The sequence below is a fragment of the Vanessa tameamea genome, chromosome 5, assembly GCF_037043105.1.
Source record: "Vanessa tameamea isolate UH-Manoa-2023 chromosome 5, ilVanTame1 primary haplotype, whole genome shotgun sequence".
NCBI classification, from domain to species: Eukaryota; Metazoa; Arthropoda; class Insecta; order Lepidoptera; family Nymphalidae; genus Vanessa; species Vanessa tameamea.
The window spans coordinates 8,300,502-8,432,632 of record NC_087313.1 but is presented as its reverse complement, the minus strand read 5'-3'; the positions used below and the strand labels follow the sequence as shown (position 1 = coordinate 8,432,632).

General features: G+C 31.2%; 1 protein-coding gene and 1 long non-coding RNA gene across 3 annotated transcripts; both read left to right on the top strand.

Moving 5' to 3' along the window:
• The first annotated feature begins 68,928 nt into the window (after window positions 1-68,928).
• LOC113392306 (mucin-2-like) lies at window positions 68,929-131,618 on the top strand. 2 transcript variants are annotated; one of them, XM_026628664.2, is made up of 10 exons: window positions 68,929-69,272; window positions 108,734-108,977; window positions 124,606-127,543; window positions 127,763-128,001; window positions 128,115-128,191; window positions 128,288-128,651; window positions 128,733-128,863; window positions 128,947-129,096; window positions 129,273-129,424; window positions 129,618-131,618. In XM_026628664.2, the coding sequence occupies exons 2-10, from the start codon at window positions 108,902-108,904 to the stop codon at window positions 129,736-129,738; spliced, it is 4,248 nt and encodes a 1,415-aa protein (XP_026484449.2). In that variant the 5' UTR covers window positions 68,929-69,272; window positions 108,734-108,901; the 3' UTR covers window positions 129,739-131,618. The 2 variants fall into 2 exon arrangements, with proteins under 2 accessions (XP_026484449.2, XP_064071088.1); XM_064215018.1 differs by having other exon boundaries at window positions 129,273-129,428; window positions 129,622-131,618.
• Window positions 74,461-76,185, top strand: LOC135194832 (uncharacterized). Its single transcript, XR_010310006.1, has 2 exons — window positions 74,461-74,584; window positions 76,061-76,185. It is a non-coding gene; the product is annotated as an uncharacterized LOC135194832 (long non-coding RNA).
• Window positions 131,619-132,131: the final 513 nt, after the last annotated feature.

The window sequence follows — 132,131 nt, the reverse complement described above, 5'->3', positions numbered from 1 at the left end:
ATAATACTGATTTATCGACTGCAACGTTTATCAATCCGCAACAAATATTTGATAGCAACAGTTGCTATGCTGTAACTATTTATAATAGCTCCACAGGGCTTAGTGGAAGCCCGTCTAAGTAGGTATTAACAAAACATTATTTTAGTACTCAATATTTTTTATCATTTATTTTCAGTAATTAAACGTGAATGAATGGACGCTATTGAGCCCAGATGGCCCAGTGGTTAGAGCGCGTGCATCTTAACCGATGATTTCGGGTTCAAACCCAGGCAAGCACCACTGAATTTTCATGTGCTTAATTTGTGTTTATAATTCATCTCGTGCTCGGCGGCGAAGGAAAACATCGTGAGGAAACCTGCTTGTGTCTAATTTCAACGAAATTCTGTCACATGTGTATTTCACTAACCCGCATTGGAGCAGCGTGGTGGAATATACTCCAAATCTTCTACTCGAAGGGAGAGGAGGCCTTAGCCCAGCAGTGGGCAATTTACAGGCTGCTAATGTAATGTAAAATGAATGGACGCATAGACACCATGCGATTTATTTATTTGACAGTAACTACTTGTCATAAAGAGGCAGTATCGCTGCAGAAGCTGTAAAATGTAACTCGTGAAATATTCCATTCAACGTGGTGGTTTCACGCGATACGTAAATTTAAAACAAAATTTTAATGATGGCTATCGTGAAATGAAAGGGCGTTGTCATTCTTTTAGAATCTAATGTACTACATAAGCTAAAATTTTATATCATATTTTTTTACCAAAATATTTATAAGAATATCAACCTCTAAAAATAATTAACAATATTTATTATGTTTTTCAAACAATTATTCAGGTTTATTTATTTTTTAATAATAAGACGAACGTAACTAAGATGAAGGATAACCCTTAAGAACATACGTAAATTAACTAAACTTATTAAAATAAAATATTTATATTATACAAAATATACTAAATGCAATCTCAGTAAACTGAAATGATTGAAAACATAAACATTTTAAAGAGCAGTGAAAAATTTCTTATTCACTCGAACATATTTTTAAGTAAAACTTATTTCTAAAATTATACTGCTAAAAATTTTGCGAATTGTAAATAAGCAATGATTTTATTAATGTAAATACTTGTCAACTCTTTGTATTCTGAATCAAGAGCGACGGTTTTGTCGCTAACAGCGAAATTTTCCAAAAACATCTCGTGGTTATTTGGCATCAAGTTGGTAATTATTACTGACTTTCTTCATTGTGTTTATATTTTCTCTTGACGTAATAAAATATTTAAAACTCCTAACAGTTTCATTGTTAATTGGTTACGATGTTCCATTTTTAAACATCGGTCCAAAAAAATTGTCTATTCTTTTCTGGGTGAATGTGCATAATGATGTATGTATGTAGGCATGTGAGTTTAATTCAATTATCCAAGTTTTTTTTTTTATTAATTTCACTGGAGCATAAAAGTGTTATTAATATTACGTACTTTACAATTATTTATTGCACTTTGTCATACTTCCAAGTTCGAAATCACATCGTACTAAAACAATGACGTTATTCCGCTGTGCGGTTTTTATTAGAAACTAGTTCGTCCCGACATCGTACTGGTAAAATTGATACAAAGTTACCCACCAATTCTTGAAGTTGGAATTGCCAAAAATCATTTCTTAGTGAGTGTCTAAAGCGCGACAGGAGCACACACTTTCTCATAAAATCATGAATATTTTTCCGTACATACATAACATTACAGAACATATATTGAGAAGCAACAGTTAATATCATGATTTCTTAAAAATTATACGTTAATGATTCCGTCAGATACTAGTGACATATATATAAATACAAATGTAAATATAAAAGAGTGTGCTTAGAAACGATGAGTAATTGTTAGACAACGTCTCTATGAAGCTGAAAGTAAAGTACAATATAATCGCAGATGTTAGGCACTTTTCCTCGTTCCAAATATGTATATAAAGCTAGAAACATCAGAGGCACGTTCTTTAGTAGCATGGTAGCATTTCCTGTCAACATAGAACGGACTCGTCGAATTGTCTTGTATTAGTCGTGCATTTATAGATAATAATGTAAGAAGAATAAATAATAATAATACTTTTTAATATAAATATAACGAAAGAAATAAGAAACGCAAACAGTTTTGTCTTATTGGGCTTGCGACGTCTTTAAAAACAGCAAAAATAATCATGTACTTATTGTTGAGGGTTTAAATCTATATCTAAATTATAATGCAAAATTGAAGGAAAAACCAAAAATGCACGACACTACGCTCATTACATACATACAATACAAGTTTATTGATATTTATTAATCATATTTAAACGAAAATAGGGGAAACAATAATTATTGGAATGAATTAAAAAAGAAATGACTCAAAAAGTAAGTTTTTCGCGTTTCAGTGATTTGATTGATTGGCAGGAAATGTCGTATAAGACTATGTAAGTACCTTACAGTGATTAATAGGATACCATTACAGTATTTTGAAGTCTTTATTTTCTGAATAACTGAGTCAGAATATCCAATTACGTGAATTTAATTCAATATTATTAACGGTCACTTGAGGGAAAGGACTGATAGTAACCCAGTCTAAGTCATATATTGAGTCTGATTTCGTTATAAATTTAGTTAAAATTTACTTCAAACAACTACAAACCCAATATACGACGTTCTTGCAAATTTCCTGTTACGTAACAATGACTATATCTCTATGTATTTCAATAATATATGTCAGCATTAGTGCATCCATCTTCTTGAATACTTATTTTCTTCTCATCTCTTGTATTTAAAGGAGTTTGTTTAATAAATTTATGTATATAAGCTACCCTTCTGAATTTGTACGGATAATATTAATGTTTTATTAAATTATTGCTCATAAATTTGTGCAATAAAATCCTCCTGTACAGTTTGCTAGTCTCCGATGAGAATGGTCGCGGTTCATTTTGAGTATCTAAATAATATTACCCAAATAAATCAAATTGAAGTCACTTTCCAGTTACCGCTTAGCCTTGTCAGTTTATCCGTAGTTCGTACTATTGATTGTTATTAACATTTAGTTGCAACTTATTCCGTTTTTGATACTTCAAGATGTAGTTATATAATATTCAAATGTATTATAATGGTTACGGATTATCACATACGTCTCGCTAGGTTTAATATTTATTCTGAAGCCAAACAAACTAAGCGATAGTAACATACAGAAACAAAAGAGGCAATACCATTACAGGAAAAAGGGGTTATAAACCTAAGCCCTAGGCAGCGCATTGTGAGCGAAGCTATTCCTTCTATAATGCCACTGTCCTTGGGCAATCGTGAATACTTTTCTGTAAGTTATTTATTTCTAAGTCAGTATTTTTACAGTAAAAGAAGATAATTGTTTGTAAAAGACGTTATATTTCTAAATTATATAAGCATTTCCCACAAATGTAATATAATTTGTTTACGTAATAATTACTTATCGTGAGGGCTTCAATAAGTATACAAAAATCATAATTATTATTTATATTCTACCGTCAAACAGCAGTACTTAAGTACCCACTGGGCTGTACCCACTTGCATGTTCGTCTATCTATTTGACATAAAAAAAACTTCTTTAAAAATCCATTACTGCGTGGAATGGTCGCAAGAGTGATATCTGCAATTTCCCGTAGAATTGTAATTCCGATGCTTAGGGCGAAAAGTGAACCAGCCCTCCTGTCACCAGTGGAGGCAACAAGAGGGGGTGTTATGTTTTAAAAATGTTTTGGCACTACTACTCCAAGTTTCCAAGTGTTTTTTTTTAATAGCAAACGGAACTAATATATATAATTTAGATATTTTAAATTTAGAATTTTTAAAATACCTTTTATTTGGTATCTTTAAATATTACAACATTATAGAAACACGTTCTTATAATAAATTTATAACAGTAAAGTAAAATCATTGAAGTTTAAGGTATATTTAAAAAAATGTTCATGTTTATTATATAAAATGTTTATGCGAAGTGTTTCAATTGAAAAATAGATTAAATTATCAAAGGCAATAACTTTATACCGTTCGGCAATTTTATACGGAGTTCTAGTATAAATTTAGTAAACGGTTCCTTCGCTTATATAAAAGCAATTGACAATAATTATCCTTGACTCTGCGGCGTCAGAATATTTTATGAAGAGGACCAATTAAATTGAATTTCTCTTAAAATGTTGAGGGAGAGTAAACGCTATTTTGTTTTATTATTTGGAGGTCGAGCCAGTTTCCTTTGGAATAATATCGGTTGTTGTTATTGGAATTTCGTTGTTTTGATTATTTTGCTGAAATTTTTATATTTCATAATTAAAGCAATAAATATATAATATAATCTTGGGATTCATTTACTTAAATATAGTGTTACTTTAAAAGTATAGCTGGAAATGTCGGACACTATTCCTGAGGGCAATTTGTAAAGTGAAAAAATATGTGATTTAACAGTATTAATTTTGACTTTCACTGTTAGTCTTTTGTATAGATAGCTCAAAGGGCCGCAGATACAGAGGTCTCACGTCCAAACCTCGGGTCGGCAATTTAAATGGGTTGGTTTTCAATACCAGTACGTAGGCTAGGAGTACGCAGTATTTAATCTACTGTTCTATCGGATTATGGGAATAGACGGCACAGTTTTGTCATTATATTGTGCATTATAATATTTCCAGCGATCTAGGCCGTCTTCCTTTAAAACGTATAATCAAAGCGATTTCCTTAAAATGATGTTTCTTTGTATGTTGATTATCCGTTCTAAAACTATTCATTCGATTTAGTCAAAACTTTGTACAGTTGTCGTTTATATTTGTATGAAAATCATCGTACGATAAACGATCGGATTATTATTTGGAAAAAAATAAAAAGATTTATTCGAATGCAGTGGCTTCGAACTATGTAAACATATTTAATATATAACTATATTTTTTACATAATTTTAACAAATTATGTAAAAATATAATTATATATTCGATATTTTTATGCGTTACAAATTATATATTTTTAAGAATCTGTATCATTGTAATCTTTAAAAGTGTTGAAATAAAAACAAACCTAATTTATAAAAAGTTGTATATAATGACGTTATTCATGCAGTTTAATGACGCTTTATTGAAATAAGTTGGCATAGGTTTGTCGTTCTTGGATGTATTTAAAATCCGATGTCTTAGAAAGCAGATAAAGGCGTTGATCCTGCGTCTAAAGTCATCCCGGTTAAGTCTATGTCTGTATATTGGGTTATGTAAGTGAGGTAACTGATAATGTACTGGTGTGCTGCAGTCCTTTGAGTATAGCCTTCGTAATCGAAGTCGGTAAGGTGGACATCATATATTATCGAGAAGACATAGATAATAAAAAACAATCCAGTTAAAATAGACTATGTTTTCCTTTAAAGAATTGCTGTTATTTTAGAAGCGAATTTTTAAATCTTAAAGGCGTTAAGACGTACCGCCGCTCCGGGAAAGCATTCTTTAAGACTTTCAAGAATGTTAGTTAGCTATTAGTGAGCGCGAAACGTAGTTAACTCGGCGATAGTTAATGAATGCAAAGTGAAAACTTTCATCTTATACAATTAATCGGAATAAGCGATCATTTTTTACGGCATCGCAACTTGTGAGTACATTTTACTGTTAATTGTGGATGGTGTCTTTATGGTATCAGCTACGTAATATTAAGGGCACTATTTGTTGCGTTTTTGGGATAGTGTTCTCTATGTTTATACATGTCTTAGAATCGAGATGGGTGCATTAGAACGCGTGCATCTTAACCGACGATTGCGAGTTCAAGCCCAGCCAAACACTGCTGAATTTTCATGTACTTAATTTTCTTTATAATTCAATGACATGAATAATATGCCAAATGTGTATCCACCATCCCTCCAAGCCTAAAAGGATGTACATGTCCCACTGTGTTCAGGTTACTTTACTTTATAATTTTACTTTTACATGTCTTAACGGCGGCTTGAAAAATATGCTAATCGTAAGTTATCTCTAACATAATTGTAAAATTGGCGGTATTAGGCGTAAAACCTTATACTTGAGGAATTCATGTTTAACTTTAACTTAGGAGTAAGTGGTAATTGGTCATAAGATTATTCAGGTAAAAAAAAAACTTTATCTAAGTATTAATTCATGATGAGTTAAGTTTTCTAGGTATCACGTCTCTTTGTGCGGCAATATGTTATATTCATATTATGTGCGTACTATATGAAGTTACAACAAACAATGTCAATACAATTTAACAAAACAAATTTTAAGATCAAAAGACGTGGCGTGATTGAGATTTCTATTGAATATTTCCTTACAAAATTTACTACACGAAATAATCAAAATTGAACAGACGCGTTAAGTGTCACTGTAAATTGAACCATATCATGGTATCTCTTAATTGTTTATTCTCATAGCAAATTGTTTTAAATCACTTAAAATTGTAGATCGTTAAGCGATTAATAAAGGTCATTTTTCTATAAATGTTTGCTAAGTAAAACATGCAATTTATTTCTCGTTGCAACGTTCCCTCGCTTTTAATGAGAGGGGGCAACCGCACTACAGGAGGATCGTTCACATGCATCACATTTTCCCCGCACCTTCACGCTCTAATAGCTGATCATCGAGACTCATTAAACGGACAGCATTGGTAGAAAAAGCATGTATATTTAGAAAGCAAAGAAAAATAATTTAAAATATATCTCAGTCATACGATATATTTCCAAATACTCGGCATCTTCATACTTCTTTACATAATTAATGTCTGTTATAGGTTTTTTGTATGGATACCTTTAATGAGAGCCGAGATGGCCCAGTGGGTAGAACGCGTGCATCTTAACCGATGATTTCGGGTTCAAAACCAGGCAAGCACCACTGAATTTTCATGTGCTTAATTTGCTTAATTCATCTCGTGCTCAGCGGTGATGGAAAACATCGTGAGGAAACCTGTATGTGCTTTCAATGACATGAGTAACATGCAACATTGGTATCCACCAAACCGAATTGCAACAGCGTGGTGGAATATGCTCCAAACCTCCTCAAAGGGAAAACCTTCTCCTCAAAGGGAAAACCTTCTCCTCAAAGAGAAAGCCTTAGTCCATCAGTGGGAAATTTACAAGCTGTTACTGTGTATATGGATACTTTTTAGGAATGTAAAATACATATGCCAATTTCCAACAAGTGGTCACCACATTGAAACAGAAATGAATTTCGATGGCTTACTTATAAATACTCACCGCCTTTTGTATTAATTTTCTTTTTATATATTTCTTATTCTTTCTTTTTTCTCGCGTACAATGAAGGCAATTCCTATTGTATCGTACTGACCCTTCATTTCAGAATATAGCAATGAAAGCATTTGTTATTTGGAAGTGAAATAACTGTAGTAAGTGGGTGCAATACACCCAGACGAGGCTACATTTAACTGTAACGATAATAAATATTCAAATAGCGTCTTCACAAAGGATACAAATTTACAATTGCAAATAAAAAATATATTTCAACTAGCTGACTTTAGCTTTTTAACATTTTACTGAGCACGTAGTTTATGGCATAGAAATATTCTGTTCTTTATTTAAAATATCATCAAAATTCATTAAACCAATCAAGTGTTAAAATTGAATCGCAGAATTGTAATATCACCAGTTGAATACACAGTTTATTTATTTGAGATGAAAAATCTTTTGTCACGTTTCATAAATCATTTCTATGCAAAACAATCAAAACGATCCGCAGTTCAGTTGCTGTGGGTGAGAAAAACCGATAAACCAACAAACATACTTTCACATTTAGACGAGTTATATTAGAAAGGATACGTTCATTTCTAAAGTTGTGAATAACCTTACACTTACAGCTTTATGTCTCTCACGCCCGCATTGTGAGAGCTCGGCTGATATATTACGACCATAACAATGGGTTGTATTATACTAATTAAATGATATATGATGAGTTCGCAGACAGCGTAACGCCAGATAATTACGTGATGAATATACAATTTGTAGGGAAACGTAATTGAACAGGCATTTAATTTTTTGTTTAAAACATTTCAATTTACATCTTTAGTGATGTTTCTGAACCATTAATTACTATTAAAATCTAAGCTTATGAAATATTTTGTCGTCACTGACTAAAACGCATGCACAGCTAACTACTGAGTCTAACTGGATATAGGAACACAGGTTTATTTTATAACGTCAGCATTTGCTAAGATGGGATTATTGGAAATTACAAAGTTTTAATGGAAAATAGGAGAAGTTTAACTCGTTCGAAGTTAAAATGAGTGGTTTGTTCTATATATTGAGTCAAAAGTATGAATCATATATTAAAATATATATTGCTGAGTGATAGATTAATAATTGTTAATTAAATACATGTCCGTCATACTTGTAATTGTATACGACAAGACACAGTTGGGCTTGACAGACGCGTTTACGTCTATAGCCGATTTCAATGGGACGAGGACTATAGTCAAGTAAACAACTAAGATATTTAATTCATCTAAAATAATATAATCTGTGCAGTTAAGTAGAGCGGTGTTGTCATATAAATATTTGAAAGTTAATTCCTTTTATTAGAGGGAGCCTTAGCCTATTGAGACATTTGCTAGATGGTACTTGACTTTATAAATATAAAAAAAATGTGTATATTAATCAAGAACTGTTTATAGTTCATAGTGTAGCAGATTTATTAGCAAATCACATAGAATATTCAGAACTATTTTTTTTTCTTCTCTTGCCACTGGAATGTAGATTATATTTGAATTAAAACTTATGTGATTATATAATGTAATTATATGCTTTAAACATTACGTTGAATTAGATGATATTAAATAGAATATATTTTTATCATTGTATACAAAACGTTGCCTCTAATATATGCCCGGTCAGTTGCTATGCCAAATCATTAAAATTTACTGAGAATTTCTAGAGTCGAAATTTCTTTTTCCTAAACATAAAAATGGTTTATCTATCAAAGATAGAAATGTGTTGTCGCTGATTTTTTGTAATTCATTTAGAGATTTACGTGACTTTCTCTCATAGTTTTCATTCAAATTTAACTATGGTACGGTTTGGTACTATATTTTTTTTTAGACCACGATGCCAAAGTGAGTTATATCTTAATATTTTATGTTTATATCATCGGTTCTGACATAAACATAAAATCAAGTCTATCCGTCCTAAATTATAAACTAAATGAATGTAGAAGTTCCGTATTAATCGGTAATAGATACAAATAAACAAAACCTTACCTCATCATAGTACTGGGATGATATTTTTTAAACATCCTCTCATATATATTATATAATTGTCTCGAAAAATAATTAACGACAGCAGTGAGGTAATATCAATCAATGTGTGAGAATAACATACTACGACTTGGTTAAATACAGTGTCGGGCGCACGACATAAGTTTCATTTTATGGTCCGTAGCGAACTGAAACTTACATTTAGACGCAGAAACACACATTCCAGTGTAAATTCTATTACTGAAATAATGTGCGAGGTGTCGGTAGTCCTCCACTAACCGGCCGTTTGCGCTGGACTGTTCGGGACAACCGCAATAAAATAAACACTACTACGAAGTTAGAACGGAAAAGCTAGAAATGTCATAAAATATAGAACTGCAAGTAAAGGGTAATGACCTCTTTGTTTAAATTATTTTTTGGGATTTATTAGACATTGATTTTTAATGCAATCTCTTTGTTTCCTTTTTGTCTGAATGCTTTAAGTTTATTGTATTATCTTTGGAAAATGCTTACAGATAAAATTAATTGACGTTGTATTGGTAGAGACAAGTTATGTTCCTATAAAACTATCAAAAATTACATCTTAGATATTTGGTTACCTATGTTTATGTTATTAAAAATATTGCAAAAAGCGCTATAATTAAATGTCATGTTATAGCCTCAGGTCTCCTGACTACGACATATTAACTTTTCAACCTATACCAAGAAAAAAGTGAGTCTTAATTCGCGTGTATACATTTTTTAATATTAACAAATGTTACGTGTAGGATCAATATATAACTTTTTGTTTCAAAAAGTGTTGATAATTGTTTTTGTGGTCGATCCAGTATAGCTCCAAGGTGGTTTCACTAATATTTTGTCAGTACAACAATATATACGGTTGGCGGTATATTTTTTTTTCGCGTTGGGTTTAAAAATGTTTTCAAAGAAAATAGTTTTTATTTATCCTTCCTCTACATTGACATTAAATAAGTTTTATGTCTTCTAATGAAACTTCATAAAAATGTTTTTTTCTTTGGTCGTTTTTATTACGTATCTCTTTAAATACGAGTATAAAAACTCCTATTTATGGACGATTAATAGTAAATACACTCTAAGTATGCTAAGCTTCAGTAAACGCGGACTACTGTTGATATTTATCGTCTTTTGTTTAAAAGTTTTTTTTCTCTTGCAACACGAGACGTGTAGACAACTAAGTTGCAATAAAAAAACATTTGTAGCGTTAAGTTCAAACGAATGTTTTTTACTTTTTCTCCAACAACTTAAAGCGTTTGGACGCTGTAAAATGTACTAATGTTTTGAAATCGTATTCGGACTGGAGTTTTAGGAGTTAATATAAAGTAGTAGTTAACCTTCAATAATCTCAACTTTCAGAGCAAATAAATACAGTATTTTTTAACAATTTTTATGGTAATTGGTTTTAAGCTCTCAGAATTCCTTGAGTTAGGTTAAAGTTTATCGGTTCGAGTTTGTTGAGCTTAAAAGTATAATTATGATTTCTTCGCTGCTATTATTCGTGTGAATAAATTACAATCAACGAACGTTTATGTGACGAACATTTGAACAATAATGAATTAAAATATTTTAACAATCAGAATATTAATATCGATAGATTTTTGCAGAAATATTTGTTGAATCCCAAAAATAGAATATTAGCGATATTATTATAGATGTAGTTAGTTATTACCAAGCTCCTTTGGCCGGTAGATACGAACCATTTGAGTGAGTAAAGAGTGCCTTTCCACCTCAGGACAATAATTCATACGTAATTAAGTAGTTTCCATAGAGAATATCATGAGGGTCACATATGTCTTGTATACAGAATTAATACTATATTTTTACAGAATTAAATATATAACTTACAGAAATAATTTACAGAATGAATACTATATTTTTTTCAGAAATTCGTTTGTATAAAGGTAAAGTGAAAAACAGCCTGTAAATGTCCCAATGCCGGGCTAAGACCTCCTCTCCTTTTAAGGAGAAGGCTTGGAGCTTAATCTACGACGCTGCTCTAATGCGGCAGAATTTCATTGAAATTAGACAGTCTATGCAGGTAGGCAAAAAAATGTGTTTTTTTATGATATCACTTTAGAAACCACTCAAATTATCAGTATTTCTCTACTATATTGTGCATGAAAAACACTATTTAATTATACATATAAACCTTCCTTTTGAATCTATCTATCTATTTTAAATAACCGCATCAAAATTCGTAATTTTAAAGATACACAGGGACAGACAGCGGTAAGCGACTTTGTTTTATACTATGTAATGATAATAATTATTCGTAAACCAGAACATAAGTTAAGATTATTATTTTTAAAATTTTTAAATGTATAGAAACGTAAAGTTTAAATTTAATCTCGAATTTTTTACTATTACCTCGTCTGTTACAAAAAATATTTTACCGGAGTGAAGTCAGTTTTGTAATACAAAATATTCGAATAGAAGAACTGTTCCGTTAATATTCGCTTCAGTGCTTTATACGCTGGATGCTATCAATATTTCCGCATACAGTTCTCTCGGGCAAACTGCAGTTTGGAACTAAATTACTTTAGCATAAATCTATAAAAATAACGGCGAAAATTTTTGTTTCGCAGTAAAACGAGCTACGGGTAAATACATTCCTATTTAATTAAAACTATACATTATGAAAGCACACCTCGAGTTAATTAAAATACAATGAGCGCACTGAAACACGGCACGTTTTTGTATAAAACAGAAATTAAAAATATATTAAAAGGAATGTTTTTTAAAACATTAAAGTAAAGGTCTTGTGATTAGAACCACGGATGTTACGGCTACCCGAAATTAAAATCTATCCGAAACCGTAACCAATTCCAATAAAAAAATGTTTAATTTTTTTGCATAGTGTTATACATAAAAGTATTTTTAAGATTATTTGTTTTTTTTTTCCTTGATTATACCTAATACCGTAATACCAAATGACAGCTTACAAATAAAATAAAACTGCCACTTTGGAATTTTTCCGTTTACAATTTCTGACTAACCTAACATGTAACTGAAACATTTCGAAACAGTCGATCCGAGATAATTTCGTATCTGAAACTAATAAAATATTATTTATATATCCGTATCCACATGCTGATCCTAAATTGCACATACATAACATCCCTAGTTAGAACATGTGTATTTTGAGGTATGGGCCACTGAATTTTTATTTCATCTCATCCTTGGCAATAAAGAAAAACATGATCTGTGGAATGTTACTATGTGTCGGATGAAATGTACACACATGATCCAAAGTAGATGTGATTACTTCAAAAAATAAAATCATTATAATCAACATCGAATGAAGGACGAGTTCCAATTATTTAAGGACTACTTTACTCTATTGAGGTAACTCTTCAATAGTCTCATACATTATTCTTCGAGATATAAACATATAGTTGTTTTTAGGGATAATCGAATTGAAACATTTTTAAAAGATTACCAAACGTGACAACCGACTTAGATTTTTTCATTGAAAGCAATAATACAAACTATGGTTGATAATCAACTTTGCCCAAAATGAAGAATAAAAGTCCTCGTTTAAAGAAAAAGTACTTTAATGTTAAATCTTCTTGTACGTCACTGTGAAATACTCATGTTTTTGTTGAAAGAAATTGAATCTTGTCGTTTTTCGCTTCAGCTACTTTCTTGACAATTTCGTTTTCTTTGAAGCGAGTTGCATAAAATTATTTATGGTGACATCGCCGGGAAGCATCGCGACGGATTTTCGTTATTATTTATATTATAATAAAATGATGTCATTTCAGATTTTTGTAACTATGTCTCCAGAATACATATTACATTACTTTTTTACTTTATTTATACAGAAAATCGAATATTATTAATAATAAGTTATTCTTGCTTTTTATTAAAGTCTGATGAAAAATGTATAACCATCTATACTAATACTAAAAAGTCTGTTTAATAATAATCTCAAGAACTACGAATCAAGATCATAACCTCTTTTTTATACATACGTATATTATTCCTTCATACCTACAGTGTGTGTGTTATTGAATACCTCCTAAATGATTTTGTTGTTTTTTTGTATATTAGATTAGGTCGCTTGTTGGTTTAAATTGGACCCAGTCTAGTGGCCAAGACGATATTTAACAAAATCAAATATACCCGAAAAAAATCGGCATGGGTAGCTGTCCATGCAGCTTCGTGGCTTAGTGACGAAATAAAAGCTTTATACTTTAGAACTGTAGAATAGAGTAGAATTTTGAACAAAAATGGACATTTTGTGCCTCGAAGTCATGTCTTATTTTCATGAGTTTTTTTTTTTTTTTTTTATGTCATAGGTGGCAAACGTGCAGGAGGCTCACCTGATGGAAAGTGACTACCACCGCCCATGGACATCTGCAGCACCGGGGGGCTTGCAGATACGTTGCCGGCCTTTCAGGAAAGAGTACGCTCTTTTTTTGAAGGTTCCCAAGTCGTATCGGATAAAGATAAATTCCCTGAAGATACAGAAGAAACCGCCTCGCTGCATTCGCTTCACACTTCTAAAACACTACAGTTCAACACGATGTAACAAAACAATTGCTTTAACGTGAACTACGTCTTAACGATTAATAATTCAAATGATTTTTACTAGTACTTTACTTTACTCGGTGTTAGGGCTTTGTGCAGGCCAATCGGAGTAGGGCACTAATCACATATTCTACTGTCAAACAGCATTACTTAGTATTTTTACGTTCTGATTTGAAGGATGAGTCAGCTAGTGTAACTACAGACACAAGGGACTTAACACTTAATTTAGTTATCAAGGGTGAAGGGTCATAGTCGACCTGAGAAATAATTATATTTCTTAAGGCGCCAATGTCTGGGGGTAGCTGTTCACAATCTATCAGGTAAACCATTTGTATAAACTTTTTTCATATAAAAAAAAAAATAACAAAAGTCACAGATTCAAAGTATCTTTTGGTTTTTCGCTGTTTTCATTTCAAATAGCATTTCACGAGTACATAAATTGTCCCCTTACAAATTGCGTTTCCATTATGTGGGCCACGCGGACGGTGAACTTTATAGAGGGCGTTACATGTTTATGATCGGAGTAACAGCTATAATATAAGACTAAGCTATACGTTAAATGGGCTGTAAATAAAAAACGAGCCCGTCGTCAGGGCGAGGAAACCGAAGACTTTGTTCATTTACAGACGTAAAAGATTTACACCCAATGTTCTACTATGGACTAATAACTGACCACGGTTTTGCTCCATATATATAACTAACACACTTTCGCGTTTATACTAGCAACCAGTCTAACTTCGCACAGGCAGAAAAACAGTCTACAGAAAACTTTTATAATGTAATATATACATATATGTACATCTCTGTTGTCTGTATATTTTTTCCGACCGATAATAAACCTTCCTCATGAATCACTCCTTGCATTAAAGAAACCCATTTAAAAAGCCGTAAAGTAATTTTTGAATTCATCGCAGACAGACGCGGTGAAAGGACTTTATTTTATAATATTTAGTGTTTACAGCTTTGGATACTCGGTATCCAATGTAAGAGATATTGAATAAGAAACTATTAGACTTAAAGCGGAAAAGGTTTCGGTGATTACTTGGTGGTAGGGCTTTGCACGGAGTCGAGATGGCCCAGTGGTGAGAACGTGTGCATCTTAACCGATGATTTCGGGTTCAAACCCAGGCAGGCACTACTGAATTTTCATGTGTTTAATTTGTGTTTATAATTCATCTCGTGCTCGGCGGTGAAGGAAAACATCGTGAGGAAACCTGCATGTGCCTAATTTCAATGGAATTCTGCCACATGTGTATTCCGCCAACCCGCATTGGAGCAGCGTGGTGGAATATGCTCCAAACCTTCTCCTCAAAGGGAGAGGAGGCCTTTAGCCCAGCAGTGGGAAATTTACAGGCTGCTAATGAAAAAAAAAGGGATTTGCACAAGCCCGTCTAGGTAGGTAGGTACACTTAACACATATTCTCCCGCCGAAAAGTCCCTAACACTTAGTATAATTGTGTGCCAGTGGAACTATAGGCTACTACTGTGTGTACATAAAATCTTAGTTCTCAGGGTTGGTGACGCATTGTCGAGGTAAGGAATCTTTAAAATATTTACGTCACCGATCTCTATGGGCAGTAGTAACTATCTATCACCAGTTAGGTTATTTGCCCATCCTTCTACCAATGTTATAAAAAGAAACTGACCTTGGTGGTGAAAACTTAGTTTAGTATAGTGAAAACAATAGGCATAATATTACCTATAAACATGTGTTATATGAATAAAAATCTTCATTATTTTTAGTACACTAATGCACGTATATGATTAGTTTAAAAACTGGCACTTGTTATGATCTTAATTACAATACATATAAGGCATATTAAATTTATTAGATATGTACGTAGATCGATCTTTCTTAGTTTTAAACAGACATTAGGTTTGCATATAATAAATATTGAATTGACGATATATTATACCAAAGAACTGTTTTTAGTGGAAATAAATGCACTTGAAATCGAAGATTCCTCTGCATACATCGCAAAACTTTTGTTACTAAAACGTAGATATTGAACATGAGGCAAACGCGTCGTAGCTAAGCACTTGAACGATAGAAAATATTCGCTTTTTACTCTGAATTTAAAGAAGTTTTGTCGAAATATTTTAAAATTCAGTTCACACTTTTGCTCTGTCATATCCTTACACCACTTTCGAAGTGGAATTTCTTCGAACATTATAAGTTATTACGTAATAATATATAAAATATTATTTAATAATTAATATTATTGTTGACGCCATTTATAAATCTCAGCGTAACCGCAGCTCATATTATTTTATCAGATATAGGTCAATTTCGTTCACAGATGTTCTGTTTTCATCCTTAGAATTAGAAGTATTCCCACGGGAAATAAAAACAAATGTCTATGTATCCAATATGTGAAAAACCTAACGTAGTATTTATTATAATATTTTTTTAATACTCAATTATTTTATTTCATATATTTTATTGCATATATTTATTTCAATTCAGATTTACATATACATATGTTATTTATTGTTTTGTTAATATTTATTATGTAATGAGATTGACCTGACACTATCTGTATATAGTGGGGCATTTGGCAAGATAATTTCGATGTTTAATTTTCTTTTTTGATGTGATACTGTATATGTTAGTTATCCTACTTAAATAAATAAATAAATGTAATATCCTAAACCTGTTACCTGTTCGCGCTTGAACCGCTCAACTGATTTAGATGAAATTTGGTAAGGAGATAGTTTGAGTTCCTTTGAACAATAAAGATTTTTTTCATCCACTCCTCGAGGCGGTGTAATGGAGCTTGGTGGTTTGTGTGCTATAGGTAATTTTTTAATTTCACGCTAGTAAAACGCAGGTAAAACGTAAGGTAAAATTTTGGTCTTCAGTACTAGCTCATAGCTAATAAGATTTGATCCCGGGAATTGGAAAGCCCTCCCGGAAACAGACGAAAAGCCATGTAATGTAATTGTAATATGTACAATCTTCGCACAAAGATATTCGAGCATATACATCTGTTTACCATAAATGTTATTTATTAATATAATAACTTATAATTATGGTAATCAATACTACATAACTAGATGCGTGAATTATATGACTAAGTAGTTCAATGCGTTATTATAATTATACAAATTAGTGTTAGAGAGATATTAAATACCTTGTAGAGTCTGAATACATTCTGGAATTCATTAATCGTAATTAAATACTGCAAATTAAAATTTATTTTAATGCACTAATTAGTTTTAAATAAATTAAAATTAATTTAATTATTTTTACTGAATAATAATATATTTGAAATTTGGAATGAAATTGATTCGATTATTTTAGTTAAAATTATTAACCATTTTATAATGCTTAGTAATATAGAACAGATTCAAAGAGTTATATTTGAGTCTGTTCTCTATTTACATTTCATATACATATATGTGTTTTGTTATTCAATGAAGTCTGAACTATGTATTTTAATAATTAATACGAATTTCAAATGATCATTACGAAATACAAGTACACTGGATGTATATCAGAAAAATGACAAATTTATCTTTTTTTTTTTGTTTTTCGCGGAGACCTGATTGGTTTGGATTTATTTAATAATTCTGCTAACCTACATAATATGACTCGTGGATATCTGCTGTTTGGACTGCGAAGTATTAAAACTCTTAATTTACATTTGAATGTGAACAGTGAAGTTTAATTCAGCAAATAATCTATATATATATATGTCGCAGCGTCAGATAATTAAATACTTTGATTGTAATCTCTAAGTTTTGAGATTTGATTCTGGATGGCCAGTGAAGTCAATAACTCTTTGTAACGTTAGAAAAACATAAAATGTCAGTTGTCAAGCAGGATAAAACAGATGTGGTCGCGGCCAATGAAATATTGTAAAAATCAATATACGATAATCCAGCTATCGATTTGTTGTATTATTTGTGAATATGTATGACGAAGATCGTGACCCCGAACCAAACAATACTGCCGGCTCGCCATTATATATATAAAATAACATGTCCTGACTGACTAATTCATGATCGCCGAGCGTAGACTATTAACGTTAGAACTATGAAATTTGGTGAGTAAACTCTTTTTATTGAGTAGTAAGGAAGGAATTTTGGATATTCTACCTCTAAGGGGTAAAATAAGGGTTGAAAGTTTACATGGAACTCATTTTTGGATACTGATAAAAAATGAGTAGATACGTATTTAAGCGTTTCTGGATATTCTAAGCTAAATTTTGAAAAACACACACCAATGTGCTATACAAAGAGGTCTTAACTTAATTTTAAGTTAATATGGAAATATATTCAACTTCCACGCGAGCAAAGCCGCGGGCAACATAGACATTCATAAGATTTAATGAGCACGCAAATTTCAATTTCTTGGATGTTTCTTCAAACGAGGGTATTGTTGATTAATATATGTATTTATGTAAAGGTGGACCTTTTTTATTTAATGAATATTCTAAAAAAGTAAAACTCTGTAAAATGTTAATTTCAAATAAGCGTATTTTCGTTTTATTTATATTTATGAAATTTTGATTTCAGTATCTTATATTTTCTTTATAATAGAAAGTATAAATTTAATAATTATTTTTTATTGTTTAGTTATGTAAATTCAATATTTGAAATTTGAATCATTTAGAAATTTGAAAAGTAATATCAGCTTTAAATTTGCAAATATAAGATAACTAGCTATTACCAGCGGCTTTGCCCGCGTAGAATATGAATATATTTACAAATTAACTTAAAATATTACGTTAATGTAATACCTCTTTGTATACCACATTGGTGTGTATTTCAGCCCTTAGGGTAGAATATCCAGAAACGCGATTAAATACGAATCAACTCATTTTTAATCGATAGCCCCAAAATAAAATTTCGAGCTTCTACCAAAATGACGCACTTCCAGACTAACCTGTATACGAAATGTCAAACTGTATTTCTCCCTTTAGGCGTAAAATATCCAGAAACACTTAAATACGTATCAACGCATTTTTAATCAGTGGCACAAAAATAAAATTTTATTCTTCTAACTTCAAAAATGACGGTCTTCCAGACTATGCTATATACGAAATGTTAACTCAATTTCTCTCCTTAGGCGTAAAATATCCAAAAACGCTTGAATCCGAATCAACTCATTTTTAATCAGTGGCACAAAAATAAAATTTTCATGTGTCTAACTTAAAAAACGAAAACGAAACGAAACGGACTTCCATATGAAGGTTCAACCCCTATTTTACCCCTTTAGTGGTAGAATATCCAAAATTCCCTCCTTAGTAAAAATGGCAATAATTCAACAACTTACAACCTTTCATCCCCCCTTTCATTCCTCTTTTCAACCCTTTACATCACTTTTTTCCAAATAAAAAGTAGCCTATGTCCTTTCTCAGTCTCTAGACTATTTGTGTACCAAATTTCAGTTAAATCGGTCCAGTAGTTTTGGCGTGAAAGCGAGACAGACAGACAGACAGAGTTACTTTCGCATTTATAATATTAAGTATGGAAGTATGGATTAATTATTAAATTAAGAAAATTAAGAAAAAGAAGAAAATTCACTAGTCTAGTAAATTTACTCTTAAATCTAAAACAATACTAAATTTTATATTAAAATACTTTTTTTAATATAGCTTTATGATTTAACGAAATTGATAATTTCTTTTTCAAAAAAATGAAATTCCATAGTGCTACCTGTTTTCTCGTCTTTTTCATTGAATTTTGAAATATTAAATATGAAAATTTGATTTTTTTCATTAGATTATATAATAGGATAATGAATAGTGCCATTTAAAAAATATTGAAATTTAATTTATTTTTCATTATAAGAAAAAGTAAAATTTTTTTAAATTGCATTTTCATTTAAAAAATTACATTACTAGTCTAGAAAAGGTAAAATTTTTATTTAAATTTCTTTCAAATGGAATTGGGGAGTAAATAGAAGAGGGGAGTTCAATTACGGTTTCAAATAAATTTCGCGAGAGACTGAGCTTACATTTTGTGCCAGTGAATGTCGCGACGTATGCGGACATTAATCGAATGACCGTTTGTGCTCCTGCGGCTAAAATTGCTGTGTGAAGCTGATTGCTATTACCTCTGCTCTTCCAACTAAGCGAAATTTTTATTTTTTCTGTACTGAAATACTGTTTTATAATGTGTTAGGTTTCATATTTTTCATTCTCAATATTCTTCAGTTTATCACACAATTATATCTTGTGATACAAGATATAATTTCGAAGTGATAAATTCTTATGGGAGGGTAAACAGCTTCGTTACGTAACGCGTTACGGCGCTAGTCTGTCTGGCTTCCAAACTACGGCTTCCACTTACGCATACGTCAGCGGTAGACAGGCATCTCCTCACTCACTGTAACCCACAGCACTAGCCTTTTTAACTTATCACTTCTGTCGGGCGTCCCAAGATACACATGTATTTATTTTATTATTATTATATATTTGCCATTTAAATATCAAAATGCAAACGTCTTAAAAATTACAAATGTGACAGTACGCGAACGAAAGCGTATGGAAAAATGACGATCACTGTTGAATCAATAAAATAAAAAATCATAAAGACTCACTAATTAACGAATTAAATCATTACTATTTATTTTTAAATGAATCTCTTGCCATGTCTTTTAAATTTTCTATTAGATTGTTATATAACACAAAAGTCTTTGTAATAAACGTTGTCTAGCTTACAGAAGACGCTAGATTAAAAAGGCCCGAGGCTGCGGGAAAACAATTACTTGAATGTATTTAGTAGAAATAGAAACGTTGGAGGTATTTTTAAATTAAATTTATTACGTCGTTGTAATTTTCATGAAGGCCAAATTAATGCGCACAGATAATAAATTACCAATTTGTTTATCGCTTGGTTTTTTGGTTTCGAATAAGATTAATTATAATAATAATTTTATGATAAGCTTTTAAAAGTGAATTAATCAAAATTATTATGTCAATGTAAATCAACTTACTTATCAAAGACAATTAAAACAGTTTTTCGTACTTATAATAATTAAATATTATGTTAACAAGTGGTCAGCTTCTAATCTACGGTAAAATTATACACAATCGAGCACATTCGGTGATCATCAATGATCGATAAGAATTCGACTCTAGGTAATATCTACTGTTCTCATATCCTCAGTCGCTTCTTCCTTGTAGTTATAAGTTATATCCCTTTGTCTAACTTTGTTTTTTTTCTTTGAGCCCGATTTTAGTGCATCATTATGTGAGTAGCTTAACCCCCTTTTGCATAGATGCTGCCCTTGTGCGTCACTTTACAGTTAAACCTTAGCCAACACCATTGTTTAGCAAACTAAATAGCATAAAATAATTTGGCAGACTTTTACGATCAGCCGTTGAGGTCAGGCCAGTAACCCTCCTTGGGAATGCTTTCACTGTTGGATTGATTTCGTGCCCCCTGTGGGTAGTCGTAGCGTTTGCTTTATGATGATAAAGACACTTAACAAAATTCCTTTAGTTTGCTTTTACGATATTCACGGGTTAAGATCTATTCTGCCCCGCCGGTATCATAAAATTATCGTAAATACATAGTTACTAAAATCAAAATATACTTTATTCAAGTAGGCTTTTACAAGCACTTTTGAATCGTCATTTAACAAACTTACATTACATTTAACATTAAGAGTAGCATTAAATATGCTTTCACTAGCACGATTGATATTTGTACGTATAAATAAAGCAATAATGCTTTGACAAAAAGTAACAACCTTGTTACTTTTTGGTTTTAACCTCCTTGGGCCGTGCGTAGAGTAGATATCTAGTATAGTAAAAATTCTTACATCGTGGCGATGTAAGAATCATAACGTATAAAAGATCATAACGCAGTTTGTCAAAACTTTTGCTGTAAGTCAACAGAGTAGATCTCCCGCGGGATGCTATAATTGGCTGATGATGCGACTATTATTGTTGTTTTTTCATTGTGAGTGCTCATGTCATCAAGGCCGTGGCAAAGATTTATTAAGTTATTCGTACGAAAAGTGTAGTTTTTAAAGAGTTTTTTTTTTATTGTAATTGCTTATAGACTGACAGTCAGTGTTCCGCAGACTAACAGTATAGTAGCAAACTCCATACTAATACCAGGTATACTGCTTCACCTGCCGTTGGGGAAATGGAGGTTCACTATTCCCATCGAGGGTTCCTTTGAGCGCTCCAAGTTACGTTATTTCAGCAAAGCTTAAATTTATGTATAATATTTATATTATTATTATATATATATATTTACAAAAGCAGAAACATAGGACGGCTCTAAAATGCAGGCAGACTACATAATAGAAATATAAACACACCATTTCACGAGATTTTTTCTGTTTTTTTGGCTAAACAATAAATAATAAAAATTGAGAATGTTTACAATACAACATGATGAGCCTGGAGATATGGCATTCTAGCAGTAGTTCTGTTAAATTGCAAATTTAATTTCTTTTTCCATTCAATTGCAATCCTAATGCTTTGCATGAAACCCCCACCAGTGGAGGCTATAGGACAAGGTCTTATATGTTTAAGAATGTCTTTGCACTGCTTATGTCCAAATATTTGAACTGCAAATGAAATATTTGTTTCGTTGCGCCTAAATTGAAATTAGAGTCGAACACGGGCGCCGTTTGTTCGCTTCAACATTTTCCGATGCGAATCCCGCCCATAACAATGTTTACCTGATATGAGAGTTATGAGACGCAGCCAATGCGTCAACGTATTGTGGCATCCCACGATGGGTTCCGTTCATAAGTAAATTTTGATTTTGTATGTCTATGTTCAAAGATGTCGGCTACCGTCTGTAATATTTGGTCAGTTGTTCGAAAATCTACTTAAAATCTATCGTCTCTTTATTCGGCTGTATTATTTAAATAAATAAATCGGTAACCTACATTATAATCAAACTAAATTATTTACACTTTATTTTATAAGTGCTAAAGTAACTCTGTCTGTCTGTCTGTCAGTCTGTTGCTCTCCTCGGCCAAGCCACTGAACCGAATTTATTAATATTTAGTATGATGCAAGCTGGAAACACCACATAAAGACATACGCTATTTTTTATACCTAACAGCTCTAAACTACGAGCGAAGCCAAGAGCGAGAACTAGATTTAATTTTTTTAAATAATTAATAACACCACATTTCTCTTGGTCAACGTGCTTTTACTTTGTACTAGGGCTTTGTGGAAGCTCGTCTGGTACTACTCAGTATTGTTGTGTTCCGGTTTGAAAAAATAAAAAAAACAAAAACACAACTACATTTTTCTCATTTTCTAATAGTTTCAAGAATTTTCCAGAATTGTTTAATCTTAGATTAATCTTAATCACAAGTTTCACATTTTATAATACCATCATCACAGTTTTCGTAAAAGTTAATAAAACGATAATCATTTGTTTGTATAGATCGAAATTATGAACGTGATTTATGCATGAGCATGGCCAGTAGACTCACAAGGACGTTTCGTTATAGAAGAAGCTTTATCGACAAAGATAAGGCTTGTCTTTAACTAAATGGAACTTTCTACTGAGACAATTTATCGAGGTGACAATCTTGATGACAGAAAGCGGGATTAGCGGTCTATATCTCATGCTCTTCACAATACCTCTTGAAGGGCTACGACGCTGTCCTAATTTATATCAATTACTCGCAGAATCCTTTCGAGTGATAAAGTCCTTGAATATCTGTTGTATAAAAGGTACGTTAGAATATTTTTTACTAAATTATGTGAAAAAAATAGTGTTTAATCGAATTTAATCAAATTTTAGAGAATTCAAAGAGGCTCTAATAATTAAATATTATTAATATAAATATAATAATTAAATTTTTAATCGAAATATAACATGATTAATTAAAATTTAAAGTTACCACTGGTTCAAAAAGTACAGTCTACGTAGAATACTCTAGTTCTAAAAAAATATATATTTGTAAATAATAGTTTTTATTTTAATATTAAATTAATAACGAAAATTTATTTGCTATTTATTCTATAAATGTAATACGTAGTGTCCGTTTTCGAATTACGGAATTAATTCCATTAGCACAATCCTATTTTAGAAATGTTGACACGAACTAAGTCTCTATCAAAGTGCTTCTCAAACTATCGATAATTCGTTTAATGCTTATATTAATCTCCTGATCTCGAACTAATTGAATGGATTACTGTTGTCGGATCGGTGACGCGTACCACTCATTCGTTCATCTCGTTCAGTTGTGCTCATTATAGGGATGATCTACAAAGGAACCATTCATCAGCAAATGGAATATACTTATGAAATTAATGTTATTATTTCCTAAGTTATGATGTCACTAAAAAAGTTGTAGTCTATTTATATCTATTTAAATAAACACAAAGGCTATCTACCTTTAAATATGAAATGTTTGACTGACAAACAGGCTGATGGACAGTCTAAGTCGCTGAGTCTAAGAGGATGATTTTGCGTTTGCATTTCTTATGGAATATATATAGGTAAGCATTTATTTTTTAAGGAGTTAAATGAGGGATGAAATTTCGTTTATATAAATGTTGTTTATGATGTAAAAATATGGAAATCAGTATTTAAGCTTCTGTTAATCAGGCGAAGAGAGTTGTATAAACTTTTTTGAAAATTAAACACATTAGAGGGATTTAGGACAGTTTGTATGGAAGTTCGTAATTTTTTAAAGATAGATATAGAAATTGATGTTTACGGTTCGGTCTTTCACAAAAAGATTGCTGCTACAGCGTTTTCTTTACGGTTGTTTTTTAGTGGGTTAAATCAGGGGTGAAGAGTTGTATAATAGTTTTCCTCTTTATGAAGTTAGAAGTATGGAAATTCGAAATTATGCTCTGTTTATAAGAAAAGAATACAATGTTCTAAAAATTCACCAGGTACTCGTGTTGAAATAATGTAGATGTATTAAATTTTAAAATTACAACTATGGATTTTTTTCTACAAGCAACGCAGGTTATCATAAAAGTATAATACTTGAGATAATTCGGTGGATTTATATATGTATGTTTCCGATGGTATATATCATCACACGGCTGATTGACAGAACATAGGCTTTATTTAACGAGTGCATTTGAGTTTGATTTCTGTATATTTAAGAAATTACTTTATTATTTGTCTTCAATTAACTGAGTGGCCTAAATAATTGTTAACCGAATCAGCCTCTTCTCTCAATAAGAACGTTTGGAGTTTATTTCACCTCTGTGTTAAATACACACGTGGGAGAGTTACATATTATATTCAACACATTCATGCTTCAACATGATGTTTTTTAAGCGGTGGCTCATATCGAACTTATTTAGTTTACATAACACGTTTAATTTAAATAGTCGTTAAGTCTTTGCCATTGTATGTTAGCTATATGTTAACATTTAATGTCGAATAATAATAAAGATTTACATCAGTCTGTAAAGATTACATGTGTCAGCGCAAAATGGTTTTACCCTAATCAGTCAGCATTAGAACAGATAATACCTTTATCTGAGAATTAATTTTAAAATTAACATATTTGATTTGGCTTTCACGAATGTGATTTTTCCTTTATTCCGTGAGGCTGTAATCACAAAAACATTACAATGTTCGTCATACGTGATTACGTTAACATACATTGAGTCCATTACTTTACAGAGAAAGTTTAGAGTTAGATTCATTTTTGCGTGACGTTCGTCGCCACTCGCCGCAATTGACTTAGTCATTTTGATGTCCTTATTATGTGCCATTGATAAAATATTTTAAGATAATATTAAAATATTATTGTTTTTATAAGAAGATTATTTTTATGTTAATGTTTTTCCATACATTTTTTCGACTTTTTTTTCATCGTTTTTTTTTATAGTAATAGGGTATGAAGGGTTCTTTTATTAATAACATTAATTCTTATTTAATCGATCAAATAGTGTCAGTTATTTCAACAAGTGCTTGATTTCTCATGTACTTATTAAAAAAAAAAAATAACAAGTATGTATCATACGTAATATTGAACTTAACGGTATCTATGTAGCTGAGAGGATGTCTATTTATGCATATATTCGATTCACAACTGTTACAAACATTGCATTTGAAATTCCTTTGATTTTCTATTTACTATGGGTAATTTATATTTACGTTACATCAAAGAGAACAATTATCTGATGACGAGCTTTGTGCAGCTGTTCCAAAGCATACAGCCAGTATTTAGAGCAGGAGTTTGTATAGACAAGTATTGTTTATATTGTTATTATATGTGTTATAATATTATTATTAAATGTACACGAAAACATGAAATATATACTTGTGAAAATGAAAAACTAGAAGAAAACAGAAACAATTTAGTACTTACTTGAGAAAAATGTATGCCCACAGAAGACTATTTATTGTTTCGTCGAAAATAGAATATTTCTTGCAGTATCGACGAATAAAATTCGAATTTTTTTCAAAAAAAATACTAGTTTATGATATAATTAGTTAAAATCCATTTAATTGTTATCTTTTCTAAATCTAGTAAGCGAAATACTTACTTACATATTCTACCCCTAAAGGGGTGAAATAACGGTTGAAAGTTAGTATGGAAGTCAGTCATTTTTTAAGGTAGAAATACGAAACTTTATTTTTGGGATTTTGATTAAAAATAAGTAGTTATGTATTTTAACAGTTCTGGATATACCTCTAAGGGTGTGAAATAAGGGTTAAAAGTTAGTACGGAAATCCGTAATTTTTGAAGTTATAAGCATTAATCTTTATTTTTGGGCTACTGATGAAAAATGAGTAGATACGTATTTAAGCGTTTCTGGATATTCTACCCATAAGGGTTGAAATAGGGGTTGAAATATCGTATATAGGTTAGTCTTGAAGCCCGTCATTTTTTATGTTAGGAGATTGGCGCGCCAATAATGTTACTGTTACCTCAAAAATTATGCAACGGCACCAGACTAATATTAAGGGTTCTCTATCGTAATGTCATAGGTTACGGTTATCACTGTACTAAAGGAGAAATAGTGTATATTCCACGAATATCTTTGATACCATCAGAATACCCCTTTAATTTCAAGAGAGTACAGTTCGCGCTTATAATATGCTTCACCATGACAATTAATAAAGCACAAGGTCAAATTTCTAAAATGGCCGGAGTAGATATAAGAGAAGACTGTTTTTCGCATGGACAGTTCTAAATAGCCTGGTCGAGAGTGGGCTCTGTAAGCAGTCTGGTGTATCTAGCCCACAAAAGTCGAACCACAAATGAGGTCATAAATTAACGTAATATTTTAAATTATTCTGTAATATAATCAATTTCCACGCGAGCAAAGCCGTGGGTAACAGCTAGTATACCATATATAACTATTATGTTTTTTAAATATCGGTAAATAATAACTACTGACTCTTGTCGGTTATTTCTGGAAGAATTTACATTCCGAGCCGGTAGAACTTTTACATTTAATATCTTTATATAATTAATAAACTCCTAAACGGTTGAACAGATTTCGATGTAACATTTATTTGTATGTATTTGAGTGGATAGGTGATTAAGATTGAGCCCGGTAGGTGGCGCTACGATCGGGATATAAATAAAATTCTTATTACAGCCGGGCCAACTTGGGACGGGTAGCTCGAAATTCGATTCAAAGGACCTTTAAAGAGACTACTCGAATAAAGTATATTTATATAAATCATATTAGGTGGTCAATTTTGTACCTTTGCTTCGTTTTATAAATAAAAGAACAGGTATTCTCCTAAATAGACGATTGGCATTCTTCTAACATGAATTTTCTTATATAGGTTTGTTTGGAACAATTGTGCATTCAAGACTATCTCTTATGCAACGAACAGAGACATGCATTGCAGTATAATTAGTCGAATCTTAATCACACCGTGTTAGCGTGAGCAAGCCTTGGTACGTTGTTTGCATATATTTGTCCCTATCCAAATCTAAGACATTCAACTGTGACACGTTTCATATGTATGAAGCAATGCGACGAATTTTGATTGTAGTTATCTTGAAGTTGTATCGTAACTCGTTTTACCTGTAAAGTCGTAAAGTAATTATATCTATACATTTTGATAATGTGTTTTCAGTTGAGATAGTTATATAAAAACTTTGGGTACAGGTTTATTATTTAATATACAAAATGGAATAATGGAAATAAATTATTGAAATTAAATTACATAGGATTTTGTATCATTTTTAAATAATAACGATGAATAAAGATGCTTCGTTGGAACAACTGTTGTATCAAAATTTTAAAATAAAATGTTGTTTTATATTTTTCTGAAGTTATACTGCTTTTGGTTCATTGTGAAAAATTATGAAGGTGATTTATGATTTTGATGCGTACGCACAGGAATTGCTCAAAATAAACAACTTTACAGCTTATCTTATTTTATACCGAATGTTTATTTTAATACAAATCGAAATTGTGAATATTTAAATTTGTGAGTGAATGTGTCAGTAGTGATGAAAAATTAACAGTTTATGAAATTATTGTTTACTAATACATAATCAGCCTGTAGATTTCCCACTGCTGGGCTAAGGCCTCCTCTCCCGTTGAGGAGAAGGTATGGAGCATATTCCACCACGCTGCTCCAATGCGGGTTGGTGGAATACACATGTGGCAGAATTTCGTTGAAATTAGACACATGCAGGTTTCCTCACGATGTTTTCCTTCACCGCCGAGCACGAGATGAATTATAAACACAAATTAAGCACATGAAAATTCAGTGGTGCCTGCCTGGGTTTGAACCCGAAATCATCGGTTAAGATGCACGCGTTCTAACCACTGGGCCATCTCGGCTCCAGTTTACTAATAAATAAAGTTAATATTTTTGTCTGAAAATATATCAAGTTCGCATACCATATTGAAAATTTGTTACAATATTAATATATTTTTTTTAGTCGAGATTTTTTTTTCAGGAATTCGCAGAAAATGAACCGACCGTATTAAAATTTATATTTTTTCTGACAATATATGAAATTCGGATACCATAATAAAAATATGTTACAATGATGATATTATTTTTGTAGTTGGTATTTTTTTTCAGGAATTCCCAGAAAATGAACCGAACATATTGTATTCAAATTCACGAAAATAAATTCGTCTGACATAAAGCTGAAAGCTACATGTAATAAAGTTATGTAGAAAAAAGAATACATAATATTCGTATAAAAAGAACCTTTATTGCTCTTTGGTTTAACTTATTTTAAAAAAATAAGGTGGATGACAACGTGTTAAAAAATTTATCCGGAGGTAAGTAATTTTAAAACGAATACAAGCTTTTCAACTTGAATCTGTCCCTACACTTGCGCATACATTCTGGACTTGCTACTTTCTTAAAGTCGTTTTTCTATCGTTTTAATTGTCTTCCTACATTTCTTTTATTTTATCTTCTACTTATACATATTGAACAAGACTTACTCTCAATTACAGGGATCGTTTATCAGTTATTAAACCATTACTTTGCAATAATAAATTAATTATAATAGCCTTCGGGCTTCAACTCCGACATGATACGTTTAACATTTTTTGTCGAGATTTATTTTAATTGGTACAGATATAGTATGCCCTACGGCTTTTTTCTTTCTTCATATTTAAAAATACTTTATAAAAACCTGACATTACACTTTAAATTTCAGATTTTCCGCTAAGGTCGAATAACTTGTGAAAATGTTGTTTTATGATTTGTTTGTTTCATAACGATGGGGATTAAAGTTCAACTCAATACCAGTCCTGTCAATTAGGGGTACTAAATATCTGCCCCTGCTATAAACAGTTAAACCCATCATAGATCGAATAAATTTCTCTGTACTTTGAAATCAAATCAAGATCCTTCATTCAATATAGAATCATTACACAAGTACTTATTGATTGTCAAATTATACATTACCACCGGTTCAGAGAAGAAAATACTTTGACCTTTTTGACGTACTTTGTGATTGTTTTTCATAATATATTCAATATAACAAACAAATAATCAGAAGGCGATGATGTAATTCCCAGCCAAACCAAACCGGTGAAATACTATATGTATTGTGGAAATTCCGGAAACCAAACAAACAACACTATGACGTCATCAAAGTTGAATCAATCAGAGGACATGAAGCGTAAACATGCACGCAAGGTTTGCGCTACGAATATTTGTAACTCCTATGGGAATCTGGATAACAAATTAAATGCAAATCTACACAAAGTTAATGATATATTAAATAAGAAAAAACTCGTTTTCAATAAAAAAAAGCAACGTCAAGTAATAGCACAATTATTGTCAGATGTCAATGGGCGACGTGATTTTGAATAATTGTCATTCTTGTATATGATTTATAGGTGTGATTAGTCCTTCTGCGGGAAGTACTCACATAGTTTTGTATCATATTTTGATGAATTTTTATTTCCATTTTTTAATTATTATATTGAAATTAATTTAAAAGATGTTCCTCGATCGTGTTTTGCGGTGAGTTTTTAATTTGTTTCTACAGAATATATAATAACTACCACTAATATTGTTGGTGTTGTGTGTGGTCGAGGGTGTTGATGTTATAATGATAATAATTTTGACAATGTCATATTTATTTTTATGTTATGCCCAGCATGCGTTGCAATTACTTCTTATAATACGATGAGATGGCAATTCATTACCGCCAATTGCCAAACTCTAGGGCGCTATTGTGAATTGCTCAACTGAAAAACCCAATAACTGTGTACAGTAGTGCGATTCTGTAAGATTTCACTTCGTATCTCACTCGTTGAATATTAACAACTGACTTACAGTGATACGCAATTTTGGTACATATATCCCATAAATTTTATGATTATTATAGTCATCGCATTCTGACATAACTCGTTCGTATTCTGCGGTGAGTTTCGATATATTTTATAGAAAATATTACATTAGCGACAATATTACAATTTGTTTAAAGTTATAAAAAGTTTAGAAAAAAAATATGTTAAGCCGATGAGCCAGGAATAAATTAATTTTACGCAAATCCCCAAAACAGAAATTGTCTAACTCCTTTTAATGTTAGCATGATTGAAAAGTTAAGAGTCTAAAATCAAAGTGAAAAAATATTAATGTAAGCTTCTTTGAAAACTGGCCAAGCACGAGTCTAAAAATGTAGCGATGGTTTACGCTCGGTACAATATTAGGATGTGATTTAGTCATGCTTTTTATAATACGTGTCTATTAGAATAATATTAAATAATAAACAGACAATTTTGTAATAATTAAAAAAAAAGTTTAGTTTTAAAAGTAATCACAATAGTTTTAATAAGTATTAGGGTAATTTATAAAGTAAAGTGTTCATTTTTCTTCTGGCCTTTGGAGCCTTTTAAACTTACGTACAGAACCCTGAAAGCAGTTCAACCTGACACAAATCAATGTTAGACTTAAACTCACTGAGTAAGCTTTATAACAACGATATTAAATAATACTTAGAATCTCGTTATTACAAGTATATGTCAATGTTGCCAGAAAAAAAATAATAAAGATACCAATATTCATTTTAAATCTGATAAGGTACGATATTGTCCTTTGAAGTCAGATACCTATATCGTTTCTGTTTTAACAAAAGGTATGTACACGTTGTGTACTATACAGAAAAGCATAAAACTAATTAGATCTACATACATGTTTATTAATAAATGTAAGTATGTTTAATGCTGTGTTGCTTCTCTAAAAATACCCGGTAGTTTTCCGAACCGAGAAAGTAGTTTTTACTTTAGCTATCAATTAGTAATTTTATATTAAATAAATGATTTTGAATTTGTAAGCATTATAGGCAAATAAAAATCCAGTTACACGACTTCTTCCAGTTTTAACTAGAAACTTAATTTTCACATACAGGCTTTTGCACTGACGGATATTGCTTAATTTATTTTGTATATGTTAATTAATAACTTATAAAGATTTAAATGATAGTCATATAAAAAATAACACAAAATATTTATGAAGTGAAATCTATTGAGCAGGAACAAGATTCAAACTTTAAGCCTGCAAGTAATGTTTGAGTTAAACAGTTCTAACGCAAAAAGTTTCATAATGTGATTTTTTGTTCAGTTGCATGTGATTGTTTTTGCTTTCTATTATAATTCACAGTACATCCTCTGTTACTGCAGACAAGATAAGTAAAATATATAACTTTGCGTATTAAAAGAATAACGGCTTGCATGAGATATTCGAAGTAATAAAGAACTTCCGAACAGCTAACACGCAATGGAAACAGAATGCAGGCTCCGTTGAACTGCAAAATAAAATATATCGCATATTGAAACAAAGAAGTATGCAATTTATATTTTCTTTCCTAATGCATTTCAACCGGGCTTCGGAATTGCAAAGCGTTCTAGAATATTGTAATACAATTTAGAGATGCGGCATATTCTACACATTGATTTTAATTTTTTTTTCAATATTTTAATTTTCTGCCTTGGTGTTCCATTGGCAACTGATGCCTAGGTTTCTGGATTGAAAACACGTATGAGGCTTCTCAGGTGTGAAATTCTCTGTTGCAGTACATTATTTAACGAGGAACGCTCGACATATTTTAAGAAGCCCAGTGGCCCGAATACGTGTACTTTCTGCACAAAAAAAGAAGGTCTTCGCCTAAACAATGATAGGTATTATAAATAAAAAATTGCAGTATCTATTGTAAGTTCTACATTTACGAAATTGATAATGAATATATAACGTTTATTATACATTTAGAATGTTATACTAAAATAATAAATTAAATTAAAATTCAAGTGTGTACTGTAATTTCACATACGAGTACAGAACACAATGGAACGCTTCTTTGAGCACTAAAAGTTTGATAGATGCCGATAAAACAATTTCGAAGCGATGTAAAATAACTCAATTAATGGCAACAATTCAATGAAGCCGAGAACCTCTGGCCGTAGCACTAAATATTGGCTGAAAACAGGTACACAATTGCCAACAAATAATTCAATTACAGGATTCAATTTGATCATATTCTTGTTTAGGGACTAAACGTAAAGAGGGAGCGATTACAACAGCTGTGTTTAATACTGACTTTTTAATCGTCTCGTTGGTGTATTGGCTAGCTTATGACGCTACGGATCCGGAGATATTCGGATTATATAAGTCAATAGATGATGCTTTTTCTTTCAATATCTCTAAAATAGGACCCAGGAGTTAGGGAATGTTTTCATTTGTACTTTATAATGATATCAAAGTCAAAGTCGAAAATCTTAATTAAATGTAGAAGTGTTTACACTTACCTATTGATAGTCAAAAATCTACCACGGGTTCGGAATTTAACACCTCGGACCTGAGAACAACCGGCGAAAGAAACTCAGCGGGATATATTTTTTTATAATTTTAATTTTTTAATTTTCATGTTACAATAATAAAGATATTTTTGATTTGATGCAGCCTGGAGGCGATCATCTCATTCCCAAGGTGTGCAGTCAACTAATCTTCTTCTTCTGTATATATAAAATAACAAGTCCTGACTGACTGATTCATCATCGCCGAGCGTAAAATATTAAAGTTGGGGCCTTGAAATTTGGTGAGTAGGATCTTTTTATTGAGTAGACACCCATTAAGAAAGGAATTTTGGAAATTCAACCCCTAAGGGGGTGAAATAGGGCTTGACCGTTTGTATGGAAGTCCGTCATATTTTAAGTTAGAAACATGAAACTTCATTTTTGGGAACTGATTAAAAATGAGTAGATACGTATTTAAGCGTTTCTCGATTTTATACCCCTAAAGGGGTGAAATAAGGATTGAAAGTTTGTAGGGAATACCGTTATTTTTTTAATTTAGAAACATGAAACTTTATTTTTGGGATACTGATTAAAAATAAGTATATATAAATAGTGGTTGAAATTTCGTATATAGAATAGTCTGGAAACCGTAATTTTTGAAATTATAAGCATTAATCTTTATATTTGGGCTACTAATAAGAAATGAGTAGATATGTATTTAAACGTTTCTGGATATTCTACCCCTAAGGGTTGAAATAAGGGTAGTAATTTCGTATATAGGTTAGTCTTGAAGCCCGTCGTTTTTTATGTTAGGAGATTGGCGCGCCAATAATGTTACTGAGGAATTTAAGACCTCAAAAATTAAGCAACGGCGCCCGACTAATACTAAGGGTTCTCTATCGTAATGTCAAAGGTTATAGTTATGATTGTACTAAAGGAGAAATAGTGTATATTACACGAATATCTTTGATACCATCAGAATACCCCTTTAATGTCAAGAGAGTACACTTCGCGCTTAAAGTAAACTTTACCATGACAATTAATAAAGTGCAAGGTCAAATTTCTAAAATGGCCGGATGATAAGAGAAGACTGTTTTTCGTATGGACGGCTCTAAATAGCCTGTTCGAGAGTGGGCTCTGTAAGCAATCTGGTGTATCTAGCTCACGAAATCGAACCACAAATAAGGTCTTAAATTAACGTAATATTTTAAATAATTCTGTAATATAATCAATTTCCACGTGAGCAAACCCGCAGGCAACAGCTAGTACAATATATAGATCAATTAATAGAGTGTATGTTCTTACACTCACCATTGTGCTAATACATGGTCTTAGAGAATCGTTGTCGTGGTGATTAATTTAAGCAGTTAATAATTATATAGCTGAAAATAACATTAAAAACATACGAACACACTCACACACACACGCACACAAACTAATATCTCTACAAAAACAAAATAATTATATAGCTGAAAATAACATAAACAATACAATACCAAAAACAATAACAAAAACACACACTCACACAAACACACATACGAACACACATAAACACACACACGCACACAAACTTATATCTCTACAAAAACAATTGATTACAGTAAATGGCCGTGTTTACATATAATTATTCTACGTGACACAAATTGCAAGTCTCTGAAATCTCAGTTAATTAGTATAATACAGCGCATTGTAATGTCATAATATGTCATCCCGGCTGTCGGCTGAGCCCTCAGCGCGGGTAAACATTGCGATAGAAATAGGGCAAGGTCGAGAAATCGCATTAAACAAACGACCTTATTTATTACCCTGAAGATGATAACTCTATGAAATATGATGTACACACAGTTACTCATTAATAAGTGCGAAGTATATATAAATTTATTATATATATATATATAAACAATAATAAATATAGTTTTATAATTAATTGATTTATTTAATTCGATGTTTAATGTACATACTATGTATGATTTTATATAATGTATAAAATGTTTTAATGTAGGTATTTTAAAGAGGTTACTTGTATTGTTTTGTAGCGCGGGGTATACTAATGAGCACTCCTCATTAGCCATTACGGCGCGCCGTCAAACGCAGAGAAATGTTCCTATATTTATGGACAGTATATTCTTTTGAGCTTGAGTATAAATTAAAAATACACGACTTAAATAACTGTAGCAGATAATTTATGTTTAATTCTTTCTAATCTATATTAACTAATGTGCATTTAAAAAATATTACATTCGTTTTGAATGAAGTATAATTCGAATATTAGGTATGTACGTTATTAAATGTTTTGTTAAAATATCGTTGTAGAATTTAAAAAGAAAAATCACGAAAAACATTTCAGTAGAGGTATACGTTTTAATACCATTCGACCGAAATAGGTCGATTTTCATGGATAAAAGTTTTGAGACTTCGAGACTCGAGATTCTATTCAATATTTTTTTTAATGATCTTCATATTTTTCAGTCTGTCGTGTTGTTAACGATGTTCATTTATTCATCAAATTATAATATAGTGTTAATAATGTGTAAATCTGGGCCTTGATTCACGTCTTGTAACCCCTGTTGGTACAGGGGTTACAAGACGTGAATCTTAATCGATAATTCCAAATTCAAACTGTGGGTAAGCACCTCTGAGTTCATGTATTAATGCGCCTCTGAATTTGTATTTATAATATATCTTAAGCAAGGCAGAGAAGGAAACCATCGTGAGGAAAACTGCACGTGTTGGATTTGAATCTGTCGCTTGTATCCGACAGCCCACATTGGGACAGCGTGGTGGAGTAAGCTCTAAAACTACTCAAAAGCGAGAGAAGGTCTTTGTCCAGAAGTAAGACATAAAAGCTCTTGCCGATAGAGTGTTTTGCTGAGTCATTTTTTTATTTTCAAAATGAATTCAAAGATGATATTCGCGCCTGAGGCATGTTATTTTATATGAATGTATTCGTACAAGAAACATAATTAATGAATATTCAATATAATTAGATTACCAATTTGGAAACCCTTTCGTCTTTACCTTGAATTTTACTCGTATGTTTCAGATATTATCTGTACTATTACGTGAAAGTAACTCGTGTCTGTCTGACTGACTGACTCTCTCACAGCCAAACCATTGAACTGATTTTGATCAAATTTGGTATGAATCAAACTTGAAATCCAAGGAAGGACATAGACTATTTTATACCTTATTCTTGACGACCAACCCCAAAAAAGCAAACGAAGTTGCAGGTGACAACATCTGTTTGTTTGTTTACCAAATACTTGAATATAACTAGATCTATTTGAATGTATGAAATGTTATTCTATTGAGATATGATCAAATATTATACAAGCGTGTATGGTTGATACTTAATGCTTAGAAATTTACTAAGCTTAGCTTATCTACATATTCTATAGTCCATATTCATATAGGCTCTTAAAATCAATTTTAATCGACATACTACTGCATTGAATTATATAAATGTAAATTTACTACACACAATTTAATACTATATTCATATGATATTTATTTCATGGTTTTAGTGATATTATATGATATTTCAATCGAATTATAAGAAGGAAACACGCGTAACCTTCGATAAGATTAATGTTTTGTAGATATAGGCGAATAAATCAATTTTGCTCTGTAAGTAATTACTTCATGGTTCAAAATTTAAACTTTTTATTGATTGCTGTTATGTTATAATAATAATGTACTCTAATTATAAACAAGAGCTTAAATTATTAAAATAATAAAAAAAATGTACTGAACAGTAAAAATAACTCATTCTGTCCCTCTCTATCTGTCTCTCTTTCTCCGTGGCATTTATTAGTCTCATCTGAAGGTTGGGTCTGAATTTCCTCGCTTTATTGGTCTGTCCTATTAGATAGTATATGGTCACTATTGTCAAAAGACATAGATACGGTAAGAAATAGTAACCATTCTTTACATCACAAAAAAAAAGGGTTGATAGGGCACCAACCTTTTTATTTTCTCTCACTTGAAAAATGCATTACGCGCTTCCCCCAAGTGATGTGAAGTGAGGGACTCGCCAGTGCTCTGGACGCCGAGTGCACCCCGGAACACCGGAATACCTACTAAAAAACCAGCGGTACCCTCTCCGTCTTTCGGCGGGCGCCATGGGATCGCTTTCGCATGCCGTGTCGCCCTGACGGTCGGCCTGCCTGTGCGCCCCCTATACCCCCCTTAGTCCCTACGACGCCTATTGAGGTTGGGAAATAAGGTGCGCGTAGCACTTCTTCTCCTCCCCGATCGTCTTCGGCGAAGCCGGTCTGCAGCGGCATCCTCTTCCCGGTCCCGCTCCGCGGCTTATTTCTACGACATGACATTTTCGCAGAAGGAGCACATCTCCGACCAGCATATCTCACTACTGAGCATTTCGTTGACGATGCTCGGCAGCGAGGGGTCTCCGCCCATAGTCGCCGCCAGGAAATGCCCCCACGCAGCACACTCACTGAGGTGTGGTACGCCGCGTCCAATGGTGCACCACACTCGTGAAAGGAGGGTGACACCTCCCGCCGCGCTATAAATGCCCCACCAACCTTGGGCCAACCTATTTTTTATGTTATAGGCGGCAAACGAGACCTTACTCGTGGTGAACTCTTGCTCACCTTATGGTAAATGGTGATGGTTTTACGAACGAATTGTATTATATCTTTTTATTTTGCAATTTTCAATCAATATCAAAATATACTTTATTCAAGTAGGCTTTTACAAGCACTTTTGAATCGTCATTTAACAACTATTTTAAGTAAAGCTACCATCGGTTCGGAATGTTGATTCTACCGAGAAGAACCGGCAAGAAACCCAGTAGTTACTCTTTTTCAACATCTAAATATATACTCATGTTAGTTAAATACAATGAAACAGATATAAAAATATTGCTTTTTGCATTTTGTAATTCAATCGGGTAGATCAAAAAATTACGAGAGATAAAATATACGGGCCGTGTAAATACGATATAGACACCAACAAAGTGGCTTTATATGATGAAATTAATGTATATACTTATTTCATTGGTAAAATCTAGGATGGGCGGCTAGTAAATTATAATATAAAATTCTCATTGAAAATATACATTTAATTTCCTTTCATCTCAATCATCTCATATGTGAACATCCCTAACACGCAATTAGAACGTCCTGACGCTTTGAGACCCGCACATATTGTAGAGGAATTCTTTTGAACTAAAATCAATAAGTGTTACTATCCTTTCATAGTATCCCTTTCTCTTCAAGTGACCGTAAAACAGTATTGAATAGGATTTGCGCAATTGAATATTCCGATCCAGTTATTCGGAAAGGAAATTTTACTGCAAAAGATACGATTGCTATTTCTAACCATGCAGTTTCAATCGTTATGAAGATATTTTACTGCTGCTAAATTTTCTTTTAGTTTCAACTTCGTGCAACATTTTATCTTTTTACGACGGCTGATTATTATATTTTTAAATATTAAGTTTTATATTAAGTAAATATTGTTTGGATAAAATTCTAGCAACGTTGAAGTAAATTTTGTAAAGCAATTAAATTAAAATAATTAAAATAAAAAAATTAATATAACTTCAATGTGGTTGAATTTAGGGATATGACTAATATTTTACCGGTTTCAGAAACGAAATTATTTCGGATTATCCGATTGTTTCGGATAGTTCAGTTACGGATATTATATTATTTAAAAATGTAAAAGAAAAAAGCACAAAATATGATTTTTAATTTATACATATGTAAGTTATTATTTAGGGTTAGTTATAGTCAAATAAAATACAAATAACTAAAATAAAAATTAGCTACTCTCATTAAGTATAGCACTATTCAAAACTAAATTATAATAAAAAAGATTTAGTTATGGCTACGGATGGATTTTTTTTTCAGATATCCGATAGATTTTATTACAGTTACGGAGCTCCATTACATTCCTGGCTGAAATATGACAGCTTAGGAATCCATATTGACATATTCCTATGAAAAAAAATATGAAAACGATCTCCGTGGTCGAGTAATATGTACACTGGTTTTCATGGGTACGCCACTCCGAGGTCCCGGGTTCGTTTCCTAACCGAATCGATGTAGAAAAAGTGTGAGATGTTGTCAAATATTTATATTTATTTATTTATGATTTTATAAGGTTTAAGATTTAATAATGAGTACGTATCGTCTGGGGATAGAACGCATATGTTGGGTAATATTTTTATAGGATATTCCAAATGATTCAATGTTGATTTCGCATTAATTATTATTAATTAAGAGACCTAGTTTCATCATTTTATTTGGTAGACCGCTTATGTAAGACCTTCTTCAATAAGATAGAATTATATCAAAATCATCATCATTTTCAGATCATTTTGGGTTTACATATACTGCAATATTTTCAAAGACGAAATTGATCCGTTGACTATTGTTGTACAACTATAAATCTTTAAGCCTTTAATATATGGTATAATATTAAAAGAGTATGTAATATATTTTCCTAAGAGTTTAAACTCCACATTCGTCTGTGTAAAGCCGCGTGAATGGAGAAACAAGAAGCTGGAAGAGGTCCAACTCAATATCCACTTTGAAATAGTGAGTTCCGCAAGTATAGTCTAGAGTCTATATCTACTTACAACATTGCTTACTCTTCATATTCATGCGTTATGTGCTCAGAGGCTAATCCTTTTGATGTGGCGTTTAGATTTTAAACAAATAGAAACTGGACGACGGCAAAGCCAGTCCATCGATTTTTTTTAGGTTAATTTTACTATTACTTTTATTAATATTGTTATATAATTATGCCCGTATGAGTAGGTACCACTCATCAGATATTCTACCGCTAAACAACAGTACACAGTTGTTGTGTTCCGGTTTGAAGGGTAACTTCAGGCACAAGGGACATAACATCTAACTAAGCTCGTCTACATACCTATACAATAAAAAAAAATCTACTGCTGACTTCCCTACTTAAAGAGATGATTGAAACGAAATAATCGTTACTTTACTTCAATGCCGGTTGATAAGTAAAAAAGTAGTCAATGCAGGTTTAATACCAATTTATTTCACCACCGATGACAACATATGAAAACATAATGATACTTGTCCAGATTTGAACCCATAATCGTCGGGAAATTCCCTTATTCTAACGATTGGGCTATTTCGGCTGCTATCGATAAATTACATTTAAAATTAGTACATCGAACCGCAGTATTGCAGTATATAAGTTCGTTTCGTTCGGCTCATACCGCATCTAATGCACACTCAGTTTCGAGTTTATGGAGAGTCATTAGGGTAATTTAAATTCTGGTCAAATCGAGGTCTCGTTACGAGAACCCTTAATCGATTTGGTAAGCCATTTGACCCGTTCTTTCAGCAAATAATAGCACGCGTGGACATCAAGGAAATTGACAAACCATTACAGCTGATATTTATGGGTACCTAATATATATAAGGTACTTATGTTTATATAAAATGGCGGCGTTTTGCGGTTATTTGGTTAAACGTTCATTTACTCTATACTATCCTCCGCTTGACAATTGAAATAAAAATACATTGTTTGACTAATCACCCCTTAAAAACATTCGTAAATAAGGTCGTATATTTTAAAAGCATTTATTTAACTTGCAATATATTTTTGTTTAAGTCAAATCATTTAAGCTGAAATAGAGTGAATTCCGATGACATTTCAGTTTTATGGTAAGCATGACATGAATCAATACGTAGGCTTGGTTCCAGGCGAAAGAACTCTTCAACTGTGAACGGAATATAAACATTTTTTTTATTAAATAAAACCTTTTTATTTTATTTTTTTTAATATTATAATTTTTATTAAGTTCTTATTTAATCAGAATAAACTGAAGATTTACATTATCCGATCAGAGTCATATTCATAATATGAAGATATTATATTGGAATAAGAATGGTGAACTTTGCAGGCGACGTACAAGATTAAATTACGAGATGGAATACATGTAAGGATCATAGTAGTTATATCGATAATAGATTTATTTTTATTTCTTTCTATGTACTCTGTGATTACAAAATTACTGCCTTTTTAAAATTAATTACTTCTTTATTGGCAAGTAACCAAAACAACCATTATTTCTTTTTTTGTTTATAATTTTAATGTTCATTTTAATTTTACATTAAAGGGAGTACAATTCCGAAGTACCATTTCGTGTTTATGCTATCAAAATCGGTTGAGCATATAAAAAGTTTTAACTTTTTAAAAAAATACATATTACTTTAATGTCATTATACACACGAATATCTAATTTTAGGATTTTTAGAAATATAAATAAAAGTAAAGTAAGCATTTAAGTGTTCTGTTTTCGTAAAAACCTAACAATTCTTACGAAAACAGAGCAATTACATTATAATTTTGATATTTTTTTATATAAAACGTAAAATCGCGAGGTACTGCTAAGTTGTACTAATATTAGTATACATATTTACGAAACAATTTTATCTGTTTATAATATTATGAAGATTCCATGAATTCCAGAAAGGTATAGGGTATAAATTATATTATTATCATAATATTCTCTTTATTATAAATCGCGCCCGTGCAAAGCCGGGACACGTAGCTACTCTAGACTTTTTAGTCTACCATAAAATTATATCGTTGGACGGGTAAATGGGCCACCTGGCTGTGAGTAGTCGCCATCGCCCTTATATATTTGAGCTGAAAGAAGTACCAACTTTGGGAACTAAGATATTATAACCCCTGTACCTGTAACTGGCTTAATCATCTTTAAAACCGGAACACATCAATATTAAGTTACTGAGTGTTGTTGTTACAGGAAGAGTCGGTGTTACCCAGACTAGACCAAGATTTTGTACAAGAGAAAGCCCAGAAGCCTAATACCCAGTCTCAAAAAACTGTCATCCTAATCCATAAGATTATTACACATTTACGCCAAAATGAAAAATGTTACACACAAAGAAAGGACAATTTACACCAAATCTTATTTAGACGCCCAATACCTATTTGTTACGAGTATAAGGATCAAAAGAAATGTCCAATTGAAAATGTTACTCGAATTATTTCTAATACTGAAGGACCTTTTCTACACATTTTCTAAAATTACTTTCAATCGTTTATTCTCCTGTACTTAAATAATATTCTTATTGCTGTTATACTACTATTTCAGGGAATGGTCGAAATTCGTCAATAATCAATATTGAAAATTTGAGGAAAAAATTTCATATGAATTTTCATGTTTCGAATTTTTAATTGATCCTCTTATTTTGATTTTTTTATTCAGTGGTGAAGTTCCGCAATTGTTACTAAACAAAAAAAAAGGTGCCTGTATGAACGTGTGAGAGAATTTCTGTTTTGTCGGTGTTATTAAAGATAATTTTAAATTGTATTTTAATAATTAATTACATTAAAATCATAATGTTTATTATGATAAATGTATTTTTGTTTTTTTCACCACTACAATAACATTCACTCGTAAATCGAATCATTCTATATAGATATTATAATACATGCACAAAATAGTAGAGAAACACTGATAATTTTAGAGGTTTAAACACATATTTTTGCGCTTACAATGCAAACGCTGGCTGAACTACGAGATAGATCAAAATATTGTACAGCATTGTATATCTTAAAAAGGTCTTCAAAAAATTCCGTGATGCTATATGTCTATCTCTTAGAAATAACTCACAATAACCATTTTGTATCCTTTACTTTTTACTGGAAATAATGGATTATTTTCGAAGCGATTTTAAGCAATACAGAATTAATCCTTATCCAATTAAGTACCTTAAATACACTGTGCATTTAAGATAGATCAATATGGCCTTTTACAGCATGTAATTTAAATGAATATTTTAGAAGATATTATAGATTTAAAATGCAGGGACATAGCGGTTTGTATTGTCTAATGACAAAAAAGCTGTGAAAGTTGTAAGGCATTCTGTAGTATATTTAGTACATTGCACCCGTGCGAAGCCGGGGCGGGTCGCTAGTAATTATAAATTTTGAAGTTATACCGAAGTATATTTATAAAAAAAACCTGACTATATATAAAAAAATGGCTGGCAGATAAAGGAGAAAAATCTACTGAACTGTTTTATATTTATAATAATTCGTCTCACTAAAATAGTTTTACTAACAAAGTTTCAACTCGTATTCATCAAAGGACGAGTGTTTTTCTTTAGTTACCTTTTTGTTTTCATGAGATGAGATGGCACAACGCCTTTGCATGAGACCCTTTTATGGATTAAAATTCGTAATGTTGCTTGTTTATACATCATATATTTTAAACGAGTTGTTGCCCGCGGCTTCGTTCTTGTTTTAGGGGTTGCTCGTCAGATATTAGGTAATATACGTCTTTCGAATTAGTAAATCAAAATTCATGTTTTATTTTTTATTGATTTATTTTTAAACGTTTCGTAAAGATGCTTGCCTACACTATCGATGTGCTTGCACGGATTTGTATTGTATCTTAATATTTCACTTCTACACAACCAATCATCTCGTCTCGAAAAAGTAACTTATGAAACGTCAATTTTATCGATCGAAGCACGTATTAGCTATACGTGCTTCGATCGTTCGATCGAATATAAAAAATCATAAGATCGACGTTATGTAATTATTTTTTACGGATGTATAACAAGGTTCATAATTGGTAAAAATGTAAGCGTGAAATAGATAAATTAATATACATTATACAACTTAATATACGGGAATCCTAACAAAATATACGAGAACGTTAACCCGCCGCGTAATCAATACCACATAGATACCTGACCCTTCCTCTTTGGAATATTTTTACTCAGTCAACAAATAGAAGGGAGGCAAATATAACTCAATCAGTAACATTTCGCGCATCTGTTGTGCGTAGGCGTAACAAGGGCCGATCAAATTGGAGCCAGCAATTAAATTACCGGTTGGCGATCGAAATATTTTCGGCCAATATTGGCTGCCCTTACGCGACTTCATTGGATTTCGTGTTGGTTCTAATACAAAAAACGTCATTTTATTCCTGAAGGATAATTTATAACTCGAGGATTCGTTTTAAGCTTTATTGGAAAGGTTTTATTTTTTGAATTATTATTTTATTTTAGTTTTAGTTAAATCTATAATTTATTTTTACTTAAATACATCAGGTAACAATACTCTTAAATAAATTACATATCCTTTTAACCCTTATCTGCCCTTGGGGTCGTTTATGTCCCATTGAAATACAACCAGTCTCAAAACTGAAAATTATTTACATGATAAGGTAGAAAATTTGTAGAAAGCAATAGAATTAGTAATAATTCATCGTCATATCGCCTGATTTTTTCATTGAATATGTACATAAAACAATCGCAATTTAAAAAAAACTAATTCCACAAAAAACTCAGGGAAAGAAGGAATAAAAAAAAATTAGACTATTAGTCCAAAAGTTTCTCCAATTTGAATGTCCGTGGAGAATTAACCGGGAGTTCGTGAAATATGCAGAACGTTTATAACGACGAATATTGATGCTCCAATTACACGGCGAATGGAATATCCCGACGGCTCTTTAGAGTTACAGGTTGTTATTACACTGAATTCTTAGCTGCACGCATCCCAAAGCGATGAGTGCATCTATGCGATCATTTATCTTAGTCATTTGAGCTAAAACAATAGTCAAACTTCGTAATACTAGTATTACTTTCGTGTAACGCTATTAGTTCAATGGCTAGCTTGTAATGATCCCAAGATCACTTCCTTAAAAATTAGATAGGGATGATAAAAAATTTACGTAACTTTTTTGTAGGATTTTTTTTATAAAATTCGGAACAATAGAAATGCATTCTTTCAGGCTATGACAGTGATATAATTTGATGCGCACTTATGTTTCCGCACACAATATAATACTCCTTCAAAGTTGCCTATTTTTTTATATTAGTAGCATTTCATTCCTCGGAATGCAATTAAGATAAAATATAAATTATATAAAGCTCTATGTTGATAGTGGATCATCAGCCTTAGTTGGAACACGAAAAAAGGAAAAATCATTGACGAATTGACGTGAGTGCACTATGGTGTATGTGTGTACAATTTTAACGAGTGACTGCACGCGAAAATTGGCGACTGACGGACACCTTGGGACAGATGGAAAAGCTAATATTCGCTGTAAAATAAACATCACACCGGCGTACGGGATTTAATAGCTTTACGGTATAATACATACAAGTATATACAGGTATACCATATAAAATGAAAATAAAAAAATATACTTTATTCAAATAGGGTCGTATAAGCAAATTCAAATCAGTTTACGAGATGTACCAAGATAGGGGACCAATTGGGAATATAGATGTTACCGAAAATAATCTTAATATTTAAATGTACAAATGTAAGAGTTCAAGATCATCATCCAACCGGTCCTTCTATACGGAGGCGAGTGCTGGCCAGCACTATCTCGGCATACTCAGAAGCTTCACGTAACAGATATGAAAATGCTGAGTTGGATGTGCGACGTAACGCGGGCTGATCGCAAACACATCTCGTTAATCTAAGGTAGTCTCGGCCATACCACCTCTCGGAGCTCATCCGTGACGTAGCGGATAAGCTCCAAGAGGAGGTATGGCGTTTTCGCGCGTCGACCGAAGGACTATGTCAGAAGAAAGTGTCTTGATATGTTTGTACCTGGAACTAGGCCTTCCGGGTGTCCGAAAAAGTATTAACTGGATATCGTGCATCGGGACATGAGAGCGAATGAACTTACACAGGATGACGCTAAAGACGGTGCCAAGTAGGCTCAGTCGGAAGGCAGACCCTGGCTTTAATACATTTTCTTTCTAATTATTAATATTCCAAGTCATTTTTATTTTGTTATGTGCATTCTTAATTTTATTTGATATACTACATTTGATATACTTTTATATACTGTAATAAGCTATTTTTGCAAAAACTGAATAGTCATAAGGATATTCCCTAGCCGTCCACATTTTTATGAAATAATTTTCACGAGTCAGTTCGTTAGTTTTTTACTCTTTCATTAAATATTCATAGCCATTTTAACTCGACCGCTGTTCATTTCATTACTAACTTTCCCAGTTGAATTCATACGTACGTTATATTTTAATAAATTAAATTTTCAATAATTATATCTTTGATAACATTAATATCAAAATAATAGACATTATTGTTTTTAAAAGTTTCATTTTTATTATTTTACTATTTTTAGTTATGTAAAATAACTCGGTCATCACACACTCAGACCATTGTTCCAAAATCACATTCTCAAATTAAATCTATTTTCATTGTTCATTAGGCTTTCTATTGTTATAAATGCCACAAACAATTTAATATTTATTCATATAAATGATGTAGAAATATTTGTACACTATGGAAGATTTAAAAGATAAGAGTTGGTATGATAAATCTTATCTTTAAAATCTGGAGTTTGGTTGAACGCACTAATCAGGAACTAGCGATAGGATTTTCAAAAAATATTTTGCTCTAAATAGTTTTTTTAAGTTATCTATCAAGCTACAACCAAGAACGATACAAAATCTCGTGAGACTAGAAAACGAAACCTCTCATACGATATTATACATTTTTGTCATTTAATTGTATGTTTGGTAATGACTTCTGTCACGGCGTCCATTTTCAAGAAAGGCTAGAAGTGTACAGGTGATATTATTGTGCACAAGTGCACAAAACGAGTGCATTTTCTATTCTCTTGTATAATCCGATGGGGCTGAAAATCCGACACGACATGAAAAACTTCAACATACGGCGTTTCTTACTTTCCGAAAAATGCTATCATCCGTACGTGGCTACTGAGATTTTTTTTTTATATTATAGGGGGCAAACGAGCAGGAGGAATCACCCGATGGAAAGTGATTACCACCGTCCACAGCATGGACATCTGCAACACTGGGGAGCTTGTAGGTGTGCGTTGCCAGCCTTTAAAGAATGAATACGAATTTTCGACGTAAAAACTAAATATCTTTGTTTAAATATAACACACACATGACCATGTCATGATTCTGCAGCCTATTAATTTCACTATTTCTTGATTTAAATCATGTAAAATATTTGTTATAGTATCTATTATTCTAGCAAACAATGTCGGTATTAACACATTTAAATGATTACTAAGATGCCGTCGGTTGGGATATACTTGTATGAATCCTTTGTGCCATTGTAATCGCTTAAACAAACCCAGAACTACGTAGTTTCGGTTCTAATGTTGACTCATTCAATAAAATTAATAATGGGATTGAGATCCAGTAAGGATGTTTACCTAGTCCTCATTGAATTCTGAATTCTTTTGAATTATCGAATACTCCTAAAAAAAACAGGCTTTCATTTCGACTGAATTGATGTACTCATTGAAAATATTGGACTTACAAAGTGCTTTGGAAAGGTTTTATGGTTTTCAAATATAATTATATATCTTAGCTATCGTTCCAGATGCTTTTAATATTTTTAAGGAAATATTGATAACCGTTTGAAATATTCACGTTTTATTTATGTACTAATTAATTACTTGTCATAATTTAGAGCTGACATTGATTGGTTGAAGTGCTATGAATTACTGAGTTTCCAGAAGGTTCTTTTCAGTTTTCAGATAATCTGCCAAATATTTATTAAACGATCCGCATTGGAGCAACGCGATGGAATATACTCCAAACTTTCTTCTCTGAGCTAGAGACGTAGCCTAGCAGTGGGACAATTAAAGCCTGTTACTTTAAACAGGGTTTGTATAGATATTAAAAAACCTCATACCCACAATCCACTATACTATATGCATATACGAACATATCTGAATATATAAATTTTAATTATGAATTGATTAATACTGAGCAATAGTTTTCTTTACAGTTAGAGGGTGAGACAGGGTAATAAGAACGAGCGTCGCCGACGTGCGTTTTACTAGAACAATTCCTGCGCTTCATCTAGGATTAATAAAACAAATTAGTGACGTCATTCGATTATTAAATACGTTAGTTATCAAGAGTATTATATCAATTTAGATCGATATCGAAGCATAAAACTTATATTTTAGGCGTACACTTATAAACTAACATATCATGACACCCGCGATACTAGGAGCGAATTTTGGAAATTCTACCCCTAAAGGGGTAATAGGGGTTGAACGTTTGTATGGAAGTCCGTAATTTTTCAAGTTAGAAACATGAAAAATTATTTTTTGGATACTGATTAATAAGGAGTAGATACTTATTTAAGTGTTTCTGCATATTCTACCCTAAAGGGGTGAAATAATGGTTGAAAGTTTTTAAAGAAGTCCGTCATTTTTTAAGTTAAAAACATGAAATTTTATTTTTGGGCAACCGATTAAAAATGAGTTGATTCACATTTAAGCGTTTTTGGATATTCTACCCTAAGGGTTGAAATACACACCAATGTGGTATACAAAGGGGTCTTACATAAACGTAATATTTTAAGTTAATTTGTAAATATATTCATATTAGATGCGAGCAAAGCCGCGGGTAACAGCTAGTATATATATATGTGTATTTGTGATTTGGAAAAAAAAAAAATTAAAGCAGTATCACTATATTTCTATTTCATTTCGTCATAATTATCACACCACGATTCAAATCAAAGAAATGAAATTCTATAAAACTTTTCTTGTTTATTCTTGATTCTAGTTAACGTCTAACTTATTATGAAAATAAAATAAAGAACATGAATACTTTGATTCTTAAAGAAATTAAATTGGATAGTAGTATTTTAGATAATATAAAAAAATATCTGCAACTTTGAACACAATATAACTGAAACAATATCAAACGAATCACTTGAAAGTTACGCATAGATTGAATTTTCTAATCATACAAGGGCAATTTGAAGCACTTCAATTACAACAACAAAAAAATCTGTATTCGTAACGATGGCATAGCAGATTTTAAAAACAAATTCGGAATTGTTAAACTTAGTAATTATTTTAAAGTGGTTTAAAAACATTTTATAAAAAAAAATAAAATTAATCAGAGTGTTTGTTAAAACAATACGTCCTCATTCTACGTCAGATATAGTACAAACGATTTTAAACAACAACATTCATTTTAACTTTTTGTTTCCGTTATATTAAAATATTATTTTCCTTTGTGAGTTGCTAACGTACAAATTTTAAAGCCGTATGTGCGTTTAAACTTTTGCATATAAGGGGATGGCACACCTGTGTAGACTGCCCCAATATACCGCCCGTTATACGGAAGCCTTAATATGAGTTATGGATTATGTAGAACATTCTTAGCTTATTGGCTTGAATTTTCAGTACGAAGAGGTTTTATGTCAAGGTAGTGAAGTTTTCCATTTTTAAAAATAAAGAAAATATTGGAAAGCGCTATATTATTTCCTATATTTTGTAGGATTATTAAGTAAAAAAAATTATAAAGTTATTAAGTAAAATTTTAGAAATTGTGTTCGTTGGTATTTGTATCCAGTAAACCTTCATGCGAATTTATTAATTTTATATTATTTTCATATGACAAACAGACACTTCAATTTTATTTATTTGTGTAGATGAGCTAATATGCTTATCACAATAAGGAGTTAAAAATCAGACATTAATTTATTAATTATATACCAAATGGTCATCTGATGGCATGTGGTCACGACCCCCATAGACATTGGCAAGATATTATCTACCTGCCTTTAAAATTATACTGACTCACTCGTTTCTCACTCACAATAAGATTATTGTTATTTGACAGGAGAATATTTCATGACACGGCATGCACAGAATACTTGGTAGTTATTGTTAGATGGTGATATAATTGTATAGAATAAATTATCTATACTTCTATCTCTGTGAAAGTAACTCTGTCTGTCTGTCTGTCTGCCGCTCTTTAGCTGCTAAACCAATGAACCGAATTTGACAAAATTTGGTATAAATCAAACTTGACAACTAGTTATCTATAAATATGATTTTAATATTAATATTCTACTGTATAATAAAAATATCTTCTCTTGACGATAATGTTACTTTTTTTATTGTTATATTTATGTCTCCACGGATACTTCTGTCTGTCTGTGCCTTAGGTGTATCTATAATTTGTATTTTTTTTATAGCAGTGTGCCTGCATTTTTTTTCACCAGCCAGCAACACTTTTTTTTTTTTGTAAATGACGTGAGGAGGTGGATATAGTTGGGTATTAGATATATATTGATTATATAGTAATTGTTTATGTTACATAAAAGTATTAAAAAATATTAGATTTAAAACCTGTTATGCGAATGTGTGTTATGCAAAATTGATATACAAAACAAAAAAAAGTTTTTAGGGAATCTTTACAGAAATATAATGTTTTCATATTTAGTAATTAATATTTTAATTCATGTATTCATTTTACTAATAATATAATTTTAACTAATATAATAAGTAAGTCAGACCATAATAATGAATACGAAGAAACTTCCATACATTTGTATGTTTATATCGGTAAATATAATGTAGAGGAGTTGTAATTATTAACAGGATTTAAAATCGTTACCCCTAACAAATTTTCTAAAGCGGTTCAGGTGTGCGCGAACTTTGATGTACCACACAAAAGCGCATGATTGATGTGTGGCTCAGCGTTGAATGCCCACACATTTCTCAAAACGCTTCAAGCACGCGCTACAGGACGCTTTTGTCGCATCAACAATACGAGCTTTGCTCGTGAAACGAAAATTGCTGTAACTCATATAGTTTTACACATCAGTTGAAGTTTGTTTTAGAATAAAAAAATGGAATGCAAATATTTTATACATTTTACCTAAATATATAAAATTGATATGTGAGTTATATTTATATTTTTTATTTAGCGAAATTACTATTTCTTTCTTCACAACAAAATAATGAAAAGTGTTGATTAAATAAAATATATCATGATTTTGATTGAAATAGATAGTTAATGTCACTTTTTGTTTTTTATTTAACAACAGTTTTGAAACATTAATAATATTCACCGTCAAGACGTTATCGTGTTAAATGCAGATATAAGGTCGTTATCAATAAGCTTCCTTGAATTAGAATACTTATAATATCATCTGCTCGGTATGTTGAAGTATATCCTTAATACTTATTATACATACTTAACTAGTATCACTACAAGAATTATGTTTGATACGTCATTATAAATAATAGTTTAAAAAAAACAAACCAATTTTTCTTAAAAATTACAGTACAATTATTATACATTGAATAAAATTAAAGATCATGTTTCAAATAATAAGGTGTATTATTCTGTTTAAGATTACCTATATAGAACATAAAAAAGCTTGGAGTTGGTAATAGTACATTTTCATTTAGGATACATAATTTTTTTATGATATATATTAATTATTATATGATTTTATTGAAATGGTTGGAAAATATGTAGTCTCTGTTATTACTAGGTTACAAACGCAGTGTTAAATTTAATCCGTCTTAAAAGTAATGAAGCAAAAGTTCATGTAAGAGCGTATTTGAATAAAGTATATTTTTGATTTGCTTTTTTAATACAAATGAAAGTGACATACAATCTATTTAAGATATATAAATAAATATAATATTACAGCTAACCACCAACCGGCCTATGTCGAATGTCTGCGGTTAGTAGAATAAAACAATATAAATATATAATTATTTTTATTTATTTTCATACAATTTGTAAGCGGATGGATAATTAAAGATCCAATGGTAAGTGGTCACAATCATATACATATACAGATATATGAACATTAACGTATATTAACTATTCCTCACACCACCAATGCGTCAACAACCTAGGGAACTGATGAACGGTAAAGTTAGTTACACTGGACTTACTCATTGAACCGGAAATCAACAATAATCACTTGCTGTTTTGCAGTAGAATATGTGATGAGTGGGTGGTACCTACCCAGATGGATTTGCATAATGCTCTGCAGTAAAGTTCATTTCATTAAAAAAATTAGAGCAGATTTATTCAGTATTTCATTTATTTAAGGCGGTCTTAACCCAGCCTCGAAACCAGTTCAATACGTCTGCGTATTACAATGAAAGTCGTTGAATTCAGTAAAAGCTTTCGAAGTCATATTTATCTTATCCTTTCTTTTCCATTCGAAAGAAAAAATATTCCATCGTTAAATAACATTCATTCTGAATGACTTTAACCCTGATTGATAGACAGTCTTTAATTCTTTTGAAGGATAAATTTTATATTAGAAAAAATATTTTTTATATTTCGATGAAATAAATTATAAATAGGTTATAAATGACATTTTAATGCAAAAAAGCGGTCAAACTGCTTAACTTACCAAATAGAAAAAAATAATCGTACCTTGGTGTGTGTTCTTAGCGGGTGTTTAGATAAACACTGATTCCTCTCTTTTTTCTTTTTGATTTGACGTCCGAAAGAAGAACACAGCAATGTTTAACTAATAAACTCCTGAACAGCTTTTTAGGTAAACAAATGTTTGTTAACCGAAAATTACCTATTGAAGTGGAAGTTGACGAATGCAAAACTACTGAAATAGTCAATTTTGAATTCAATTAACCTAAAGTTACATTGGGTTCATTTCATTTTCCCGTAACATTCATAGAGGATTCATTTATATAAATAGTACAAGTTTAATTAGGGATTCAATGCTAACAAACAAATTTATATTTAGCCTCGTTTTAATTGGTGTTTTTGCTTGCGATAAAGTAAGCAAGTTGTGATTTTTTAATTAATTACAGTATGTAGTCATTTGCTGTTATTGCTATTCATTTACTTTGTGGCAGGGCTTTGTGCGAGCCCCTCTGGTTAGGTAACACCCACTCATTCTACCGCCCAACAGCAGTAATCAGTATGGTCGTGTTCCGGTTTGAAGGGTCAGTGAACCAGTGTAACTACAGACACAAGGGACATAACATGTTAGTTCCCAAGATTGTACTTAATAATCATAAAAAAATCTAGTGCGTTGCTTATAAGTATGCTGATGCTGAGGTACGGGGATCAGGCCTCGGGTTGGGTCAAATAATGTTTACTAGGTATAATTATCAAATTTAATATCAATGGTGTCAATTGAAATTAATTTTTCCACTTTTAGTTACCAAAATAAGAAAACATAATCAATTAAATAGCTTAATAAAATTTTGTTATGCTATTTAACTATTGAAATATACAAAAAAATATATTTGTGTTTTGCGAACGAATGTGTCTAATTTTGTAATTTCGTTTAGAATATACAAATTGCACACTAAGCAATTAGTTGTGGCTTAATGTTACTATAAACCCGAGCAAAGTTTAACAATGACTCATAAATTTTAGGTCATAATATGTGTAAATGGAAGTTGGCTCATAAATTTTTAACAACGACGTAACACCCTTACAAGCATATTGTTGGAAAATAATTTATTACTAATTACATTCCGCTGTAATATTGACTTTGTAGGAAAATAAATTAGACTGTTGACTATTTTTTTTTAATAATATAAATCGACTGTAATTTTTTCATTTTTATCGCAAATTAAAAAAATGTTTAAATACGTTTTGAAAAAATTGTGTTGTGGTGCGTGATCACCGCCAAAACACAAGCAGAGCTCACCACGGGAACGGACTCTGAACCACCCTCGGCCATCGTGGGGTAGCTAGTGTAAATATTATATAACACGGATTTCCTCTCAGGGAGCCTATACGATTATAATTTTATAAATAGGTTTATTTGAAAGTTAATACGAAGTAGATTTATTTAATTTATTAAGCTTTTTATATAATAATTGAAGAAATTATTTTAAACGGCTCCAACTTTCATTTTACGATTAAGTCCTGCCTAATGTCGGAATGTCTAACTTTTCTCAAATATCATAATCATGCGGGTAAAGTATTTTACCTATATTTTATTCTTTATCCATCTATAATTTTATCATAGTTTATTTTGTATTACTCGTTAATATTACTTGTGAGTTCAGAACAGAGTGACTATAGACCCAACTACTTTTTATTTTATTTTATTTTATTTGGTTCTTCAACAATGTGTACACTGATTATAATAAATATAACATAGTAAAATTATATTCTAAGTGTCACAATTACTTAAAGAAGAACACAGCATGCACAAAAAGAAAACAATCAACATCTTAACCTAATTTGAAAACTATTTAAATAAAATTTAAATAACTATTTAATTAAAAGGAAATAAAAGTAAAAAAAAAAAAATACTATGTAATAAAAATACAAGGATGTATCCACTTAGACATTATTTTTGCTGCCCAGTACGATCTTTTTCATGGACACAATGGACGTAACATTTAGATCGACACTGTTTTGATATTCATCAAAAACTATAACGGATAAAGCAGAGGTGTATGTGTAGCGCAGGTCTACTACCTCAATCTCATCTCTACAGTTGAGTTCATAGGAGAGTCAGCCCGAATTTCGTTCTAGAGGTTTTTTATCGATATTTTTACATTAGATATTTAGAATTTACAATATAACAAATTTAAAAATTGTATTAAGATAAAATTATTCGATAAATATTAAATTATTACTCATTAAAATTATTCTTTTTGGGCAAAGATGCTTGGAATTAGGCTCTGGTTCCAACGCAAGAAAAATAATTGTGAATATTACGCTCATTGTAAATTTCATTTATTTTGAATGAGCGGCGAATTTTTAGTTGTTAAATCTTGCTGGAGGTTTTCCGAAATGGCGCTAGAGTTGAAATATTGATTTAAAAATGCTTTACTGTAAAGTATTCTCCAATAAAATATATATTTAATTTTATATTTGATTATAACAGAATTTAGAATAGTAAAGTTTCCAGAATAAATACCTTAAATGTTAATTATTGACGTGAGATAACGATAATTAAAAATCCTGATTTAATTTAAAGGCAAATACGTCTTTTCGTGTCACGTTGTATTTACAGTTTGCGTTGATTAAAATTGTTTTAAGAAAATCTTATTATTTTTAGTTAGATTACAGGGAAGATCAAAGCCAAATGTTGATTGGAAAACCGAACTCTTGGAAGCGCTGACCCAGAACCCATAAAAACTTTATAGACGTCAGAGGTTAACTACTTCCCTATTTTGGGTTGAATTTTTCCATGTAGAGGTGTGATTTTGTAATACGAACTCATTTTTCAGTTTTTGGAAAGCTGGTTAAATTGAAATTAACTGTGGCTTCTACTGAGCTCTTATTGGTCGTCTATTGCCTCAACTGCTGCAATCGACCAATGATCATTCAGATTAATTCAAAATTAGTTAATGTGATCAACGTTTCATAACTTGAGTTAATAATAGTATTTTTAAGTCCAAATTTTTTACTAAGTAACAACAAATTGTTTAGAACTATGGTTTATATTCCTTAGTTCCTAAGGATAGATTATGTAATGTTTACGAGAATAAATGATTGTGTTACAATAATGTTTTTTTACCATAATACAGTACAACTAAATAGATAATATATGAGAGCCGAGATGGCCCAGTGGTTAGTACGCGTGCATCTTAACCGATGATTTCGGGTTCAAACCCTGACAAACACCACTGAATTTTCATGTGCTTAATTTGTGTTTATAATTCATCTCGTGCTCGGCGGTGAAGGAAAACATCGCGAGGAAACCTGCATGTGTCTAATTTCAACGAAATTCTGCCACATGTGTATTCCACCAACCCGCATTGGAGCAGCGTGGTGGAATATGCTCCATACCTTCTCCTCAACGGGAGAGGAGGCCTTAGCCCAGCAGTGGGAAATTTACAGGCTGATTATGTACGTTTTGCTTTAGTATGGATTAAAAGAAAACTTTATTCACTAAAGATGATTTTTTAACTTGATATTTATTTTTATGACGCAACTAATAATTATTTTAAAAGGTACAATGGGAACTAAATGTAACGATGAATTTCCAAAGTTCGTCTCTTTTCATTAATAATATTTCTGATTGATTTTTCCATCAGGAATATTTTTCGTACGATGCGAACGGTAAGAAATAAGGAATAAATGTGATAATTCTTATAAAATTTAAAATTCCGTTTGCCATTACTTATTTTTCTTGAATATATTTTACTATAAAGAAAACGGTTTGTTATGCAAGACAAAAAAATAATTGCAATTTAAATATTTAAAAAGTTAATGATGAAACTCGTAATGTATTGTGTTGCTATCATTAAAAATTTGGAAATGTTGGTACTTTGACAGTAAAATCTTTGCCCATTAAGTACGGTATTCTTTTTCTTAAAAATAAAAATGTATGCCTCATTTTGTTCATATTAATGCGTACACGAATTGTTCATCGTTTTAAGTTGAATCTTTGTATTATATCTTTGTACATTTTATTCCTCTTTACTGTTGGCGTTTGTGTGTGTTCTCTATTATCTACCTACCTATAGACTATTCCTTAACCACAAGAGTACAAAAGCTAAATAACCATCATTGTAGTGAGCAATATAGCTGAATTATTATCAAATCGCATGGAATACGTTAACATAAGGTTTGTTTATCTTCAGTATAATATAATAATAATATTATATCACCCACACCACCTAGATGTCCGAAAATCCACAACAGCGCGATTTTTAAGACATTTTCTGCCTCGCACAACCACTCTGTGGAACCAGCTTTCGCCGGCGGTTTTTCCGAACCGATACGACTTGGGAACCTTCATGAAAAGAGCGTACTCTTTCCTGAAAGGCCGGCAACGCACCTGCTATCCCCCCGGTGTTGCAGATGTCCATGGGCGGTGGTAGTCACTTTCCATCAGGTGAGCCTCCTGCTCGTTTGCCACCTCTAATATAAAAAAAAAAAAAGTCTTTCTTTGATTGGAATAGACTATTATCATGTCTTAACAGGTAGCATGTATAAATACTTTTTTACTTGTGATCTAAGAGTACAAAGCCTAATCATGGCTTGTGGTGTGAAGGCTATCATATCAACGGTCATAGTACTCAATGTAGTAATCAACGGTCGATAGATTGCGAATGAATCATATCGGAATAAGATAATCGCTTATAAGAAATTTAATGAGAATAATAATTATATTAGTCGTCGAATTAAACTTGGTCGTAATCAACGTCCCATATGCATTGATTGCCATAAAGTGCATAGCTGAAGTGAATAATTTGTTTTAATATATAATTAATATTTAAATGAACATAATGTAAACATTTTCAAAACGCTATCGCAATACACCCTTTTAAATTATAATAAAATTATGTAAATCAGAATTTAAATACCATTTATTAAGTAACAGAAGTGAATGTCAGCGTCCTATTTTGAATAATTAAAAAGTATTTATGAGAAAACTCAGTTAAAATTCTTGGTTACGAAATACGTACGAATAAAAGTAGTTTAATTAGTTACAATTTTCATAAAGTAGGCATGTTATGAAATTAATGTAAGCAGAATGTTATTAAAATAATATTTAACTATCATTATGGAATTTTAACAACGCTTAGGGAAATAACGATTTAGGCATTTAATTATTAAATAGTTTTTATTTAATTTTGGTTATGAAAATTTTTCGAAATCAAAAATTCTAGTTGTGTTATGATGAAAAATTCATAATTTGTCATTTGTTTAATTTTTATTTATAATTCCGTTTGCGCTTGGCGGCGAATGAACTCATTTCCACCACGCATCGGAGCAGCATAGTAGAATAAGCTCCAGGCCCAGCAGTGGGAAAAATACAGATGACTTTAATTTAAGAGAGCACGTGATCGTATATGCCTTTTTCTATTGGACAGCAAAGTACATTTATAAAGTTAACTCATAAAGACGATGAATACTACTAACGATACTGGTAAGTCAATTATCTCCAAGGAATAATAAAATTTATCATTTGTCGATCATGTTTTTTAGGGTGTGGCGAGCTTTGATACATTATAAATATATTATGAAAACGAGTAGAAATAGCATTTAAAGAGAATAACAGATTAACTGATATTTAAAGAGAAGATTGTCATTCAATGAGGTTTCTGGATAGAACGATTCTTGACCGAAGCGTTTATTTGTAGAACAGTACTGCATTATTGTGCCTTGTCATTCGACGATCCTGATAACCTTCGTGGACTAAATCGACCTAAATCGAAATCGTGATTGGGTCGCCGTTGTCATTTCCTCGCTTAAAGCTACACACACCACAATGTCATTTACACAGAATTGCGATTATGGACGTTCATTTGTTCCAGCTGTTATCAATGCACGTTAAAATTCGATTATCTGTAATTGTTTGTTTGATAAATTAAAATAGCAATAAAATTATTAATTAATTATTTAATGAGCGAAAATAAACAAAATTGAAATGTTTTAAGATAATTTGTACATAGAATCAAATAGAATAGATGACGACCTCCGTGGTCGAGTAGTGTGTACATCGGTTTTCATGGGTACGCCACTCCAAGGTCCCGGGTTCGATTCCCGGCCGAGTCGATGTAGAAAAAGTTTATTAGTTTTCTATGTTGTCTTGGGTCTGGGTGTTTGTGGTACCTTCGTTACTTCTGATTTTCCATAACACAAGTGCTTTAGCTACTACTTACATTGGGATCAGAGTAATGTATGGGATGTTGTCCAATATAAAAATATTCAATAAATGTACAAAAATTAATATTTAAAGAATCGTATTGATTTACTAGTATTCGCTTTTCGGTTAATCTGCGTTTTTTGGGTTACGGTTTTATGTCCTTCCTTGGGGATCAAGCCTGCTTCGTACAAAATGTCATCGAATTTGGTCCAGTGATTTAGCCATGAAAGCGTAACAGTTATTTAAATCCGAAATGATAACATTTCTTATTTAAATAAATACTTTAAATATAAATTGAAGTAGTATTAAATATAAATTATTTCTTTCTTCTTCTTTTATGCTTCATACAATTTCTAATTAAGTAAATTCTAAATCCCTTACCGTCCCTAAAATTTACAAACCCTTCGTTCGCATTTTCAACGAAATCACTAAACACTTTAGGCAACACTAATGAGGCAACGCGAAATAATAAGATTGACATTTTGCGTAGGAGCCGATACGAGACAAGCTTAATTATAGCGCTATAGATCTCTGTCTAGTATCTTTACTTGCTCAGTCATTAGTGTTTCTAGAAATATATATCGTCTGTGTATGTTTGAAACAGAAATGAATGCAAAATAAGATTAAAAGAAGAAATTATAACGAGGTCCTAATTCATACAATATGTTAAATTTCCACAAATCAGATTTTATTTTAATTTAATCACAGATAACAAATAGCTTTGAAACATTTAATTTTTGGAATTTAATGTGTTTTTTTAGTTCAATAGTAAATCTTAAAAATAGATTTATAGTTAAAATGTAAAGCAACATTCTGTAAATGTCTCGCTGCTGGGCAAAGGCCTCTTCTTCTTCTTCTCTTCCTCGTCTTTGATAATGAGGATACCGTGTGGAAAATATTAAGAAATTATTCCAACACGTTTCTCCAATTCAGGTTCCAGGAATTCCATCGATGCAGGTTTTATCATCAGATGCATACAAGCACGTGTAAATTACGGAACTGCCTGATGACATGCAACCTTCACTTAAGATTCCAGTATTCTACCCACGAGGCCATCTCGGCTATAATATACTAAGTATTATTTGAATTTTTCATAATTTGTTTTGTGTTGGTCAAACTGAACAGCACAAAACAACTCACCTCGTATTTCACTCGCGAAACATTGAAAACCGACTTACTTGATACACTGTTTATGCTTTTGGAATTTGTTAATACAGTTCTTCTTATAATAGTGTATTAAAAATAATTATAAACCAATACTTACTTTTGGGGACGACCAAAGAAACGATGGATGGATTGTGTGAAAGACGATATGGTTAGAAAGAATGTTACTTGTGAGATGACGTCCGACAGAGAAGTATGGAAGAAGAAGACATACTGCGGTGACCCCAAGTAAAATTGGGATAAGGGCAGGAGGGTGATGATGACTTAGTATTAAAAAAATACAGTAACAATTATATACAACAAACGGTCTTATTGGGTACTAAAGCAGATAGCTGCTCTTTTGACAAAATATTATTTATATTAAGGAATGTTATTTTCAATTAGAGTAAAATATATTCCTCACTGATTCATTAACTTGATTTAATGAATCGTAAACATTACGAAAAAGGTTTGCTGGGACCCCTCGTATTACGCTTACTTATTATTTTCAGATAATAACTAGAATATTCTAGTTATGTATGTTTGTTGATTGAGACTCGGCCACTGAGTTTAAAGTGTTTTTGATTCATATTATTTGTGTTTATGAATCGCGTGCTCGGTGATGAAAGAAATCATCGCGAGGAAATATGTGTACATTTCGTATTGAATTATGATATGTGTTGTCCACCATACCACATTGGAAATGTGGGACAATTCTGACAGAATAAGTTGCGAGCTTTCTTAACAAAAGTCTCCTGGGTGCCTTAGAATAGCATACATTTGTAACATGTTACTTATATAAGATATAATATTACTTAATATACATAAGCTCACTATTTATTAGATAATTAAACAGTGTTCAAATTTACATTTAATTTAAAGACTTTAAAGCAGACATTTTCTGCTAAATTCGTTTGTTATTAAAAAAATGGTTTCGGTAATATAATCACATTTTAATGTAAATGCTTTTATACTGATTTCGTTTTTATATTTATTAAGTAAAAAATAACAAAATGTTATACATATCTTAAGAGAATTAGATTATGAGAGATATACTGATGTCCGTCATTTCTATAAATTGGTCAGATTAAATAGAAACGAAACGAAAACGAAAATTTTAACCTATTACTTTAAACACCTTTAACTTTATAAATAGTTAACAAAATTTGACGGGACTAACTAACAAATTAACAATATTTCAGATCGAGATCTATATTGAAATAAATCTCACATTTTTCAATTAAAAACAATGGCATGAAATATATTCTGAATAAAAAAAAACCTATCATATCTTTAATACCTAGAAACAGTTACGATTTTTTCCCTCGTTCTCTGCAAATAGAATTTTATATGTATATTTAGCTGACGCAATTATTTCACGCCGCAGGCGATGTGATTCCGAATTCCCTGTAAGTATTTTATTTCAATAAATGTCCCTCTTTTAAAATAATTTCTGAAATAGTAGGAGGAATTTAAAAGCAGTTGATTTATCAACGTTATATAGCTTTTTTTTTTGTTTCCACAATATTCAATTTAGTTTCATTATATAAGTAACTCATTTTATTTAAAAAAAACTTCTCTCACTCAATATTTTATTCCTTAATATAAAGAAGTAACAAAGTCATTTTGTATGTTGCTTCTTTCCGAATTTACTCAAAAACAGCTTAGTCAATTAACACGAAATATGTATATATACACGTATATATAAATGGTTATATTATTGTTGAACGAAGACTGAGTGACGTGGCTTGGGAAGTGACGTCACCGGACAGACGACGTGGCATAAGAAAATATATGACGCGGGCGACGAGACGGCCATCTTTCGTCGACTTAAGATAGAGAATTGAGTAGTCGGTTGCATGTTAAATGAGTTCCTTAATGTTTTTGTCATATTCTAAAATATAATTATAACTTTGTTAACTAATGAGTACTTATGTAAATTTTTTCAATATTTTTGTGAATTATAGATTATAATATCATATTTATTAATTAAATTGTAAATTATAAGTAATATTATTCAATGTAATCTTTGAAGTATTTGCGTTAAAAATTTTGAGTGATAATCGGACAGAAAATCAAGAGTGTGACCGCTCATTACGTGAAGACAGACAATATTATATGTACATATATAAAAACTATAAATATACATAACTACATTAACAAATACGTCAAGACGTAGCGATGATACTTTAAATATTGATAGAGAAAAATATTAAATACGTGATGTATGTACATACATACCTACATGGCATAATATGTTTTATATGTACAAATAACTTTTATAGATAAGTCAATAACCACTTGCATAATAAAAAAGTTTAGTTTTATTACCATAAATGAGGTTTTCACTTGAATTAAATATCATCAACAAATATCGCTCTTCGTACTTTTTAATATAGTCACGTATTACAAAATATTATGTACTATGAATGTACGGTAGCACATATCATGTACCGAGTACGGAGAGACCCGATTGTGCTTTATATTATTACGAGAACATCGAACATTGACGTACATTTTAAATATATATTATACATATTGTAAGTAGAAATAAATTGAACCTACAATATAGCATATATGTAAACAAAAAGTCGAATTGGCTCAAAACCAAACATGGAATTCAGTGTAAATAAAAAAAATAATAATCTTGAAGTGAAACCTCCTTTGAACATAATTGAAATCAGTTTAAGTATTATAATTGGACAATATATTAAATTTCAATTAGATTTAACGACGAGAGTATTAATTAACAATTGTGTACATCGGCTATGGATTATAAAGTTTCTCGTAATCCTTTCGTAACTATTATATTTATGAGATGAAAATATTTCTTGTTGACCCAGATGTCATTGGAATTCGTTAGTGTCCTCGTTATGAGTTCGGATAGTAAAAAACACGGGAACTTGGAAAAAAAACGGTACTTGCTTTTATCATTTTGGGCATTATTATTTATTATCAAGCTGGGTAACTTATCGGAGTTAGCTTCGACCCTACCCTACCTTAAAGGTAAAGACAGAACTGAGCTGTATTAAAAATATTAATCGTGGTATGTATAGTGGTCATTATTATTATAGGTATCGGCTTCTATAATAAAATTCCGCAGATATTTTTAACTTTGCCGTTTCATAGATTCAGGTCAATTGTAAAGAGTACATTGGTAAAGAAGGCATATTATTCGATACACGATTATATTGATGATAAAAAAGCGTGGAGTTAATGCTTGTTGACTTCCAGGCAAGAGACATGACATACTTATATAATTGTAATTAACAAACATGACTGTATTTTTAGATGTTGAAAAAGAGTAACTGAGTTTCTTGCCGGTTCTTCTCGGTAGAATCTACATTCTGAACCGGTGGTAGCTTTACCTTAAGTAGTTTGTTAAATGACGATTCAAAAGTGCTTGTAAAAGCCTACTTGAATAAAGTATATTTTGAGATGATGATTTGAAATATGTATCAGTCCTACAAAAATTGAAAGTCGAAGGCACGAAATTGTCTCTGCCTTTTACACTTACATTAAGTATAATGTAAGATACCTTAGGCTTATAATGTTGTGGATGCTGGGTAAGCACCTTATCATTAGGTAATGTTTGTTTTCCTATACAAACGGTTAAACCTATTTTAGAATCCATTAACATAGGTCTGATAGCAAATATCTATGGACTAAAGTTAGCATTATGTTTAATAAAATTACTCATTATAATAGACTACAGAGGTTTTCAAAAAACTGCTAATAACCTTGATTATATTACGTAGATACACGTCTAATTGATGATCAAAACACAACTTATATATAAGCTATATAAGCCGTAGAGCCTTGAAATTTGGAAACCTTCGTTTTCTAATCTAAAGGCGCAGTAAAAACGATTTTACGAAATGTTTATTTAAATAAGGGTCGCGGTACCTCTTCAATTCATTTCATTTAATCGACTCATTTGAGTTAAAATATTTTTAGCACGTTTCGTCAAATAAATACGGCAATATGCTCTTTTAGCATAAAACAAAAGTGTGTAATTGAAAACGAACTATCATTTATTTCATAACTTTTCGGATATCACTAATTTTAATATGAGATCGAGTAATTATTTTTGCGTAGATGACGTCAGTGGTTGAAATTATTGTATGACATTTATATTGAGTTGAGTTTGTGCGGTTAAGAATCAACAAAGGATCTTATTTGTGTGCTAATGTTAATGTTTGCTGTAAAGGTTAATATGTTAATTTGAAATATACCATAAGAACAAACAAGAATTGATTATGTTTTTATTGAAAATACTATGGCATAATTAGATATAATACGACAAATACTATGAAATCGACATTTAGTAGTATTATATAAAAAAATAAATATGACTGGCTAACGATCAATTCATAACCTAAACCTTAATATAATTGTATATAAATTATATTGGTGTACTAATAAGTATATAAGATACTTAAGAATAAAAATATTTGAATAGCTACCTATACCAAGCAACATAATAACAGCAAACGCATTTGATGATATTTTGCTGACATTTATCGAATAGTTACGTTGTCTGTCTCCGAAACTCATCATTAGATCTTTACGAAATTAAAATGGTGCCTGGTGAAATAAACCTCTTTCGAACACAAAAGGAGATTTTTTGTCTAATTTTCTTTATCTATACTATACTAATATTATAAATGCGAGAGTAACTCTGTCTGTCAGTCTGTCTGTCGCTCTTTCATTGCCAAACCAATGAACCAAATTTGATGACATTTTGTATAAAGCAAATTTGAATTCCAAGGAAGAACATTTTTGTCGAACACATGACAACCAACCCCTTAAACGCGAGCGAAGCCGCGGGCAACAGCTAGTATGTTATAAATTGTGACGGACTAATGCCCGAACATAAACATAAACAATATATAAACATCCAAATTGAAAATGCCTTCTTTTTTGAAGTCGATTAAAATTATTTTTTCGCAGTCAACCCGTTCGAAATATTACTTCTTTCATTATACCCAGACAATTTTGTATGGTCATATATGTTTTTGGATAAGATATAACTCGACGCGCTATTATGTACATCAATATTTAAAAATAAACATTTAAATGTATGTATTTATTTATTTTCGTAAAGATTTCAAAGGATGACACTATGTTAAAACACTTTTTCTTCCAGCCGATCTGAATTGTACAAGAAAATATGGTGCAAATCATAAAAACATAATAATCATAATGACGTCAACATTAATCAATTACAACACGATACACACGAATAAGAAAAACCGGACAAGTGCGAGTCGAACTCGCACACGAAGGGTTCCGTACGATAACCTATAAAAACGGCAAAAAAAACATATCTGTTGTATTGGAGACCCCTTAAACATTTATTTTATTCTGTTTTTTTTGTATTTGTTATTATAGGCAACAGAAATACATCAACTGTGAAAATTTCAACTGTCGAATTATCACGGCTCATGAGAACAGCCTGGTGACAGACGGATAGACATATGGACGGACAGCGAAGTCTTAGTAATAGGGTCCCGTTTTTTACCCTTTTGATACGGAACCCTAAAAATGACAATGACATTAGTAATCACACAAAAATTTGTTATAACAGGACAGAAGAAATATGGACTCAAGGTAAATATTGGGAGTATCTGTTTTAAATACCCAAATTTATTCTTAAATGTCTTTCATCATTCATTAACAGTTCAAGGGTTTTAATATTTCATACATATACATTCAAATGCTATTCTTCAAAGCTCTCGTTCGAATGCTATATGTACTTAATTTAACCGTGTAAACCACGATGATCGAATCAATTCATTAGACATAACGATTGCACCAATTTAGATGTGGTGTATACCTGGATTGTTGCGTATGCAAATTTAATACAGCGTTACAATCAGATTACTATATACCTATATATTATATATTACAATTACTTACATCCGTGTACATAAGATAAGACAAGTTTATAAGCATTTAAATGATGACACAATACGTAACATAATTTTTTACGGTTGTCGTAGGTTGTTAATAAATTTTCTAATATTTAATATTCTATACTTTTTTGTCACAAGTACTAAAAGTATGTACATAATTCAAGCTCCATTAGACTCAGGTAATTGGTTTAAAATTACATAAGTAATATTATTATATAATAAAAATTGGAAAAAATTAAACATGGAAGCAAACATTAAAGTTAAAGTTCCGTTGTATGGGAATTTAGATTAAGTCTTTAACCTAAAGAAGCGATATTTGTACAGTCAGAGTAAGAAAACCTTTGTCAGTTTTCAAAAAGACATTCCTTTATCAAGTCATAAACTCTTAGTACCTTTTGAAACTAAAGCACTAAACAGACAACTGCATATAAAATTAAACTAACATACTATGATAACTTGGTGCAAAATAGTGTAACATCTTTGGACTACGTCTAGTGTCATATCAACATAAAAACTTTTTTATGGCCTAATTAGTCATTTCAAGATTTAAATTATTTTGTATATATGATATCTTAATTGTCAATTGTCAAAATCTGTCAGTGTCATATACTTTCTTACAATATCTTGCAATCTTAGAATAAAAACGATTGTGATATTATTCGGCCGCTATTTTAAGTGACGGTTAATGTAATGACGTGACGTGTGATGAGTGGTTCCATCGGCACCGGGAAGGGGTGGTGGTTCCTTGGCCAGCAAAAGCGGCGGATATACCCTATCGATATATAATCTATGGAGTTTGATGGTGCAGCGGTGGATAATTAATAACGATAGAACCAAAGCAGCTGTCGTAGAACATTGCCGAAGTGTCTGGGAGGGCTTCAGAGGAATCAACATATACTCTCGCCTTGTTGGATCAATGCGACAGCGACTACAAGCTGTGTTTAACACGAATGGCGGATATACTCGTTTTTAATAAAATAAATAAAATTTGTTTAAATGAATAAATTTTACCATAATTACTATTTATTTTTACTATTTTATTTACTACTTCCGTCCTGCGGTTACACCCGCGTTTACGAGAGATTTTATGTTTTCCCGGGATAAAAAGTGTCCTATATGTTATTCCAGTACATATTCTATCTGTGTGCCAAATGTTGTCCAAATCCGTTCAGTAATTTTTACGTGAAAGAGTAACAAACATCCATCCATACCTCAGAGAAATCAGCCAGATCTATACACACAAACTTTCGCGTTTATAATATTAGTACGAAGTAGGATTACTACTATGCACACTCTCTTATAAGAGACAAGACAATATCCTCATATCCGATATTACACGAGCATTCACGAAGGATTATGAGGTTTCGTGAAAAGTTGGTAATTATCATACCGATTGACGGCGTCTCCTTATTATTATTATAGCTTTTAAACGCTTATATACTCTTTGCTAGATGCGATGTAAAGCAGGTTATCGCTCATACTGAGCAAACGAAAATAGATCTTAAGGTGACGAACCTCTTCCTACCCCGACTGTACTATGAGGATCCGAAATAAAAAATGGACAAAACTGTATTAAACATATATGATACTAAGTTAAGGATATACCTACCACTATTACTGCTCAATTCTAATTATAGAGATTTTTTAGGAAGGGTGTGGGTAAGTTTGCCAGCTGACGATGAGATGTCACCTCCGACCATAGACATTAGCCGTGGATGATATAACGTCTGAGATGAAATGGGATCGAAGATCTTAAGGAACTCCTGTCTCTGTTTACTCTGATTCATTCATCCTTTGCTATAGATATTGTTTTACACCATTTCCTTGACCGAATAATAAACGATGAGCATCCTTACACAAAGACATATCATCAGTAAAGAAAATTTAACGTTCAGCTCAATCCAGCAGGATGCTCAGAAATTCACTGCACATATTAAATTGTCACATGTTTTCTTAAAGATCGTATGAATAATAAAAAAAAAAAAATTTTATGTAATAGGATGTAAGCAATTACTATCGGTTATACAAACTTCTGTTTTTATAATCTCAGCTTTAAACCTCGTGTACGTAATTTCGATGATAAACCGTGAACTTTTTTAATAAAGTGACTCTATGAACTCTGTACATAAAAGTATACATGAGTACGTATTATATTTTATATACTTATTTTTTGCGATTTAAAAGTTAGATTATGATCTGAAAATACCGAAGATGTTGTTCAAATATACTGTATTTAAAACTCAAAATCATGCTTTTAAATACAATGAAAATGTATCCATTACTTTTTATTTACTAGCTCCGACTGAAAAATGTCTTAGGTTTACAAATGCTTACATCTTACATATCTGTATATTACATAAATATCAATATGAAGACTTATTATTTACTCAGAAAATATTTATTCGTTTATTGTATTTGTGTATTGGTTTGTCCTCTTTTATTAAATCAATTCCGACTTCCAATGAGTGGCCAAGATCAAAGTGGGTTAACACAATTTTCTCATTCCTCTATCTTTTGTTTTGTTTTAACGCAAACTATAACATACAATTGGTAAAGGCTTTGATAATATCAATAAATAGTTGGTTTAATGAACTAAAAATGTTAACAGTTGGCTACTTGCTTCTAACGCTAAACAATTCAATAGTGTAATAATGAAATACTAATGTATTATATAAAACTTGTATACTGCTCGAAGGACCAGTATATGAAATACGTTTTTTTTTAAGTAAAATATTATTGACAGTGCATTCGGACTTAAAACGCTGTACTCTTTTATTTTTTATTATTCTTGTCTATTAATATTTGACTATATATGTCAAGATGAAGAGATAGAAAATATAAATAAAGTTTGTTTACTAAATTACAATAAAATTATGTTATGAAGACGCTGAATAGGGTATCTAAGCTTGTACATCATGAAAATTCGCAAATGATGTTGCTGGTCTTACGTTACCTAGTACCTAGAACCTAAATGAATTTTGCGTAAACCTCTCACAAAAGACCGAGGAAAAATTCTTAAATCGATCACAATCGGGCGATTATTTCTCAAAACTAGATCTAATATATAAACAACAATTCACTGTTTTATCGAATGCCGTATAAAAGACATGATGTTAAAATTACGATCAGTTTCACTACCTTCAACTCTATCTCTGGTACAGCAAGTTTCTTTGGCAATTAAATATGTATTGGATAGGTACTAAGTGAAATAAAACATCAAACAAGTGGCTCTTGTTTTGTTCGTTTCATTAATGAGAAAAAGAGCTTTGTGAGAACCACACGATCACATTGTCACTTTTAAACCATTGTTTATAACAATCGACTTTTCAACATATCCGTTCACTCACATATTTATGCAATTACAAATATCTATCAAATAATTCACAAAGGCGAAGCGTGGTCTTAAGTTGAAACTATCAAGACTCGAATTCGGGTTTTCTGCGAAGCTGTGATCTTTCCATCCTTCTTTAACGCACGGTAAAGTGTATTTAAACGTTGGCTGTCTCTTTTCGACTTAGGGAGGCTTGCGCGGAAAGAGAATGTGGGTAACGAACGACCTTTTGCCGTTACGGGCAGCAGTGCGGAGCGTCCATTCACCAAGAGTGGTACACTCGGTCGTCGTCACACTACATCGTTTCGTACATCTGACAGCCTGAAAAAAATTACGTAAATATTACAACAGTCGTACATTGATTATGAAACGCTGGCAGCGGCGGTCGTTCTAGCGTCTATTACTTACACGAAGCCTTAAACTTAGTGCTCGGTGTCGTCCGCGTATTGTTTTAGTGCGACTTGTTTGACCCTGGTGATTTTTTTTTATATAATTTCCTAACCCTGTTTCTTAGTGTCCGGCCGTCTGTGCTTGTGTTTTATTTTTCCGGATTGGATTATCACGGTTAATTAAAGGTAAGCTTATTTTGTATTTATTTAATAAAATATGTATAAATATTGTTCGTTGATAAAACTGGTAGTCTGTGTAAAAAAAGTAAAAAACAATTTCACAAGGCTGAGATATAGTTCAAGACTCGTGACGGTTGTGTACTAAAATAATATGATGTTTATATCGAAAAGCTTACGTTATATTTATTTTAAGGGTATATTCGTTCTCTTTTAGTAGTACTATTAGACCATCAGTTATTGGTTGTTTTATACTAAATGCTGATTAACTACAATAAATGCTGACCAATAATTATTCACGAAAAAATATTGTACACCCTAATATATATTCATACGTAAATATTATGACTTTTTTTCAAACAAATGCGTATATTAATTCATATCTTACAAAGTTATAAATAATAAAAGGAGGAACCGGTAACACTAAGATATATTATAATAAAGAAAATTATAGAATACATTTAACTTGGGATAAAGAATATATATTGGCTGTAAACCGAGTATAGAAAATATGAAAGCTTTTCTATAGCAGGCTATAAATATGACGGCGGTTTTATTTTTAGTAATAAGACACTTAAGAGGCGCCGATACCTTCGCTCTGGACGTTAAGCAAAGGCAATTCCTGAAAATACGACGCTTCAAACCCTTAACAGACTTAATTACTTACAAGGAAAACGCACCTTTCTTTCCAATGGAATATTCGAAGTTGAGATCAAAAATAAAACAAATTGATGCTAAAACGTAAATTAGAATAGAATAACTATCAGCAACAGTAAAATTATTTTTATGGTAATTATGAATACTTCCCTTATAGACGCAGTGTTTGTAAAATAATATGAAAAGGAAATAACCAGTTAACGACAAACGCAGGAATATAAAGGGTTTGTCTATTTAATTATGAAAAAAAAATCAAGTCAAATGTGTTCCATTAAGTAAAATCATCGAAGTCAAAAATTGATATACATTTTTCAATAAAGGAGAAAAATTTACGGAGCAAATAATATTAAATTGAAAATGAAATATATGTAATTTGTAAGGAAAAATAAAAGTTAGTCTATGATAATAACGAAACGACTTTTTTTTATTTCAGTAAAACTTTAATGGATTTAATAAAATGTTATGACAAAAACTCTTTCGAAATCGATCGCTTTGACTTGGACTATTTTACGCTGAAACGTACTCGTATATATTTATTAGGAAAATAATTTTATTTATATAATAATTATAAAAGTCAACATTTACTTGTTACATTTTTTTAATTATATCCTTTCAAATTTCCATTTATATTATTTGGTTAATGAAAAATAACTTATTCATAAAATAATAAATAAAAAGAGAACCACATACAAATAACTTTTTCTTTAACTAATAAGAAAGTTTAAAGTTAAGATACAATAACCTCAGTAAGTTACGTAACGTATATTTTTTTGTATTTTAAACCACATCGTAAATCTTTCGTAACGACCCAGTATCGTGAGTACAAGTACTAGCGGTTGAACTCGTTTTGATATAACAATAATTACTTCATTTAATAATTCCAATTAAAGTTAATAACTGTAAAAAACGATCAACTGACTGTTTTTGTAAACAAACTGGCTTCAATTGTGTTAATATTTATTATTTGGTAGACCAATATTTGCTTTGGAAGATCGGGCTTTAAATTCAAAGTTTAAAATAACTTTAAGCTAGTTATTATTTTAGAATATGTAGCAGCAATCGTAATATATTATTTGGAAACTATTATTCCTAAAATATACTCAATATTATCAATTTAAAGGAATGACAAGTTCATAATTTCGAAAATATGTGAATGTAAAAAAATTATTAACAATAAAAATTATGAAATTCAGAAATGGTTCTATAAATTTTAATATTCCAAATAAAACGAAATTGAATAAAAACGAGACAAAATCAGAAATGAAATAATTTCAGTTCAAAAGCAACAAATAAAGACATGCGATACTGCTATAATAAAACACGTCCACAAGTTAGATCCGGCTTGTCCGTCCGGCTCGGCCGTGGCAATTTGCATTTCGTAGTCGCAATGGAATTCTTTGCGACATCTAGTGCGCCGTCGAGAATTATAAGATACAGCCGAGTAAGGCTGCGGGAATGAAAATTATCTTTAGATTCAACGTACAATGCTTTGAGAAATTTATAAGATTTACACGTAATCATTATAATATTTATTTATTTATACTTTATCTCGAAACAAAATAGAATTGCAAAAAAGGCGAAGTTAGCATTACAGCATTCGCTATAAGCCAACCGACAATCAACCTCAATACAAATACAGACATACACTCCTAGTAAACATAGTTTATGTCGGATAGTTAATATTTCTTGCAATATCAATCAATGTCTTAAGGCTTTGGTAACCACTGAACATCAAAACACAATACAATTGTACAAGCGGTACAATTGCCAACCTGTGTTCCTTTTTTAAATTAAAAATAGAGTCTCAAAATTTTTGTTTCCTTCAAACAGTGATCTACTTATAGAACCGTAAGAGATACTTTTATTTTTTTTACATAAATATCCTCTTAGCGATGCTAATAAAATCGAAAAATTATATGTAATTAATATGACATAAAAAACGCGTGCATCTTAACCGATGATTTCGGGTTGAAACCCAGGCAGGCACCGCTGAATTTTCATGTGCTTAATTTGTGTTGATAATTCATCTCGTTCTCGGCGATGGAGGAAAACATCGTGAGGAAACCTGCATGTGTCTAATTTCAACGAATTTCTGCCACATGTGTATTCCACCAACCCGCATTGGAGCAGCGTGGTAGAATATGCTCCAAACCTCTCCTCAAAGGGAGAGGAGGCCTTAGCCCAGCAGTGGGAAATTTACAGGCTGCTAATGTAATGTAATTTAATGTATGACATAAAAAAATTCGAAGGCTCAGATAGACATTTTAAAATTAACAATTGTACTGATCACGTTTGTTGCGGTGGAACGAATGCTTTATTCATTTCCAGCACATACATTTTCAATTATAGTTGGTGAAGTGTGCTACTGCACATTATGAACTAATGGTTAATAATATTATAACGAAATGAGGTGTGATCATAAAATTATTATTATTAAATGTTTCGGTTTACAGTCGGTTACAAGTCGACGAGGTTATTTTATTACACCCGCTTCTTGATGTTAGGAATCGAAGCCTTCTCAAAATCTGTCGATCATATCTCAATAAATAATATAAGTGAAATTTGAACATTTAATAATAATAGTAATAATTGTATGAGTCTACTTATATAAGCAGCCTATTAATATTTAACAGTCAAAGTTAAGAGTAAATTCAGTCCCCAGTCCAACTCTATGATTCGTAAATAAGATAAAATAAACACTTACTAAGATGTTTTTGTGTGTATGAGTCAGAGGTCTCTTTCGAGGTCGCGACGGTATCCGCCTTCATCCATGCGGTTTTCGATTCTTACGCAAGCCTCTCAGTACATTAACAACCTGTCTCGAACGTGAAGTTAATATTAATGCACGTGAAATTTCAAACTCAGCGCCAACATCTTAAGATGGGTAATGTTCACAGAGAGTTTTAGGAAAAACGGCTTTACTTGAAGTTTTTATACGTCTAATGAAATTTAACCTTCTGTGTTTGACATAAAAGTATTCTTTTGATAATTCGAGTGTGTTATTTATTATTAATACTTGAAGAGTTTGTTATTTTTTTTCTGAGCTAGCCAATCAGAGGTTACCATTTGGAAAATCTTTTTGCGTTCATTTATTCACAAAGGTTATAAACTCTATAACATCACTCTATGATCTTCGGTGTTAGACCAGTGACGTTTATCGCATATGAAACTATGCGGAGCAGATACTTACACTGAATAGTATCCATAATATTGGTATATATCTGTTTTCCATCTCTTTACATTCAACATAACGATACTTTATTTAGAAGTACACATTTATTTTGAAATACATAGAATATTGATATGTTATGATAACCTGGTGGCTATTCCCAAAGGTAACTAGTATTTGTATACTATAGTATTTCCTGCGCTATTTGCGGACAGGTCAACAAAGGTACACTCTGGGTCTCTGCACTACTATAGTTCGTATACAAAACTGGAGAGAGTTCATTCGTAGGCTGATTTATGTGTTTATTCACTATTAACTTTATAACTATAGACAGCCTCTGAAAACTTTAAAATTACGATTTAAAAACTCAATAAGTAATTAGTACCCAGGGCCGGGAATAGAACTCAGGATCTCTTTATCTAGTCTTATAAGTTAGCTAAAAGACCAATGAGGCAGCTACGTGAAAACTCGAGTTCATAAGATTACTTTTTACTTGCGTCTTGAGGTACATTAATAGATTAACTATCTGTAGAAGTTATCTTAAAGTTTATATTAAGTTTTACTCGGCTTTTAGAGTTTTCTAGAATTAAGAAACTAAAAACATTGACATGATATTTGTAATAGTAAAGTGTTATAGCAACTGTTAAAAATTATAGCACGTATTTTTACAGAGTTATGAACAATTTCTATTATAATTCTGGGCCTAGCTCTGAATGCGAAACACGATTCTGTACATTGAGTCGCGAGTTCAAAGTCCGAACCATCATTATTGCATTGTTTGTTTTTTCTAAATACCTTTCTTTATAGAAGACATTTTAATACTTTGTAAATATACGACTCACAGTTTAAAATTTGTAATTTTGTATAAATATTATCAATTATATTTTTAAATTAAATTATAAATTAACAATCATCGAAGAGAATCGTATAAATCGTTTTTCAACATTGCATACAAGAACGCTAGAGCGTCTAGTTGTTTTAAGGACTTTTAATGCTTCGAGGTCAAAGACTTGTTACGTGTGTTTGCTGGTCTTAAGTATCAGGTATTGTGGTAGCATTAACCACAGAGATACCATCGCATTGGAGAAAATATTATCTGCAAACACATGTTGAATGTTAAAATAAACAAGACAAGAAATGCGTATTACAATGATATTCATAAATATTTTAAGCAATTTAGTTAATCATTGCCATTATTTGGAGCGAAGAAACAAAAACCGATAAGCCACATATATATATAAATAGTAAAAAAAATTAAATGAAGTCTGGACATTGTTTGCCCTGGTAACATTATTCCGTAACCAAAATATCGTATTCAGCTGTCAAAATGAAAAATAAATGCGGTTCGCTTGCGTTAGCTTTGGTTTGGTTTTGACACACGTGTTAGTGAGATATCTGTGATTTTATAATAATTCTGTGTATTTCTTTTATAAATTTTCAGTGCAAATAGTTAATTTTTATGGTTTGTGGGTTTTACTAACATAATTCGGTTACGGTGACTGTACAATGCAATAGTTCGTAGTAATTTAGACTATGGACTGTTTGTCTTAGAACCATTAAATAAAGCCGTATCTGAAAAACTTAATAAAATTCAATACAAATGCCCCAGAATAATTATTGGAGCTATGAAAACTACTCCCACTAACGCTCTGCAAGTTGAATGTGTTGATCCTCCACTTCAACTGAGAAGACAATTTTTATGCGACCGTTTTGTGGTAAAATCTTTACAGTTATCCTCTCATCCCCTCTGGTTCCGTTTAAGCGAATTGTCCCAACTCTGCGTTCGTTCGAAAAGCCCATCTTTATTATTAGACAGTTTTTTTAAATTTACGAAACTCCCACATCCTACTTTAAGGTTCCACTCAAATCCTCTTTTTTCCACTCCATTTGGAGCTCTTTCATCCATCAATTATTACAGATCTTGGTCTTATTAAAGGGGCCCCTGATGCAAACTCCAAATTTCAAAGATATTTTCATCAAAATTGGTCAAATCATTTACTTATACCTCTGGATTTACTGATGCCTCTAAACTATCCCCTGAAAGCTGTGTCGGCTCAGCCTGTTGGATCCCCAAACTCAAAATTGTCCTTCAATTTAAATCCCCTCCTGAAACGTCCATCTTTTCCGGTGAATCGATTGCGATTTTGAAAGCCATCCTTTTTGCCCACTCCCATGACCTTAGACATACGGTAATTCTGACGGACTCTTTGAGTTGTCTGTTGGCAATTAAGGAAAATCTGTTTCGTAGTAGGCGAAAGTTTTATATCATCCTTAAGATCAGGGAGCCATTGTTTTCCTGTCACCAAAAAGGGGTAGAAATATCACTCGTTTGGATACCATTCCGGTATAACCGGTAATGATGCCGCAGACTCATTCGCTAGAGCTGCTATGACAACCGGCTCTCTAGATCACTTTAAAAATTCAACTCAGGACTTGTGTACTCTAGCGAAAACTCATCTGGATAAATCCTGGAACTCTGTTTGGAAAGTTTCATCAAAATCTAAAGGTAGATTCTACGCATCTCAACAACCAGATATTCCAAGGCGACCTTGGTTTTCTCTTCACAGGCAAGCTAATCGTTGGATCACCACAACTATCTGCCGACTACGCCTTGGACATGCATGTACTCCCATACATCTTTGTATCAGATTCAGAGATCACTCTTTGTGTGAACATTAGAGTCAGAGATCACTCTTTATGTGAATGTGGCCTAGACGAAGGTTCCTTATCCCATATACTGTTTTCTTGTCCCAAACTCCTCCATCCCGTATACGACGTTCTCCCTCCAAAAGTCCCTCGCCCTATTAATGTTGAATGTTTCTTAATGTTTGTGTTCAGTCCACTTTGTAAATTTTTATGTAAATATATTGAGCGTAATAAAATTAAGTTGTAAATATTTTTGTGATTGTTCTTTATGTTATTTTAATAATAATTTATGTTTATCTAATTATTTATTATTGTGTTGTTTTAGGTTATGGGTTAACAGAGAGTCTATTACTTTTATATGTTTCAAAATTAAATTAAGCCTGTAATCTCGACCGTACCGTTCAATCTCCATCGTGTCTTCTCCATCGCACGTGACATTGGCGAAATAATCTGTGCCCTCTAAAAGCCGGAATAAAAAAAAGATGCGTTGGTTTTAATAGGAACAAATGTAATACCAGTGTCTTAAAAAACGCAGTTGAATATATCGGTGTTCATATATTCTTAATAGCATGAGGTTTTTTCGTTATTATTCTAAGTGATTGCTGAATCACGCCGAGGAGTCATAAGATAACATCCCTCACTGTATCGACTTCTATAAACACAAACACAACTTGTAGTTGATGGATTGCGTGTTATACTAAGCTAAAACATGTCGGATGAAAGATCGTGATGAATTACGCATTCTCGTATAAACGATCTTACTAAGGGTATGTCCGATTTCACCTCGAACGCATCTCGCTTCGAAAGTCACGAATCGGGAACCATCGGAACCAATTAGACGGCAAATGGGTCTACCACAATAGAATAATATAGAGTATAATACATCATATTTCTGCTCACGTATTAGGTTACCGTTCTTTGTTACGTGAGCCACTTTCAGTGAGTGAATAGGACCGAAGTACTCAGATGTGCGTGGAATATGATTAATTATTTCTTACTCATATATAAGGTCGCTTGATTTGTAACCTTGCTTGATAGCGTGTTTCTCAACGGTCTCTTATAAGGTGGAAGGAACTTTCTAGATCGTGTTCAGTTATGGTCACTGCTGCTAATTGTTAACGCATTGTTGCAACACGACGAAGATAATTGATTTAGATTTAATACAATTTCCTTCACTTCGCTTCTAGATTATACTTATACATATAGCTCATAGATAACTAACTATAAGTAGCATAAACCACTTAACTTGATTCTCACATTTTGAAAAGTAATTTTCTAAAATGTGAATCGTTATTTTGTTTTCAACAAATATGATCATTCATTTTACGAGTATGTTTTGTTTTGTTTAACGCTTTAAACATTGCGTGTATTTTGTAAAACGTGGTATCCTATGGGACAAAATAACAAATTGGACAAACAATACAGAGATCAAAATTCTAAACTATTAATGTACAGATTCATAGTTACGAACTTAAAGCAAAACTTTGAAAAATTTAATAAAACGTAACGATAACAATCTCGAACGGTTTCATTTCGGGCATAATGGCTTTATTCGATCCGAAGTTTCCAAAACACATTCAAGTTTTGCCTACGATGCAGCGATGTTGGCTTGGTTTCAAGACTGCTTGCCAAGGTTCAAAGACACAGTAAGAGTTTTTTGTCCCGCCTATAATGCTATCATTCTTCTTGAGATAAGGCAATAAACGCCACTTGAACGCAAAGCTCATTTATTTACGAAAACACTACATCCGATTCAGAATTCTTTTTAATTCCCCCGTCGTAGATTCTCCCGCATTTCATTATGTAATGACGTTGAATAGCGTTCTGCTCAATAAGTCTTTGTACTTTTAAATGCTCATTTAAATACCTTTCCTGAGGCTTTGTAGTCAATCACGTCGAATCTGATCGTCTGTCCAATAGTTTTTTTTAGTTTAACAAATTATGTAGCTTTTCTTTACTAGGTAGGTTATTAAAGTGTGGCTTAGTTGTGGTATAAATTCGAGCTAGAAGTGAATAGATTATACCATTTGCTATTATTTATTAATAAATATTTAGATCCGCGGCGATAGCAGGAATTTTCCTTGAAACAACAATCATTCATATATTATAAATACCTATCATTTTTACAGAAAATCGGGTCAAACACCATAAGAAAATAGGAATATGCTTTATCCCCAATAAACTATTTACTTTGATAATGGTAAAAAAGAAGACTCTATATGTAATACTTCTCCGAATAAAGGAGTGAATAAGTCGATACCCGGGGCTCTTGACGTCATAAATATATAAAATTAATGGCGCTATTCTGCGCTTGGTATACACATGAAGTAATTGCTTACTCTTAAATTTACATTAAAATACATTGTTCGATGTCTAAGGTCATCAATTCAATTCAAAATAATTAATGTATATACATTGAGAGTGATGAGACTTTTCGATTAGAATAGAGAAATCTTTTGAGCATCTTGGTGGAGTGCGCTCTGAGCATAAGGAACCTTAACCCCAGGCCGCTTTACTTTAAGTTTATTGCTATTTTATAAGAGAAACGGACAAAGCAGCAGTATAAATATATCAGTATCCATTAAAATGCTCTATACATTTTTTTACGACGATTAAAAAAATATTCCGAATGCTGCTTATGCGCTCTTTGAGTTTCTCTCATCGCTTATCTTTTATTAATGAATATTTCTTTGTATTTTTTTACTTGCATCGTTTTACTTGCATCTGCTTCATAAAAATGCACGTTTCAGAATACGTTAATAGAGAACAATTTTACGGCTTAAAAAGCGTTTATAAAACAAAAGATGTCAGCGAATTTTCACGCAGTTTGTTCGTAAGCGTTTTTTCCCCTCCTAGTGGCTCAATTCTTTTTGTTTTGTTCTTGACACACCCCATACATGATCTGGGGTAATGTTGAAATGAAATTTGCGTAAACTCATCTTCACAATTGTATTTTATTTCGATGTTTTCGTACAAAACCTAAATAATATATTCGTATTGAGTCTTTTATATGAATGTATATTTAAAAAACGCTGGATATTTTGATTTCTATGCTCCTAACTAGATATACATATAAATAAAAGCTATAAATATTCAAATGTCGTCGTAAAAAAAGTCTATCAGAATATTAAGCAGCCAATCGAATTTCCCCGTTTATTTTTGAAAACCCATGACTCATAACCCTGTTAGGTATGTACATACATCGAATTATGTTATTGTGACTCTTAAATTACTTAAAGAAGATGTATATTATCTATATACGCTAATACATAAGAAATCGAGGTTAATAACTTTCTTTTCTGATACACCGACTAGCGGTGTCACGCCATCTTCATGTTTCAGAGCGTAAAACGTTTGTTTAAACGCAAACCTTTATAAGCATTTTATATCAACATAACAGAAATCAACGTAATGGGTTTTCCGGAGCAACGAAAAGGTCAGCTGTAAATATTAAACTATATCCCAGGGGGCCAACTCGGGGTCACTTCTCCTTGGTTCAACGCCGCGTAGCCTATAAAATCAGTCAGTCTTCACGGTATTTTAAGCATTCGCCTCGTGAATAAGTGCACGTCCGACGTTTTATATTGCGTAATTAAATATTTTAAAGAGACTAGATGGCTCAGTGGATGTGAGCATGGAAATTTTAACTGATCGCGAGTTCATATCTATGCAATGACATTTCACAAGCTTAATTTTGTTTCCTTATCATACTCGACAGTGAAGGAAATATGTCGGATGAAATCTTGCAACATATGTGTCGTTCTGCATATATCAATGTGTTGTATTTCAACTAAGAGAATATCTCTTAAACAATACTGTAGATGTTTGCCCAGCAGTAAGATATATGGCAGTTACATTACCTTAATTTAATATTTTTGTTGGTTATATATTTACTATTGGGTCAATTCCTGGTAGAAAGATGATATACTTTTTTATGGAAGTACGTGTAAATAAATCAAAATAAAATCAAATAACATAATATTTAATATGACATCTATCCGGATTTATACGAAGTATTTAATTACTTTTAAATGATTAAAATTTTGCAAAATACAGCAGAAAGTGCTTTAAAACAATTACAAATATTAATTTAATACGACTTCTGATATTGTTTTAAAATCATAGATGTTAAAAAATGAAATTTAGCGATGTTTATGTGAAAGTAAAGGTTATGTTACACAGATTTCTTATTCAAATATCAATAGACAAACAAATGCTTTCTAACTTGTGTGTTCAGAAACTTTCTCCCAGTAATTTTTAATATCACCGTAATCACATTCGTATATATTAACAATTCAAATGTATTCAGTTAGGGGCTGTGTTTGATCTCCTTTATTGATTTTAAATGAAAAATTTACGTCAGATTTTCAACAGACTATCACAACTTTTGTGAGCAGTTTCGTGTATTTATCATATATTAATATTATAAACATTATTTCGTATTAAGAAATGATGTCTATTTATTACGATATGTATATATATGTGTGTGTGTCATTAATGAAATGAGAAAAAGTTGAAAGGCTGAACTCGTATCAAAGAAAAACAGATACGCTATATTAATTAACTTCTAAGCATGGGCGTGAGAGTGATTGATCTCAGAAAAACCATGATAGTCTGTTTTATAAGGAATTGGACAAATATATAAACTAATGAAACGGCAGCCTTTGCACAATCTTTATTACAAAGAACTAACATTTTCCGTCAGCTTCATTCAATGTTCAATGGCCGCATTGCGATGTAAAAGTTGCACGTTCGTTTTTTTTTTTGTTAGTTATGTAATTTATAATAAAAATAAGCAAAAAAATTAAAAATAATAATTTTTAAGTCCGTTTTTAGCTCAAAATTTATGTCCATTTCTAAATAGTTATTGTAACATATTTTGTATACTGTACATTTTTTAATGTTAAAGATATATTAGTTTACTAATATGAGTAGGTACATAAAATGCGTAAATGATTTTCTTTTTTTCGTACAACATTTTGTTTTTAAATAAAAACTATTACATTTCCAAATAATAATGGAAGTTACAAAACAATGCAATTTCACGGAATGCGTGAAGTTTTTTCAAAATGGCGGTTAATGAGTGGGCGACGGGACGCCTGGAATGTGACCGCTCGACCGCGCTGGAATGTCGCAGAACCATTCTGTGGACTAATGCAGCTTCTGTTATCCTTCCATTCAGAAAATAAGAGTATTGGTTTATACTATACGTCAAAGCGAAATAAAAAAATGCAATTTAACGTGAACCTTTTACAAAATAGCGGTTAGTAGCAGGGTGATGGCACGGCTGGAATGTTGCCGCTCGACCACGTTGGAATTTCCCAAAGCCATAGTGCGTACGAAAGCGTAGAACCTTTATTTCAGTAATATTGTACTTTTTGTCAATTAACAGATGATAAGCTTCAGATATTATAACATATAGTAGCAGATATAGCATATAATAAAAGTTGGCATAATAATGATTTAGATACATAAATTTGTCTCAGTAACATAAATATTGCAAATACGGTTTACTTGGAAAAAAACATAACTTAGGTATATAAATCAAATAACTATCAAATTTATTGTAGGTTAAATTATACGTAACTACAAAACAATAGCGGGAAACGCGTTGAAATCAGTTCACTTCAAATTGCATCATTATGGCGATTTTTGTAACAATAAAATCAAGTAGGTAATGATTTTATTACAAAATAGCTTAAACTCAGGTTTTCTTGAAAACGAATTCATTAAATTACCCAATGTATAAAAAAGGTCTTTGATAAATTTTGCCTACGATTCTCAAAAGATTAATGAAAAAAATAACAAAGCATTAATCGAAATTATTCTATCAGTTTCCACAGAGTAGAGTTCTGCGTCACATACTATAATGGAAATTGCTCAATTTATAGAGATAATTTTCTACTATACATAAACTTGTCATATAATTTTCCTTATATTTCTACGGCACATTATCTTCCAAATTATATGTTTCATTCGCTCCCTTTTATAAAATAAAACATTAAAAAGAACATATGGCGACTTTCGATTTGTTACCCCGGATGTGGGGACTGTCTCCGGCTGGACGGAACGACTAATAAAATAAGTAATAAAGAGTGTATATTAATTCAAGGGATTTTATTTTCCGGCTACAAACGTTCCGCCCTGTATGTTTGTTATGTGATTCTCTTTTAAAAATCATTATTGTGAAATGCGGGAGGGTGCCAGTGTCAAGGTTATGGCTCAGCCCGGAAAAATCGAAGATTTACGGCTGCGTTCTTGTATCTATTAATACAGATTAATACAGATATAATATTTTTATGTTACGTAAGTTTAAATATCCATTTACGTTAAACGTGTTTTATGTCAGGAACACGTTCGTCGGGACATAGAGTGATATTCACAAACGAAATTCCTGACAATAGCTTTGCATTCAAATTGTTGTGAATGCATATCAAGTTTACGATGGCGCTTCGAATTCAAGATGAGTACGAGATGTACAACGCTGAGTGTTCTTTAGAAATCATCTTTGTCAATTCTATCAAATAAGATTGCATCTTTTCTATAATAATATTCTATGAATTTGTTTTGTCTGTTGAATTTGTTTTTCGAAAGAATTAAATTTAGGGATACAAGGAGGCTTTATATTAAGAGACTGCCTCGCTAGTCTTAGTAGCTCCTCTATAATTCCGCTGATTTTGATGTCTGAGTTCAAGAACCGATTTCTGGAAAAAGTTTGTGGATTTTCCATACAGAATTTCTTAGTAGCTGATGTTTTGTGCAGAAACTTATTCCAGTTACGTCAAATTAGCCACTCTTACCAATTATAAACATAAATTAAATGATACCGTACCCTGTTGTACTGTTGAACGAAATTTTGTTAAAAACCATTGCAGTATAAAGTTTTACATATATTATATCTTATCTATTTCTAGATATTAACACTACAAAAATATATCGATTAATACTACATATATGTTAAATCCCATAGACATTTCGATTAAAATAGACAACAGATTCAATATGAATAAAAACTTTTATTGTAGAATTCGTATGTTTGAGGTCAACTGCACATACAGAGGTATCATTCAATTTAGTCAACACAATAGATATTGTAGAATTTTTATATAAACGAAAAAATAACTTCATCAACTAAAAAAGCAATAACGCCTATATAGGTCACGAAAAAATACTTAGATTCTGAATCTGCAAATAACAAAAAGTATTCTAAAACTTTTTACGAGGCGTAATTCAATAGCATCCTAATATAAAACGTGTCGTGATCTTCAAGGCCACATATATGTGACGTAAGAGATTAAAAAAGTTGCTCTTATGTTACAGGTGACCCAAAATCGATTAGTTACCGATGTACATTGTACATCTCGCATGTATGACAAAAATCTAAGAAGTCTTATAGTCAAACTAATATCTTCACAAAATACGGTATCTAAAAAGTTCTTGTACTTACACAATCTTTTTGGAGGAAAGTTATATAATACATCCTCATTGTACGTGACACGGGGCTCCCGTCCTCGCCGCGGAATATATTATTTTGTTCTTTTTACGTCAATCCCGGGAAAGGACAGCCGATATCGAAATACCTAAGCTATATCGAAATGAGACAAGTGTTTAAGAGGTCGCGTTGAATTCGTTTGTAGTTTGAGTTGTTAACCGTTAATATGAACAATTTTAAATATAGAAGGATATTGATAATATAAAAAAATATATATTCTATATTTAACATACATCATTTGATTGCTATACTAACAATAAATTTTTGGTTAAGATTCGAGTTTTAACCACTGGACTGAAGTGAGTCAGTTATATAATAATATCGATTCATTACAATTTTGATTTAAAGCTGCTGCGTATATAAGTTTAATTTCCCTTTAGGAATATTAAATAATTCTATATTTGTAATAAACAATATAAATACTATTTTGAATAGTTTAAACATGAGGTGTTTTTCACTGTTTGTGTCTTACATTTTCGATGCGTTAATACTCTTAAACAACCACTCATTCGGAGAAATCATAAAGGCATAAGGAAATTTGGCTACCGTGCGGATCTCTCGGATGTAATCCTAAAGCCGGCTATTCATAACACTACATAATAGAACATACATAGTCAATGAAATGGATTTACATCGCTCATCATAATTTTAAATAAAACAATTTACACTTGAATACAATATACATAATATTCTAATATATGAATAACTATTCGGTTGATGCCGTGGTACTTTCTAGTTATATTTTTTAGTGTCACATTCCCTTATATCATCATTCGTCTACGTGATTAAATAGATACTGCTCATTTTTCTCATCAAATATTAATATATAGATATATTTATACATACATGTATACTATATTCAATACTTCAGCAGCTTTGTTCGGCTCTTGATTTACTGTTTATAAGTGTGTAAGTCTTTGCCTTTTATCACTTTTTATAGAAAGTGCTCGTGTTGTCTAAGAATATACCTATTCAGTTCTGTATCAATGTTACCCCTATAATTATAAATTATAAAGTATAATTTATTCAAGTAGGCTCTTACAAGCACTTGATGTTTCATTTTAAATGTTTCTATGAAATATAAAACTACCTCTCGTGATGTAGATTCCACGGAGGAGAATCGACACGAAACTCAGTAAAGACTCTTTGTACAAGCTCGCAACTGAATTTTAAATCAATTCTACTTAACCGAGCTGAAATATTTGCACGTTTCGGTGCAAAATTTCAGCGAGACAAAACAAACGGGTATACAAAATTTTATTTGTTTTAGTACAGGGAATAAATTAATAAATTAGTTTACTTATATTAATTTAATATACAGCTAATGTTAAATAAGCAGATTGAATCTGAGAATATTCATTCACGCTATTTAACTAAATAATCTTGTCGTATTTATAAATGTTTTTAAACATACCATTTAAAAATATTAATTGCTATTGTAAATTGTTAAAAAAGTTAATAAACATAATTAAAGGATATTTCTTGATCAAATTAGTTTAAATTCTAGTACTTCCCGTGCATATTTATTTAACAACAAATTATATTGATATTTTAGAAACTTTACCGTTTTAACGCTCATTAATACAGGAAATAGGAGTTTTATTATTTTTCATTTGAAGGTCTAAGCCTAAGGCGGTATATAATATATTCCGTACGTAAAATAACATTGATTAAACGTATAAAATCACTATCAATTACAAAGGAAATTTAAACCTTATGTATTTGTGATAGCGTTTCTTATGCAATGTACTCAATTTAATCACGACTTGTATCGTCTTATGTTTCAAGTCCCAAGATATTTTATAAAGCTCGTATAACATTATGTACAGCGTGTGGTTGTTTGTTGTCGTTAATAATAACATTTAATATGAATACTTACAATAATGTGTAGAGATTATCAAACTTTGAAACCTTGTAAAATAACTAATTTTATCATTAAAAAAATAGAAGGATTTTAAAAATTTTATTTTATTAAATTATATACTATGCATATATATTAGACTAGCTGTTACCCGCGGCTTTGCCCGCGTAGAATTTGAATATATTTACAAATTAACTTAAAACATTACGTTAATGTAATACCTCTTTGTATACCACATTGGTGTGTATTTCAGCCCTTAGGGTAGAATATCCAGAAACGCTTAAATATGAATCGACTCATTTTTAATCGGTAGCCCAAAAATAAAATTTCATGCTTCTAACTTCAAAATGACGGACTTCCAGACTAACCTGTATACGAAATGTCAACCCCTACTTTTTCCATTTAGGCGTAAAATATCCAGAAACACTTAAATACGTATCTACTCATTATAGATCAGTATCCCAAAAATAAAGTTTCAAGTTTCTATCTTAAAAATGACGGACTTCCATACAAACTTTTAACCCTCATTTCACCCCCGTAGCGGTAGAATATGCAGAAACACTTAATCAGTATAACAAAAATAAAGTTTCATGTTTCTAACTTAAAAAATTACGGACTTCCATACAAACGTTCAACCCCTATTTCACCCCTTTAGGGGTAGAATTTCGTGGATGTCATGATATGTTAGTTTATAAGTGTACAGTCTAAAATATAAGTTTTATGCTTCTAGTTCTAAAAATGATAATACTTTCAACAACTTACAACCTTTCATCCCCCTTTTAACCCTTTACAGCACTTTTTTCAAATAAAAAGTAGCTATGTCTTTTCTCAGGTTCTAGACTATTTGTGTACCAAATTTCATTTAAATCGGTCCAGTACTTTTGGCGTGAAAGCGAGACAGACAGAGTTACTTTCGCATTTATAATATTAGTATGGAAGTATGGATTTATTCGATTATTTTGTCATCAGTACTATAAAGGTAGGTAAAATTTCAGCTCAGATCGTTTGCTGGTTAAATATTTAGTGAAGAGAATTGAGAGAGAAACATAAAAAAAAAAGATTCGAATTATGTGATCATTACTTTGAAACGATTCTTATATTAAGTAATAAGTAATTTTTCACTAAACTAGATATTTGTGAAAGTATAATTATGGCCTTTGCGATCATTTGACCTTAAAGACTCATGACTGATATTCATTTCGCTTAGCAACGTTTATGTGACTGCACCTTCATAGATGATTCAGCGTGAAGATCACTCTCGGTTGCGTAGGTTTGTCTGAACCTTCGGTGAGCTTGACAGCTATTGAGTTTGTATTGTCTAGTATGTGCAGAGGCGCGTATGTAAATTGAAGAATTCAATGCAGGCGAAATAAAACGTATAATTCTCATATGTCCTTACAAATAAACGAATCAGTTTAAGTAAAATTGATCATATAATAAACTAGGCTTTTAATGTTATAATTGTTAGTACTTATTAATAAATTTATTTTGACATGTTGTTTATTAATAACCTAACCTATAACAAGAAAAAAGCGTCGGATTTATTGAGTACATATAGCTATATAACGATTGTAGGGTTAATTGTGTGTATATTCTATTTTCGTTGAATTTAATTTGTGTGATGTAATATATAATAAAAGTTATAATGATATACTATAGCATATCTTATCACGATGAACAGTATACCTTAATTTGAATAATACGAGTACAATGCCACATTCACTAGCTAATAAATATAAATTAGTTCGTCTTCCACAGAGGTTCTATTTAAGGACAGATTTATTGAGAAAAATAAACCAATCAAACAAAAAAGCCATCTGGTTAGAGGACTCTGTAATAATCCTTCGTTTGCCCGGTAATTTCAAACCAAAGCGAGCTTTTGAATCGTCATTTTGCAAGATTTAAGTAAATTTAAAATCACCGGTTTGAAATGGATAATATTCCAATGGAAAAAAATCTACGAACTCAGTGGGTAGTTCATCTATAGTACATAGTTTAAATTATGTAACTTATTAATTTATTTACACAAACAAAATACGGAACGGTGGCAAGAATGCTAGCAGCAATTCCCCGTTGGGCAAAAATGAATCAGCCTTCCTGTCACCAGTGGAGGCAATAAAACGAGCTGTTAATTTGGTTGAATACTAACTTCACACTGTTTTATCATCTAAAATACTCACTTATAAGTTACTCTACTGGCAGACAGTAACTTGTATGTCTGTAGTCCGGTTTCCAGATGACTGATATGTGTGTGTGTGTCTTAGAACCCACGACAGTGATTCATATGGCCCGTAACGCCAATATCTATATTCGAAAGTGACTTATTAGGCCTAAAAATTAATATAAAGTGGTATTTAGAATAAGTATAATCTATATACTAATAAATTAGTGTTCTTCTCATTTTTTATAATGTTTAACCGAAAATGACTTAACAAAAATACATACTTGGTGGTAGGGCTTTGTGCAAGCCCGTCTGAGTAGGTACCACCCACTCATCAGATATTCTACCGCCAAACAGCAGTACTCAGTATTATTGTGTTCCGGTTTGAAGGGTGAGTGAGCCAGTGTAACTACAGGCACAAGGGACGTAACATCTTAGTTCCCGAGGTGGCGCATTGGTGATATAAGGGATGATTAATGTTTCTTACAGCGCCATTGTCTATGGGCGGTGGTGACCACTTACCATCAGGTGGCCCATTTGCTCGTCCGCCTACCAATATCATAAAATAAATAAATACATAAAACTTATGAAAAAAGAAATTACAATTAAATTAAGAGAATCAGATATAATTCAAACCTTAATGGAATCGTTTCATCGGTAACTTAATCTGTATTATCTTCTAGATTTAATATCTGAAATAATCTTTTTTTCGATTCTGAGAACTGCTTCGTTTGGCTTATTTTTAACTTGTAATTACATTTTTTCATGAGTCATCGGTTCTTTCAAAGTAAACTTTTGGATTTGTCATATCCTTTTGATTATCTCAAAGGAATTCCAATAAAGAGACGATGGCCGATCAGACATTTTTTTAAATTTCAAGTATACATTTATTTTAAACGAAAACTACATTTAATAAAGCGAGACGTGAATTATTTTTTAATACTTTAAAACGAAAAGTCTATGTACGATTATCGTGGCTTTAGTTGCCAATTACAGAGAACAAAATTAAACCAAAATGTACTTAATTCGAGTAGATACATAGAAGGATTATTGAAGCATTTAAAGGATTAAATTGAACGTAAAGTTACCACTGATTTGGAAAGGAGATTCGAGAAGAACCGGAAATATTTAAATTCGATATAAACATCTCGAAAGCTATAAGCTTTTATTAGACTATTAATTGCTAATTAATTAACTGATTGTTCTTAAACTTTTTCATAAGTAAAATAATGATTTATCTTATTTTAGCGTAGGTACTTGTAGAAAATGCCTGATGTCCCAAAAAAAAAACAGTTGACTCTGATAAGCGGTGTTTGGAATACCTAACACTGATTAGTGTCATGAAGTGAACAAGACCTATTATAGATTGGTTCGTGGCTTCCTCGAAGAAATCCGAAAAAAAAACATTATTATTAATATATAATTACTTGGCATATTATATAGCTACCACCAGCACTTTTAATTGTAGAGTCTACCTCTTTCAACCAATCATAAAGCATTTTTATGTAGCCTGTATGAAATTCAACGAATACCAACTCAAAGCTCTTTAATCAACCTTATAATCTTGGACTGTATTTTATATCAGTATTTACTTCTATATTAACAACTAGTTGAACCTGCGACCTCACACGCGTGAAATTTATAAAACACTCGAAGGGTGAATGAAAAAAAGGCTCAAACTACCATAGCAAATTGTATGTAAATCGTTAAACAGTTATATTATTAGTATAGCTATCTAAAAAAATCCTCTCGACATTGTAACCAAAAAAATATATAATCTATATTAAATTAAAGATATAGATGTCCCCAGATAATACGTGTAGTTTCTTTATTGTATAGATCAGATTAAAAAATCGTATAAGCGTTGATCACGTTTCCTCTCTTGAGACTTGGAGCACGTTATTGGTGTCCTTCAACTAAGTGGCTGACCCAATTCCTTTGGACAAGTTTGTTCTGATACTTGATCGTTAACATATCGATGGGGAAACGTTAAGGAAAGTTTTGCTAGAATAAAATCAAAGTTTTATAATTTTGCCTCTGATTTTTCCCTCATTTTCATTATAATTGAACAATATATCAGAAGGGATCTCGACAACTGCATTTTCTTGTAAACTCTTTGGTAATGAACACTTTTGTTTAATTTGCTAGTAGTAAAAACTCTGGATGCGTAATTTTTTCCATTTTACAATGGGTTCGATTCCTTACTAGAAGGATTTATTTTTCGAAAACCGAATCATATTGTCTAGATATCCAAGTATGTATCGAAAATGCATCTACAGTATATATTTACGATTATATCAAGAGACTGTATTCAGAATTAATCTCATGCACAGCGGGGAGTTTGCATAAGGCGGAAAAATCCTAAAGCATACATGCCAATAAAGGTGGAATAGTTTGGTAGATTCATATTTCATCATTCCTCGATTTTACGGAAGAAGAAACAGCGGAATGTAATACGGGTGCCCACTCACTCACGCAATTTTTTAACAATATGATAATCATCCAATTAACCACCATTTTACATTACTCATGACGTCATATCACCAGGAGCATATTTCGAACTAATAGGTTTAACACATTACTCCGCAATTTACGATGTAGTTAGTTAAATGGTAATTATTTAATGCAATTATTTATTAATAACGTGTTGTTGTTTATTTAGGACAAAACTATAAATATTCGAAGCCCAATTATATAGCCATGATGTAGTAAGTTGCTCGTTGTTTACCTTTATACTCGATTGCAATAGAATAAGTAAAATAATTGAACAGTTGTATTAAGATAAAAAAAAATTTGTTAATATTTAACCGTGGCAAGAATTTTAGCATCGTTTCCCGTTGAACCGAAATTCCGATACTCTGGCTGAAAAATGAGTAACTCTCCTGGGATTACTCATTTTTCAATTTTCGGAGTTTCACCAGGTAATGAGCGGGGTGTTAAATCATTTAGATATTTTTACACTTTAAAAAAAAAAAACAAAAACAGTACGTGACATTTAAATTTTGTGTTCCACTGCATTTGAAATGTCAATATTTATCGTTACCAAAAGATTAAATTGTTAATGTTTTTTTTTTATGGCATTGGTTGGCGGACGAGCATATGGGCCACCTGATGGTAAGTGGTCACCACCGCCCATAGACAAAGGCGCTGTAAGAAATATCAACCATTCATTACATCACCTATGCGCCACCAACCTTGGGAACTAAGATGTTATGTCCCTTGTGTTACAAATTCTATTGAAATTGTCTACACTTATAAAGTTATAAACATAGTATATTTTGCACATTGCAGTTGGTAAACCTGTTTGAGATCACGACCGTGTTTGGTATGTGAGTGGCGACGCTAGGCGTGGTGGAGGCCGACTGGTGCTGAGAAATTGAAAGTATAGCTTGTCTATTTTTTGTCGTGGTTTTACGTTCTTATATAATTGCGTTTATGATACAGTGTTATTCGATTTTCAAAAATCGAACATATATTTCAAATAGGTTGAGGATTTCTCTGTTAACTTTTTTAAGTTCTTCTTTACAATCAAGCGTATTTTTTTTTTTTAATAATTATAAAATATCATTAAATATTATTATTAAAGTTATATATATCAATAAATTAAGTTTTTATTTAATGTAGTAAATATATTTATTAAATTAGTATACTTATTTTTTGGTGAATAATTCATTTAAATGAACATGTAAAATATAATAAAAAATATATGAACTAACATACGCTCTGCACGAATTTATAACTATAATAATATATTCTACTACGCAGAGCTGTTGATGTAAGGAGGTGAACTAGTTGTCATTAATATCAGAACTACTTGCAAAATGTTCACAGTAGAAACGACTTAATACTCGTGTTTCAATAACAGAATATTCATTCAGTAAATGCTAGATAGCGTAAAGCAAAAATAATTTAAGGTGCGATGCAGTTGCAACATCCGTAATTATTTATGTTATATGTGCGAAAACTCTTCCATTTTTAAATATTGTAAGTGCCACTTCGTAAAGGTATAATACTACGTTGTAGTATTAAGTTTTTAGCTCTCCTTAATTTGACAATGCACCACCAAATATAGAATCTAATATTTTATGTCATTTACGCCTACAATGACCCTCTCACTCAAGCTAGAACACAATTTTACAAATAATTGATTTAGACTTAGACGGGTATAGACCCTACGACTACACGGAGGCCCTACCACTAACGTGCAAACCCGCTTATAATTAAGTCGGGTATGTAGGTTACTTAAAGATAGAAGGCTTTCATTTTTTAAACCAAACCATTTTACAGTAAAATATATTTTTTTGAATTCAAACGAACGTTGTAGGTTAATAACGTAATGCATGCAAATTATACAGAATAAATTACTTCGATTTCACTAAAAATTTAAATTTAGAATATATATACATATTTTAAATTAATCAATACATGTTGATTACAAAAATTTGGATCGTAAATCCAAGTAATCTTTTTCCCAGCAACAGTACGTTAATAATAGCAATATTATAGTCAATTACAAAGTTTTATCTGAAGTTCGTACGGTGAAAATTATTATATTTCTGTTCAATAAATATTATTTATTGTTTAAAATTAATAGCCAAATTATTATTTATTAATTTATATCAGATTTGGCGATTTAGAAATTATTTAACGTCGTTTTAACATCGTTTAAAAAAACACCTCTACACCCAGAACGAAATAGTTTGCCATCAATTCGATTTGCTTTGTAATAATACGTTACATAACATCTACAGAGATGCCGAGATAGTTTAAAGGAAAATTTTGTTACTTATTCAGTTGGCTAGACTTTCTAGTTGATTTTTTTAAAAACAATACTATGAATTTATTTTGTGTTTTCTTAAAAACCTGTTTTCTCTGCGTGATTAACTTTTATGAAGCTTAAATGACTTTTATCTAACGACAATGGAACAATTTCACCTGGACATCTTCCAAGAACTTGCAAAAGAAGTAATAACATTTATCTACCTGCTTACAAAAGTTAATGAACCGAAGTTCAACATTAAAGCTCTAATGTAGTTTCAAAAACTTTTAAGTGGGATCTAAAATACTATCTTCAATGAAAGATCAAATGTTAAAAATTCCTGAAACGAAGCACTTTAACGTAAATAACACTGAAGTAGGTATAAAACCTGCCTTATCTTCTAGATACAATCCTACTTACAAAGTTCTCCTCTTCCTTCTTTGTTATGCACTCTTAACAGAGTAGTCTTAGCTGCTAGCTGCTACATGTATATATATGTATATAGGTATAAATAATCAATAGTCTAGTAATGTTAAGTTAGTTACTATTGGTTTTGCATCGCATCGCCTCGATGCCAATTTTTTACAATCTATTACAGATTTATTTTTGACATCGTTCATTATTGATACATACAGATATGTACCTCGGGTAAATAAACTCCCAAGGTTATTGCTAACACGTACCTTTTATCCAACACTTGATCGAACTCTCTTTTCTGGATAAAATTCTCAATCTCAAAATTTAGGTGAACTTCAATATTTACAATTAAGCATTCGAGCTTTTCTTTAAGTATTATTTCTTTTATTTTTAAGTTTTTGGTGCGAAAAGTCATCCAAACAAATCTTCAGAAGACTTCTCACCACAGTTTTAGTTCATCGATTCTATCGTCTTACTTGCAAATATTTCCAATTTAATTTAACGCACATTCGTTGATTAATTACAAGCAGTCTTATTCACTTAACGAATGTTCTATAAAAATATTTTTTCTATATATTACATTAGGGTTAATTGTGATACGCGAAATAATTTGCATTAAAATTGGATATTTTTTTTTGATATATAGTTTTCTTGTTTGTTACCTTACCGCTGTTAAACACATAAACTCTATCTTTATATTTTTAGTTATTAGCTTTTCAACATTGGTAACTGTATTTAGTGTATAACAGGTATGAATCATATATGTATATGTGATATCGGATCGGATATTAAATAATGGTGTTAAAATGACTGTATAGCTGTACAACAAATTACAACTGTATAACTAATATATTTAAATAAACGTAATGATTTTTCTAGTTTTCCCCTTATATACTTTTTGCTCGATTTTTAAATATGCAAATAGAGAGCTATAAGGAATAATTGGTCAAGAGTTGGATTTACATCAGTCTCGGTTTACTTCCTGAGATACGTTTCCCTTAAACAAAGGAAGCGGATATACCTCAACATGTCAGCGCTTTACAACAGGATTGAAACTGTTTTGTATTCCGTTTTCATATAATTTACTTTATTTTAGAAATGTTGAAAACCACTGGCATTATATATATGATATTTTGTTTTTACTTTTTCCTGAAGTCTATGGCAAACGATTTTTAGTAATTGATGCAAGTTTTATAAATTATGAGTAATATTGTATACAGATTTCACCAAAGAATAATAATATGTAAGCGTCATTAGTCTATTAAAGTAAAAAGTCACAGGATTGATCCTGACCCCTTGGGCTATTATCGTCCCCACTCCAAACATTTAAGTAAACTTAAAAGGTGGGGTAATTAGGATATTAGTAATTCCATAATTAAAATGGGACATAGCTACTATTCTTTTTTTAAAAAATAATTTCTGTACTGACACTGATACAGTGGAATGGTTGCAAGAATATTACAAGTACCCGGTTAAATAACAATTCCGATTTTCTGGACGAATAATAAAGTCAGCAATACGACTGGGAGACAAATCTTTAAAGTTAATTTGTTAGAATTACTTCAAGATGTTCAAATTCAAAAACTGCATTTTATTTATTTGATATCTACACAAAATAAATAATTAAAATTGAAGTGAAACAAAAAAAAAATTAAAGTATAATATTTATTACTTTTAGCACAAAACAAAATAATTCAATTTAAATTTATTAAATATTTTATGTTAAAGGTGACGAGCAGTTATGCTATTGTAGAGATAAGTAAATAAATTTTAACAAAGCGAAATTGGGGATAAAATCTTCGGTCAGTGAAATAATAAATAAATATAAATATATAAATAAATATTGGACAACATCACATACATTACTCTGATCCCAATGTAAGTAGCTAAAGCACTTGTGTTATGGAAAATCAGAAGTAACGACGGTACCACATACACCCAGACCCAAGACAATATAGAAAATTAATGAACTTTTTCTACATCGACTCGGCCGGGAATAGAACCCGGGACCTTGGAGTGGCGTACCCATGAAAACCGGTGTACACACCACTCGACCACGGAGGTCGTCAAAAAAAAAACGTCGAAAGAGCTTGTTATTGTTATATCTATCTATGTTATGTCGCCTCTACTATTGCCATTTGAAGCAATTATTCGTCTGACGTTAAACAAGAAGGTTCGTTATACGAATGAGCGCCATTAACATTTGCCAAATTGCAAATGGCTATGGAAATCGTGACGTCACAATGTTCCTATTAGAATGACCGCATATTATGTAAATTCCTAACGAACATTCGTCAAATTAACTTAGCAGATTTTTTTGTATAATCAAATACCGTGATTATAATAAATATATTTGAATGACGTAATTAGCTAACTTAGGAACTTTGATTAAAAAGGCAAAAATATAATAATATTAGTGTTACTTACATATATAATCTATATCATTGCTTTGATGAATTATTTCTGTACACTGTCTTATATACTATAGGACCATAAAATCTTACCTAATTTATATTGAAGCAAAATATACTTTAATCGAGAAAGCTCTACAAATCAATTTATCTCGCCCCAATTCCACGCGGTCATCGTTTGTCCAGTGCTTCGTTTTAATTTTGATTTTTATGTATTTTAAGTAAATAATGATTATATTAATGAAGTATTATTTATCTATCTAAAAACTACTTTATATTTTGTATATGTCGTAGTGATTTTGTAAAAGTGTGACTATAATTTGACTACTTAAACTATATTTGCACGGAATCGAGTGAATCCTATCCATTTCATACAATATCACGAACTTTAGTTAAATTTTGATTTAATTCGGTGAAATTGTAAATAATCATAGTTAAATCATCAATAGGCAAGCGTTAGAAGAGCGTCAGCCCGCTTTGATTGGTCAATTCTACGACAATGGCAGTCCAATTAACTTAGTTGCTTTAATCTAAACAGTAATTGGTCGAAATCAGCCGATGACGTGGTAGGCGACCAATAAACATTCTGTATTTAGTAAGTGGTTAATCGAAACGAACAGACTTGGTGTTAGGGTTTCGCATAAACTCTTCATATATTCTACCTCCAAGCAGAAATACTTAGTATTGTTGTCTTCCGGTTTGAAGAGTGAGTCAGCCAGTTCAACTACAGAAAACTCAAGGAAAATAACATCTTATTTATTTATTATTGTAGAAAATATGAGAGAACATAAGACAAACCAAAAACACTTTAGTTCCAAAGGTTGGTAGCGCATTAATGATCTAAGGAATGACCGGTGGTGACCACAAACCATCAGGTGGCCTGTTGCTGCTGGTCCGCCAAAATGATAAGATGATTTCAATATTGGATGGTTTACAATTTTTGTAATATTCTCTTGTATTTCGTTAAAATCTTATAAAATACATTGATTCGTGATGTCATTTATGATAATCATCACGCATTTGACAGTAATCTGTCAGTTATAAATAACAAAAAATATATACTGATTTTTTGGTTATTTACCTTATGTTGATATTTAGTGTCTTTATTAATATTTTTTTCTAATTTAGAATTGATAAGCAAAGTGGAAAACGATGGTAAATGGTCGCCTCCACATTTGCACTGAAGGAAATTTTAACCAAACCTTAACCTTGTGCCTGTATTTAGTTACACTGGCTTGTTACAAAGTTCTACCGAGAAAATTTTGTATCGTTTCAAAAAAACACCACCCAATTATGTATTATTTCCATCAAATGATATATATAACACAGCTATATCAAGCTTGCCGTGGATCTTACTCTGGAAGGTGATCAAGTGACATTTAAAGCAAAATTCTTCCGTCTGCCTCATTTATGAAAAAAATTAACCGGTTCACTGCGTCGAATTTAGATCTGTACAGTGGACACGGGTTCACGCGAAACATCCGTCTGATGGCATATTTTAATTCGAAAATTAAAATAACCACCGAGAATAATTATGAACCGCCATTTTGTCACGACTCATTAGCATTTTATATTTTGTTACAAAAAAAAAGTCATTTGCATTTTATGGCAACACATTGATCAAAATATTGTTTTATAAAACAATAATATTTATAACGCAGATTAAAAATATTTTGATGTTGAAAATAAAATGAATCACAATACTTTATGTCTTATATCATACAATATGGGCTAACTTTTAAGAAATGAGATCGTTTTGGAGCCGAAAATATCAGAGAAGGCCGAAGTTAGCGAAAGTGTCAGGGAGGGGGGCAAACAAGGCTGCGAACTGCACCGACCTCAACGTGCCAAATTCTGGTTGAGTAATCGTATTAACATTGCGTTACTACGCTTAATAGACATTTTTGTTATTTTGTCTTTATCACATAACCAATTAACTTACCAATTCAATTAAAAAATAATAATATTATTTTATTAAAATTAAATTATTATAATTCTATGATTATTGCTTAAATTTATTCTTATTTTGATTTGATTTTAATGTTTCCTAGCGCTATTATTACAATACATGTGGCTGAGCAGAATCGTACAAAAAAGTGTTAGTAATTGTTGGTAGAAATACAAATTATTTTGATTATACACTAAGATTTAAATCGTACAAATTGTAACAAATAATGAACCTCACTTTATCGTATTTTACGCAATAATATTCGCTGTACAAAAACACGTCTCTCATAAATGTTTATAGTCGGAAGCGGACATTGAAAAAAAAAACGGATATTTCAACATATACAACGTAAATAGCCAAGGTGAGACCGTTATAAATCTATCTTTATCTGAGGGTTACCCTTGTAAGAAGTAAGTTTTGAACAAGTTTTCTCGAACTATTGAAGGCGGAGGTCACAGCTGTTCTGTACTCCGAACAACTTTTAACTCTAGTTTTGCTTTCATTTCGATTTACATATAAAAATAAAATATTTTTCTATGAAAAAATCTTAGTAATAAGATACTTATAAAGTTTCTTTGCAGCTTGAATACAGTTAAGGGTCTTAATAAGAAACCCGATAACTTTAACTTATAGTATATTTTCTGTTCATTGAAATGACTCGGCATTATTTGTTTTATATTAGATAAATCTCATTAGAGTACTTACTCTAAATATAAAGTACTTACTTTAAATAACAATTCAGTTTAAAATATGTATTTAAAAACAAGCTTCGATTTAATTATTCAATTGTAAAACCAGGTACAAAAGTGTGCGCCTAATCAGCTCAACATTACGAGTGAAAGTGGTTTACAAATCAGTTGGCAAAGTGACCCACACAAGAACAGGTAAATTAAATAACAGCTTGTAAAAAAGTCTTAACCAAATAGTTCTTATTTGTGTTATATTCGATACTACATGTATCTGATACTACGTGTATGAGTTATAGGACGATAGTTTGCTGTATCAAATCAAAAGGAACTAGTGTTGTTTGATTAATGCCATTACCAAGAGTAATTTGGAATGCGGTAGACATGCCATACTAACATGTACTGCTATTATTGTGCCTCGAGCTATTTAACCTTCGTTCGCGTAGTACTAACATGTGAAATAAAATTATTCATTTGTATTTTATTATATACCTAATCTATATCATCGGCCAAGTGACTAGATTAAGCGGTTTATTATATTGAGCCGGGTTCGAATTCCGTCGAGAATATAGTTTTTTGTCAAGAAATTGATAATTGCAATTTCGAGTTAAGTTGGCGATGTTACACATTATCTCGTAAACGTGTAAAGTCATTAATCACGCTTGTGATCTTTCGCTTTTACGTTGGATTTTCTGACCTCGGATGACGTCACAATTATATTGTCGTCGCTGGGTGATTTAGGGGATAAAGAGTGCACCTGTGTTGGGTCACGTGCTTATGCCGTGCGTAGTTGGCTATCTCTTTGTCGAAGGCAAAGTTTTGTTAGAATGTATTTGACATGAATTACTATGACATTCTGATCGAACATTGAAGGGCTTTGCTGAAATAGTTGTATTTTAAATCAATTCTTATGGTAATAAAAAAAAAATTAAGGTACACGAGATTTTCCCATTTGATTGTAAAATAAATTTAACACACACACTAATGAACAAGCAAGCGATAAAATTATTCAATGAACATTACGACCTGCTTTGCAATTTTAAATCCAAATTAAAACGAATTACTACGTTATTGGTTATTTAAAATCGTAATACCATAAAAAATTGAGTCAATTATTGCGATACTCCTTTATCATCTTTAAAAATACGCCTCAATATTTGCGAAACAAGTTCATATGATAAATGTCCCAAGATTATTTTTCAGGATGTATTGTGTTTTAAAAGTATTTTCTATGAATACACGTAATTTTGACAATTTGTGTATTTGTTTTTGCACTCTGATTGAGAAAGCGTCTTATTAAATGATATGGTCTTATTATTATGACGGTTCGGGATATGGATTCTACTGAGAAGTACCAGCAAGAAACATAGTAGTTATCATGATATAGCTCAAAAATATAATTATATTTCTATTATAGCTGCTGCTTTCTGTTAACTTGTTAAACTTATTTCACGAAATGGAATCTGTGAGAAAAACAACTGATATATCGCGCCATTTTTTATTAATTTACTTGTGAACATAGTGATCAATAATGTATATAATTAATTATATATTCATAAATTATATTTATCTATTAATTATTTCTGATTAAATAAAAAAAACAAGTTATGACATTTTATCCCAAGCCAGTCTTAAATTGAAGTTTACAAGCTACCAAAGGAATTAAAGTAAAATACTTATCATAAAAACGGTAGTTTATACTGTAATTCTTATATCGTATTGAAACCGTGTTGTACATCATATCAGCAGGATTTCAAATCAACTTTTACAAAAATATCAGACCAGAGTAACGTTCTGGTTATCTCTTTCGTAAATAAACCTTCAGCTAGTGCTATTGCTCATTTATTCCTTTTACTTTTTGCATGTTTTGCCGACAGATCGAAAACACATATGTTGACGTTAAAAAATTCGAAAGCGACGCCTAAATGGAACATTCTATTTTAAACTTCATAGATTAGACGTTAGAGTGTAATTTGCATTAATATTTAGGGAGTTGTTTAATCAATAGCATCTCATTAAGAACGGATTGAGCCCTCGTAATTCCTGAGGTATTTAATAGTGAAATAATAGCTCAATCGGTTACTTAAGCCGATAAAATTTATTACGCTCCAATTACGGTTTCTCGTGTGCATTGAAACGTTGAGATGGGTGTTTCGTTTCACGCAAGGTTCTAATGACGGTACTAGATACTGTTTATGCTCTATATGTCGGGATAATGTTAGTTTTTCTCAATTTTCTTCGAATGTCGTCGTCGGTCTGTGTCGAACGCGTTTTGGTAATGGGGTAATTTATGAATAACAGCTTGTGAAAGTTTAATTTTAAAAAATGATTTAAATGTAACATTTTTATTTATTTATGTATCCCATTACACAGTCACTTTCGCTTCAATTAATCTCTCGTATTTTTATCTTCCATCAAAAGTAGACGCGCAGGTTCACCGCGGCTTCTGTGGTCCTTCGTATATATTTTTTAATCTTTATACATAAATTAAAATTGTGATCAAAACTAAAATTATTATCATTATTAATACCAAAAACTAACAGCTTGTAATTGATTGTGGGGCTAAGACTTTCCTCTTTAGAAGAAAGCTTGGAGGACTTAAACCGCCATACTAGCACAAAACGGGTTGGTGTATGTTTTTCTTATATAAATGAAGCAAAGGGTATTGAAATATATGTATTCTAACCACAAAGCCATCTCAGCTCTATAACTTTAACCAATTATTATATAGCAATCATACATATAAATATATATATATAATACTAGTATAGGTTTTAGATATCAAACTAAACTAGGTACTAGGTAGCCTATGTCCTTCCATGGGGTTCATGCTTGCTTCATAACAAATTTTCTCAAATATAAAGCTTAACAGACAGACATACTTTCATTTATCATATTAGTATAAATAGATTAAAAAATATAGTTTTTGCTCAAATAGTCGAAAAGCTGTCGCTGTTAATAATATTTAGGTCGGACAAAACAGACTAACTTTCCATTTACAAGATAAATATGGCATTCATTGTTACGAATTCAGATTATGAAATTGTCGTAAAAGAGATTGAAGTTATTATGCGGTGTATTGATGATATAATGAAAAAAAAAAAACTTTATACGCTTGAAAACATAACTTTGCAAGTTATAAAAATTTGTACAACTAAATTCTGCAATCTAAAATTTACCACTACTTTAGTAATCGTATTTCTCTACTAAACTACACTGGAATTAAATTACGCAATACTAAAACTAAATTAAGAGTCTAAATTAATATGTTTGTTCATAATAGAGATTTACATTTCTTGCTCAATTTACGTAAAACTATTTGTTAACAGATGCAGTGCATTTATTCTAAATAAATTCCTTTATAATTTTGACATATCAATATACCACTTTATAAACATTGGAATGAAATTAATAAAGTACTTTATACATTTAATTGTAAGTCATTGTATGAGTTTATTTCTGGTTAATGAGGGTTGAAAATAGTACCTACTTAGTTTCGTACCAGTGTTTGTAGGCTAGAATTAGTTTTCTGAATTGGAGGTAGCTCTTAATTTATAATGTAAAATTTAAATTCAAAAGTGCTCGTACAAAGTATATTTTGATTTTGCTTTTTAATTTACATTTATAGAATTTTGTTTATTACATTTTCTATTAAAACCTTTATTGTTATTTGTAGTCTGTGTACAATCAGTTGATGCTCATATCGTTATCTGCATTGTAAAAAATACGCTACGATTGATTTTTATTGTGCATTTGACATTTGTTAATTGTTCCGTTAAAAAGTGATACTCGCACGTGACATTGGCGAAAAAATGTGCCTTTTTGGCATAAATAAAAGCCACAAAAAAAAACCGAAACAGTACTTCGTAAGTCACTAGTAACTTTTCATAGATTTTTCAATTGCGATTTCAATTAAGCATTCCAAAATTTCTATTCGATTTTTGGCATTGACAAGCTACATGCCTGGGGGAGAATTTCTCCAATGCTCTCTGCAGTAAGGGATGTTATTCTTGTTTATTTTATGCTCATGTTGAAGTCCAACGAATAGACTATTGATTGGGCTCATGATTAGATGTGGACCGGATTTCGTATTCTACAAGAGGAAGACGGAAATCATAGTGTAGGTATAGGATGAATAAGGAAGGCATAAACTGGCAAAGTTGTGTGTGTGAGGATATAATCAACACTTGGCGTCTGATCATACAATCGATCTTTAATAAATCATTTTCCAACTATTATAAGAAATATTTAAAAATCCATGCGTTATCCAAATATGTCGATGAAAAAGTTTCCATGTCCAGCAAAGCTGTGACGTTTTTTGAACGCTTTTTTTTTGTTGATTGGTGTATAACAATAATTGATATTTCATGTCGTTGACAGCTATTTTTCACGAGTAAAAAATCATGAAAAAAGCGATGAATTTCGCGGCAACCATTTTTCACTATGACAACACACGTCATTGATATATGAAGTCCTATATCATTCACGATTTTATTTTTCGATATCGATTTAATTTTTTATATCTTAGAAGCAAATACAAATTGGATAATAGCTAAAGACAGTGTTTCTTGGATTTTGTTGATAGTGGGTTGGTTTTTGGACTTATCAAACGGTCAATAAGATACTAGTGTTGTGGTGTGGGCAAGAAAAAAAAAATGTTAATATTTAAAAGGTTTGTATGACACAATGAAGGGCTATTTAACTGTACCAAAAACCAGACACAAAAACAAATCGTATTAACGATAAAAAAAAACATAATGTTATAAATGATATCAAACCAATGAAGTAAAACTTAAAAATTTAAATAAATCCAAAGAACAAAAATAGAACATAATCAAAAAAGTAATTATAAATCACAAAAATTTAAATATAAAAATGCCAGTAATAGGTGGTGATACGTAAAAGATATATTTATTAATGACCTTTATAAATTTATTATCAACATCATTCTAATTGTCTGTGTCTTTATAGTTTGAACAATTTTATTACAAGCTGTAGTACGTGAAAATTAAATTTGTTTTGGTCAATAACAATAGATACTAAGGTCAAATAGAAAGGTCAGAGCACTAAACATTTATGTATTTTTGTCACGATCGTTACGTATTTGACATATTTTCGATGTGTCAAGTTGACCTCCACATAACACTAAAGGCCTTTCGGTAATGACCCATACTAATTGCGACCACTATAATCTTCAGTCATTCGTCGTGGACATAAAATACATTACGAACTCTTTTGTTCTGTTTTCAGACCTAATTACTCGAGCCGAGGTTTTCTTGTATACATTTTTTTTACACAAACTTCGACAATGTTTCTTACAAAATATAAAAAGATTAATTAGTTCACGCTTTGTCGTACTTTCTTATTTAGTTCCTTTTCCTAACTGTCTAATTATACATTCGACAATACAGAGCTTTGTTACTAAATAAATAATGTTCATACTATAATACGTCATTCAAAAAACACGTATATTTTTTTGTTAATTCATCAATTTTAAAATACAATGGATAATTTATTCGTTAGGAGTAGAGAAACCATTTGACATTGACTAAGAAAATATTTCGATCTTAGCATAAAACACAATTCGAAGTCATTATCTGTGGTTGGTAATAGACAAAATTGAATATTAATAGTCTCAAGCGCGGCCCCTCACATGACAATACGTCGACCGTGAGAACGTTTCATAACCCCCACAATGGGGATAATTTTAATCTGCCTCTACACGCTTGGACTCGTGTTATTTGAATGCAATACTCTTGTTGTGCAACCCTTTGCTTAACAATTAATGCTGTTTGTGAAAGACCATGGCTGTATAGTTATGTGCATACGTATTCCGAGATTAAGCTGTCAAGTGCAGTCTTACAAACAAATATTTAGCAGAGTATCGAAACTTTGTTATCAAATTGAATTTTTTATCTATGTGATCATGTGTTTGAATAATTGTATGAAATTGTTGATGATTATAATTCTTGAACACATTTTAATGCGAATATATTTCAGCATGAAGCATACTTATAATATAAAAACTAAATACGAATTACGTAAATATTATTGCATTGAATACAAAAAACGTGTGAAGTAATACAGAAACAGTTCTGTTTATGATACATTTAAACAGTAACATTGAAATACGTTCACCCAGAAGATTCGTGAAGCATATCGTATTATGCGGATATAATAGAAAAAAATATATGAAAATGTACGCAAGCGTGCTAGGATTTTTTTATTAATTTCGTTGTATTTAATTAACCGACTTATGATGTATTTTTTTTAACAGTGAACTGAAATATGAGTAAAACATTTGAAAACATGGAATAAAACTCTTAAATCCTTTGAAGGATGATAATATTATGTAAACATAATAAGGTAAGCAGGCATTAAAAAAAAATTAATGATGCACCAAAGACATGGATAACATATCTGTGGCGACGTTAATAAATCAATAAAAAAAGTTTATTATGATATAAAAGGACTCTATTAAATTATTTATATAGTTATACAATGATTATAATCATTTTTTGACTCAATAAATAAATCAAGAACGTTGCTAATTATCTATAGGATTTCAAAAATCATTTTACAAGCATTCCCATTCGTCTTAGCATTTGCTTGTATTTTTATATTATTTTATATAAAATATTGTTGATAAAAAAAATATTCATTTGTTAGAACTATTCGAATACTACAAATTCTACAAGGCATACAAAATTCAATCGAAAAAAAATTCAATGAAATATATCGTATTGTTATATTCGGTTCTATACACATAACAAGCATGTAACTTTTTGCAAAACGGTTATCAATAAAAAAGTGAACGATTGATACACGATTTAAAATTTTCAAATACGTTTTTGATATCAATGATTCAAAACTGCGTTTTTAAGGCATTTTATATTTATCTATATACTTTTTAATTTTATTACCCGTCAATACATCGTAAAGTATTCGAGAAAGTTTTTTTTTTAAATTAGGTATTTATAAAAACAGTGGAAGCAAAGGCGTAACAAGCGTTACATCTTCGATTACCTTGAAGAATGTTCGTCTCTATAATTAATCTTTAATGTATTTTGATTCGCTTTTCACCAATTACCGCTAATGTCTTCCTCCTTTTGAATGTAATTTTCCAAGAAATATTATAGTACAACATAAATTTTTACTGATTTGTTATTTTCTATTGAAAAAATATTTATTTTCTTTAAATTTTATTTTGTATATATTAATATAATAAAATTTGCGATTCAACAGGGAAGTTCTGCTAGTATTCTTGCTAATTCCATACGATCATGATCGGTAAGATAACGATTTGTAATTTTTAATCGTATACATACTTACTTAAGGGCTTATTAAAATTTAACCAATAAAAGTAAACAGTTCTTAAGTAAATAAAATAAAATGTTTTTATTAGGAAAGTCTAGTTAACTTTTTATATAATAATTAAAGTATTCTTGAAAAAAAAATAAACTTTTAAATTTATTGTAACGTGTCAATTTATCGTAAGAAATGCTTTGAATAATTGACACGCTTCTGGAATAAGTAATACCTATTTACAATTTAATAAAAAACTAAAAAGTACAACAGAATTTTTTAACATGTTTCATACTTAATTTTTACTTACCGAAATATATATGTAAATGTATATGTTTTTATATGTAATTGAATACTAAAAAATATATAATACATGGTATGCCGACTAAAATTTCTCGTAATTATAACCTATTTATTATACATACATTTAGATAAACCAGAAAACGTTTGGAGTGTTATGAAATTTGACGCATAGTAACAACAATAGCAACCCTTGCTTGTCGTGTAATATTAAACGAAACATGCCCAATGGTGTTCGTAATAATTAATGATTCAACCGTACCGCACAAAACATAAACGACGGGCCTTATCTATGTATAAATAATTCCTCGTCATAATCATGACGGTTTTAAACTAGTGAAATGTGTTGTTCTTTGTTGAGTTACATTTATTTATATTTTTATGTATTTAGTATTGTTAGAAATTATATATATATTATGAAGTTAGTAGCAATCAGTGGCAACTTCAGGGTGTTTAATATGTGACAGCTAAAGAATTCCTAATCTGACAGTCATAATTGTCAATGTCACTTTTACTTTGACTAAAGATTTTGGCGGAACACAGTGATGTAATCGTTTATAATAAGATAGTTTTAATTTTTTAAACATACCATGTAAAGTAAATTTGAATTAAGACAAATATTATAAGTCTTTAATGAAATTAAATATTTGGTATCTGATTTTTTAAAGTGTTATAAACTGTGTTTTATATTCAACAATATTAGCAACAAAAACCTTTATTACTTATTGCCTACCTTGAAAGGATTAGCACAGAACCTTGCATGAATCGTATGTATGTTCTGTAGTCATGTTGGTATTGGTTAGAAACTGCGCGCCGAGCCGGAACGCGTCGCTTTCACGTACTGACGTCGAACGCGTCACGTTTCACTACGTACCCGTTACGTAGAACTTAAATAAAATTTCAGTAAATAATTATGTAATATAACTAATTATTTAATACCATAGATAATGTTACGTAACTTGTATATTTAAATGTGCTATTAGTCATTCCAAATTCAGACTTACACCTTTTTGTTGTATTAGAATTAAATTGACGCGAGATTTAAAAATACATATATTATTTAATAAATAAAAATTCTTAACTTGTGTTATACAGAAATAACTTCATCAAGTTTAAAAATTTAAGTTTTATATTTTGTTATATACACATGTGTGTATACTATACATATACATACTATACATACTTACATATATACATATTTGGTACAGTACTAATATATATATAAGTCAGCTAGACTAGGTTTCATGAAGCGAACGTGAATAGTAAAAATAAACAATAATTTGACCTACCTTTTTTCTCGGAATCAATTTCCTCTATCCTTCAACCCCAATATACGTCTGTCTACTTGGAATATTCTAATATCTTTCAACGTTTCCTGGGTTTTATTAAGGAAGCGATTGTGGATGTCTACACATCAATGTATGCCTAGGCGCTACTATAACTTATGTTTACCTTAAAGCCGAAAAATATGACTTATAAGGAAAATGAAAAAATCGATAACTGAGCGCTTCGACAATTTTGCATTTTATTGATTTGTTATTAAAATTATATAAATAAATACATTTTTATTTCTCACGGAAAACCAAAGTACAATTTAAAAAAATATATTTTTATTATCTGTTTTAATAACATGATTGCGTCTTTTACCACGTTGACAGTTGAATTATTGCGGACCGACAAAGAACTACCATAGCCATAAAAAACGTTACAAAAAAAAATCATGTCCAATTTAAATTGGGTGTACATTGGTATGATCTTTGTTCTGTGATAATCGTTGATCAAGTATTTGACACTTTTGAAATGAATTTCAAACTGACATTTGTAATTACTGATACTAAAAAAGGCGATTTTCCACAAAATGGCAATTAAAAAAAGTTCGCCTCTGATGAGGGTTGTAAGTCTTAGTAATCTGTTTTAAATAAAGAACGATAAAAGATAATTACTGAAATTGCTTTTTAAGAACCATGTCGGTATAGTAGACGAACTTTGTGATTTATATTTAAAAACGGGTTCAAGTCCTAGCAGGCACCTTTTTCGTCTCTATGTTAAGATTTCAAGTTATAAATATAAATTTATTGGTGCACATGTATTAATCTACGTTCGTAAATAATTCATTCGTCATAAGAACAACTTAATTATCACGTAAATACATACATAATGATTAATGATTAAGTGCTTTTCCGGGTTCGAACCCGAAATCTTTGGTTTAAATTAACATACCACTGGACCATCTAGACTTTGTTTGTCTCATTACAAACTTTAACTATACCAGAACGAAATTGAGACAAGTAAAACCATTCGCGTAATTTTCGTATTATTAATCTTATAATTAAATATTTTCGTCATAACTGTAACGTGTAAAATATGTTATTGTTCTCTGCCTATCCTCTGAAGGAATAAAAAAAAAGTTATCGTCTTCGAAACTAAAGGTGAAGGTGGGTAGAAGTTAGATATCTAGTCTGATCTACCTGAAACCTCGTTTCGAGCGATATATTAAACTAAACCCAATTTCGTGTTTACTGATTTCGTATTCAAAATTTCGATGAGTATGTGAATAATGAAATACTGAATTGAACATCTCTATGGAATTTGCTTTAATAAGCGACAAGATTGATATTTTATTTCGAAATGAAATATCGTGAACATCTCGAACAGAATTGAAAATAACTATTCATTGTACCTTTTTCATACACCTACATTATACAATTCTATAATAATTAATATTATTATTTACTTGGTGGTAGGGCTTCGTGCTGGGTAGGTACCACCCACTTATTCATACATACATTCTACCGCCAAGCAGCAATACTTAGTATTGTTGTGTTCCAGTTCGAAGGGTGAATGAGCCAGTGTAACTACAGGCACAAGGGACATTACATCTTAGCTCCCAGGGTTGGTGGCGCATTTGTGATGTAAGAGATGTTTCTTACGGCGCTAATTTCTATGGGCGGTGGTGACCACTTACCATCAGGTGGATCATTTGCCCATCCGCCTATTTCATAAAAAAATATATAATCCCGCAAAATTTAACGTACATTGTACATATAATAATATTTAAAATCATTAATAGATAAAATATAAGATTATTTTTTTATTATATCAATAACAAACAGTTTGAAAGTAGAATTCGTTTGTATTTTACATATTAAATGGGGGGAAATAAAAAAAAAACATATTTGTTTATTTTATACAATAGAAAGTGAGGAACATTATCATAATTAGCATAGACTTAAATTATAATTATATCTCTATTATAAACTATTCAATTTAACATGATACTGCATATAGTTAATTGCACGCTTTTAATATGACTTTTGTCTCATACATTTATAAGAGCTCATCAAAGCGTTTTCACTCTTTTCATCGAGTTTCATAATTAGCGTACCACGAAAAATAGGTGCGAACGACGCTCGCAACGGCGACTTTAATTTGAACCTTATTAACAACTCGATAATTGCCTCTCCCAGTAGATGTTCCCGTTAATTACGTTTTGACATTCAATTTTATAGAAGTGCTCGGTTATTTTTCATCCAGAGAATCGTAGTGTTCATTTCACGCGGTCGTGATTTGTACAATTGACATTTTAAATTTCGATTTGTATTTCATATGTAAATAATTTTTTTGTATAAAATTAACAAAATAATTTATTTTGTTTCAGATACGAGAGCGAACGAGATGATTTCAACGTAAAACGTTGTGACAATTTTCTGTGCCAAAATGAAATACTCAAGAAATGGCTGGACTTTTGTGAAATTTTAAAACGTTCGCATGAACGAGAGACTCTTTTTCAAAAGTATCAATGGTACGGTGAAAATAGTAGAATAAAATGGGGCGGCGACGTTGGAGATTTGCGACAATCGTCGCTTTCCTGCTTTTTATAACAAAAGACACGCAGTGTCAAGGTAAGTGTACCTACTTGAGAAGATGCAGTAGCGAATTAAAAATATGCAGACGTCTGTTTATCTCGCACTGCCTGGTTATAGTTTCATCTCCAAACTTTATCAATTCTCCAAAGCACACTCACACTGCTTCAATGCGGGTTGGTGGAAAAACATGCAGCAGATTTTGATGCTGGTATCCTCATTCACCGAGCTCGAGTTCAGAATATTTTTTATTAATAATATATAAATTCTGGTGCAATCATTAGCTAAGATTAAAGTATTCTAACCACAAACAGAATTTTAATCGAGATTTTAAATGACGCAACATTTGATAGAACACGTGAGTTTCAATCAAAAGTCGCGTATCAAAATTCGGACAAGCATCGACGTGTCTTATATCTTCTAAATACTACATTAAAATTAATGAAATCATCAAAGCAAATCAAATGAAAATCTTCTTCACTCAAGTAGGCTCTTGCAAGCACTTGAATCGTCATTATACAAGATTAAATTAAATTTACCACCGTCTCGGAAATAAATAGTACCGAGATGTACCGGCAAAGAACTCAATACGTTAGTGTTTGTGCCAATTAAATTGCATAACATTGCAAATAATTATTTATCCTGTAAATAAACGAATGCTGACCAAGATTTGTTATCATCAATAAATATTATTTTGTCGCGTAATAAGCATTATTTATCAATGTTTTATTAACATGCGTTTTTAATTTATTAATCGACTAACATTTTTGCGAAAATACTATACAATCTTGCTCGAGGAAGGATAATATTAATTTACGGAGATGGGACCTTGGAGTTAAGTTTTGTCATATAAATAAAACTGTTAATTATAACCCTAAAATCCGCACAAGAGCGGCATAGTGGATTTTTTTTAAAAGGCAGAATATACCTTTGACCAAAAAGTATTTCAAACGATTTAAAAACAAAAGAGGTTATATATTCGACGCTTCTATGTGTTTGGGCTGTATGTTTAATTATTAACTACCTTAAAAACCATATTCACTAGTGAAAGGAGTGATTTATAACGAAGGATTAGGTGTATAATTCATAAAGATTTCGTTTAAATTGGCTGCAAAATGACAGTAAATGTCGAAGTTACCGAAAAAAATATGCCGACCAAGATATATACTATATAAACTATATGATATAAATAATGATATAAACGTATTATATACATTTTTCTATCCTTGCACATCCCGGTATGATAGCTAGTATATTGTATATATATATAAATTTTTAATGAGAAAATATAATCATGTTTTATTGATTTTTTTGGAATTTTCTATTATTTTTGAAAGTAGTTCTTTAAGAATATAGATTATTATAATGAAATTTAATTTTATCGTTTTGTTTAGGTACTTTAATATATCTAATTTAAATATAATTTAAATTATTACATAGTAAACAGTACCGCTATTTCATTTTCATTTCTAATTAGGTTATTAAATTAACAAATTGCAAATGAAAATGTTAATATGTTCCATTTATTGATACGACTAGTCAAATACGATTACGTAATTTTGGCGATGCAATTAATAGTAATATTTCATTGAATGGACATGAATTATTTAATGCACTTGAATATAATTAATAAGTCGACCATTTGAAATTAAAATAAATATGAAGTCGAACATATTTTTTTTAATGTAAATTAAAAAATTGTAGTTTCAATTGATGTCATTGTGTTTAGGGAAAGTAACATATATCCTAACTTGCATTAAAATTATGTGACAAATGAAACATTGCAATCTTATTTTATTTGAACTTAATTTCACGGTTTGTTGCACACTCATCTGCAAAAAAAACACCTCATTAAAACATATACCTGCTATTTTCTGACCGATAGATTTAATACAAGTCCCAGTTCAATGTGGGTTGCTACCGCCCACGTGTGTCGCCTAACTGGCGCTCCATTTATTATTCAAGAACAAGCACGATTAGTACGAGATCACACTCTATATAAATAAACCACATCTGTTATGTCAAGCAATTTGGTATTTTATTTAATCGTGTTAATTAGCGTATATTTTTTATTTAATCTAACCATCGAAGTTGAACATAAATACACTGAGCCTTTTTTTAAATATAAATTTATTCAAATATTTTCGTCAAGAAATGGAAGTTTACTGAAAGATAAACCAAAGTAACTCCATAACTCATACTTTGATATTTTTTTATATTACTAATAATGCTATTTTCTCCTTCAGTTAAAGCTAAAGTGACATGAAAAAAATAGTTGAGTCTTGTGAAATAAGTATTGCTCCGTTTGACTCCTTTAGCAAAAACAAAAATAGTTTCTAAGCAGAATTCCATCTGGCTTGCTTTCTTAAATTAATGATGACTATATGACCGATTTCCATTACATGCCAATCTTAATGGAGAATAGCTCGCTGCTCAAGAAATATTGAAAATTATACAATACAAACATACTTGTACTTTTATGCTCTCGTTCTCATATCGTACACGGATTTACGGTCTACTAGAGTTACACGACTATAGGAGTTCAGGCGCAGGCAAATAGTTAATAGCTAACAATAATTTGTTACATAATATAGAATAGTCTCTTCATCTAATTTTTACTCCAACTAATGAAATTAAAAAAATCAAATAAAAGACAAATATACAAAGCAATAATCCAATTCCTCATTAGATTTTTTTCTAAATCTTGAAATGAAACATATGAAATCACGCTTTTCCCAATAGGACCTCGTACTAGTCCAACCATCCGTGATCGCTGTATTAAGCTCTATTCATACAAGCGACGCAAGGTGAATAATTCTTTGAGGGAAATCTATGGAGCAATTAGTATTGAGCTTTCATCAAAGGATACCTAAATGAAGCCTCATTATCATTATTTGTGTTATATCATGTGTGTATATTTAAATAAATTTAGAATAATTTAATATACATTTATGTAAATGCTAAATCAATGAATCATACTGTTCGTTTGCGATTAGATAAATCTTGGTAGTTGAGTTAGAACGATATTATGAATACTTTCTTAATAACTATAATTATTCAGATTATCATTATCACAATCATCATCCACTTTCCCAAGCTTTTGGGCCTCTCTCTGCACCTTGTTGATCCTGTTGGTCCTGTTTCGTGGTCGTGGCTTTGACAATGTCATCGACCTATCTTGCCGATGGACCTCCGACGGTCCTCTTTTCTAATCTCAGCCACCACTCCGTCAATGCCTTGTTCTATCTATGGTACGGTTATACTTATATAAGTATATTTTATTTGACTAATGTTTATTTCGAAATTGTAATTTTATATTTACATGAAAATGTAATCAGTTAGAGATATGCTTAAGTTAAATAGATTACAAGATTAAATTTTAAGTTACCGCCGGTTCAGAATGTAGATTCTACCAGAATGAAAAAGCATGAAACTCAGAAGTTACAGTACATTATTATTAGACAATGAGTATTAATGTTCAGTTTGCTTGATAAATGAAATAAATAGCTGTTTTTAAAGTAGTTATTAGACACTGCTAGTTAAATTATTTATGATTTTATTTCGTTATATTCTATTAAGTTTAATTAAGCGAGTCTATCATAAGGTTTCTGAAACGCTAGTAGTAAGTAACTGTCTGTAAATATATCGTTTTAATATATCCTCTACTTTCTAGAAGGCTTAGAGCTTGTTTCACCACGCGGCTTCAATACGGGCTGGTAGTTGAGATGAATATTAAAAACAAAAATAAAGTGTATGAATATTTAGTTACAATTGCCCGAGACTGAACCAGCAATATTAAGATTCACGTGTTCAAACTGGGCCATCTCGCCTCTCTAAAACACCGATCAATGTCAAATAGACTAATTTTGATTGGTCGATGGCAACCGATGACGTAATATATAACCAATGAGCACTGAATATTTATCTGACTTTGATAAGCGTTTCAGAATCTCATCTCATTGTCTAACGAAGACAGATAAATCCCTCAATAGAAAAAAAATATATAGTCGCTTTGTGAACTTTATAAAATTTTATAGAACTGAGAAATGTCAAGCTCATTGTATACATAATACTTTAAGTTTCATTCAATACGTGCATTGTGAATTGTGTCTATGCAGTCTCATACAATTTACTTTTATTGAACGGCGCTTATCCTTCGTATTGTGCCAATATGCAACACGATGGCAATCTTTATTACACGTTGATCCAATGAAAAGTGAGCAATAACCATTTATGTAAAGCACCCAAAAGCGAACCGTTGAATTTGTAATACTTAATAGAGCAACACGTTTCTGTGAACGTTGCTACTTTGGCAGTTTAAAAATATACCTTTGCTATATCTATAACGAAATAAAAGAAACTATGAAAGTACCATAGACTATATGTACACAGATGTGTGTAAAAAAAAGTGGTATAAAATCACAAAACAAATATTTGAATTTGTTTTATAATATTCAAAAATATCGTGAATCAAATATATATCCGAGTATAAATGTAACATTTTATATAATAATACTAAAAAATATTCGTATACATACCGACCGTTGTCATTTGTTTTATTGATATTTATTTTCTACATAATTATTTAGCTTAGCAAAATGTAATTTTAAAATTCCATGTGGATATAGCTTTAGAGCGCCTGTTTTAAACTATAGAATGGTTATTGCTAACATAAAAACATAGGCGTGGGTCGAATTACTATTGTATGCAAACAGGTCCTACTATGCATTTAGTTCCGACTGACCGGTTCAACTTACCTAAGTCTGTTGGATTCCTGTTTCTATATATCACATAATAAACGCTAATACATAAGATAAACTATTCAAATACCTCATACTTGAGACATGAAAGCCACTAGCAGTTACGACACTTGTTTACATGACTAAGTTAAGGCGAGTGCAAGTTTTTTTGTATAAATAACAAATCCGAATAAAGTGTAACTAATTCTAACCTAGTTCATATTTTTGTTGCATAACAAGTAACAACATTTTATGGAACGAAGTTCTTTTGCAACGCTTACAGTAGAGTGAACTGGTACAAAATCGTCACGTAAGGAAAATCGTGATGGCCTTCCATTCGACCTTTCCATCTTTTTCTCCCCCTCTTTCTTTTATATAAAGTTTAATTTGAACATATTTTTTGTTTTTGTTTTAATTCACAAGGGATTTTTAATAACAATTTAATAAATACACATACTGAAATTATTTAATATATAATGTATAGCCGAAGTAACTTTGTGCCGACCAGATGTTCCACGACAATGAATAATTTTGATTTGATTTATTTACATTTGAAAGTATGTTTTGTATGTATGATGTATATAGTACTTGGTGGTAGGACTTTGTGCAAGCCCGTTTGGGTAGGTACCACCCACTCATCAGATATTCTACCGCTAAACAGCAGTACTCAGTATTGTTATGTTCCGGTTTGAAGGGTAAGTGAGCCAGTGTTCCGGTTTGAAGGGTGAGTAACTACAGGCACAAGGGACGTAACATCCTAGTTCCCAAGGTTGGTGGCGCATTTGTGATGAAAGGAATGGTCAATATTTCTTACAGCGCCATTGTCTATGGGCGGTGGTGACCACTTACCATCACGTGGCCCATTTCCTTGTCCATCTACCGACATAATAAAAAAAATGTATATAAAACTGGTTATGACATTTTTCGCTAACTTCATGTAACTAATAAGCTCACGATAAAGGTAGAACTTTACGAATCTAGATTATAGTTTATCTAGAGTATAGTTCAAGCTTTAATCAATTAGGCGCCCCAAGCGAGTCCTGTATTTCGTACCCTTATAATTGATTAGATTAAAAAAAAACTCATTTTTATTTTTGTATCTAATTTTTTACTGAATTTTGAACTAATAAACATTTATTTATTATTAATACTAATCAAACCATATTTTATATTACACTGGTTCACTCGACTTTCAAACCGAAACACAACCATACCAAATATTGCTGTTTGGCTGTAGGATATAAGATGGATGGGTGTTACCTACCCTGAGCCTACAAAGCTCTACCACCAAGAATCTTTGTCTTGGTATTTTTTTATATAGGTATTTAAGTTAAGTGGTAAAGTTAAGCTGGTACCCTGGTTGGGTTTCCTGGCACCCTGCAGACCCCGGTGCCTCGGGGGATCGTTCGGTTAGCAAAAAACCGGAATTTGTTCCGTGGATGAACCGTGTATGTATATTGGTTAATATACTTCGTTCTAAAATGAATGGGATAAAAATGAATATTAAATTTTGATATAAACCCACCACAATTAAAATATATAAACTTCAATTAACGAAATAGGAGCTAGTGAATGGTGATGATTATAATATTTCTTCTAATAATTTATTTTCCCTTCGATTTAAAACAAGATCAAAAGTCACTCACCAAACCTTTGAATTAAAGTTTTCCTAATATAAGCATTTAAGCCTTCTCCTCAAAGGGAGAGGAGGCCTTAGCCCAGCAGTGGGGAATTTACAGGCTGCTAATATAAGCATTTAAATATAATAGAATCCAATACCGATATTGTCAAATGAGCAATATTTCATTCTGAATAAAACTAAATATTCGACAGAATAGATTGTAATTAACTTTCAAGTAATTATATATTAATGGCCATAACTGATGTTAAAAGTACATAAGCTAATTACATATGAGCGAGGCACGTTATGTGCTGTTGTATTTCAAACATTTACCGAAGTGTGTACGTGTTCGGCTTGTGTAATTGACTATTAGATCATGATGTAGCCCCGGGTCACATTGAATTAAGGTGTTTTGTTAAATTTCATCATAATTCCGTAGTAAGTACTTTCTTGGAGCAATCTTGTTTAAAAAAATGTTATTATTTTGATACTAATTTAACCTACGAAAATTTTAATATATTTGCCTATACCGTTATTATAGTGTTAGCATATATACTTAAAACGATGAAATGGTAATAAAAGTAAAATGGTTCTTGGTATGCATATCGTGATATTTTTTTTAATTTATAATATTAATATCAATAATATTAAAGCATTATAAGGTTTTTTATTCAATATACTGTTATAAATCTTAAAAATCTTAAGAAAACGAGAATTCATTGCATATGCTACGTCTTCATAGGACTATATACGATGTCATTTTGTTTTTTTTTTCATCTGACTAAGTTATGAATTTTATGGTCTGCACGTGGAGTTTCGTTTCTACCTTAATTCTACTGGAGCCCCTCACTTATCGTAAATTTCGGTACACTCAACTAATCCTCTCCTCGTTGCGATTGCTACGTAAGATCTTCCGAAAATTCGATGAATAATCAAATATCGTTCTTGATAAATATAGAGAGGATTAAACATTTATCTTTGTAATAGTATTCCTAATATACGAAATATTGTAGAGAGAGAAAGGTTTGAGTCGATATAAACAGGGTTAGAACTATTTCAACGACTGAAGTTTAAACTTAGTAAGGTATTATCACAACATCCACAGAATAAAAATAATATCAAATTCAAAGTAAATATGAGTAAACCAGTTAAGTGTTCTAACTAGCTTATAAGTAGTCGTTACATTTCTACAAACATAGCTATCGACTAACTAATCGTCTGGCTGAGTTTGTTCCTAACCGCCATTACTCAGTCTACAGAGCACCTACAGAGTTTAAGGATAATTATATCGTTCAATGACAACGAAAACAACGTACACAACATACTTTATTAAAGAATCGATTCGTTATGCTACCGTCTGGTAGAATATAAGGCCTTATTCAAAATCGACTAAACGCTATTCGAAACAGTAGGGTATATAAATTTTCGAAGTCGAATGTTTGTGATGTTACAGAAACGGAGTAAGCGACTATTTTCAAATCGGGTATAAAAATGCTTTCTTAAAGAAAAAAATAATCAGTTTGGGTATCACCCACTTTTCTCAGTGCCTATAAACAATATATATATATTTTTTCATTGTCCTAAAAACCTTTTTAAAAGAAAAGGAAAAAATAATTAAGGTCCTCACAATTCATTTTCTTACTGTAATTATATTTACCATTTTATATTAAAATAGACATAATATGTAGATACATTATAAAATGATTAGCGAAAAATGAAGATAAATAAATTTCTTCATAGAGTAAAATTTATATGTAATAAACTTTGAAAATGTAATTCCATCGTAAAGTACTCATAAAGCAGTTAAGGGATTCGCTGGGGTTATAAAAATGATTGTAACACTTTCACGAACCGATTAACAAACTAATCAACTCGCTGGACTTTTAGTAGCCGCCATTGTTCTGTCTGCCGAGTAACAAAGTTTAAGAACAATTGTCTTCCGATGTCCCACAAAATAAAGTTTTACTGATTGAGATTCGTGTTTGTAAATAAAACGTAATGCTTTGCTCGCGACTTCGCTTACATTATTGCAGGCAAAAATACAAGAACATGAAATTCGCGTTTGTCGCGTCACTTGTCTAAATTTAAAGAGAGTGGCAGTGCGAAGCGTACCTAGTTATATAATATCTCTATCTCTTTTTATCTATTAGTATATATACCATATACCAGTATTTATTACAAAGTGTACAATGTACACTATTCGTTAAAAAGTTCATTTCATTGTCATTTGGCTGCGCCTGGTGGGATTTAAAACCCGCAAATAGGTATCGCTTTCTACACAATAAAATATATCGGTTATTGGTAATTCCATTTCTTACTTATTTAAAAAAAAAAAAACTAAAAAAACGTGATAACTCAAAAATGATTAACTTTTGAATAATTCATATGGGGGTTAAAATTATCGCAAATAGTTACCCCTATCACTTCCTAACGGGAATACGTCGAATTACCAATAACCCTCTATATCTATAAATGTTGTCATTTCTAGTGTACTACTAAATCTTTTACTAACATCCATATATAATATATAACATATGTAGGCTTTATATGTCTTTCGCTTAAACTTGGCCTTGCATTTTCTATGCCTTGCTCCTTCTGATGGGCCTAGCCGTTTATTTGTCATTAAAATAATATACTTACAACATACGGTTTTTACTGTTCCTCTTAATACCATTAATTTTTTACTTTTATTTCCTACTACTTGTTCTATGTAAAAGCAATACGTTTTATGGCTGTGTTCCAATTTGAACGGAGAGCGGACCAGTGTAATTAAATGCACATGGAACTTATCTTCCTAAAAATAATTTCAAAGATTAATTATATTTCTTAGTGCCAGTGCTAATATTTATGGGCGACGGTGATCCATTACCCCGAAGTGACGTCAGCCACATTAAAATAAATAAAAAATACCTAAAAGAAAGGTTATATAAACAAATATGGCCGAAACGCCCAAAACAGTATTGAAACCTGAGAACATCAAATGGTCACATTTCAACGTTTCAGATTTCCTGAGTCCGATTTGATTGAACATTGTGAAATTTGTACTTTTGTAAATCGGGAAAACAACAATTGCCAAAATAAATAACCAATGCCATAAAAAAAAAGTATATATATATATATATATATATATAGTATAACTAAAAGAGAAATTATAATTTCAACGACAGGAAAATGTTTCTTTCCTGCTTCCTAGTATAGTATATTGAACAAAGGAAATTAATCCCCTTGTTACTTAGCCCTCTTACATGCGTTCGATTATTTTTTGTTGTTGGATGAAATGTTTTCTTTACATTATTTGTAAAACTAGTTGTGATTTTTTTATCTTGGACGCTAAAGGTCTTTAGGTCTCTAGAAATATTTCAATACAATAAATTATATTCGTTCTAATTGCTCGTGGATTATTGATTAGTGTATTCATGTATTTTTACATTCATGTAAATCTACGGATTAATCCCAGCTTCTATTATTTCTATTTAATATATCTAACCGCTAATAAACAATTGTCAACACTCACGCCCCTAAATGTTTTTCAAAATGTCCATTTACGCCATAAAAAGCTTTAAACCCTTTCTACACGTCACGCGCAGACTGTTCTACATGTGTGCGCCTAATTACCTTCGATTTACGACAAACCGCACCCTTGTATTAATCATCATTGATATTTAAAATTTTCATTAATATCAAGACTTATAATATAACTGTATGATTCTAGTATAAAATTTAAATCGAGTGTTGAAGTTTAGGATATCAGTAGGTATATTTGTTTACAGTTTTCTGAGAACAATTTTTCCACATGGCGTGTAACTTCTTAGAACTTTGTCGTGATCACTAGGAGCTAAAAGTCTTAATACCAGCATTCATTAGTTTCGCCCTGACACATCGACCGCAAAGTTACAGCTTACAAAGCCTAAGGGATTTCTGAAGTATCTATAAAGACAAAGTTTGCGTGTATATATATTTTTATATCGAATTGTGTGTTTGTATATATTGCAACTAATCTCACAATAATTGATCTAATTCTGTGAACTATGTAACTTTTTGACGCTTTATTGGGAACGGCTTCGCCATAATAATTGTAAAAAAAGATGGCGAGACAATATTTCTTTCTTCAACCGAATCTAAAACTTTATTTTTAAAGGAATATTTTCTTTTTTCGTTTCATGAAATCTATATATTTTTAGGTATAATCTAAATAAATTACATTGATTGGTTATTCTGAACGTAGTGCTAGAGATCAATGTTTAGAAAAACCTCTCGTAATGGTGAAGGACTACACCGTGTGAAAACTTGCACCACATCAGAAGAAATTCTGACCCATGTAAATCTTTCAATCCGCTGTTAAATATCTTGGAAAAAATCTCGCTAAATCCTGTTTCATCTGACAGGAAAGCTTTAACAAAAATACCAATTTTTTTCCATAGTGTTCAATAAATAGATTTTTTATATTAACCTGGACTTGAATTCTGCCTTATAAGCTACCTACTAAAATGACGAGGCACATAAAAATCGGGCTTCGAAATTACTTAAATATATCAACGAATACACACCATTCACGTATACACACCTTTATAACTATTCTCATTAACGTAAGAACGTAAATGTAAAATACTAAAACATTGTGTGTTTTTACACTTTTCATCTACATTCATATGAAATGAGCGTAATGAAAAAAAAAAGAAAAATTATAATATGTATATTACAAGAGCGACATTCGTAAAAGAAGCACCAGGTTTTATTGTTGTAGATTTGCACTAATATGACCGACACATTTCATTGACAAATTTTAAACGTAAACCAACTAATTATCGCGTATTTTCCAAAAAAGCTAAATTAATTTCATGAACCTCACCAATCTCAATTAGTAACAAATCTTATGTCTAGGTAAAGGATAATTTTTACCACAACAAAGATTCCCAGACAAAAGGAAAGATCCATTTACCATATCCAATATATACCAGAACTCATAAGTCGTAACGTTCCTTTTGATAACAAAGACTTGATATATGATAATAAGATGTGTGTGTGTGTGTGTGTATAGGAGATAGAGAGATAAGGAAAATATTGGATGACGTTTGCAAATATTCACCGACTGAACGTAAGCGTTGAAAAATGGATGGAAACAACAGTAAGACCGTGAGAGCTGTCAGATTTGATTGAGATAAGTTACGCAATTTTCTCTCCTTATAATGCAAAGCTAAATTATAATAATCTTCAAAGGACGTACTATTAAATGTACCGTAAATATAAAATCATCAAAATTATTTAAATTTCGAATTACATTTATCAAAATAGACATTTTATTGTTTTCTAGTGATGTTGATTTCGACGGCTGATAATCGATATTCATTTCTATAAATATAGACATATAATATTTATTCAACTTAAAAATTTAATATTTTAAAAAATCTATAGAAAGTAGTAATGTAGCCTCTGTATAAAACATTTTTTCGTAATGAACTCGCGTGATTTATTCAGTAAAATTATTGGCCTCGAAAGAGCAGTTACATTTCATACGCGTAGTGAAATTTCACTCTCTTTTTACGTTTTCCCTAAAGTCATCGATATGACATCGGAGAAATGAAAGCCGAATTTTTTGCCGCCTTTTTTCACTTCAAGTAATTTCGGTATTGGGCCAAGTATAACGTCACTTCACTCTCGAAAGAGCATATGTATATATTACATCTCGTCTGTGGTTTCGATAAAATTGTAAAACTGGCTTAGTGATGAAATTATATTATATTAAAGTCAAATATTATCAAATTAGAGTTTAAGGTTTAAGAAACATATGTTAATAATGAATATGATGATGTCCTTCTGACCGATATCGACTATTGTGGTCATTCCTATACTATTTTTTGTCTGTTATAATTCGATTACACGTGAAATCTGAAACTTCTCCATATCTACTAATAGTAACGAAATTACTAAAATAATAAGCAACGGTTTTAGACGATTAGTCGTCTCGGTTTGTGTATCTCGCAAACGAAACAATATTATCTTAAGTCATAGACACTTCAATTTTATTTATTTGTATAGTAATAGTCTATGATGGATAAAAACAAATTAATGTTTTTAAATAAAATATTTATTTCATTTTAATATATGATTAAATATGTAAAAGATTATACTGAAACGTAAGGTGAATTATTATAGAAAAAATGTTGAATTTTGCTTTCATAAATATCTTTGGTTTAATGATAATAAGTTTGAGGTGTTGAGCCCTTAAGAAAACACGATCACTTAAAAGCTCATTGAATAATTTTCAAAGTAATTAAGTCACTCATTTAGATTTACCTTTTAATTATCCAACATTCAGAAACAATATAACTGAAATATGTTTACGAGATAACTATACGCATATTCATACATATAAATCGTTTTATTATTATGACACTCTCACAATAAGCTGAAGGGTACCATTGTTTTATACGGCTACAGTAAGTACCTTTGGCCTTTATTGCTTTGAAAATAAGAACGAAAATCCAATGAAAAAAATATTGACGAATACAAGCCAGTGTACGCTTGCTCGCAATTTTATCACGTCTGTTTGTGTATCGCCCTCAGGAAATAACGCCAACACGTATTACATTATTTCCGTATCTATTCAAGATAAAGTACGTTGAATTTTACTAAGTTGAGTAAGTTTTTTTATAAACTAATATATTTATGAGCGGTGATTTTAAGTTATTTGAACACGTGTTTTATAATTTTATTAGGTTTAATATTATAATGATTAACCTTTTAAATTATTCAAGTTGGCTCTTATAAAACTTTTGAATTGTCATTTTGAAGTCACACATATCATAGCTTATAACGGACAAGAAAATCAGCTGTAAATATATTCCAAATTAAAATACGTATGTATATTATCCTGGACTATAATAAAAAAGCGACCATTTCAACCGGATATCTTATTATTTTTCCGGATTATTGTTTAGTCATAGAAGTTTTTATGAGTTAATAGTATTATTATGGTGGATATTACATGAACTCATCACTGTTTAGACCATGTAAATCTTAATTGAAAATTACGGTTTCAAACTCAAGGTCAGATTTTTGCACAGGTCTGATCTCATAATGAAAATACATGATCACAGGAATAATAAGATCAACATTCTTATTGATACTCATAAATCTAACACGGCTTCTGTAATACCTCAGATATGAGAAGAACCGGCGAAAGAAACTCAGCGACTGGCTTTTATGAAATTAAATATTTATAGTAAGGCCATGAGTTTATATTCAAGAAAATTCTCGATATAAAGTCATTATAATAGTATGTCATTATTGTTTTCTTCAAATTGTGGTCGTCGAATTATTTTATGCAATACATACTTATAAAATATTCAAGACAAATTCTAAGTTATAAAATAGTTTAACTTATACGTTTGTAAACGTAGACTTTCGTCTGAATAAGCCTTTTACAGTTGAGTATTTTCGTATGTAAAATTATTGTTTTTGTTACTACATTTAATAATTTGCAACAGAATAATATTTTAATAACGTGATAAGAACGCTGAGCGATATTTACAGTTTTGATATCTATCGTAATATTTTTAGAATTGGTTATTCCGAATCTATTTTATGACTAGCACGTGGATTGAACTGCATATATTCGGAACGATTTATCGATTTCCTATTACGCTTAGTGACACTTCCATCGAGCCTTAACCGTCATCCTTAATTAGGGATATGATACGCAGAAAGTAATTTCCTAGTGATTATCCAACAGACATAAACCAGAAACGATCACTTTCTTCTTCTTTTCTAGAAGTGCTTATATAATTACGTTTAATTAAAATATTCACACAATTAATCCATTAAATGATTTTTATTACATTGAAATAACTTTTTGTGGTGTTATTTATATGCGACGTTAAAACTTAAAATAACAAAATTATATGAGATTATTCTGAAGCAAGTTTAAGTCAATGTGAAATAATGACATAAAGCAAAACAAACCAACTCAAAACACTGTGAATAAAACTACAAAATGCACAAAACAAACTTCTTGACAGTCTAAAACTTTTGAGCATGTTGTTGAGAAAGTTTTAATATAAAGAATTGGTACCGACAGCAACGACATTACAATATTTAAAAACTCTTTTTTTTTAATGAATATTAAATTATATCTACTATTAAGGATATATCTGATATAATTATATAGTCCGATACATATATAAATGTATACCATTTACAGTCGATTAATTGTTATGACAACACCTGAGCTCTTGATGTTGATGGCCCAAGTTATTTGTTATAAGACCGATTAAATCAAATCAACCACATATGGTACAGCAATTTAAACTATATATTACGTACGAATATCCTGTTAAATTTATTGCATAAATGGAACCTTCCGATATTTGTTCTAAAGGAATCACGGATCAATAAAAAAACCCTTACATGTAAATATTTTCTTCATACGTAATCCATTACAAAAACATTAGGAAAAGTAGCATGTTTCTCTTTAATTTTTAAATAAATGACAAACTTTGCTAAGGATAAAATTGGATTAAGATTGTTAACAAAGGAAAATTAGTACGAAGCAAACTCGTGAAATCCATTAAGTTATTGTTCTGTTTGCTCCGTAATTTGGTGTTGCTTTGTAGTGCTAAGTGAGTTTATAGCCCAAATACTAATTTGCATTGCTTTTCAAATGACTACTGGTTAGTCCGTTATTGCGCAAACCTAAACAATACCATTGATTGCTTTGAATATTTTTTCAATGTTACGAAAAACATTGTTAACGCCCTGTTGTCTAACAAACCATCATCAAATCATACAATTAAATATTAACTACTATTATTGAATGATTTAGATTTAATTATTATTTCCTTTATTACTATTTTCCAGTATCGATTATAATACTTTACGACTATTGGATATAATTTAATGTAAATTAAACAATAAATATTATTTTTGAAAGGTATCTGAGCTAACACAGTTGATCATCGTTTAAATGTTCTTCTTTTTCAAGAATTAATAGCAATGTATTAGCCGATTAACTTTAGGTTTGCAGAATAGTATAAATTATATTATTATTATTTTATTAGAGTTTAGTCACGAGAATTATTCCCATAATATTTTATTATCGATCGATCAATCGACATAGCAATAAAATGCCGAACCGACAACCGGTTCGGAAACCAGCATTCTGCCCATTCTTTAAGGATTACTCACCAAGATTTACAACGCTTTAAAACTATGTTTATTTGTAATTTAAAGTATTACTATTACCTTGTAAAACTTTACATGTATTGCCAGCCATAACAAGCTTAACATAAATTTATTTCGATTGTTTCAGATGAAAACGACTTTTACTACACACCAGAAAGAAGTTTTGCTCAAGTACAACCGCCTATATTTCCAAATAGTCGACCGGCAACTTCATTCTTCGAGCATGGTGATAGTTACAGAGTAGCATCATCACCACAACAGCCCCTATATAATGAAGGGCGTGTTAGATTTCCGGTCCCAAACTACGATCAAAATCCTTCGCCTTTTCAATTACCAACAGGCAGAAGTCAGTCTGGTACGCAGTATTACATAAACCAACCCGAATTTACGACATCGCAACGGCAAAGGTTTAGGCCCTCTTTACCTTATAATTTTCAACTTGTGCATCCAGCTTCTACAAAGAGACCAGATGTATCACAAATACATTCCGTTGCTTACCAAAACGATCCATCGAAACCTGAAACATTTTTGGGACAAATTACATTAAATAATCCTGATATAGATTATCTTCAAAATAATAGATATAAAAATTTACCTTTTGATGGAAACAGTCTTAAAAGCAATGGACAAAGCGGTCATATTGTACATGATGACGAAATTGACGATGATCAAGATTTATTTGATCGGCATAAAGTCACAACGTACAATCCCACTAAACTTGCGGGTAGACAAAAAATCAATATAAAACCAAATAATTCGAGATTTTCTCACTTTGATTCTCCTTCAATAGACATCAAAAAAGTTTCTCCAAGTGTGTCGGAAACTAAATATAATAGAAATGGTAATTTTAAACCTATTAAAAATACTCCTATTAGTTACCATGGTTCTTCAACAGAATACAAAACACTTTTAGATTTGGAACCTCTTCTTGAAGATGATATTAGTGACATAAGTTCATTTAGAGAATTAATGAAAAATAATCAAGCATCCTACGATGTGCAAGTTATAAAATCAAATAAAACTGCTGAAACAGATGATAGCAAACCAGATGCAAGTTCAATGAACCATGATAATATACCAAATGATTCTGCTCCAATGTTGATGTCTCTTGAATCTTCGACAAAAACATCTACAACTATTACCGCTCCAACTACTACAACAATAAAAACCAACGATACTGATGAAACACATGAAGATGACCTCAATGAAGATCTAGATGAAGAAGGGGAGTATGTTGAATACTACGATGATGAAGATGACACTGAAGTAAAACATACAACAACCTCAAAAACAATAAAGACTTCTGCAGAACCGGTTACTGATATTTATGATGAATACGATGCTACTGAAGAACCTGAAAAAGTGTCTGATGAAGTACCAATTAATAATACTAAGTCTTTTGATATATTAGTTATGAAACAGAATAATACGATGGTAAAAGATGACAATTTTAAACAATTTATTGATACGACGGTTATCGATCGGCCAGACCATGGAAATGATAGCGATACTACTGCACCGAGTTTGAAATTTATATTTTCAAAAGAAGATGATACATCTATTGAAACACCATCCATTTTAGGTCAAGAAGTTGTCTCTGTTGTTACCACGAAAAGTGTTGTAAATGGTACTATTTCAATACCTGATGTAACTTACCCATCTACATCCAAATCAGCTGTAACTTTTGCAATGAATAATGAAAATAATGAATCTTTCCCAATGACAACAGAAAATTGGATCGTAGTTGCCTCTGTGCAAACAAGTCGAAGTGTTTCTGGCGCTCGGTTCCTTCCTTTCCCAACAGTTGAGCAAGAAGAAAAGAAACAAGTATTAACAGAAGACGAGGAAGAAGAAGAGTCTATTACTCAAAATCCGAAGCATGATTCTAGTAGTCTTATTAACAGTTCTTCATCGACTGAAAATATAAACGATAAATTGGATAGCATACAATCAGAATTATCTAGCGCAGTGCTATCTGGAAGTCTTAATAAAGAGAATAAAAATATAGAGTTGATAACAGAAACGACAACAGAACAAACGACTAAGGCAACTAGCACCACTACTAGTACTACAACTACCACAACGACCACTACCCCTACGACGGTAAATGTGTTTACTTTGAAAAGTACACAATTCTCTGTTGCCACAGAAAGATCTTCGCCAGACCCGTTGCCAGTACAAATAAAGAAATTTGCTCATAGACTAACGACTTCAACTACACCAAAACCGAAAAAAAAATTGGTAACAGTTATGGATGACCTTTCAGGCTTACTGCCACCAGGATACAAGCCACGACAATCATTTAAAGATAAACGTACCAGTACTACGACAACGACGACAACATCAACTACTACAACAATGAAGCCTACAACTAGCACAAGTACTCCAGTTCCTATAATAAATAAAGATGCCAAAATTATAAATGGTACTCAAGGTCGTTCTTCTGGTATTAGTTCTAAAAACAAGGTTATTATATTAGACGATAAATCCCTGCTTCCAAAAGAATATAAGCCCAAGGAGAGAACTCCTGATGATTTATTCAAAAAGTTCCAAAAAGATGATCTTAGTAAACTTTTACCACCAGGCTTTAAACCAGAAGTTGTTGAAACCACTAACACTGAAAATAAAGACAAACCAGATATTTTGAAAAATGTTGAGAAACTAGATATATCAGCTTTCTTACCAAAAATCTTTAAACTTAATACGTCAACTATAACAACAACTGAAAAAATTAAAACTATACCGAAGCTAGCAATACCAGTTGATATTACTGCCTTATTACCGCCAGGATACAATCTCAATAAAAGTGAAACTGAAAAAAATATAAACGATTCTCCAATAGTTAAATTGAAATTAGCTGATGTTTCAAATTTACTGCCTCCTGGATTTAAATTGAATACCTCAGAAGAAACTACATTAAGTACAACAACAGCATCTTCGGGTGGTTTTAAATTAGTATTTCCCTCAAGACCTAACGGAAAATCTAGCAGAAAAACTACGACTCAAAAATCGAACTTAGGTCCATCACAAGTAACGCCAAAGATTCAAAAGGGCTGGCCAACACGGTGAGTACACCAAGTTTAATTTATTTTTGTTTCTTTATTAATAATTACCTCGACTAACAAACAGTAAGACTGAAAAAATATACGATACAAGCAGTAATTATATGATATTGCATTTTCAACTTTAGTTAATTGCAAAAAAAATATACTATAGATCGATAGAATCGAAAAAAGAATAAAACATAAAAACTGTTACATTTTCAAATTGTTTATGTATTGCAGAGCTTCAACTGAATTTACTGGTTGGCCATCACCTTCAACAACGCCCTTTTCTATTGAACGACTGCTTGAATTGCAACGTAATGCGACTTCTACGACCCCACAAATAGAAATAAGTACCGAATCAACGACACGGCGACTAATAATCTCGACTACAACGACATCGGCACCTCCTCAACCAACTACTCCTGGAATCTGTCGCCACGAATGCGATATAGCAGCTACGATAAAAATAGTTTCAGGTAATATGAAAATCATTTATGATGCTTTTAAACCAAAAAATCCAATAAATCACCAGCATAAGCCTCTTTATAAGGATATACAATATATGTAACTTGTTTTAATCTTCTTACAGGAGTTAAATGGGTACCAGAATTTTTGGATCAACATACCAAAGAATGGCAAAAACTAGCTAAGGAGGTAAAAGAGGAGGTAAGCAATACATTGTTGTAATAAAATATAAGGTTGTATGAAAACAATCAGAATATAATTTATACTAACAAATCATTTTTGTTTATTTCTAAACAGCTTAATTCCGTCTATTCAAAATCTGATCTGCTAAGCAAATGGTACAAAGGCATTCGCATAGATGGATTCAGTCAAGGCTCCGTTCTCGTCGATTACTTTATTGAACTTAATAATGTGGAGCAAAGAGTCGATACAACACAATTGAAGAAATTTTTCCATAAATCTCTTCACGAAGCAAAATCCGGTTCTGTAATGGAAGAAGAACAGACCGATACCTTCGACCCTGATGCAATGTTAGGAGACCAGCCAGATGAGGATAGAATGAGAAAAAGTAATGAACAGATGACCAAAACTATTGACAAGTCTGCAGGGAAATTGGAAATGGGAAAATTTGTTATGGATCCAGCATACACAGAATTTATTGGTATAAATTATGTCTTTGTTTTAAATATTTTATAATTGAATTGCATTTGAAATCACTAATTATTTAAATGTTTCTTTGCAGTTTTGCCAAAACGCGAGGAACCTACTGTTGCCGTTCCTGACGAAGAATCTCTTCTTCCGCAGTGGGGCATTGCTGTAATTGTTATAGCTCTAGCGTCACTTCTTTTCGTAGTTATATTTGGTGTGACTGTGGTATGAACTCATTGTTTAATAATTCTTAGTATGTAATAATATTTATTACCTTACGATTACTATTCATAATTCGTCATTTTCAGCTTGTTAATCGCCAAAAAAGTACCAAAACGAAGCAGCCTATTCCACTGAGTGAAGACATGTTACGAGAACTTGATAAAAGTCATATGGGTGGATTTGATGACATGCATCAGTTGAAAGAACGAGATTTGCCGTACATACCGTCCGGAAAGGTACTATAAATATATTTATGATATGGATTTTTCATAAAATTATTTTTTTTAATATAAAAAAACTGCCACCAAAAAAATATTATTATGAAATATTTAATTTTTAAAGCTATTGATTTATGAACAGGACTTTACTTGTTAATGTGTGTACAACACAAAATATTTTTCTTCCAATCTAGCGTATGTCAACCGCCTTCATAGAGCAACTGGCATATACAAACCCTGGAGATTCGTGGCGATCAGAATGGACTCCACAATTGCAAAAGCATATGCAACATTATACACCTGATTCTGGGCGGGGATCGCAAATCTATGGCACCACTGGCAATGGGTATCTGTTACAGATATTTTCAAACATATATTTTTTATATATTGCCAAACACGCTTTCCCTTACTTACAAAATTAAAATTCAGCATTGCTTGATAAACAAGTGCTTCCGAAATACTTTATACAAATTCGATATTAAAATTGCAGTAATTAAAAATATTACATTAAATTTAATAATTCTGTATTTTATAACTAGTTACGGAGGGTCGCAGCTTTACGGGCAGGCGGGCGCAGGATCACAAGTATACGGTTACACGGGGGAGTTCCCTCGCTCACACTACTCACGACGCCGCTCCGACTACGATAGCAACTTCTAGAACTTCTCTAACATTACAAATTTAACTTAACCCCTTGACAATATCATCTTTAAACTTCGTGTTTAGTATTAGAAAATAGTTTCAGAATTATCATTTAGATGTTCATAAATATCTACAAGAGTTGGGTACTAAAATCAACTTTACCAGTTTCCTACAAATATATACCCAGCTTAGTTCATAAACAGGTTGTGAAATAGGTATGCTCTCATTATTTAATCATAAATCATGAAACTCAATTTCGTAACAGTTAACCGAATTTTTTCTAGGTCTATTTTAGCCGCTTATAGTCCGGCCTATATCATAAACTACATTTTGTGCCAAACCGGAATTAACTTTCGATATTATAGTTAACGTAAAAATAATAGAACTAACAAATTAAACTGAATGGCCTAAAAATTGTAATGGCTATTTGAAATTATGAATTATTTGAAAAATATATATAGAACAGAAGATTTAAAAAATGAATCCGTAAAATTTAAGAGAATCTGCCAAAATAGTAACTTTGACTGATCGTGAGATGTAAATAGATAGAATAAGAGCTCACCAATATTGTAAGTCGGAATAAGGTGAGTCTATACAGAATCCTGTAGATATCTCTGCATACCTATATTTGCTCAGAATCCGTAGTTTCATTGGCAATGTGACAACGTGTAATAGTGTGCCAACAAACAATTGGTATGTAAATATTGTGGAGAATATGCGTTATTCTTTTTATATTACGCGAGTTCGATTATATGTGTAACCTAGATTGGTGAACATGTGACTAGTAACCGAACGATATTTAGAGTGAAGTGGTTAAGGCCCTGATCGACGTGCGAGCTTTATCGTGGTTTTGATAGCTCGCTAGTGGATCACGGTAAAACCGTGGTTTGACGTGACGACGAACCAAGCTGCGGCTGGTTGAAACAAAACTACGCACATATTTCGCTTCAACAAACTACAGGCCGATTGAACTCGCCCTGCGGGAACGACAACCCGCGACTAGATACGCCTTTATTTTAGCCGCAAGCTTATGGCGTCTCGTCGATCGGGGCCTTTAGTTATAGACGATCGAATTGTAATGTCAAACAATATATGTTGTTGTCATTAGGAATTATATTTCGCATGATACGCTTGAGATGGGCTCTTATTGAGTATTAGCCAAAGTAAGTCGAAAGGGTCGATATATAATTCACTTATGATTTGTCGATTTTGTTCAAGATTACGTTTTTAGAAGGTGGCTTACTGCCATTATTGCGCCACCTCAAACGTAATGTTTTATTTATATTACAAGCTTTAATTTAGAAATGACGAAATCTCGACTGCATGCATAGAACTGACACCGTTACTTAAATATAAGGAAAATGTAAGACGATTTAAATGTTATTTTTATTTCACCATGTATATTCCTCTCTAGTTATATTAATGATTCAAATATATGACAGTTTATATGACATTAACGCGATTTACATATTTAACGCAGTCGTCTGAAAATAAAAAAAAGATTTTAATGCAACTTATAATTACAATTCTATTTAAAAATGAATTTAATACTCTGTTAGGAAACGATTTTTGTGTCTCATAAATAAATTAATGATTGTCAATTTAATGTAAATATGGTTAAATTATAGTAAACCACGTATTGTTTTTTTTTTAAATATTTGTGTGTGTTGAGAAATATCACGATTGTATTTTAATATTTTTCGTGGACCTTGATGTTAATTGTAAATTCCTGAAGTGTCAAACATTTACCAACTAGATAATTAGAATTATTAACGTATATGCATGAAAGTTCTTGTATATAAAACATTTTTGTACATTTAGATCTTTAATTTAATTATTATAATAATAATTAGTTACAAATTAAACCTGTAAGATCCTGAATATAGTATATAATAATATTTATTTGTTTTAATTTTTATCCCATATATAATATTTATAAACATAACTATAAGAAAACAAATGACATATAAGACTATGTCAAGACTATTAAGATTAAGTTAAATAAATATACGTATCCATAATACTTAAAATCGTCTGTTTACATATTTGGAGGCACGTCAGTGGCTCCGCCATTTCTCGCATGTAATTTATCTTTTTAAATCGACGACGTGTGAAGAGGTACAATTAGTTGGTTTGTACGTAGGGGTAATATACAGAACCAAGGATCCAATTTTAAAAATTCAATAATAGAAAGCTGCATTTTTTTAGTGAGTCGCATTTATACTATATAAACATAGGTAAACGGTAGGTGATACGAAGATTATCTAGTAGTTTTTTTAAACATTTAGTTACTCATAGTTACCTCATTAGTGTTGAATGCTTGTTTGTGTCTTATGTGATTTAGTTAAAACTTATTACATTTTTAAGTTTTGCGTTAAGATTCATCTCAGGCATCTAAACACATTTTTTTT

Bases quoted from the DNA above. Each gene is read 5' to 3' on its own strand.
- LOC113392306 (XM_026628664.2), top strand. From the start codon at position 108,902: ATGGGGCGGCGACGTTGGAGATTTGCGACAATCGTCGCTTTCCTGCTT. The intron at 108,978-124,605 runs GTAAGTGTACCT...CGATTGTTTCAG, and splicing joins AAAAGACACGCAGTGTCAAG to ATGAAAACGACTTTTACTAC. The intron at 128,002-128,114 runs GTAATATGAAAA...ATCTTCTTACAG, and splicing joins TACGATAAAAATAGTTTCAG to GAGTTAAATGGGTACCAGAA.